The 120,041-nt window shown below is 38.9% G+C and overlaps 2 protein-coding genes across 12 annotated transcripts; both read right to left on the bottom strand.

Moving 5' to 3' along the window:
* Window positions 1–13,411: 13,411 nt before the first annotated feature.
* A2ML1 (alpha-2-macroglobulin like 1) lies at window positions 13,412–62,186 on the bottom strand. Of its 3 annotated transcripts, XM_019713468.3 has the most exons (36): window positions 50,406–55,772; window positions 49,737–49,920; window positions 49,196–49,358; window positions 48,541–48,593; window positions 44,355–44,375; window positions 43,413–43,572; window positions 43,061–43,145; window positions 42,447–42,573; window positions 41,898–42,012; window positions 41,479–41,588; window positions 40,076–40,243; window positions 38,584–38,811; window positions 36,910–36,970; window positions 36,526–36,671; window positions 35,901–36,050; window positions 35,266–35,460; window positions 34,397–34,490; window positions 33,959–34,076; window positions 33,120–33,348; window positions 32,806–32,932; window positions 31,633–31,754; window positions 30,991–31,042; window positions 30,543–30,626; window positions 28,963–29,139; window positions 28,745–28,826; window positions 28,234–28,390; window positions 25,616–25,690; window positions 25,274–25,436; window positions 23,726–23,940; window positions 20,573–20,788; window positions 20,273–20,400; window positions 20,015–20,105; window positions 19,106–19,174; window positions 15,016–15,118; window positions 14,536–14,577; window positions 13,412–13,814 (listed from the first exon to the last, which is right to left on the bottom strand). In XM_019713468.3, exons 1-35 carry the CDS (start codon window positions 50,657–50,659, stop codon window positions 14,537–14,539), a joined length of 4,563 nt encoding a protein of 1,520 aa, XP_019569027.3. In that variant the 5' UTR covers window positions 50,660–55,772; the 3' UTR covers window positions 13,412–13,814; window position 14,536. The 3 variants fall into 3 exon arrangements, 2 of the variants coding, with proteins under 2 accessions (XP_019569027.3, XP_088653921.1); XM_088797795.1 differs by lacking the exons at window positions 48,541–48,593; window positions 50,406–55,772 and adding an exon at window positions 61,215–62,186; XR_016021081.1 differs by lacking the exons at window positions 13,412–13,814; window positions 14,536–14,577; window positions 15,016–15,118; ... (1 more) ...; window positions 20,015–20,105; window positions 20,273–20,400 and adding an exon at window positions 21,787–21,896 and having other exon boundaries at window positions 20,670–20,788; window positions 50,406–55,782.
* Window positions 62,187–76,080: 13,894 nt separating this feature from the next.
* Window positions 76,081–119,531, bottom strand: RIMKLB (ribosomal modification protein rimK like family member B). Of its 9 annotated transcripts, XM_074326069.2 has the most exons (12): window positions 119,021–119,527; window positions 116,705–117,509; window positions 108,671–108,800; window positions 105,633–105,864; window positions 94,416–94,646; window positions 92,492–92,578; window positions 90,984–91,187; window positions 89,187–89,332; window positions 84,758–84,967; window positions 82,486–82,563; window positions 81,859–82,017; window positions 76,081–76,262 (listed from the first exon to the last, which is right to left on the bottom strand). In XM_074326069.2, the coding sequence occupies exons 4-9, from the start codon at window positions 105,805–105,807 to the stop codon at window positions 84,878–84,880; spliced, it is 933 nt and encodes a 310-aa protein (XP_074182170.1). In that variant the 5' UTR covers window positions 105,808–105,864; window positions 108,671–108,800; window positions 116,705–117,509; window positions 119,021–119,527; the 3' UTR covers window positions 76,081–76,262; window positions 81,859–82,017; window positions 82,486–82,563; window positions 84,758–84,877. The 9 variants fall into 9 exon arrangements, with proteins under 9 accessions (XP_074182170.1, XP_088653925.1, XP_088653932.1 ...); XM_088797799.1 differs by having other exon boundaries at window positions 81,859–89,332; window positions 119,021–119,531; XM_088797806.1 differs by lacking the exon at window positions 108,671–108,800 and having other exon boundaries at window positions 81,859–84,967.
* Window positions 119,532–120,041: the final 510 nt, after the last annotated feature.

Genomic DNA, 120,041 nt, shown 5'->3' with positions numbered 1-120,041 from the left:
GGTTTGTAACATAACCTCTCTAAGTCTCATTCCACTTATCTGTAAAATGAGGGATATACCTACCTTTCAGGGTTGTTATAAGAATTAAGTGAATGATACATAGAATTCATTTAGCCCATTGATTGTCTTTGGTAAGCATTCAATAAATATTGATTGTTAATATTAACAACTAGAGGGGAGGAGAATTGTGATAAGAGCTCTATAAGAAGATTAAACATACTCAAGGATACCAATGCCCCATCTGGTGTTCAAAAGAGTTGCCCTTCCTATGAAAAAGGGAAAAATGATGTTTCAGTTGGGTTTGGTCAGAATATGAAGGAATCAGAGGGAATATCTTTAAGAATCTTATCTCTTGATCAACTGGCCAAATGCAACCTCAACACTCATTTATGTTAACTAACTATCCTAGATAACTTTTACTAGTTATCCACTTAATCTTCACATTGGTCCTAAGAGATCATGCTTACAAGGTCTCATCTAGATTTGGGGGTTATTAATGAGCCGGTATTCAAACTCTGTCTCTGAGCTGCTTTCCTGGGAGGCCTTAGAGAGGAGCCAGATCCAATGCAAATAAGCAGCACCTTCCCGACTTACTGGCCCTCCGTCTCCCTTAGCAACCATGGCACAAACCGTGTGTGTTCTGGGATTGTAAACTCTGCGGTTGTTTGTGCCAAAAGGTGAAATGTAGGGTGAACTCATGAAAGCTCCCCTAATTTCTACTCTTAAACTGGAAATGAGTGTAATATCTCCTTTGCGTCAACATGATATTGTACATAAAAAATAAAATAATCAGTTGGAAAAGGCTGAAAAACAAAAAATTCTAGGAGAGAAAATGAAAATCTATTGAAAGGTTCATTTGAGTTTTAACTCAGTCCTGTAGAAGTAAGACACTTTTCAGGAGAAAATAATCAATACATAGGTATTTTTAGCACGTATTGTGCTTTCAGCACTATGCTAGGTTATGTAAGAGATACAGAAGAACTATAAAACATTGCCTGCCCCTGTTCTTAAAATGCTTGTCATATGGTTGGGTAGATAAAAATTACTAATGTAAATTACAGCAGCCAAGCAACACATACAAATTTGTCTTTACTGAAAATACCAAAACCAGATGATACATTATCTCTGGGTAGTGAGTGGAAGCAAGAAGGAGACTAATATTGGGCGAAGTGATTTCACATGTGATGTCTTACTTAATCCTCTCAAGCATTCATTGAATTAAGTACTATTTTGTCCATTTTTATAGATGAGGTTACCAAAACCTATATGCTAAATGACTTGTCCATGGTAACATAAATATTCAAACAGGGGCTAAAACTCTAATAGGAAATTCTAAATCTCTTACTGTGTTTACCATATTGAAGAAGCCTTTAAGACTGTCACAAATGTTCCAGATCTTTCTCCTTTTAGGCACATGGCAGGATTGTACTTCCCATAAGTATGACCATGTCACTTCACTTGCCAGTGAAACGTGAGTGGATGTGCTAGGCATTACTTCTGGGCAGAAGCTTCAAGAGCCAATGCACACAATTAACTGTGTTTTCTCTTTGCCACAACATAGAATAGTATTCAATACAACAGCTATTCAATCACCTTGGTTCCTAGAATGAAGACAACGTGGAGCATAGGCCTTATCCAGCCCTCAATGGAAATGTATCATGAGGAATATATGTTTTTACTTTAAGCACTAAGCTTTGAGGTTGTTTATTTTGGCAACAACTCATTAATACTGAATATAAGGTGCTATTCTCATTAAATTCCTAAAATATATAACTTTTACTTAAGGACCAGTTAGCAGGTGATGAGGAAACTTATTGGAAACTGAAAGTCTGGGACAGTGTGTTACTATTTTTTCTATAATAACTTGAAAGTCTGATAATGTACTTGATGATCTTACAGTTCTAGAAAAAGTTAGAAAATAGAATATCAGTAGCATGTGTTTATTTCACTGAATTTGACAAGGTACTTAACAGATGACCGTGGCAAAGAACTGGCTAGTTTTCAATCAGGAATGAAAAGGAAAAGAGAGAGTTCAGAAATTAGGAGACTTATGAGCTTGGGAGAAGCAACTACATGGAAAAGCTTTTGAGTAGTAATAAAGACCCGTTAGACTTTAGTTCTGAGGCCAAGATCAAATCAAGGTATGGTAGTCACGTTCATTACAACCTCAAAATGGATTAATGTATTGCCCAGCAAATCATTTCAGTTAGAAAAAAAAGGCTTAGGGTTTAGTTTTCCCACCAAAGCTTAATAGGCTTAAAAGTACTCACAATTAAGTTGAGAAAGAGATAAATCTTGAAAGAAAGAATTATAGATACGTCTATTGACACATTTCATTGACAAGAATTAAATAGATAAGAACCTAACTATCATGCAGGGACTCAGCTCCCGCTCCCCGCATAAGAACGCAGGACATGGCGAGGCCAAAAAGGAACAACAGAGCCACAGATAGGGGCGTCATACCACTATATTCTCGCTGGCGACTGGGTTGGACACACAGGAAGCAGGAGCCTTGCGATCCACAATTTGCAGTCCAATTCTCTGCCAACCAACCCACAACCCCCTAGTGTAGCCACGGCAGTTATACTAGTGGCTAATGGCTAACCAGTAACAGCTGATGGTCACCCAGTCACAGCGGATGGCCATCTGACTACAGCTGATGGCCATCTAATAACCGAGCCAGCACCTTTCCACAATAGGCTGAGAGCCTGGAAACTGCTCTCCTGGCTCTGTCCCCACACTAAATTTTGAAACCAGGGACTCTGTCCCCACACCATGAACGTAGATTGAGAAATTTGTCACTGAAAAGTGACTCCTGGATTTTTAATCTTCAAGCAATGAGTAAATTGTAAAACCTGCTCAGTAATCCAACGCCCTCTTCAGATGTGGCCAAGGAGTATAATGGCAAAGAAAGAGCTCCCAGAGGGTGGAGCCATAGCCACAGGGAACGTGAACAGGTCAGTTCCTCTTGGAGAACAAAACTGGGACTTAATTAAGGAAATTCTTCATCCTCAAGGTGAGAGACCCTCTGAATATTTGTCTAGAATTTCTCCAGAGTAATACTTTTTCTGGTTAAAAAGTCAGATAGATGGGAGAGAGAGAGAGAGAGAGAGAGAGAGAGAGAGAGAGAGAGAGAGAGAGAGAGAGAGAGAGAATAGATAAAAGCCTAGGATATCTTATCCTTTATTTTAAATAATCTCCACCTTTCACACATCAGAGAAGGCTAATTGCGGGGAGCCATATCAGCACATCAGATTTTCTGTGCGATTGTAACCTATTCCGTTTCTGTAGCCCTCAGGGCTCTTGTGCTGCTCGTCTTGGAGCTCATAAAGAATGTCTGCAATTTGAGTCTCAGTTTCCTCCTTTTTCAGTCGAAGAAATCTTTCTAGGTGATTTCTAAAGACACTTCTCATTCTAAAAAAAAATGTAACCTTATCTTCTGCTAATGGTGGGCAGTTCTTGAACTTTATCCAGGGTTCAGAAAAATGATCTCCATGTATCTCCCAAAAACTGAAAAATAGTACAGGGTTGTCTCTCCCTAGGACCAGGCTTGCTCTGATGAGAAACATTAGTCACAGGATAGATTCTTATTCAAGATGATGACTTTGAACTGGGAAGTTCTATGTACACTCCTATTCGAAACAATTGGAAATGAGATCACGAGGTGCATACAAGTGGCTGGACACAGAAAACAGGAAAATGGAGTAAAATCACCTCTTTTAGAGAAGATAAAAGCTATTTCCTCTGTCTGGAACATTCCTCCCACATCTCATTCCTATACCTATATCATTCCTGATTATCCTTCAGCTTGCAGAGCAAGCATCATTTCTGGGAATCCTTACTTCGGCCCCAAGATTAGCTTAGGTTCCTATGACTCCTATTCATTCCACTCATAACTATACATTCACTCTTTATCTTCCTCACTAAGCCCTAAGCCCTACAAGGGCAGAGAGTGTAGTTACCATGTTCATCCTGTGCTTAGCACAGTACCTGGCCCTCAGCACGTGCCTAGCAAAAATGCCTCTGCAGTTGCCTTCATATTTCAGTGTTGTGGAATAATTATCTCGCTCCCCTGCCACAACCACCTGTAACTGTACTTTATGATGGAAAAGAAGAAACCAAGAAAAAGAGAAAATGTGACCCACTAGTTTTGCCAAAACCATAACCTGTTACATAAATTGCTGAGGGGAAAAATACTAGTAGAATACTTCAAACAGTAATTTTGTTCAACACAGAAGATTGATATATTCATACTCTGAAAAAAGTACATCACATGTAACTGCTGAGCAAATGCTATGGATAGTTATTATTTAAGGATTATCTCAAACTCAGTTTCTGGATTTCTGCAGTAACTGTTAGAGGGTAAAAGATGACATTTCCTAAAGGTATACATGTATCATTGACCATGCACATATATTTCTGAAAACATACATAAGAAACTGAGAACCATCTACACTCACAACAGTTGGCTGTCCACATTAAGTTGACTTTTCTACTCCACTGTCTTCATCCACACAACTTTAATATTCCAGGAAACTCTTGCCCAGAAAATAAAAGCAAATAATTGTATTGTTCATTTCAGGAACATCTGAAAAAACCATTTTGAACTGCTCAGCTTTTCAATAGACAGTTATCAAGTGATTATTTATTCTATAAGACTTTTTGAAACCCTCACCTTGCTGTGTCTCACAATCTTAACCATGATTCTTACCTAATCTTAATCAAACCCCTACATTGAAAGACCCTCCTTAAACCAGACCCCCAAACCTCATGAAAATCCTGACTTAGCCCTGCCTTCCCAGACACTATGGTTTGAATAAGCCCAGCTTTGCCTTCTTAGTGGGTGTTTGGGCAGTATTTTCAGGGAGCTAGCACTCAACAAAACGAATAGTTGTTACTTCTGAGGAGGGAACTGAAGAAGATATGTGCAAAGTGTCCTTTTACACTGGTGAATTTTTACATTGGTATGTCTTATCTATTCCAAAATAAATGATAAATCAAAATAAAGTTTAAACATGTAAAAAATTCACAAGAAACCATCGTGTACTCTCCTCTCTGACCAGAAGATGTCATTCATTGCCTGGGTACAAGATGCCTCCATCCTTAACTCAGGACCTTCAGTATTGTCAAGGAGGGGAAGTTCATGAATTTCAGGAATCCTTCAACATACCAAGGAAGGCACTGGGGGGGATAAAGAAGGAAGAACAACATCCTTGATGAAATTTCTCCTCTTCGTCATGTCTTTTTTCAACTATTTATGTATTGTCTTATTTATCCTTTCTACTTTATATTCCTTTTTCTTTTCTTTTCTTTTTTTTTTTTTTTGTACTTCTTTGTTTCTTGTATTTCATTTATTACAGTTACTTTCCTTTCTCAGCTATTCCATCAGGGAACTTGAGAGAGGGAAAGGAAGTATCAAAGAAGCAGAATATATGAAGATAGAACAATGGCTATTTCTTGATGGAAAGCATCACTGTCACATGCATAGACTGACTTCATTCTTACCCCTAATTTATTATGCAGTGTTTGCCTAAGGTTCTTACAGTCTAAGTCACATGCTTCTGCCTTGAATGCACACCAGAGTAGTCCAGTGGCTTCTTGTGTTGGGGTTTCATTTCCTGTCCTTATTTTCTCATCTCAACTTATTTTCTCTTCTAGTCACTTCCTCCTAAATGGGAAAGCCTTCTTAGATCATGACTATCTGAACAGACACTGCAAATAACTACTTCAAATTTAATTGTGAAGGGGAAGAGCAGAGAAGTGGATAAAAATCAGAGAGATTAGGATGGTGTCTAATGGCCATTTACTATTTATACCATAGTTACTGTAGAACACATATTTTGATACCTCTCATCCAAAAATCACAAATGTTCTCAATATTAGTCATTCACATTTGACCTTGGTTAATATGTGATACCCATGTTTCATTCAGTAAGTACATATTATTGGGCACATACTGTTTTTAGGCATGAATGGGTCAAAGATGAATAAATCTGGCATGGTTCCTGCTGTCAAGGGTTTATAGTTTCATGAAGCATTGAAGCATCATGAAGAGAAACACAAAGTACAAGAGACGAGCAATGCAAAAGATGTAGTTGAAATACTAAGGCAATTGAGAAGCCTAAAGGAGTACATATAGCAGTGAAGATTAAGGATGTCCCTGAATTGGGTCTTGAGGGGAAAAAAGCAATAGATGAAATTTTAAAATGCAGTGGGGGCAAGCTGGGTGACCTGCATTGTTGGACAACATTGATCACCTTCATTTAGTTTTTTCAACAAATATGAATAAAACATCTGTTTTGGTAATGTGGTGAGTACTGGGAATAAAATGATGATCTGATCACAATCTCTGTTTTCAAGGTGTTTATAATCTAGATGCATATTGGCTTTCTATTGCTACTGTAACAAACTGTCATAAATTTTGTAGCTTAAAACAATACCCATTTATTTTCCTAAAGTCCTGTATGTCAGAAATCTGGGCTGGGCTTGGGTAGCTCCATTGCTCCAGGTCTCACAAGACTGCCATCAAGGTACGAGCCAGCCTGGGCTCTTCTCTGGAGGTGGTGGAGGACAACCTGCTTCCAAATTCATTCAGGTACTGGCAGAATTAAGTGACTGTGGCTGTAGTTGAAGGTCCCTATTCCCTTGCTGCCTGCTTTCCTTATCATTTTGCCCCCTCCATCTTCAAAGCCAGCAACAGCCAGCGGGCCCTGCTCACATTTTGAATCTCTCAGACTTCCTCTTCTGCTGTGTCACTTCTGCCTCTGGCTGCAGAAAGTTCTGTTTTTAAGGGTTTATGTGATTAAATTTGGACCACCCAGGTAATCCAGGATAATCTCTGTATTTTAAGGTGCATAACCTTGCTCATATCTGCAAAGTCTCTTTTGCCAAGTAAGGAATCATATTCATCGGTTCTAGGGTTTAGAGTATGAACATCTTTGGGGGCCTTTCTACCGATCACAAGATAAGATCAGACAAGTACAGAGACATTTACAACATAGTACCATTGGCCCTCTGATACGGATAAGTATAGCATTGTATGGGACACATAGCACATCTCATCTTGAAGGGGAATTGGGAAAAAACTCCTTGTATTAATTATCTATTGCTGTATAAAACACCCCCACCCCCAGTGACTAAAACAGTATATATTTATTATTTCACAAGTTTCTATGGGTCAGTAATTCAGGAGCAGCTTAGCTGGTGATTCTAGTTCAAGCTCTCTCATGAGGTTGGATACAATCAGGATGTCAGGTGGGACAGTCAATTAAAGGCTAGACTGGAGTTGGAATATCCTCTTTCAAGCTTACTCACATGACTGTTGGCAAGAGGACTCAGTTCCTTACTGGCTGTTGGCTGAAGGTCTCAGTTTTTCACCATGGGAGCCTCTCCATATTGTTTGAGTGTCCTCACCACATGGCAGGAAGCCATAATGTCTACAGTTCCCTGCTCTCACCATCACTTCTGCCTTAGTCTAGTCATTAGAAGTGAGTCAATAAGAGGAAGGGAACTAAGGACCACTTTTTGAAAGGAGTGCTCAAGAATTTTTGGACATATTTTAAACCCTCACACCATCTATCTTGTCCCTAGGGATGTTGTGTCTAGTAACCATATCTATAGCTCCCTGTGGGTTGGTCCCCACTCAATTCCACTACAATTTGCTGCTCTTTATACAAATGTAGTCACCTTGCTTCTGATGATGATGTCCTGACACCTGATTTCTATTATTCTGGGAACCTATCTTTCTCATGGCTATCAAAGGGTCAAGTTTTGTAACAGTATCTCTTCAACTCGTGCCTGCAGAGTACAGCCACCACTTAGATTCCCGCGATCGTGGTACCTAACTCTGCAAAGCACTCCTGACTGCTCTGGTAAATATAAAATGTCCTCTGAGTCCTCCCATTGAACACTGTACCATGACCACTTCTCTGAGCCATCTGATCCCTTCTTCAACTTTCTACCACGGACCATGGCAGTTCTGTCATTTCTGCTTTTTAGTGTGGGCATCACTTTCTTCAAGCTTCCTTCGAACCCTTCTGCTAGCATTTTTGTACCACCTTCTGAGATCCTTGTCTAGGTGTAAGATCCTGTGTCCTGGAAAAGTGCTCCTATATTGACAGACTCTCCCTTATCCAACCTATGTTCCAGATCCTTTGATTCAGCTTCTCAGAATTTATCCCACTCCTATTCTCCTGGCTCGTGCTGGTTTACGTGGCTGGATCTTGCAGCTTCTTCTGGGTATAACCCTTTCTCTCCCTTAGCAGGCCCAGCATGTCTCCAGTCAGATTGTTATGTGACTTAACCCTAATGATTGGCATAATGGTCAGGAGAAATAAGGGGCATATTCTGAGGGGACTATGTGCTATCTTGCAAGGTAAGAGCTTCTGCCTCATTTTTAAGCATTTCACAGGGAGTAGTAGGCCACTTTTTCAGGCCCTGAGGATTCAGGGGAATCTGTAAATTCAGACATTTTGAGTGCATCAATCACGATATTCCCATCCCATTGTCTCAGAGTCCCAGTCCTTCCCAAACAGTGCTTTGACCTTGGCATACCAGACCTGTAATTCAACTTTCTCTGGAGCTGTTTCTCTTATGGCTAAGCGTTGAGCCTGGTCTTCAGATTTTCTTATCCTCTGGCAGTAGAAGATAACAATTTTTATATTCCTACCAAGAGGCCCTCTAACTTTCACTTAGAATTTAATTGCTTATTAATCACCCTCAACGTAATTATTTTTTTCCAAAGCAACTATCACTCCTCAACAAAAGCTGTCCAGTTCCGTTGTCCTTACAAATACTATTATATTTCCTCTATACTTCTCAGGTGCCTCATACAATGCCCAGCCCACTGCATTTTCTTCCACAGATATGCCATTTTAGTTCAACACTGGTGAAAATTTCAACAGTTGCACTGCTAACAATGCCAGGGACTGTCAGCGCTCCAGCGGCCTGCAGTGACAGAGTCCTCTTCAGCAACGGTCAGCTGATGAGTCAGCTCCAAAAACATAATTTTGAGTCTGTTTTCTTGGACCAAATCTGACACCACTGTTTCAGAACAGGTTTTCCAAGAAGCAGACTTTGAGATATAGATTTGTGTGCAGGGAATTTATTAGGGAATGTTCTCAAGATCAACAGCTGGGTTGATGAAGAAAGAAGCTGGGCTGCAATTCAGTCACAACGAATCTCATGAGGTGACCTGGAACCAGGATGGCTGTGCAGAGTGTTCCTGAACTGAGGCAACAAGACAGGGTCTTTCTCCCCTACATTGGCCAATTATCGATTATGAGCTGTCCCTGAAAGTGGGGGACAGCAGCTGAAGGCAATAGTCCAGAAGGAACAAAACTGCAAGCTTTCAGTTGTTAACACGCCCAGCAGTTGTGGAAATGAGTGCTTCTGTCCTGAACTGGAGCAGATGTACGTGGCTGAGAGAAATTAAGGATGACCTTAATAAGTTGAGATAGAACACATTCACCAATTGAAACTTTATATCATAAAGATGTCAGTCGGTAATCTATGCCACAATTGTCCTAAATTCCCAGCAGTTTTTGTTTGTTTTCTGTTTTGTTTTGTTAGGAAATTAACAAACTGATTTACATTCATTTGGGAACTCATAAGGCCAGGAATACCCAAGGTTATCTTGAAGAATCACAAGACTGGAGGACTACACTATGAGATATCATACATAAATGATAAATACATAAAACTATTAAATATAAAACTTTAGTGAGTGTGTGTGGTATTGTTGCAAGGATAGGCAAACTAAACAATGAAACAAAATAGAATCCAGAAATAAACTCTCACATGTGTGGTTACTTTATTTATGATAAAAGTAACACTGCAATGTAGTAGTAGAGAAAAGATGGTCTTTCAATAGATGAGGCTGAGTTAACTGGATATCCACAAACGAAAACAATGTATCTTGACCCCTACTTCCCATTATATGCAAAAATTAATTCCAAGTGGATTATATATCTAGGTGTGAAAAGTTGAAACAAACAAAAAAAAGCTTTTAGGTGAAAACATAAGGGAAACTCTTTTGTAACCCTAGAATATACAAAGATTTCTTAAATAGAACATAAAAGGCACTCATTTGAACTGTATTAAAATTAACAAGTTTTGTTCATCAAAAGACACTGTTACCGTGTTTCCCCAAAAATAAGACCTAGCCGGACCATCAGCTCTAATGCGTCTTTTGGAGCAAAAATTAATATAAGACCTGGTATTATATTATATTATATTATATTATATTATATTATATTATATTATATAAGACCTGGTCTTATTCTACTTATAGTACTTATATTTCACTTATAGTAAAATAAGACCAGGTCTTATATTAATTTTTGCTCCAAAAGACAAATTAGAGCTGATGGTCTGGCTAGCTCTTATTTTCAGGGAAACACGGTAAGAGTGAGATGACAACCCACAGACTGAAAGAAGACATTTGCAATGTATATATCTAACAAAGTCCTCTTATTTAGAATATATAAAGAATTCTAAAAGAAAGACAACACAATAGAAAATAAAAGACTTGAACAGACACTATATAAAAGAGAATATCCAACTATAATGATACCACTTCATATCCACTAGGATGGCTAGAATCAAAAAGTCAGGTAACAGCAAGTATTGGTGAAGTTATAGAGAAGTCAGAACCCTAATACACTGCTGGTGGGAATGTAAAATGGTATACCTACTTTGAAAAACAGTCTAGCAATTCCTTAAATGATGAACTTTTCTCATTGCCTAGACAAAATGCCCAAGGGCCCGCAGGCCAGGCTGAGTCAGTGATGTCATCAAGCACCCAGGCTCCTTTTATCCTGCTGCTCTCTCATTTTCAGCATGTGGTTTTTACCTGCATGGTTGCAAAACAGCTCCTCTTCCTCCAGGAATCTTGTCCTTGTTCCAGTTAGAAAGAAGATGGAAGGGTCAAATGCTTGCCCTGTGTGAGGCTTTGTCATCTTATTCAGAAGGGATTTATTGCCAGAGACTTCCAGTTACTTTTTGTTGTCTAGAATTCTGCCGCACGTTCACCCCTCACTGCAAGCGATTCTGAGAAGGTGAGTACTTTAGTTGGTCACCTTGCTGCTCCAAACAAAATTGTGCTTTTTGTTAGTGAGGAAAAGAGAATGGATACTAAGGAGGTATTATGAGTGTATACCATTGGGTATAAGCACTCAAGGATCTGACATTCTGGTGGGGGAGGTGGGCAGGTTAACAGAAAACATGACCTCAGTGGGTAAGTCCTCCATGGGAAGCACAAAGGGTGGAGGAGCAGAGAGGAGTTCTTCGGGAAGACATACTTACAAGAGTAGAAAACACACCTTAAGGTCATACCTTATAGGACTAGTGGAAGTCTTCCAGGAATAAGGGATGGAAAGGCTTTTCAAGCAGTATGATAAAAAGCATATATCAAAATTATGAGAGAGCATAGTAGGAACAGACAACTAAGTGTAGTTTGGTATTCCTGGAGAACTAAGTGTGTGGCTGGAAGGCCAAAATGGAGCTAGAGCGGCTGACACAGGAGGAACTCTCTGCCCTCCCCTTTTCTGCCTGAAAGCAGGGCATAAATGTCCCTTTGTGAAGGTGTCTCCCCTCCCCTCTCCCATACCAGGAAGAGAAAAACCCTTATAGGAGATAGAAAGTCAGCATTGACTTGTATCTGCATAAACAAACCTTACTAAAATAACCTTTATTTTCCTTTCCTTTCCCCCAGATATTTACCTTCCCACAATTTACCACCCCTAGACGCCCAAACCCCTTTTGCTTTGTTTTGTAACTTCTCCACAATTTATCTCCCTTTGTTAAAATGGTAATATAAGCCCCAGGGCCTGATTGTTGGGGTTTTCCCTTTTTTTTCCTGTGAAGCCACCACATGCTTGTGAAAAAATAAACCTCTTCTCCTCTTAATCTGTTGTTTTTTTAACCAGTTTAATTCACAGGCCACACCCACTGAATATAAAAGGGTAGAGAAAAAGTTTTTCCTTTCCTACATAATCCACAGTCTAGAATCCTGGGGGTTTTCCCAGGCTTTCCCCTGACTCTCCTGTCTTACACCCAGTTAGTCACTGACAGCGGTGAGCTTTACTTGGGCCCTGGGCTCAACCTGGAGAAGCTGTTCCTGGCCACCTCTTCACCTCAGCCTGGGAAGGTGTATCTCCTGTGTAGTTCCACAACTTTCTGTACTTTCTTCTATCATTATTTTTGTCACACTGTATTATACCTTGTTAATTTGTTTATTTTCTCCCACCACTAGCCTGTGACCTCCTTGAGGATAAAAACCTCATTTTATTTATATTTGCATTCCCAGGCTGGTAAAGTACCTGGCATATAATAAATGTATACATTGAATACTTACTATAAGTACTATAATACCAAGTATCACTTAATCCTTACGAACACCTTGCTTCTCAAATATGCACAAATGTTTACATTTCAGTAAGTTGAATAAGGGGTCACTTTTCTCATTAATTTTCTCTATTCCATGTAGTTGATAATTTAAGTCCTAAGAATATTCTTTTTCTCCTATCTGAAGCCTAAGAGATACAAGAACAGTTTCTGCAATCATTGAAAATGTTTTCTACCCAGATATAACCTTTTAGGTCTTGAGGATCACCACCTCCCTCCACTGCAAAAGAAGATGACACTCTGGTACGACCAAATGTAACAGAAGGTGGGGCTTCCAGTGAATGGGAGAAGCATTCATGACTGCCCTCTTTTCTTTAGTGTTCTCTCTGTTCTCTTCCCATGATACTTGAGGGATAAGGCAGGTTTGGGGATAGTTTCCTTGGGTGTCCCCATCTTCTCTCACTTTGGGAACTACTAGGAGGATGAGGGCAGAGATTAGGGTAGAAGAGACAGGAAATAAATAGTTTATATAAGTGTGGCCCTGGGCTCAAGGAAATATTTCTGCATCGTGGATTCAACTTTTTCCTGACTGTGCATCAGAGTTTACAATCTACAGGAGCAATATCAGAGTGTGGATGTCCAAAGGAAAGGGTGTAATTATCTAGAGAATCTTGTCTGTTTAAATATCACTCATCTTTTCCCCCTATCTCTGTGCCTGCAACCCTGTCTCCAAAACAAAACATTGCTCTAAGGAAGAGCTTACATGATGATGGGTATCCCATGTGAGAAAGGGTTGGGGGATGGTACAGGAGGAAAACAACACAGAGAATCCTGGCTAGCCACTTTCTGGCTCTCAATCACTGTTTGCCCTGAGGTGACAGCTGGCCAGCACAGTCTCTTAATTAGGATTCTCTACTCCGACCCCGCCCTAAATCCTTAGCATGATTCTTTGAGAAGTCTGAGTCAAGGGTTTACGGAAGAAGCCAAAACATGAGTTTTTTTAAAAAAGATAATGTTCATTATCTTTTGGTATCCACAGAAATATGCACAGAGCCAAGTGGACAGATTTTCGTTTCCAATAAAAGAAAATTTATTTTGCAGCCTGTTCCCAAAGCAGTAAATTACATCTTCCCTTAGATTTAACCTCCAGGAAATCATCCCTATTTTCCCTGGATCACCCTCTACCACCATCTTCTCTCTGGAGAGTCCCCTAAATGGCTAAACCACATCTTCTCCCTTAGTGACCTTCCCATGTAATTCCTCCTTTGTGTGATTATTACTAGCCCACCTCCCCCAACCCTTTATTCAAACATCTGTGAAGTAGTCAAAAGTAGCTGAGGTTCAGGCCTACTCATCTATTACCCACTCTCTAGTCAATCAGAGAAATCAAATTATTTGCTTTAAGAGGCAGAAGAATGTTGTCCAGTGTGGTCATTAAGGATTAATTTAATCTCTTTCCAACTTCTATCCTGGGGAAAAAAAACAAAAACAGAGGAAGACGTCATGACACTCAGAAAGTCTTCACATTTATAGAGGAGCTTTTTCCTATCTAATAAAAGAAAAAATCTCACAAAAGTATGATGAGACTATGAATAGTGTTATCTCAGGGGAGTAGAATCAGGTAATTTTCACTATTGTCTCAGTATGTTTATATGACAAAATGCATAATGTGGGGAGGCTGGTTGGTTCAGTTGGTTAGAGTGTGGTGCTCATAACACCAATGTGGCCTGTTTAATTCCCACATGGGCCAGTGAGCTGCGCCCTCCACAACTAGATTGAAAACAACGACTTGACTTGAAGCTGAGCTGCACCACCCACAACTAGATTGAAAACAAAGACTTGACTTGGAGCTGATGGGTCCTGGAAAAACACACTGTTCCCCAATAAAAAAAATTTTTTTAATGTATAATGTAAAAATAATTGGGAAAATTCATCAATTTCCAATCAGGAAAAATATTGTTTTTAAAAATCACATGGAACTCCTCATACAAATGCCAGTATTAACTTTTCTGATGTGAACTATGGAGATTATTACTCTCTCTTCAAGAGTTTAGGAAAAAAAAGGAAAGGCCACTTTCTATCAAAAATAAGCTTCCAAAAGACAGTAACAGTAACTCAGAAGAAGGTCCCCTTAACTTCTGAATACTGCCACACCACCCAAAACCCCACCCTTCTCTCTTCTGGGCTTACCTCACTCACAAGGATCGGAATACTGAATCGTTGCCTGTTCATCTGTAAAACGAAATGACATATTTTATTACATTGCAGGCCTCACATATTCAGAGAGGAAATATTTCATAAAAGCTACTGCTTTAGCCCTTTTCAGAGGATCCCTACAGGTTATATTCAGAATTACAGGTAGGTTCCAATCACTAATATTTGCATAGTTGTGGTAAATTATTATTCATAGCAAGAATATTAAGAATAGCTGGCCCTTAGAGAACAATGGTGCACATTGTTCTTTTGGTCTATGGACTGCATCCTATAAAATATCTCTAATGCAGAGGATTCTTTTAAATGGCATATAATTAAATTAAAGTGTTTTAAGAGATCAGATAATGCAATTATGTGCTACTTGCCTTGGGAAGAAATATTTGTAAAATTAAGAGAGATATCATAAAGAATGTGCCAGAAATATGTTGGGAAATACAGGCAAATCTCAGCCCTCACCTGGCAGGTAGTAGTCATAGACTTTGATGGTTGCTGGTTTCAGGTTGGTGACCAATACGCTTTGGCTGATGGTGAAGATATAGGTTTGAGTCTTCTTACTGAGCTATGGGGAAGATAAACACAACATCACATTAAAACTAAAGTAAAAGTAATACTGTATGTAATGTGCAGGTTAAAAGGCTTTTGCTGTCTTCACACAGATTTGTTGAAACCATTCTTTCTGTCCCTTCTGCCCTACGCCAGTCTTAAAGATATTACCTCCGACTGACTTCCTGGCTCTTTCTTCTTAGGATCTTACAGTTTCCGGGCACTTATATAAAATGGTTTCCTCCATTCTTGGTCTACTCTAATCCATGGCTCTTTCAGTAAATTAACTGAAGTGGCCAAAGAAACAGAAACATTTACTCCATCAGCTCTATGCTCCCTACTGGTTTTTCTTCTATTCATTCCGTTTCTGATCAAATGACATCTCCTCAAAGAGGCCTTTCCTGACCACCTTATTTTAAAATAGTCACATCCTGGCTTACTCCCACCATCACTATCCCCTTATCCTTCATAGCACTTATTATTACTGAAGACTACTGAATGTGTGAGTGTGCATACACATATATATGTATTTTTTAATTTGCATATTGTTTGTCACTCCTCTACCATATTACTTCCATAAGGGTAGGGATCATGTCTGTTATTTTTACCGCTGCATTTCCATCACTTCGAAGAGTACCTGGCATAAAGTGGCTGCTCAATAAATGTTTAACGAATAAGTGAATAAATGTAGAATTTAATACAATTGTATAAATTGATCTAATACAATAAGAAAATGAGATTCATGTTACACATTTAGATTTGGAGTTATAAATGCCTAATAGGAAGAGATTTCCAAAAGGATTTCTTTAGATACAGTGCCTCTGAAAAGGTGGTCCAAGAATGCTCAGGGATCCCCAAGACTATACTTGGGAGTCTGTTATGTCAGAATTATTTTTGTAATACTAATACATTATTTGCTTTTATCACCCTCATTCTCTTTTACATACAAGTGTACAGGGGTGGCTTGACCTGTGATATTGCAACAGATTGACTATAGAAGCGGATAGGAGAATTTCACTCTCTGTGATTAAGCCAGATAGCAAAGCAAAAGTGTAAAACAATCTGATATTCTCTTTTTTTTGGTTGTTTGTTTTGAGAAATATAGTTCTTTTTCTTTTTTTTCCCCCTTTCTTCCTCCCCCCCGCCCCACTCTGATTCAAGCCGTTGTTTCTCAGTCTAGTTGTGTAGGACGCAGCTCCCTGGCCCATGCTGGTATTATGTATGAGCCTTGTGCTCCCTCCCGGCTGAGGCAGTCGGTCGACAGTCCAACAGTCCTTTGGCCACTCACTGGACTCATGGCAGCCCAGCTCCAGGGAGCGCTGTTGTTCACAATCTTAGCTATGGAGGCCCATCTGGGAATCGAACCGGTGACCTAGGCATTACGAGCTTGGCGCTTCCAACCACCTGAGCCACCGAGTCAGCCCTATAGTTATTTTTCATAAAATTGTTATATTAAAATATAGTGAGTTTATTATTGGTTTTTTAATGAACTAATAAATATTTTAAGATTTTTCTCAGTTTTAGTTTTCTAATAAGATAAGCATAAATAGGTGTAACCCACATCACTATAATCTCTGAGGTCCTCAGTAATTTAAGAGTGTAAAAAAGTCCTGAAACCAAACATTTTTGGGACCCCTGTGCTTGTCCATCATTTAGTTAACAAAGATGTAAAGTAAATAACTAATATAAAGCAAAAGAGAGCTGAGAAAGCAGTCTTAATATATGACCAGGTAGAATCTAAGGCAAAAAAATGAAATTATATGTGTGCGTCTGTACAAATCTAAGGCAAAGATATATATATAGATAATATACATACACATACATATATAATTAGGGCAAAAGAAGAACAGTATATACTAATAAAAGGGAAACTGAATAAGATTTGTTCATGAAAATATAAGTACCTTAATTACGTAGAAATATATCAAGAAATAACTGACAGAATTGGATAGATAAATGGATAAATCAACAATTATAATTAGAAGTTTTAACACACTCTTTCCAGAAACTTAGATCAAATAGAAAAATAAGCAGAGATATCAAAGACCTGAACAATAGAAATAGCGATCTTGGATTTTTGATCTAGATCAAATTCATATCCAAAACAAAGGTAATAGACATTCTTTTGGAGCACACACTGAAGTTTCCTCCAAAAGACCATATGTTAGGTCACAAAAGAAACTTCTATATATTCCAGAGGATCACTATCATGAAGACTATGCTCTCAGAACATAATGCAAAATTAGAAATTAATAACAAAAGGATGCCTTTTAAAATCCCATTCATTTCCAAAACATTAAAATATAGAACTAAATGGAAATGAAAACAATGCTCGTCAAAAATTGTGAGACAGAGATAGAATGTGCTTAAAGGAAAATTTATAGTTTAAATTCATTAGAAAATAAAGAAGATTAAAAATGAACTCAGCATTCAACTTAAGAAGTAGGAAAAAAGTAACAGAAAATATATTGCCTTCACGCCAAAATAAAGAAGAAAAGAAATAACAAAGAAAGAAATTAATGAAACAGAACATCCAAACCAACCAAACAAATAACAAAAACAACAGAGAAGAAAAATAAAACCAAAAGCTATTTTTGCTAAATGTGAGTAAGATTGTCCTCTGGTGAAAATGATCAACGGAAAAGGAGAGGAGATACACAGAAAAGGAGAATAATCACATATATAATCATGAACATTGACTTTTAAACCATGAGACTTGATGTGTCAAATTAGAAACTGACTGACAAATTTGGCTGGATACATTGATGAACAGGTCATTACAGTCTCAGGAATGGTATCGTGGAAATTAGAGTCCCCAGCTTCTACTCCCACCTTGGCCACTGGTGAGCAGTGCGACTAGGACAAGCCACTCTTATGCTAGCACTCCAGGCCTCCGTCTCCTTACATATAAGGAAGGTCACTGTGTGAGACTCAACGAAGGTATATATGAAAGCATCATAAACTCTGCAAAAATTTTAAACTATGCGTACATCATCATTTCAGGGTTGTTCCTAATAGACTAACCAGAGTTGTCTCAAAAGAAACTAAGCAGTGCTCACTCAAAATAACCAACCCCTGGCTCCCTGGGAGATTGAAAAAAAACACAGTTTGATGAATGAGCTGGTGAAGGAATAGGGAACTGGAAACAGATGTTAGTAACAATAATGTATTTTAATTGGAGGTACTCTTGTCTGTCAGTTGTACAATAAGGTTAGCTTTGTCCTTGTGTTGAACAGCATATGATTTCAACAATGTTTAGAACATTACTAGTCCTTGAGAATTTGTTTTGTTGATATGAAAGGTTACATACAATAAGTCTAATGATTATTAACATTACATTAACATCATATCAATAGTAATGTTATTGAGGGCTTACTCTATACCAGGCACAGTTCTAAATATTTTTACATGCCTTAAATCATTTAATTCTTTCAATAGCTCTATGAGATAGATAACTATTTTTACCACTATCCACCCTCATTTTACAGCTGAGGAAATAGACATTCAACAATTTTCAGCTGTAATGTTGCATGCTGTTACTTAGCACTTGAAATGTGACCACTCAGAATTGAGATATGCTTTAAGTGTAAAATACATACTGGATTTCAAAGATGTAGTAAGAAAAAAAATTGTAAATACTTCATTAACATTTTTGTATATTAATTATATGGTGAATTGAAAATATTTTGAGAGTATAAGGTTGAATAAAATATATTTGTGTTAAAATTAATTTTATCTGTTTCTCTTTACTTTTTAAAATGTGGTTACCAGGAATTTTTAAGTGACATAGATGATTCACACTTTGTATCTGTTGGACAGTGCTACTCTGGAGACGCATGAGGCAATGCTTTGGTATAACAGTATGGAGGCAGAATTCATTTCATGGTTGTGGGCTCATTCTCTCAGGTCCCAGTGTATGGGACACTAACATATATGGATTAGAAGAGAAGTTGCAAAGATACATAAACGATCAAGCTCTTTGGTTCAATTCTTGAATACCTACCTCTTCCAAGTAAATATTAAGTGTGTCAGTTCCAGATTCAACCTTCTTCACCAGTGGTTGCTGGAAAAGCTGAATAAGAAAGGAGAGAAAAAAGGAAACTAAGAGCCAGAGCCTTCCCTATCCCCTAGGGGAATCTTCCAAAGTTCTGTCATAATCAAGTAAATAATATATATGGTGGAAAAGGTAAGAAAAAGGACCAGAAACTATTACAAGTTCCATTTCATATATCTGATGCATGTTTGTAGCCCATTTAGATAATACAATCATGAGTTGTATATATACAGAGGGTGCCAAAAATTGTATACACATTTTAAGAAAGAAAAACTGTATTAAAATTGTAATACTCAATATAGACCGATAACAAAAGATGAATACAAGTCACATTTGACTTCTGCAAATACAAATGCTCAAATTGGTTACCATCAGCATCCAGACACTTCTGATTATGGTGAACTACTGCTTGAGGAACGTTGACCAAAGCGTCCACTTGTATACATTTTTTTGGCAGCCCCAGTATATATACTATGAAGCCCATGTCACCAGCTTTTAATGATAATGTTACCGTGTTTCCCCAAAAATAAGACCTAGCTGGACAATCAGCTCTAATGCATCTTTTGGGGCAAAAATTAATATAAGACCCAGTCTTATTTTACTACAACATAAGACCCAGTCTTTAATATAATATAATATAATAATATAATATAATACTGTATAGTATAATACTGTATAATATAGTATAATATAGTATAATATAATATAACATAATATTATATTATATAATACCAGGTCTTACATTAATTTTTGCTCCAAAAGACACATTAGAGCTGATTGTCCAGCTAGGTCTTATTTTCGGGGAAACATGGTATGTCTCTGGGAGCTACTTAAATGAAGTAAACAGAAGTGACTTACTAACTGATTGGTGCCCTCCATGGGACTAAAACCGGAAAGCATCTTCACTTCTACAATGGCCATATTGGAAGAGTTGCGACTCCCCACATAACTGAGAGTAGAAAGAAGCAAACCTCTGTGAGCCCATGATTTTTCCTTTCAGCACGCTCTATATCCCCAACACACACACACACACACACACACACACACACACACACACACACACACACACCAGCTCAGCTTCTATGATCCACGTGCCAACCCCACCATCATCCTCACCTGGTGTGGATGGTGAGAGTCAAGGATCGAGGTGAAGTGGGTTGCTCACATCTAGCTTTTCCCATTTCCACACTAAGACTAAAGGTCTCCACATTTTTAGGAGGGAGAATGTTGTATCTCAGCACCGTCTAGTAGGAGGAAACAGATAACCTAATTAGAGTTGGGAAGAACTTCAGCGACTGTACAGTTCAAACTACTTTCCTTACAAATAAAGTAAATAGAAAGAAGGTTCTGCTGGAGGCGAAGATGCCCTCAGATTCTCCTTCACACACACATTCATTCTCATGGATCTCTCCTTACCTGCACATAGACACAGCCCTGGCCTGTGGCCTCCAAGGTGTACTCTCCAGGGACACTGGGCAGAGTCTCCTGCTGCAATACCAACCGGTTGGCAGCCTGAACACTGAAAGTGTGCTGGAAATTCTCAGTGGATTTTACAGCCAGATAGACTTCCTCAGAAGGCACATAGGCAGTAGTGGCATATTTGGCAAGTGCTTGGAGAGCAACTACAGTATCCTGAGGAAAACAATCAACCACATGCTTACCACTTTGTGAGCCACTGAAATTAACTTCAAACAATCCTATAACCTACATATCTGGTGGTGGTTCGCTAGCTTAGATGATACCTCCTCTAAGTATCTAAGAACCCCAGAAATCATAATCTCTTGCCTGTATAGAAAATCGCCATCAAGTTATTATTGAACATCCATAGGTCACTAAGCTAATCTCATATATTCATATTCAACAACCAAACCTAGCTTCAGAATGGGCTATTGTTAGAAGCAAATGGATAACTGTTTAGTATATATTTTGCAATTTCCTTATTATTACAGCAGTAACTTGAGAGCCCTAGAAATTGCATGTTCTTCAAAGTTATTTAGCTGTGTAATGATCTTCAATGGCAGTTTGAGAGGTTATTAGGAAATCCTTGGAAAATCCTTCCTTGTCGTCAAAGGCTTCTTAGCCATTATACCATATGACAATCTTTTCTTTATCTGGGGTTAAGACAGATAATCACTAAGAGAGTGTGGCATCACATAGTTTGAACCTTTCTATTCTGAAAACATTTTATCTTTATTAATATAAATTACAACTAGGGGAAAGATAAAAAGAATGACGTGCTCAGCAAAATGTTCCTATTTTGTTCTGTTATGAGAATTCCTACATGCTTAACACTTTGTAAAATATCTATTACGTAATAAAGGAATCCCACTTTTTCCTATCCCAAATGGAAAAGAACATTGTATTTAGATATTACACTGTCATATAAAAACAGGAAGACAGGTCACCACCCTGGAGAAGCTGTGAACAAGTTATACGTGTGCAGCTTGACAACCTACGAACAATGTTTTTGGTACCCTCTGTGAACTGGGGCCAAGGAGGTCTTTATTGCTTGGACATGTGAAAACAATTCAAGGAATGGAACATCACCGTGAGCTGAAAAATTGATGTGGGGGATACATGACTTCCTGTAAGAGCCAAGGATTTTATTGAAAAACAATTCTGACACATACCTGTCACTGAGAGTTCTGAAATTTCATCCACTACTTTCTAATATTATATATTACAATTATTTAGGGTTCTGCAAGAAGAAGTCTTTCCTGATCTTTGACCAAGAATTTCCCTGAAATAAGGAAGCATAGTACCATATAATTTTTTTAAATTCCAGTTAAGTCATTACCATACTCAAACTCAGTGCTCTTAACACCTTTACCAGATACTCCATTTATTAAAATCTGCTCATTCTTCCAGGCCTAATTTACATGTTATACCTTCAGTGGAACTAGTCCTAGTTTTTACATATTATACCTTCAATGGAACTAGCCCTAATTTCAACACAATAGAATCTCTATGAGAACAATAAATATATTTTCTTACTTACTTCTGTATCCTTGGTGACTTGGACATGGTAGGTATTTAATATTTGCAGAACAAATGAATTAATGACTAGTTTCTTTGTGATCATCTAAAATCATCTTTGTCGCATTATTTGAATTTATCATATCCTTTTTTTCCCCTACTGCCACCCCACTAATTCAATTTCTCTTTACTCCTAATCTAAACAAATGAAAAAATCTCCTGATCTCTTCAAATTCAGTCTCCCTCCTCTCAATCATCCCATATACCAAGTAACAGATTAATCTTTCAGAAACAAAGTTAAAAAAAATTAATAGCTCCTCAGAATTAGGAACAAACTTGAGTCTGATGTACAAGCCCCTTCATAAAATGACCCTTTCCAATGTAAGTCCCATTATGCTTCAACTAAGCCAGTTTTCCCAACAGCCATTCCATACTTTTACAAATGAGTATCTCTAGTCACAGCATTCCCTCTTCCTTTCAATATCTGCCTTCCAAAATGTTTCATATTCTTTTAGATCTACCTCAGTGCCATTCCCTTGTGAAGATTTTTCTTATACCTCAAGCTTATATACACTCTGACTTTTGAATTTCAATATTATGTACCTTTCATTTTTCTTACGTTTTACATATAGTATATCAGATCCTGCTTTGTAATATATAGACATTTTCCTAGCTTTCCTTCCAGATTGTGAACTTCTTTTTTCTTTTTTTATTGGGGAAGGGGAACAGGACTTTATTGGGGGACAGTGTGTACTTCCAGGACTTTTTTCCAAGTCAAATTGTTGTCCTTTCAATCTTAGTTGTGGGGGGTTCTGTTCAGCTTCAAGTTGTTCTTTCAGTCTTAGTTGTGGAGGGCGCAGCTCAGCTCCAGGTCTAGTTGCTGTTGCTAGTTGCAGGGGGCACAACCCACCATCCCTTGCAGGAGTCGAACCGGCAACGTTGTGGTTGAGAGGACGCACTCCAACCAACTGAGCCATCCGGGAGCTCAGCGGCAGCTCAGCTCAAGGTGCTGTGTTCAATCTTAGTTGCAGGGGGCAGAGCCCACCATCCCTTGCAGGACTTGAGGAATTGAACTGGCAACCTTGTGGATGAGAGCCCACTGGCCCATGTGGGAATCGAACCGGCAGCCTTTGGAGTTAGGAGCATGGAGCTCTAACCGCCTGAGCCACCGGGCCGGTCCCCAGATTGTAAACTTTTTAAAGACTGTATCTTACTAGCTTTTTAATACCTAAAGTAAGAGGTATGTCTATAAAATCTTGATTGTATGCTTACAGATCCCATAATTAACTTTCTAATTTATTAATATATAAATTTAGCCATAATTATATATGTCCTCTTTGAATATATAACATGAATCTCATGATGTTTCATACTCTACAAAAAAAAAGAGCATTAAATGCATATTATAATATTTATGTGCTCAAATGACCCAGTTTTGTGAATCCTTCTATACATTTTTCACACGCTTTTTCTCCCTCTGCATGGAATTATAAGTCCCTGGACTTAGAGGGCAAGGACAATAGTTTTTCCTCCATCTCCACATAGGATTCTAGTCCTACCTGATAAGTGGCAGTAAGAAAGCACAGTATTTACCTGAGTGGAAGAGAAGCCCCCATATGCATTGCGTTGCTTGGTCAACCATGCCACTATGCCAGTGGCCTTGGCTATCTCCTTTTGAGTCAGGCTGCCTTTGTTAAGCCATGCCAACAATACATATGCCGTAAGTTCCACATCTACAGCCATAGGCTGAGACCACGGGCTGGCATCCAATGACCCAGTAGGTTTCTGGCTCCAGTGAATAGACTCTCCTATTAAGAAAGAAGTATAATTAGGAAGGTGTTGGAAGGAAATGACTTTCCCATATTTACTTTGTAAGTGCTACACCTTAAAGCAGAAAACGTACCAAACATAAATTAATCACGAGTTAGAAAAAATATTTATCAGAATCTTTTCTGATTTATTGGCCATAATATTTATGCAGAGATGTGTGTGTGTGTGTGTGTGTGTGTGTGTGTGTGTGTGTTTATACCCACACATAGTTCCTCCATGTAAAGTTGAGAGCATCAATAAATGCTTCCAGCAATTATATGAAAACCACTTTTGTTAATTTATAAATTCTAATGCTAATGGAGATAGGTAAGTAGAAACTACTCATAAAAATCTCATGTGTTTGGGCATTTTTGAACTTATAGAATTTTATTAATTTTCAGCATTTATTTTACTTTTACTTAATTTATATATTAGTAAAATAGTTGTTTAACATTTTAAGAAAAATAAAAATGGCAGAATATGCATAAGAACTCTGAGAAACCATAGAAGAAATGCTACTGAGGGTGAGCAAATCTAAACTCTGTGATAGCCAAGGGGACAGAAGACAAAGAACAACTAGCAATGAGAAGAGTGGAAGCTAGAAATCTAAGTAAATATAAGTTTAGAGATAATAAATAATCAACAGGAGGCAACTGATTGGAAAAACATAACAGAAAACATGTGAGCCTGCAATATAAGCTAATGGAGACGAGATCACGTTAAATCAATGTATACTGGAACAGGTATCACTGTCTGAGGCACCTATTTCATGAATAGAGTTGCTTATACACAGGCCAGAAAACTACCCAAAACCTATACGAGAGGACAACTTGGCAATGACATTCATATAAATGAAAGCTGAGATTAATTTTTGCCTAGAAGTACAATTTTTACATACAAGGCTAGATAAATAAAATGCATTAATATTTTCTATAGAAGATCTGTTAGAACATCAAATATTATTCTAAACATCTACGGTTTTAAAGGGACCTTGAGAAATCTCTAAGTTTAAATATTACCTCATCAACCTCAATAATCTTAACTAAAGAGTTGCTAAATACCTGCGAAAGGATGATTGTACAATTCCAGTAAGTTTTCTGACTAGCTTCTACCATCTATTTTCTTTTCACATTAGAAATACAACAATGCCTTTGAGGACTTACATGGACTTTCCTACAAAACTCTCAACAATGATTTTATGACAATAACTTTCACTAAAATAAATCCTAGAATTGAATGAATGTATGTGGGACTATGGAGACTAGGGAAAATTATAGATAATTCACAGCATATTCTCAAAATTTCAAAAAACTCTTAAAATGGCCAACATACCTGAGATGATAGCCTGCTTATCTAACTGTTCCAAAAGAATGTTTCTGATGTCCATCTCTCCAGCCAGAGAGAAAGTATAAGCTAGTAGGGCCTGTGAGTAGAGGTTGGTGGTGGAGGAAACAGAATTCTTAAGACACTGCAGACCCTGACTCACCATTGGATCCTAAAAAGTAAAAGTGAAGAACTGAATTTATAAAGCATTTCTTGTAAAATGGGAAGTGATAAGGAAATCATCCTCCCTTCTCTGAGTTTAAAAGGCTGAATGAGAACAAAAATAGGTGAATTTCTCTAGAAATAGGTATGATAAGAAGAGTATAAAGAAAAGGATCCAGAGAAACTCACATCTATGGTTTTTCTCATCTCCAGCAACGCAGCTGTAATATATGAGGTCAAGGAGATTTCATCATCAAGACCACCCTAGAGAGAAACAGAGACAATAAGTCAGGGCAGCAGCCAGCACAGGTAAGAATTATGTGCAAATTACAAAACAGTGCCCCTGCTCTGAATGGATGAATTATAAAAAAAAAAAGAAAAAATAGAAAGAAAGCACTCCTTTCCACAAGCTGACTGAAGCTCAAAGCCTTTAGCACACACAATGAGGGAGGGCTGGCTGGACCTCAATACTGTGCAGCCTGACACAATAGCACACACAAGGGGTAACATGAGGTCTTCAGCTCTGAGAGGGTATTTAGGAAACCCAAGGGAAGGGGTTAGAAAGGATGAGATGTTAAGGGGGTGAGGGGCAATAAGGGGAGAATCTCTTATTCTCAGTTTTTTACTGAATCTGAGCCTCCTCAAGTGGATGTCCCCTCAAGTAGCACAAAGCCCAACTTCTTCTCCAGGGGAGATTAGGTGACACCTTCCCAGTTGAACGTCTTTCACAGAAAGATTTAGCAAGTTTAAAAAAAATATTTAATCTAAATTATCCTCATTCTATATATAAAAGAACAACACTTTAAAAAGTTAAATAAGGGGTGGCCGGTAAGCTCAGTTGATTAGAGCATAGTGCTAATAACACCAAGGTTGCCTGTTTGATCCGTACATGGGCCACTGTGAGCTGTGCCTTCCTTAAAAAAAAAAAAAAAAAAAAGTTACATAGCTTGTTCAAGATTACACAGCTAATAATCAGGAGTGGGACTTGAACTCTGGAGTTCCTGTGGCAAAGCACTAAGTTTAACTAGTGATAAGTTTCTTGATAGACTGGCCAACTCTGATAAGGAGGAGGAATACCTCTGGGATCTTGTTCTAGTCAAGTCCTGGCTTATACTACTCCCAGGTATATTTCACACAGTGTATAAGAGAAGAGAGAGACTTGGGGGGGTGGGAGCACTGATAAGATCCTGCATAAGGGACACAAACGAATTACATGTACAGAGATTATTTTTCCAGTGCTCAAGATTTTTACCCCTGGAACAGCAATGTAAACAATTTCTCTAGATAAGTTCGTACAAATCTCTCTCACCAGTATGTTCTGAATTGAACAAGTTATCCTGCAGCATCAATACTGCCCCCTGTGTTTGGGAAGGGACAGGCAATGCCATGAAGGGGTGAGAGCAATGCCTCTAGAGTCCAACTGCTGTGGTTCAAATTAATCCTAGCACTCATTAGCATTCACCTTGAGTAGTTTACTTATTCTCTGCACCTTAGTTTCTTCGTCTGTAAAATGTGATTAATAGTGGTATATCAGTACCTAGCTCATTGATTTGCTGTAAACATTAAATAATATCAAGCAAAAACAGTACTTAAAACAGTGCCCAGCAGAGAGTAAACTCCTTACAAAAGACACTGGGCTGGCTATTAGTCCCCAGCAGAGCAAATGCTTTGCCTCCGATTTAGGGAGTTAGAAAAAGGCTCAGAGATCTCCTAGTCCAGTGGTTCTCAAAATTTAGCAAGCATCAGAATAGTCATGGGGATGTAAAGTACAGCTTAGGGAATATAGTCAGTAATATTGTAATAACTATGTATGATGTCAGGGTGTGTACTAGATTTCCAGGGGGATCACGTTGTAAGTTTTATAAATGTCTAAGCACTATGCTGTACACCTGAAACTAATGTAATATTTAATGTCAACTGTGACTGAAAAATAAAAAACTTAAAAAATAAAAGAATTAAAATAAAAATAATCAAACCTGAAAACAATTTTAGCAAGTATCAGAATCACCCAGAGGGCTAGTTAAAACACAAATTGCTGGCCCACACTACCGCTCCACCCCCCAGAGTTTCTCAGAGTAGGTCTGGGGTTGGGGCTGGAATTTGCATTTCAAAGGAGCTCCCAGGTGATCCTGAGGCTGTTGATCTGGGACCATACTTTGAGAACCGCTTTCTAGCACATATTCTCATTTTACAGACAGGGAAGCTGAGGCTCAGACTGGTTAAGTATATTGACCAAGTGTGGGGACAGAGCCAGGAGTGCAGTTTCCAGGCTCTCGTCCTCACGTGGAAAGGTGCTGGCTCAGGTAGTAAATGTCCATCAACTGTGATTGGATGGCCATCAGCTGTGGCTAGTTGGCCGTCAGCTATAACCAGTGAGCCATTGGCCACTAATATAACTGCTGTAGCTACGCTAGCAACAAATGGGGGCTAGCAAGAAGATGGTGGCTGAATTAGCAAGCGTGGATTGCACCTAGCAAGTGGGCTTGGTTGGTTGGCAGAAAAGCTGACAGCAGGTTGCAGATCGTGTGGCTTCTGGTACCTGTGTCTCCAACCCAGCTGTCAGCGAGACTATAGTGGTATGACTCCGCTATCTATGGCTCCATGGGTGTTCCTTTTTGGCCTCACCATGTCCTGCGTTCTTATGCGAGGAGCGGGACTAGAGACCCTTCATGCCACCCAGCATGACACCAAGCCACCCAGAGCCAGGGCTGAGACCTGAATAATACTGGCTCCCAGGCCAGCGTTTTTTCAACTCTGCTCAGTCAGAGGTTCAAGTTCCTCCAGACACAGTGGTGGGAGAGCCGCACCTTCATAGCTGTGTGAATGAGCTTTCCCACATTGGCATAGCAGCCGCTGGGGAGCTGGTTTCCTGCCAGCCACTCGAGAGCATCGTGGATGTTCTTATCATCAATGAAGATGAATTCCTGAGCTTGGCCAAAGCACTTGGTGACAAAGGCTGTCAGCCTATATGGGTAAAGGGAGACACGGCATGAAGGGGAATTTCCAGCTGAGGATGCAAGAGTTCTATAGTTTTTTCTGGTGTGTGGTTCCAGAAGAGGAGGTGAAAAAACAGAATTCCCAGGAGGCTTGGAAAAGGGAGGCATTAAGAGGCATTAATGGGGAAAAGGACTCAGGAAGCACAAAGTCAGGAAGAAGGGTGAGGGGCTTGACCATACATGAAGCTGAAATAAACAGTATTAAGGAGGTAAAGGATAGAAAGAAGGAATGGGATTAAGGGGACAGGTAAAGGAATAGTTTCACAGGGTCCAGGAATTATTCTCTGGGATACAGAACACATTGGGAATTGGGCAATGTTACCATGTGTTTCCATTTCCATCCTGCTCCCCAAAGGCACTGTATGAGCCGTTGCTGTGCTTGTACATTAGCTCCTTCTGGTACCCTGGGAAGACAGACATGGTTTTTATATGACAGTGACAACTTCAAAAAACACCCCCATGGCTTTCAAGGATGTGGGACACTTCAGGGGGTGAACTGCCCTAGTGAAGGTGTCCAAGAAGATGACTGAACCAACTCACCTAGCTCCAGGAAGCCCACTGCCCGGGACCTGATTTCCTTGGTCAGCAGCCCAGACTTCTCCAGGTACTGCAGGACGTAGATGATGGGCGCAAACAACACCATGTTCTGTTCCCCACAGCCACTTGGCATCTGCACCAGGTTGTCTAGGTTCTGCAGGGCTGTGCCCATAATGTCCCCTGGGATCCAAAAAGAGAAAGAATGGGGGAGGTAGAAGCAGGAACCCTTAACAGTTATCATTCACTCAACAAACATGTATTAGCTATCATTTAATGAGTATCTATTCTGTGGCCTGGGAGACAACAAGTCAAATACGGTCTCTACCTCAAAGAGCTCATGGTCAGAAGGGCAATCACAATCCATTACAATTCTAATAATTCTAAACAGTTATAATATAGTACTACAATATTGGGAATGTATAAGGGGCGGGAGTACACAGAGCGGTTACATAGGTCACCTTAGGGGGTTCAGGGCTTTTAAGAAAACATGTCACTGGAAATGATGAGTGGTGCAACCAACCTGTGGTACTTCGACTCAATCTTTAAGTTCCTCCACTGCCTATAAGTACATCACCCTCCAAATCACCAAGTCCCTCCCAAACTCGCACCATCCTGATACCCTTTTCCAAGTTATACGTACTGACCCCTCCATTTACTTCATAAGCCAGGAAGCCTGATATAAGTGACTCGTGAACATCTGCATTTCAGCCATGGTGTTCAAGTCACGTTTATAAATACATACTGAATGTCAACTGTACTAGAAATAGAATTTAAAAAGACATGGCCCTTGTCTTCCAGGAGCTCACAATACACAATGGAAGATAGGCAGTAAGCTACACTACAATTATCGTGTTGTGAATGCTCTACCAGAGATATGAATCAAATACAGTCAAAATGGAGAAATTTTAACCTGGAAGGGACTTTGGTTGGGGGTAAAAGTAAAAAGAAGAACCTAACTTTTCTTGAGCTCCTACTATGATCTAGACATTTTGCTGGGAACTTTATATTATATTTAATCTTTATACACCAATCCTGAGAGGTAGGTTATTATCACTGTCTTACAGGAGGGAAAAGAAGGATCAGAATTGTTCACTAACTTATTCAAGGTCACTATTAAATGGCACAACTGGGATCACAAGAGTGATATGATTTTCAAGCACATGCTTTTCTACTCACTCCCGCTCCATGCCAAAGAAGAGACGTGTACTGCCTTGGTAAATATGGTTGACTCTTCCCCCAAAATTTATCAAATAGGTAAGTTCCTCATTTTTTAAATGGCTGTTGCAAACATTTTGTCTCTCCTCTACCCAATCAATGGACCACCTAACCCTAAATACATATCAAGCTTCAATGACCTTCAGCTTCCTCCTGCCCAGACTCCTTTCTGTTTTTAACTAGAACACGTCTGTCTAATCCCAGCCATACTGTTACCTATAGCTTGTATTTGACCACTATATATAAAAAGCTCTTCTTCCTTCATCACTTCTAATCCACCACACCTTCCTTCAGGTAAGTATACATGCCCCACCCCACTCCACAGCCTCCAGCCCCACCTTTTGAACCCAAAATCTCTAGCTGCTTACCCAGAACAGAAACATAAGCTTTGGTTGAATCAGGAACAACATCTACAGGGAGGTCCAGGGAGATGGATTCTGAAGCCACTTTTCCTGTGAGAGGGAAAGAAAAGGTGAAACAACAGAAGATGGTAAGAGTGGGGTTCACAAGTCCAAACATAGAAAAATGTTCCATAATCCAGGGTGTTCCATAACCCAGTACTTTCTATGGGACGGAGGCAGACTTTTTTTTGAACCTATTCATTGTGATCTTTGCTGAAAATGCATTCTAAGAGTCTTGATTGTGTATTACACTTTCTCTTCTTCATCCTGCCTCTCAGCTAATTGGTCCCTTTTGGGAATGGCACCCCTAGATACTCCTATACCGTCTTGTCCTGTATATTCCTCATTATGACTAAGAAAATCTTCAGTTGCCTAAAGGAATTCACACCACCAGCCCCTCTCTGAGTTCACCCACCTTTGGGGCACAGCAATGAGCTGTGTGTCTTCTCCACAAGGACTCCCTCTGGCTGACATAAAGAGAGACATGGACAGGTGAAGATAACGAAGATGAATGTCAGGGCAGGTGGCACTGAAGGAATAGGAAGGGGAAGGAAAATGGGGAGAAAAGGCCCTCCCTGTGCCTCCCGAGCTTCTCTCGGAGCTGGAGAGAACAGAGCTTCTCTTTGAAGCCCAGAAGGACTCCATTTTCAACCCAGGAATGGGCCTCTCAGTAAAACTCTTTTTGGTCAAGGGCTACAGCTGAGGACAAGTTTAGGAAGCTTCCAAGAAGCAGAATTATAATGGAGCTCATGATAGGATTTTTAAAAAGCAGCTAATGATGACCTTAGGGATTTTGATAAGAGAAACTAACATTCATTGAGTGTCTACAAAGTACCAGGCACTAATAAAGTGTATTAGGCACTTTCATAGACCATCGATATTGATTAAGCAAATAGTTAGAGGCAGAAAGGGGCCAGGAAAGGAGAAAGGTAAGCTACCTGATTGGAGTTGGGGTAAGACTGTTGTGAGATACTAAATGGCATGGTTAGACACACACCAAACATCCATAGGTTGATTGCTGTCTCTCCCTCTGAAGCTAGGCCTACAGAAAACTCACCTTGACCAGAACCGGTTTGATGAGTGTGTCACTCCGGCCCTTTTCTGGAACAAATGCTTTCTGACCCCCACAGAGTTCATTGCTGTCCAGAATCTTAGTGCTAATAGTAAAGTTTACATGACCTGAGAAGAAAGAAGGAGAAAGGAAGGCATTAGCCCTGTTGCCAGGGGTACCAATGAAGTCTTTCCCCCGCTAGATCAGTGCTTCTCAAACTTAACGGCGTACAAACTCCAATTCAGTAGACCTGGGGTAGCACCTGTATTCTACATTTTTCACAAGCTTCCAGGTAATGTCAGTGATGCTGATACAGTGTGTCGGCAGCCTCTAAGGGCCCCCAATGATTACTGCATCCTGATATTTACACTATTGTGTAATCCGCTCTCATTAATGAAGATTTAGTGGCTCATTTCTAATGAAGACGATAGGGCAGAAGTAATGAGATGTCATTTCTGAGATTTGGTTTTAAAAAAGACTGCAGCTTCTGTTTTGGGTGAACTCTTTCCTTTGAATCTCTCGCTCTGGAGAAATCCAGCTGTTCTTGTGAGGAACAGAGGCTATGGAATGAAATTGGAAGTAGATTTTCTCCCAGTCAGGTCTTCAGATGAGAACACAGACCTGGCTGACAGTTTGACTGGAGTTTCATGAGACACCTTGAGCCAGAGGCACCCAGTTAAGCTGCACTCCGATTACTGACCCACAGATACTGAGTGATAATGTTCATTCTTTTAAGCCACTAAATTGTAAGGTAATTTGTTAAGCAGCAGTGGATAACTAATACACCTGAAGACTGTACTTTGAGTTGCAAGGAACTAATCCGTGAGCAAATACTAGAGTTAGTATGGTGATGAAATGAGTTAATCTATGTAGAGCAATTAGAATAGTGCCTGGCCCATAATAAGCACTTGGTTAGTAACGTGATGATACATCCCCAGTCCTGGCAGAAATATTAAGAGCTCTCCCTTTCACACTCAAAATAGTCCAGTTTGGATAATTCTTTAGGTCATCTATCAAAGAGTATTTGCTTATTTATTTGTAACATAGACTTAGGAAAGAGAAAAACAGAGACAAAGAAAGGAAAGAGGAAACAAAGCAGATGCAGTAAAGGATGGAGTTCTCAATCTCTGACCTTTTGCTCTGTGCTTTCCCTCCCCAGCTACCACTTCCTTCTCTTACCTAATTTGATGGCTGTGATATTCCAGTGATAGGTTTTTGCTTCATCCGCACAGAGACAGCTGGAGGCTTGAGAATCTGGCCATGATTCTACTCGGTACTCATCTGATTTAGCCAGAGTAGTCTGAACCTGAAGAGGATGTTTAAGAGATGAAGGGTATGCGCAAAGGAGATGGCACATAGAGGCTTAGGAAAATGTGGGGGCTAAAACACCAGCATTGCCATCTCTTTCTCAGGCAAAACTGATACGCTTCCATTTAGGGACAAACTTAGGGTGTGGGGTGCTTGCATCTACTTCCTGTATCCCCAGTTCTTACCCTGATGCAATCCTTTAGATAATTGAAGATGGTGGCAGTAAGACGAAAGGATTCCCCACGAACCACGGAGTAAGGGAGAGTCAGATCAACAAAGAATGGCTTGAACGCAGTCAGTCCAACAGTGGGTGAAAGACCAAAGCCATGGGACTGGGAGGTGCAGAAAGTCATGGCCTTCCACCTGGTGATGGTATCAGGAACCGTGAGGTAGACGGCCTCCTTCCCTGAGTTACTGTGAGGACACGAGAAGCCAGGTGAGGCAGACAGCAGGAGAAAGAGAGCATTTGGGAATTAAACTACAAATTTATCTGCAGAAGTGAATTTTTTGTTGTTGTGCCTGGGAGGAAAAGCAGAGTCAACTGGACTGGAGAACACGTGAATCTCAGACTGTGACTCTTCAGGTGAACGGAGATGTACAAACACAGGAGAAGGGCAATGCCTGAGTAAGTTGGGTGTGGTATGTGTGAGTGGGCCTGTGTGTGCAAACATATCTGAATGCGAGGCCAGTGCTCTCTGAATCTATGAAGACAGGTGCCCGTATGGTTTGTCAAATGAGCAGGTAAGCAGTGAGCAAGAATCAAACTAATGTCAATAAGTCCCTTTAAGTTTGTGTGGACCTGAAGTGAGAATGCACTGTCTGCACTGTGTGAATGTGAAGACGTGTGAGTTTATTTTGAGTGATTATATATGGTTGTATAGGAATTCAGGGAAAGAAACACGTTCCCACATCCCCATTAAACCTTCTTGGCTTGAGACTTAGATTCTTTAGAAATGATCTGGTCCTGAGTTTTCTGCTGACTCCACACTGTATAATCTTGCTGTACCACTGAGGTATCACTTACCCAACAGGAAACAGCTCCCAGAGCCAAGTCTCTGGGAAGTATTGGCGGACCTGAGAATCCTCTGACCGAATTGAAGAAGACGATGACCCAAAAGCCCCTGGAGCAATATGATCACTTTCTAAGGAGACCAAGAATAAAGGAATTTTAGAAAATAGAACACTTCTGTTGTGAGATAAATTGAGGTGAAGAGACTACTAATCACAAGACCAGTGACAGACACAGAGATTTGGCCAGGAAATGAGTAGATAAAGCCTTCAGACTTCAAAAGCCCTCCCCAGAGAGAAAGATTCTTGGGAAACTGCCTGCATCTATGACCCACAACCTACTATCATTCTGAGGCTAGAGGCTCAGGGCAAGAACAGGAGGCAAAGAGGGAGCTTTCAGAGTTCCATAATTCTAAAGCTCTCAGTGACCCCACAAGCCGCAGGGGTAGCTTACCTCCACCCATTGTGTTGCTATATTTTGCAGACTGGTGACTGCAATCTACTGGTTTCTTGATTTTGGCATTGGACAGTATTTTCAGGCCCATGTTCTGATAAGTACCAAAGAGAAAAGCAAAAATATTAAGTCCCCTCCCTTAGTACAAGAGCTACCTGCCTAGGAATTCTACCCTCAAAGGGTTGAACTAAGGCATCCCTTTCCTATTAATGGGAAGACTGGTGGTTATTACCCAATACTCAGCCACCAAGATTGGTTCACTTCTGTTCCAGCTAGTGTGAAAGGTTTTCAATTAAACTTATTTCATGGTTAAATATGTTTAATGCTTCTTTCAAATATTAGTCACTGTGTCCTTATTATTTGATTTAGACTCTAAACTTTCTGAAGCCAGGAACCACATCACCTCAATCAAGTCAACAAAAACTACATTGTGTATTATGAAGGATCCAGAATTAGAATATAAAGATGAACAAGACATAGTTCCTGACCTCCTGGTCAGGCTGGGGCCCCAGCATCCCAAGCTTCTGCTCATAAAGTAGATGCAGTATTTTTATAATGATAAGAGACTGCTGGCCTACCTTTCCTCATTTTTCTTCTTAATGATCCCATGGAAATCAATATTTGGGGATCACAGAGAGAAGAAGACAGCCTCTCGTGGTGGTTCTCTTCCAATGCAACTAGGTAATTTCTTCAAGCATTAGAACCAAGAGAGGTTACCTTACCTATCAAGAGGTTTTTTGGGTTTTCTTCAAGATTTTATCCCTGTCAGTGCCCACATGACTCTCTCTGCTTTTTAGTTATGGACTTTCCTTCTCCCTCCTCCCATTACCACTGTTTCTATAAGAAAAAAGATGGGTAAGGATATCTACCTGGAAAAAACTGAAAAGGTCCGTGCCTTCAGAGATCCAAGGCCTCCACATAATTGAATGCCTGCTCCAACGCTCTTCAGGCACTGAAACAATGAGGGGTCGAGGAAGGTCCCGTGGGCCAGACACTGGACACTCATCATATTCGGCCACCTGATAGGGGTAATGACCATACCAAAATGGGAACATCCCATATACCTGAGATAAAAGGGAGGAAAGAAAGCAAGCATTGGCACAGTGAAATCAGTTGAGAAAGTTCTCGCAGATTCTGGTGCTATAGTTCACCACCTCAATATTATTTCTCTTCATTCCTCCAGAAATTCTTCCTATATTTATTTATTTCATCATAACTTCTTCCTTACTTTTTAAATTTTAACCTTTACCTCACCTTGTTTTCATAATCAGTTCCCCTTATCTCCTATTTCATCTTCTTTCCTTATCTCTATGTCCATATTAACCGTGCCCTTCTCATACCATCAATTCTACCTCTATTTTCACATCCTTTTCTACCACCTTATGGTAGTATACTATTTCCTTAAGACTTTCTTTCCCACTCCTTGGAACCCATCCCTTATTCAAGGTAGTCAAATGGTCTTCCCTGCCAACTCCCTCTTCCCACCCATTAGCAGACTACTCACAGAGCGGTTGCTCAGCTCTCTCTCTGGCCGAAGCAGTGAGACACCCTCATCCACGGCCCGGACTGCACACAGGGACCCAGGAGCTGCCTGTAGCTGTAGTTCCACATCTGCTCCTGGAAGCTGCTGGGAAGGTGAGAAGCCAAGGGAAACCTGGGGAAGGAAAAAATATAACTTGGGGATCAGGTAAGCCTGGACAGGAGGAGAAAAAAAAATGTAATTTGGATCATCAGCCAACATGCACCAGCTATGGTATCCAGCCCACTCTTTCTCTTTCATACTAATTTTTCCTTTGTAAAGTCTAAGGCCTTGAGAACCAATGTCTTACAATAGAGTTGAGAAAAGTGAGCAGCAGAGTAGAATGATACAGAACATTTAAAAGACAAAAAGTAGGGGGGAAAAAAACATATGTAATAGCTATATTTGGAATAGCTGCATATGTGATTTCCCAATATGACTTTTTAAAAAGAAGCAGGAAAGAGACAGGTAACAACAAAACATACAATATGATATCCAACTTCAATATTATCTTATTTCCCTGCCCCTGTTTTATCTCCAATCCTGGCATACACAAGACCTCTCTCTATGCCCAGATCTTTTTTTCACCCTCCTCAAAGTACCATTTTACCTGATTATCAAAGCACATCTCTACTGAGAACTGAATTTTGTCAGCTATAACACCTCCACTGGGAAAAATGGCATAGATCACCAGGGAAGGATCAGGGGCTAGTCTGGAATTGAAGTTCAGTGAGAGAGAGAAGCAGCTTTTCAGTCCTGAAAGACAAGAGGTGATACATAGGGATGAGCCTGCACTCGCGTACCAATGACACCCGACGACATGTTTGCATTTCTCATTGGGCCAGCTGCAGGCCTCATAACGCAAGTTACTTCTCATGTTCCTATTCTTCAATGGTTATTGGTACTGTTCTGTTTTCATTACTTTTATGCATAACAACTGTTTTCTGGAAGTTTCAAATATCTTTTCTCTTCCATGAGAAGCATGAACACTCACCTTTCTTCTTAGAGTTCAGGTGTTTCTGCCCCTCCATCTCCAAACTTCCTTTCCCTATTAACTAAAGAGAACAAAAAAATCATCAACAGCATAGACATTATGGGAGTGTAACCTTGACCCCACTTCTGAAGCATCACTGCATCTCTCCATAAGGAGAGCTCCTTTCAGAGGCCCAGAGCCTGGCTCAGTACTTCACGGAGCATCCTTTAGCTTGTCAAATGTTGCACAGTGCCAACAGTGCCGATGCCTCTTCCTCCAGTTGGAGGTCTGCCTGAGAACCACAGAGGTTGGTGGGTGGAGACAAAGGTCATCATTGCCTCAAGTGAGATAGACTAGAAACCATTCTTCATAGTAGATAACTGTCCACCATTTCTTGAAGATCCCCAGGGTTTATTCTCTTATAATCCTTGTAACATAAATTCAGCTAAAATGCATCCTCACAACCGTTTTTTATTATCACTCAATGCAAAATCCAACGGAAATGAGTGCACCTTAAACTGCCTTGAGCCCTTCTGCCATTGGACTCTCTGGAAGAGAAATCCTTTTCTAACTCTCCTTGTTCACTCTCACTTGAAACTGAATCCAGTGAAATTATTTTTAAGCATGTTGTCATTTCTGATGCCAGTCAAGGGCTCTATGACCAGTTCCTTAGACTACCATCTGACACTCAGTCCTTCCACACTGAACAACCCCAGCTCCACTTTTCTCCTAGGTCTCCCCACACTTCGGTCCCGAAGACAGTGCCTGTGTTATCACTCTGACTTGTTATTTTCCACCTATGCCTCCTCATTCCGTTGTGCCAGGATGATCGTTTTAGCTTGATGAAGTCAGTGCAGTGCACTGGAACGATTCAGTGCAGAGAAAATCTTTCAGGTACTTGGGGAGGAAAGGAATGAAGAGACTTGGACCACCAAACCTGAGGTTTACATAAGTCTAATGCCTCAGCATCACCAAGGTGACCAATAAAGCTTCTTATCTTTGTACATGTCTTTCAGGCTACAAGTTGTGATTATATTTCTCCAACAAGACTGCCATCAATGTTAATTTTAACCCTCCATCATCTATTTTTAAAATATTGACCAATGAAACAGAATAAAGTTTATTCTCAGTTCCATCCTCTCCTCAAACTCCCTCCTATCCACCCACCCAGCTCCTTTGCAGCCCTGGCCAGCAACATTTTCTTGTTAACTCCTTCTTTTGTTTTCCCCACACAATTTCCTTGGGGTCCTGCTGAAAATCTCTTTATTCCTCATTTTCCCCCATCCTTTACACTTACACTATGCAATACAGTAGCTGCTGGCCACATGTGACTGCTGAGCCCTGGACATGTGGCGAGTCCAAACTCTGTTAAGTATAATAAAATACAGACTTTGAGTTTCAAAGAACTGAAACTCAGCTAAAACAAAGAATGTAAAATATCTGTTAATAATTTTTATATTAATTTCATATTGAAATGATCAGGTGTTGGATATATTGGATTAAAATAAAATATATTTTAAAAATTAGTTTCACCTGTTCTTTTAACTTTTTTTTACTGTGGCTCCTAAAAATTTTGAAATTATTTATGTCTTGCATTATCTCTGTCTTGACAGTCTATCCACCCTCTCCTGGTCATTCTCCCCATTCCCTCTCCTTCCCAACACACTTTTACCAATCCTCATTTCCCAGTCTCACATAGTAGGAGAAGATGATTTCCTGGTCAGGGTTTGCATCCGTTGGATCAATGTAATAATCCACCAGTACTTCCTGGGGCTGCCCACATTCCAAGGTGCCCTTTAGTGGGCGGATGCCAACAAAGCTGCGAGTTGTGTTGTAGAAGGGCTGCAGGTGCAGGTAGGCATTTTGGTAGTATCCAGCCGTCTGTTCTTGATTATGTACCAGATCTTCCATTTGGAACCTGCCCTGAGGAAGAGGAAAAAAAAGCTCTTTTAGCATGTACCCCAACCATATTAACCCTGTGGACTTGTTATGATTTTCAAATAGACCTGTCTCAAATCTTCACTGCCAAAGAATGGCATGTAGATATTTCCACAGAGGTCCAGCCAAGGATGTTTGAGGACTCCATGATAGTGGCTGTGTGCAGCGGCATTTTGGTATGTAGGGGAGTGGAAAATGGGCTGAATTATAGTTGTCAAGTACTGGGAAATTGTGACGATATACCTTCACAGACTGATGCATAGGGAATAGATAAGCATGACTATGGTTATATAGAAATTAAAGAACATATCCCAAGGACAATAAAACTAGGTACAGAGAGTGACAAAACTGAAATAATTATTTCTGAGTTATCAAGTGATGCCTAAGGAAATAGTTAAATTAGCCACAAGGCAAATAGCATGTGTTTGCTTAAGCAGTGTGGCTGAATGAGTACATTAATGGCTCCCTGCATCAACATCCTTTACCATCTCATCTTTCAGTGCTTTGTTAGCCTAACTGTGGGGCCGTCAGATGACTTGTTGGGAATGGGATGTTAGCATAAGTGCGCTAAGTAGAGACTTGGAAAAGCCCTTGCATGTCCACTTTGGTTCTTGTACCTCCTCATAACAGAGAATGCACCTGGTTAGTTTGCGGGAGCATGAGAGACGTGTGGAGCCCCAGCATACAGCTAGCTGACCTACAGACATAAGGAGTCCACCAAGATCAGTCAAGCTGCCCATCTGACTAGCCCAGGGGCACGAGCTATAAATGTTTTTTGTTGTATAATACTAAAGTTTTATAGTTGTTTGTTAAGCACCATTGTGTGACAGTTGACAACTAATACAAGTAGCCTTCCTTATAAGTATCCAAAAGCTAGACTTCACTTCTTTGCCATTTTTATGAGTAAGTGGGGGAGGAGTAAAGGGACAGGAGGACGAAGACAATTCTAAGCCATTTTTCTCCTCTCTACTCTGAGTTCAAATTAGGATCAAATAGAGATGGGAATAAGTTATAAGATGAATTAGTAGAAAGAGCAATTTTTATCTCAATGGTCATTTATCTGATTGATATTAAAACAAGCAGGACCTAAGAAAAAGTTTTTCCCAACTGGGCAGCAGAACTACTAGTGAGTGAGAGAGATCGAATTACAAATGGGGCAGGAGGAAGAAAAAAAACAAACAGGAAAATTTTGAAGTTTTCCTTTAGGGAAGGCTTTAGTGCTGGAAAGCTGGTCCTTCCCAGTGCTTACCTCCAGAGAAATGTCTGTTCCATTCCAATGAACTGTATCCAGCTTGAAGGGAGCAAGGCCATTGTCGTCAGTAATTAGGGTGTGGTTGATGGTTCCATTTGTGCCATGAATCACCAGAAACACTGCATGATTCTTGAGGAGGGAGCCATCATGGCCGCTAACTCTTATCTGAGAGGTGAAGGTCATTAGATTTAGGTTTAGAGTTGGGTTGAGTATGAGGTAAAGTGGCATGATAACAGAAACTCTAAGAACACATTTCAGGAAAGAATCCAGAAATAGGTAAATGTGATTCAAGGATTGGAAACAAGGATATATGAGGAACTAAGAAACACACAGAAGTTGCTTAGTCTGGTGCAGAAGTATATTTGCCACATAGTTACCGTGTTTCACCGAAAATAAGACCTAGCCAGACAATCAGCTCTAATGCGTCTTTTGGAGCAAAAATTAATATAAGACCTGGCATTATATTATATTAAGACCTAGTCTTAAAGTATAGTAAAATAAGACCGGGTCTTATATTAATTTTTGCTCCAAAAGACGCATTAGACCGATGGTCCGGCTAGGTCTTATTTCAGGGGAAACATGGTAATGAAGCTTTAGGGCCCTTCATTTGCAGAAGCCCTTCCCAAGACTGTACAGTATTTGCTTTCATTTTCTTAGAGAATCTTCTTCCACTCCCAAATTGTATAATCCTTAGGCTTTAAGAAAATCTGGATCTACTCTTAGTCTAGAGAAAAGATAACTAAAGAATATATGGCTCTAAATATGTACATTAGTGTGTTGACTGAGAAGTGAAGAAAGATAAACTATACAGAGGGGAAATTGTTAGGTATTAGAAAGAAGACACTAACAAAGGAAGTTATAAAATATCTAAAAAAGAAAAAAAATGCTTAAGGAGATACAAATGGCTCTCTGTCAAGGAAAGTTTGATATTAACCTTGCCCAGCTGCAGGAGCCCAGACTAGATGGTTTCTCCAGATAACTTGCAGCCCTAAAGTTCCAAGAATTGAACACTAGAATATGAGCCCCTGGCTTTAGAAAAGGCACTGAAGTCACATTAATATTGAAGGTACATCTCAGGTGGGATTAAATAGGCAGCACTGCCTGAGAAGAGTAGACATTCTGGATGCAGGCTGCCTGGGTTTTATCATAGTTACCACTTACTAGCTTATAACCTTGGGAAAATCACTTAACCTCTCTGTGCCTCAGTCTGTCTCCTCATCTGTAAAATGGGGTCAATAATAATGTCTATCTCACAGGATTATTGAAAGATTAAATAAGTGAATATACATAGAATACTTAGAATAATGCCAAGTTAGTCTTATTAGTATATGTCTACAGGAAAGAGGCAATAGTAGATGGTTAAGCAATTTTTGTTTGTACAGAAACAAGTTTCAACATACCTTCCCACTGAAGGGGAAATTGGGGTAATAATAATCATTGGTGTCTTCAAAGGTCATTGATCCTATTTGTGTAGAAATGTAGATATCCTGTGTGGTATTAGCTTCCACTCCTGCAGAGGGAAACCAGATATATGATCATCTAAATGTCTGATATCCTCACCTTCATGTGTAACATAAAATTCCTGAAAGGAGGTGTCCCAGAAGTATAAAGCTGAATATATTTCTGACCAAAGATCCAAACCAATTCCTCCTCGCCAAACTTTGGAGGACATAAGTAGGCAGATTTCTCTTTGACTATGAACTAGGAACAGAGTCACTCCCAAATGCTAATGAGGGTAGTTGAATCCTCTGAGTAGGTGTGTCCCTGGGACAGCCCGTTTTCTTTTTTTTCTTAATGAACCAGGGAGTATCCCACTTACCTGTGCCTTCCTCCACCACAGTAGTCACAATATTGATGCTGTTTCTGTACATATAACCAGTGAAGTTGAAGGTGGACATGTCCACAGAAGCTGAGAAGCATCCTGCTTTGTCAGTCTAATGAAGCAATCAGAGAGAGAATGAATAACCTAATCTCTACTTCATATGGAAATAATTCCTTATCTCCATACTTTAGTTTCTCTATCTTTAAGATAGAAAAACTCTCCTGTAACATGGAGTATACACCTACACATATATAATCATGAAATGACTTTCAAGCTCCAAGATATGAGAAGGGGAAAAGAACCAACTGCAGAACAGGAAAATTGTATCTCCCAAGGGTTTTGATTAATTTCTTGATTACAAGGCAGATTCTGAAAGACTTTATCTCTTTAGAATAAAGAAGACTGCTTTGTTCTTTGGAACAAGGATAATAATCATGTGAAATGCTTTCTACTTTGGACTTTCTACCACTTTTCTGTATTGGCGCTTACTTACTTGCTCTTTAGGACATGTGAATAAATTTCCTTTTCTATATCCCATTTACTCACCTGTCCAGAGAGGTTCCGGCATTTGTCAGGTAGCTGTTCCCGTTCTGCCTCTTGAAACCAGTAAGTATATGCCTTTTGACACACTGATACCTGCACTGCCCCTAGCATGGGCTTTCCATACGTGTACCTAACCCAGAAAAGCATGAAGAGTCAGAGTTGGAAAATTCCACTTGAAATCCAACCCTCCATCCCCAAACACCAATTTTCCTTCTTTCCCACACTCCAATCTCTGCAAGTACTCACTGACAATCTTACCCTTCTCCAGCTCTCGTTCATTTGCCTGCTTTACTCAAGCCTTAGAGTATTGCCATTACACAATAAATACCATCCAAAGGACAGAATAGGGTCTGTCTTTTTCTTTACCCCTATTTCTCCATGGGATTCACTATTGTGTTCAGCACGAAGTAAACACTAAATCAATAATGCTGGCTGAGTGAGCAGTGGGAAGTAAGAGCCAAAACACAATTAGAAAATGTGTTCTTGGAGAAGTCATGACTACATAAAATAGCCCAAGTTTTACTCACTACCTCCATAATCCCTCTTCCCATGACATTCCCTCTTCACACCTCGCAGTGTAGCTTTAATCTCTACCAGATCCAGAGCTTTATTCTTACCTACAACAAACTTTTACTAAGAAAGACTCCTCCACCACTGATAACTGCTTGGGCTCCACCACTTCCACCTTAAACTTGGGCAGCACTGGAGAGAGTGAAAAGAGAAATGGAAAAAGTATAGGAAGAGAACTTGACCACATAGGTAGTGAGTAGTGGGGGTATAAAAACAGTGATAATTAAATTAATAAAATTAAGGGGGGCATTATTAAGGTAAAACGCACCTGAATTTATTAGCTGACTTAGCACTGATTCAAAAATAAATAAGTACCCCACCCCGTAGCAGATCTTTACCTTTGCTGATATTGAGACCAGGTTATGTCCAACACTTTGACCTGTTCATCCTCCCACCTACCATATTCTTCCACACTGAAGGTGCCAAAGTTCTTGTCCTCTTCCACCACCACTGTGTAGGTGCCCAGCATTGCCTCTGGTGCCAACTGGAAGGATAACTCTGCAATGCCTTGCTCGGGCATCACTTCCAGCCACTGTGCGATCCTATTGTTATTTGGATCCTGTGTTCATTAAAAAGAAACTTCATGACGTGCCTGCCTGTCTGATTCCCACTTTGCACTGCAAAAAGCAGTTCAAGAATCCCCTACTGTCTGTGTCCGGGAAGAACAGCTCCCTGGGTTATTTATAATTGTCTTCATCACTGAATGAGATAAATTTACCTATAGGTCCAGCCCCCATTTGGGAAGAAAAGGGTCCTTGTGGTTTCAAATGATCAGACTGAGTCCTCTAAGGTGTTATGACCAGTTTCAGAAAGTGGGCTTTAGGATGTCCTTTATGAAGAGTGTTTGCTCTATTCTTGGTTCCTATTAAGGGACAATGCTGAGGGGATTGATTGTAAGATACCTGAGAGATAGGTAACGTAATGGAAGAATGGAGGGGATGCTGTGGAGAATTCACGCTTCTAGCCCGTTTCTGTCTTAATACTTCTCACAGGTATTCATGTCACATTTAACTGTCAAGTGTCTATAACAAGAGCTTACTACCGAAGACTAAGAGGAGTACAGAACAAAGGCTAGTTGAACAGGCATAGCACAGAAGAGTTACAGGAATCAGAGTGGGAGGGTTAGTCACAGCAGAGGTTGCTGACTTTATCCACAGAGGTTTAGGACTGAGCGGGCAGACGCAAGAGAACAAGCATGGTTTAGGTGGAATTGTGGGCACTTGGGTGCGGGGGCAGCCTCAGGCTCTGGGTCAGAGTTCTTTCTGGCTTCAAAGTTTAGCACCAAACTCTCATTTGTCCTTCTCCACAACTGACAGAAAAGAAAAAGAAACTTCTACTTACCTGCAGTTCCACTATGGAATACTGAAAAGGAAAACAAGATAATGTGGGTTAAAGCAGGATAAGCAACAAGGATAGGCTTGCTGAAAGCAAAACATTCACAAAGGCCTCTTTCTTTCTCTGTGGCCCACTCCTTCCTTTCAAATGGCTCTTTTGTGCCCTGATAAGAGTAACAATGGGGCAAAGGATTATTGGCTGGGAGAGGGGAGAAAAGAGATTTTCTCAAAGGGGTTGCCAGTCTCCAAACATTTGAAGAAATGGAGTTTTAGACCTGTCAGCAGCCTTCAGTGCTCTGTGACCAGCTCTTCTATAAAATGCCTTAAGAGAAGTGTTAGCACCTGGAGGCTCCCCATTGTTTGTTTGTTTTTTTAAGCTTTTTATTAAAATATAGCTAACATAGAATATTATGTTACTTTCAGGTGTACACCATAGTTATTGAGGCACTCCATTGTTTAAACCTCTTCTTTGAGCCAACTCTCTCCTGGCCACGTCTCCTGCTGTCTGAATGCTACTGGGCAGGATCCTTACTTTCAAGCATTGCAAAAAATTTTCTAAAAACAATTTTATTTAAAAGAGCTCCATTAAAGGATCATGTATAGTTTCCTCAAGGAAAGGGATGCTAAACCCATTAAGTTGGTGGGGAGCAGGTCATTGGGCTAGGAGTTTGAATATCACCCCAAAATTACTTGCCAATTTCAAAGGAAAAAGATATAGCTTTACATTGAGCAAATTAGGCTATCACCACCTTAACCAATAATCAAACTCATCATCACTAATGGAAAACCAGACATTATGTGCTTCATGAAGAGAGACATTTGAGTTTCATAGCATTATCTACTGAATATTTTTGCCAAAACTGTTTAGTTTAAAGCTAATTAACACCTCATACCTACTTCCAGAAGACAGGAGAACAAGTTAAATTACACAATAAGGAAATAATCAGACAAATAAAGAATGTCGAATATTCTATAAGACAACTAGGATTCAATGTCAATGTCATATTTCAGAATGAGGATATTTTAAAAGCCATCTATCCTGATCTCTCTCAGAAAAACAAAAAAAGTCAATGTAATGAAAAAATAAGGGGTTATTTTATAGTAAGGAAAAAAAATTAAACATGACAATCAAATATAATGCATGGAATTTTTTGGCTCCTAGTTTGAAAAAAAAACCAAAAACCTCAAAGTCATTTGGAGAAAACTAATGTAGGACTGCATATTAAATGATATTAAATAATTATTGTTAGTTTTCTTAGGTGTAACAATGAAATCATGATTATTTAAGATATTCTTTTTGAAGATACATGCTAAAGTATTTAGGAGTAACATGTTACAATGCCTACCATGTACTTTTGAATGATTTAGCAAAAAAATGATAGATTAAAACAATTGTGGCAAAACAAAACAAATGTTGGATCTTTGGTGTTATTTTTGAAAATTTTAATAATAAAAAGTTGAAAATAAAATGACTGCTCATGATAATTTTTCTATGAGAGAATTATCTTTTTACTGTGATGTTTTTGTTTGTGTAAGATGTTTTGTTTTGTTTTTTATTTTTTTATTGGGAAACGGCCATGGTCATTGGTTATATATTGCTTTGATGCTACAATAGCATAGTTGACTCTTTTAAGGAGGCAGCTCACAGTGGCCCATGCAGGGATTAAACTAGCAACCGTGGTGTTATCAGCACCACGCTCTAACCAACTGAGCTAACCAGTCACCCCAAGATGTTCTGATTTTTTTTTGTAATAAAATTTTATAAAATCATGGCCAAGGAAATAGATAATTGCAATGTCTAGGGTGTGAACATAATTAAAAATCTAACCAGAGACTGTTAATTTACTGGACCCAGGGCTTTCAAATTAGTATTGCATCCTCTTAAAAGGACTTGCAACTAAGTGAGATTGAAAACTGGAATTTAGACATGGGGGTCTCAGAGAGGGCACAAAGTTTGGCTCTCACTTGGAAAAGAGTTGGAATGAAACCTAGTTGGTGCTTGCCATTGATTTTTGGACCAAGTACCATGTGATGCCAACCAGTGAAGAAGCAGAGCGTCACTAAATACAAATGTCAGCCTTGATATTAAGCGTAATGGCAAGTCTTCAGGAAAGCCAAAAATGAGACAGAAGGACTGTAGGAATGGAAAATTTCCCCTTCTTCCCTTCTAGGTTCTTTGGCTGGTCTAATAATTAAATTGACATAAGAAAGATAAACAGGAGAAAAACTAATTTAATATTGTACATACGGGAGCTCCACAAAGACAATAAGACTCAAAGGGAGCAGGCAATTGAGGTTTATTTGCCATCCTGAGCTAAGGAACGGGATAGAGTCTGGGGCTTCAAAACGGAGGAGGGCAATTCCCAGGAAGATAAGAAGAGCAGATGTTTAATAATCAGATGTTTGCCCCACCATGCAGGTGAAGTCTTCCAGATGAAAAAGTTATCTTTGGTAATAGCTCTCTTTCTGGGTCAGGCCCCCTATCTAAATTTGTTTAGGCAATTAAGGGAAAAGGAAAAGTTTTTCCTGAGTCTGCAGAGCCTTCAGCTCAAAATAATCCTCATGCCAAAGTGGTACATTTTGGGGTGGCCTATTCTGCTTCCCTTCAGGATCAAGGGAGGATAGGACGTCCACAAACCAGGGCTATGTAGACAATAAGGAGGCAGATATCACTGAGATTAAGGCGGAATCCAATAAATTCCAGAAAAAGAACACTTCCTCAGATAACAAAGTATTTTTCTCACAGATGGACTCAAGAGAGAGGATACCAGTTACCCAGAGTAAGCTCTGGAAGGAAACAAGTGTTCAACTAGGAAGATAACATTTCCAACTGGAAGCTGCCTGAGGTTTCTGAATCAATGGGTGTAGCAACCAAACTAGACAGGGTCAGTTAATCTCAGGTATACTTTAGTTGCCTGAAGATAAAACACTGTGATCTGTAGAAGCATAATTGTTGTCTCTCAGTTTCTTAGTAAAATTCCTTTTGTTAAATTCAGTGTTTCCAATTGGAGTTGCAAATTAAGCGTTTCAAATTTTCAGTGTTTCAAACTGGGACTTGGTGGCAAGGGGTGGCTAGAGAAATGGAGTAGGGAGAAAGGAGTAATTTTACATCAGAAATAGAGCAGAACTGGAAATCAGAGCACCTCTCAGTAATCCAGCATAATATGAGCAGAGGAAGGATAATGCAACAGGGATAGTTTTGAGATTGACCTTGAAGGTGCCGCACAGTCTGAGATAACTGCCTGCAGCCACACTTTCACCTTTGCATTTCCCTTTTTCTCCTCTGGAATCAAAAGTCCATTAAGAAATAACTACTCAATATTATATTAGACTTTTGGTAAAGAAAGGATACAGGTGACAGGAAGAAGAAATTAAAAAGAATTCTAAACTGGGGAAAAAAGTCGTGGTGGAGGAAGCTACTGTTCAATAAACTCATAACCTCCCTGTAGGTAGGAAAAGAAAATAGAAGCTCTGAGAATATGGAAATGGAAATAAAAGTAATACTTCCCCTATAATTATCTTTAAAAGTTTCATTTGAATATATGGGCTGTGACTAAAGGAGAAAGAAGGCAGCAGGGATGTGTGAGAGCGAAGCATTTCACAATCATGTAGAAATGACACAAGCCCTGAATTGAAATCAAACCTATCACAAGGCTTATGATTCGAGGGATCAAGTTGTTCAAGGAAAATTTAAGTATTCACTAAATGTTACCATATTTTTACCTTTGGCACTTTTTAAATGCTGCCTTAAGAGAATTGTCTACTTTATAAATGACCTTGTCTCATAGTCAAAAAAGATGGTGGGATGGATATTCTTATGTCTTCCTTTTGTTAGACACACTCCTGAATTATTTCTTAATATTTGAACTGCAAAGCCACTTGGTGTCATTGGAGGGGAGAAAGTCTTGAAGTTTGCAAAAACTCTTTTAAAACAACAGCGAATGAAACCATCTCTCAAGAATGTTAACCTCATTGATGTTCTCAGCAATCAAACCTGAGAACTAGACATGCCTGCTTGTTTTCAGGCAGACTGGGGGTAGGGGGGTTTAGACTTGTGTTTCAATTCCCACCGGCATTCTGCATCTCAAAGGGTCCCATCTCCTCACACCCTTGGAAAGAATCTCTTCTTTTCTCTGTTCTCTCTCAGTCTGCGCTACTCCTTTCACTTTCCCTCTTCCCAACAAAATTCCCACCTTGTCATTCACTGGAACAAAGTTGCTGTTCAGGGTGACAATGCGAAAGTGCACTAGGAAGGAACAGGTATCATTAGTAGAACACATATTAGGGAACAGGTATCATTTCCCCTCTCAGAATCTTTCTTTCTTCCACCCTTTCTATTTCCTTACACATAATTCTGAGCCAGCAAAACCCCATCAGGTTTTCCTTTAAAAAAAAAAAAAAACTTAGTCCAAGAGATAAATAAAGCCCCTCAACAGTTACGCTTCAAGGCTGCTGATTGAAACCTCTGAATGGAATGCCCCTCTAAGTATAATAAGAAAGAATAAATACAAATAACAGGAGCTCAAGTCAAATGTACATTGGTACATTTTGTATACAAGCAGCTTGCTGGAGGACGCAGCAATCCAATTACACTTGCCAAATTCCATTCCAGGAGAAACGTGTACCTCTATTTTAGATACACACATACAATAGCCACTCCAACCACTACTCCTTTGCTTGTGGAACATGGCATATATTCAACACCCATTAACACTTCATCCCTCCAGATCTTCCTCTCTTCTGCACTCGTTAGTCCATAGGCCTACCACCAAACCATAAAGGCTCTCTTTAAGGATGTCTGCAGCTGTTTCCCCGTCTTTTGTCCAATCCCATATGTGTGACTCTTACCTCGCTGTCCTGGGTTGTAGATAGGTTTGTCAGTTTGTATGAAGATGCCATGTTCCTGCCTTTGAATGAGAACTGTTTTCTTTTCCTCAAAGCTGATGTTATTTCCAGTAGCCGAGACCCGGATTGTAGCTACTTCTTCCGTGCCACCTGCAGGAGGTGGTACCTGGCCAAGAGAGGGGAGTTCTGGTGAGGAGCAGGAGATTGGGGGAAAAGAATCTACTGGTCTCAACCCAAGAATGGGAGGACAAAATGAAGGAACTGAGTTAGATGGGGGTAGCAAGGGTAGAGCTAGAATACAGGTTGCCAGGAAGAAGAAGGGGAACAATCATCAGAGGTCAGGAACTAAAAGAAGAAATCCAAGGTCAAGAAAATCATGAATAAATTATGGCCAGGAATCAAAGTTAGAATTAGGGGAGATAGGTTTAAAGGCCTTAGCAAAAGTAAGATAACCGAAATCATATTTAAAGTTAGACTATAGTGGATGCCTAGGGAGGATAACAGGAAAGTAAGGGATTAGAGTTGGGGCTAAGTCTATACTTACCAAAAACGAGATGCAGTGTAACTGCCTCTTCTTCAGTCCATAGTGTTCTAGCAACTTCTGGGTTTTGTCCTTAGTCTCCAGAGTAATAGTGAATTTTACATCATAATATCCAGGGCTCAGATCCAAACAAACCTTCTGAGTAGAGGGAAATTTAAGATTGGCTGGTAATGTCACCAGGTAGTTTCTATTAAGGGAGCAAAAGGATTTCAGGACAATAATGATTCATCCATTCAATGAAACAACACGCCCTCTCGTAAACACTCAGCATACCGCAGTGAATTAAACAGACTGAGCCCCTGCATTTATGAACCTTATTTTCTGTAAGGGAGAAGCAGACAAGTAACAGATAACACAGTACACAGCCTTAAACCTCCCACAATAAGGAGACCATCAATGAGAATCTAGGCCTAGGGTACCAAAGAGAAAATTAGTTCTATTACAGAGAACAGGGTACAGGGAGTCTACTATATTTTCATATTGTCTTTTTTTAAAGCTTCCTCCTAGGTCTCAACTTTTGTCTCTGGGTAAAAAAGAAATGTAACCAAAGAACAGAAAAGATGAGAAACAAATTAAAATAAACCAAAGGTTATCTCCTCTCCCCTATATTTATGTTTGAGAAAGATAGACAAAGAAGCCACCTGCCCTAAATAACTGACATCAAGCACTTACGGAAGGAGTTTTTCTGCAATGGCTGGTGATAGAGCCAATATTCCGAGGAGCTGAACCCACATCTTTGTGGGTGAGACAGTCCTCAGCATCAGGAACAAGGGGTCTGCTGTAGCATCTATATATTCATTCCTCAGGTCGGGTGTGGTGCTACCACTCAAGCTCCAGCCAATCACCTGCTGGGGCCTCAGGCTAAGGCGGGGGACCAGGGTAGGGCTTCTGTTCACTTCAAATGAATGTTTCCCTGAAGCATTCATACTGACTCAGCCAGTCCCTAATACCTGTTCTTGGGGAAAGCCAGGGCTGAGTATTCACAGTGGTGACACTCGCAGAACAAATTTTGGGCTCTGCCCTTTTTTTCATTCCAAATTCCCATCCTCATTTGATCTTTTTATCTTTTTATTATTCAATTAAGACATATTTGGGGACACAGATATGGGAGCAGTATCAATAAAAAAGCAGAAAACCTCTATCTAACTGGGAATTTTAAAAAAATTAATACTACTCAGTATTGTAACTGTATGGAAATTGGGACAGAAACACTCCTTTAGAAACTGTAAATGGATAATCTTTCTGAAGGTAATTTCACAATACACATCAAAAGCCTTTGTCATTTGCACATTCTTTGACCCAACAACCTCTATGGACATGTTTCTTAATGAGAAAAGAGAGCGCGCATATATGCAAAAAAAATGTATCTACATTGAGTTTCTTTTTAGTGTTTTTAAAACAGCAAGACTTGAAAGTCACCTAGAGTGTAAATGAGTAAGGATACTTTTTGAACCAACAACCAACCCAAATAAAACCAACTTAAACAAGAGTTTTTGGTAAATGGGGTGGATAAAACATGAAAAAAGAACCAAAGGAACCAGAGAAATTCCGAAGACTTTATGTCCTGGAATTAGAGACTTGATGCTGCCAGGACTATTTCTCCCAATCTTTCAGGCTTGTTTGCTTGTCTCCTACTGCACACAGGATTTCCTTCAAGCTGTGGGGAAGATGGCAGGTGTGAGTCCTCAATCTATATTCTTCCAGCTCCTTGATCCCAGTAGAGAATTTTTCATCTGTTATAGAAATTTCTGAAGAAATATTTTGTTCCTCCTTCTCTCACATGCTCACCTCTGAATCAATCATTATAGCCAGAATACTATGTCAGGGAGGACCTAGGTTGATCTTACCAGAGGCCAGGGTGATGGGGTACTGTGATTGGCAACACGGAATTGGGGAGGAATCTAAGGAGGCACAATTCCTCCAGAGCAGAGACTGGACATTCTGACTGTCTTCTGTGCCAGAGCATAAGAGGTCTTTGGGCCATATACATGCATGTAAAAAGAACACAGCTAAAAATTTAACAATCCTCAGCCCAAAATTCTATACCAATGCTTTTAGAGGTCTTGTAAGACTGAAGGAGGGGCAGGAAAATCTTTCCCACACAGGACCTGCCATGGATACAAAGTAGAATTTGACAAGGAGGAGAAGCAGCAATCCTAAGAAAATCGCAACCTCCAAGGCCCAGGAATATAAACCTAACCTAAGACTGAAGATGAAGAGGACAAAGAACAACCCTGCCCCTCACCAGCACCCTAGAAAACACCAAGTAACAAGTAACAGCAGTCTGTTATTGGCAGAGAGGCCAGAACACAGAGAGAAACTACCTGTGGTGCCTACACTAGTATAGGGATGGTTGAGAACATAGGGTGGAACATAGAGAAAATCCTCCAGCATTCCAGACCTCACCCTAAGCATAAGGCATCATCAGAGGAATTTGAAATCTATGGTACACTTAAAGTAATCTTGGCAATGGCAAGGCCAGCTCACCTAACTAGATAACTCCATCTACCATGCTCAACTGCCTGAGAACAGGCGTGTCAATTTCCAGTCACAAATACTCTACCTAAATCGCTCCGGTTCTACAGAAAATGTCTGGCATTCAATCAAAAATTATATGACTTACAAGAAGAAGAAGATAACCCCCTATCAAGGTACAAAGCAATTGACAGAACCAGACTCAGAGATAATCTAAATGTGAGAGCTATCAAAGAGGGACTTTTAAATGGCCAGGAGTAAATAACATGTTAAAAAATCTAATGAAAAAGGTGGACAACATCTATGAACAGATGGGAAATTTCAGAAGAAATATGAAATATGGAAGTGCTAAAGTTAAATAGAGATGCTGAAAATAAAAAGTATGGCATGAGATGAGCAGCTTTTTCAAGTTCATAAGTAAACTTGACACAGCTGAGGAAAAGTCAACTAATATCTACCTTGAAGATAGGTCAATAGAAATTACCCAAACTGAAACACAAAGAGCAAAAAGAGTGGAAAAGAAATTAACATCATGAAAAAGACAAGAGAAAACAAATGCTGGCATGGATGTGAAGAAGAGAACCCTTGTGCACTGTAGGTCAGATTGTAAACTGGTATAGCTATTTACTGCCCTAGTAACAAGAAGACACCATTCTTACAGAAGAAAGGTAATGGTGTAAAGATCTGTATAGCATATGCCATTTATTACTGTCTGACCCATGACAAGTTATTAACCTCTCTGTGCTTCAATTTTTCTCACCTATAAAATGAAGACAATAATAGCATACATCTTACAGAGTTGGTATAAAATCAAATGACTTGATGCATGAACAGTGCCTGGCACATAGTAAGCTTCCTGGAAATACTAGCTTTATAATTATTAAATATTATAATGGAGCAGGCTTTCTCAGAGTTAGTAACTTTCAAGTAGTCAGCATTTTGAAGAGTAAAATAACTCAAGCTCTCTGGAGTTTTTACACAATAATGTAAATATTGTTAACACTACTGAACTGTACACTTAAAAATGGCTAAGAGGGTCAATTTTATACGACACACTTTTTACAACAATTAAAAACTAAAATAATGGTAAAGAAAGATCTGGAGGTTGGCAAAAATAGCACAAAGTAAATTAGCCCCAGTATTTCTTAAATAATAATGGAAAAAAACTTGCAACTTTCATTAAAAGACAAAGATTTGTGGACAGATGTTTACTTCTGTTGGCTGCACTGAGGGTTCCACATGATCAGAAGCCCCAGAGAGACACAGGAAAAACTTGAAGGACAGCCTCATCTTATATGTGCTTTTGTCCATGCCATTCCCTTTGCCTGGATTGCCTTTTCTCTACCTGGGGAATTTCTCATTGTCCTTTCAAATTCAGATAGCATCTCCACAGAGGAATTTCCAACCCACCTCATATCTCCACTGATCCAGAGAGAACTAACTCCTCTTTCTTCTGTTCTCCAAAACTTCAGTATCTGGTGAACTTGACCACAGCACTGCCATCTTGTCTTGTCACTCTACTTACATTCCGCTTTTCTCCACCCATACCATGAAACTCCTTGGAGTGAGAATTAGTTTATCCATCTTCTCCTGGCCTAGGTACTCAGTACGAATGCACAAATGAGGAGCAAAGGACAAAGATTCTCCCACATCCCATCCATCTCTTTATCACCTACAAATTCATTTCCTCTACTCCTGATCTTCAGTGTATTTTTTCAGTGTTCCTTCACTGTTTGGGGTTCTTGTTCAGTATGAGTTTATGATTAGTGGCATCATTAATTAATTCTTTCCTACAGTTAACTTCACATACTATGAGGAGAAGAATCCATCTTTTGTCTCAATTGATTTATTATAAGGGGACATGACAAAATGTTTGTTGAAACACATTTGGCTAGGCCCCTGTCCCAGAGTTTCTGGTTCCTTGGTCTGTGATGAGGCCTGAGAATTGGCATTTTGAATAAGTTCACAGGTGATGCTGATGCTGCTGGTCCAGAGACAACACTTTGAGAACGGCTGCTATAACGCTGGGTCTAAGAGTAGTCCATCAGAAAGCCTTCCTGGAGTTTAGAGCAAAGTTCTGATAATAAAGGTGCAGAATGTCAACCTCTCTTCTGCATTTTTCCCACCAATGTCCAATAGAAAGTGGCCATGAAATTGTCTTCCTTTCTCTCTTCACCCTCTGTCTTTTGTAGTCTGTTCTTCCCAAGACTTCTTTGAGCTTATTTTCAGCGATTTTAATTTGGTACTCTGCTACCAAGAGCAAAATGAAAATAGTAACCATATGGGGCAGAAGAAATAAGATGCCAACACTAATGAGTTCTCTGTGGAATGAATCCAGATGAACTCTCCCTTGAAGGAAAAGGAGAGTTTCTCAGAAAATACGAGGCGCTGCCTTTATGTTTTGTTGTCTATAATTTCCTTCAACTGTATCCGTATAAAGTGATGCATAAGTAAAATAGTGAATGTTAAACTTAATCTACACCCTGGAGTAGTTAGTTAGCATCCAAAGGCCCAGAATATAAGATCCACACCCACATTTACCTGGAAACCTCTCCAGTGTGCACAGACTATAAAAGCTATGAGGTCAAGGACTCTGTTTTGCTAATGATTGTATCTTCGCACTTAATATAGTACCTGGCACCTAGAAAACTTTTAGTCAATCAGTCAATACTGGTAAGTACTAGTGGGATTATTATGGGATCTCCCATAAATATCCCTTCAGAGCCTTGTTGAAACACCCTAAGGAACTTGTTTCTACAGTTTAAAATAATCCCTCCATGTTTCCCTCATTCCCATGACAAGCACTTACGATGGGCACAGATACACAGGCACACACCAAATCTCTTGGTTTGGTATGGAACACTTCGTGAGTGTCTCTGGAGGCTCAGACTGATTTGGACACAAGTGAAAATCAGCACATCTGATTTAGGTTTAGTCTACATTAAAGAATTCTTGGGCGGCCTGTTAGCTCACTTGTTTAGAGCGCGGTGCTCTTAACAACAAGGTTGCCGGTTTGGTACCCACATGGGCAACTGTGAGCTGCGCCCTCTACAACTAGATTGAAACAACTATTTGACTTGGAGCTGATGGGTCCTAGAAAAATACACTTAAATAAATAAAAGTTTTAAAAATTGAAAATAAAAATAAGAGAAATTCTTAAATAAATAATTTTGATGCAAATATATTCATAGTCTACAGAAAGTTTATATGAAAATAAATACCAATTTAGAGGAACATGAAACACAGATTTTTATTTTTATTTTTATTAAGAGAAGAAACTGTATTTAATTTTCTTTCTATTATTAATGACTGCTTGTCTTTAAATACATGGTTCTGTACTATACTGCCTCTTCCCTTTTCTATCTACCCCTCTCTGAAGTGTCCATGTAGGGTAGCTTTTAACTGATGGGTCCAGTCTTGCCTTTTAGAAAGTTCAAACAACAACCTATCTAAAAAAGAAATAAACAATTCAATTTATAATAACATCAAAACTAATAAAATACTTGAGAATTAATTTAACTAAGGAGATGAAAGATCCATACACTGAAAACTATAAGACATGGTGAAAAAAATTGAAAAAGACACAAATAAATGGAAAGCTATCTCATGTTCATGGATCAGAAGAATTTATATTGTCAAAAAGTCCATTCTATCCAAAGTGATTTATAAATCAATGCAATCCCTATTTTAAAAAAATATCCAACGGCATTTTCCACAGAAATAGAAAAAAAAAATCCTAAAATTCATATGAAACCACAAAAGACCCTGAATAGCCAAAGCAATCTTGAGAAAGAAGAACAAAGCTGGAATCATCACACTTATTGATTTCAAACTATATTACAAAGCTATAGTAATCAAAACAGTATGAGGCTGACATAAAAAGAGACACATAGCCCAAAAGAACGGAAGAGAGAGCCCAGAAATAAACCCATGCTTATATGAGTACAGTCAACTAATATTTGACAAGGGACATAAGAATAGTCAATTGGGAAAATATGGTCTCTTTAAATGGTGCTGGGAAAACTGGCTATCCACAGGCAAAAGAATGAAATCGAACTCCTATCCAAAATAACTAATTCAAATTAGATTAAAGGCTTAAGTGTAAAACTTAAAACCATAAAACTTCTAGAAGAAAATGGGAGAAAAGCTCCAGGATATTGGTCTTGGCAATGATTTTTTTGGATATGACACCCAAAGCACAAGCAACAAAAGCAATGTACTCACCACACACACACACACACACACACACACAAATATAACTATGTGAGGTGATAGATGTGGTAACTAATCTTATTGTGGTAATCATTTCACAACATATACATATTTCAAATCATTATGTTGTATACCTTAAACTAATATAATGTTATTTTTCAATTATATCTCAGTAAAGCTGAGGGGGAGAAACTTCAAACACACTACATTAGTTAAACATAATATTTATACTAATTTACTCCAAAACTTTCTTATCAATTACATTTACTGATCTAACTAATAGCTATTTTGAGTTACAATCAGGAAACCTCTCCATGTTTGCTCTCAATATGAATCAAACTGCTTTTGATAAAAAGCATGAATACTCTCTGAGGTCCCCATGAATGTGGTTTGCGCGCAGCACTTGCATATGATAGAAACATGATGGAAGCTTGATTTTGGCAAGTCTTGTCTCTACTTTGTCCCATCACTGTTTCTGCTTTCTGTGTTAGGGGAATCATGAGCTCCACTAATACCAACTCCTCTGTAGGAGGCTAACTGATCTTCCATTGGGAGTTGTTTATTTCCTTTTACCACTCTCAGTCAAATGGGCCCGCCAATTATTTTTGTCTCTTATGATCCATTTTAAAATCCATTTAATGCAATCATCAGCCTGATAATCTGCCTGGAATTTGGTGGGAAAAAATGTCCAGGATTTAATAATCTCCAAAATTTAAGCTGCATAAAACCCTATTCCTGGCATGTAGTGCATACAAATAAAACAGCCGTGTTAATGGTGATTTTGTGAAGAGTTAACTCAGTTTTCTTCTGGCTGTCAGAATCCCTGACTTGAGGGTTTTAACCTTAATAGACATAATTAATTTATTACCTGGAAGCGTTCTTGCATGTGGTCTTTCATTGTAAAAGTATTTCTGGAGAAAGAATTATATCAATTATATATTAATGATATATTATCTCATCTTAATATCTTATTATCTTATGCTATATATTATCTTAGGCATAAGTACGTGTGTGTGTGTGTGTGTGTGTGTTAAATAGTTATTCAGGGAACTCATAAAAATTTCCAATTTATCCACACCAAAAAATTAGTGATAAGCACTCATCAGCACAGCTAAAGAAAAAAAAAATGTTCTGGTATGTTTGGAATTCTTTATATTATTCCCGATCCTTTTTATATATTTTGTATTTTGCCCTACACCATTCTACTCAAGAATGTTATTTTATCATTTCCAGATTATTTTTACATACAGTCATTGGTGTTCCATCTGCTCACATTTTCTTTGAATCCTTTGCTCTCCAAAAAGCTACTAGCCTGCTTTACTTGGTAATCTCCTAGGAGACGTCTTGGTAGTATCTCCCGGGGGATGGTACTCTCAGCAAGCCCTAGCTTCCCTCTCTCCTCAGACTGGACGCCAGGAGAGAGGGGTCGGTTTCTGTCCCACTGCAGAACTGCTGATTTGAACCTCTACCTCTGCAGAGCAGGGGCTAATCAAAACAAGTCATAATATTGGGGAAAAAGAAAGGAGGGACCAGCTGAAGCTAGGGCCACTCCTTGCTTGCTTCCGTGTCTCCTCCACCATTTTCTACTAATTATAGGCTTCACTTTTCCTTCCTCAAATCCATTCATGTGAAGTATGCAATGTGTCAAAGTTCAAATATGAATGCACTAGGCAAATGAGGTTGTCACCCAACCACATCCAAACGCAGACAGTAACTGAACCACTTAGTTTCCCGAAGTAAGAAATGAAGGCAGACTAAAAGTCCATATTCCAAGAGGCAAGGGAGAATCACAGAGATCACATGCTCAGATTATCCTTAGGGAGAAGGACTTGTTACCAACAAATATTTATTGATCATCTCAAATTGTGATCAATAAATATTGTGTCTCCTCAAAATTCATATGTTCAAGCCCTAACCCTGCCGTATCTCAGAGTGTGACATGTATTTGGAGATAAGAGTCCAGTCTGCCAGTCAACCCTGCAGATTTTGGACTTGCCAGCCTCCACAATCATGTGAGCCAATTACAAAGCTCTTTAAATATCTATATCGAATTACTGAGTTGAAAAAAAAAAAAAAAAAAAAAATATATATATATATATATATATATATATATATATATATATATATATACACACACACACACACACATATATATTCCCTATTGTATCTAACATGCTGGAAGTGTTATGTATATGTTTGTCCCTCCATAAAAACAACAAAACAGCCTGGCAAAAATGGTCAGAATCAGCTTTAGAACTCAAAATTAACCATGGACTTGCAGCAATCCAGGGGACATGTATTTAAGAAAAACAGCTGGTTCCTGGTAAAAGCAATGAATTTTGTGGCATTTTAATTTACTTGAGCCCCATCCCCCATTCCCCAGTTCCACAGTAGCCTTGAAAACTAACAGCCTGCATTTTTAGTACTGGGGGGAGCAGAAAGGATCTCATTCCCAAAGAAATGTCATTACTTGGCCTGTCTGCGAGTGGTTCCCCGGAAGACCACTGGCAAGGCTCTGTATTCAACTTCACACAAACTTGCCCAGTACCCAACGCTTGACAGGAGGGGAGCAGGATAGAGCTTCTCTTGAATGTTTTAACATCACAGCTGCATGAGATGATGATGCAAACGATAGACTAACCAAAAAGCTTAAAAGGAAAATCTGAAGAATGTGATGTCCATAGGGATTTTGAAAAACTCTGACATTGAAACATTCTATGGTATTTGTCCAAAAGTCACTGAACACTCAAATAACAAATGAAAAAAAGCATCCAAATAATAAACTCTAGGGAAGCAGAAGAATCTGATTTCCACAGGTGCCACATTATTTGAGATATTTAGTTTTCAACAAAAAATTACAAGAAACAAGAAAGCATAACCTACATTCATCAAAAAACAATCAGTGGATATAGTCCCTGAAGAAGCCCAGATGTTGTATTTACAAAAGACTTTAAATCCGTTATTTTAAATATGTTCAAAGAGCTAAAGGAAACTATGTCTAAAGAAAACAGGGAATATCAATGAAAAGATAGAGAAGTTTAAAAGGACCCCAATAGAGATTCAGAAGTCAAAAAAACACAACTAACTAAAATGGAAAATTTAGCAGAGTTCTCTGTGTCCCATGACATACTTGGTTTTTCCACTGTGGTTGGTAGGAATACAAATTATTCTGGTCCTTTTGTGAACCCAGGGACTGTTTCCACTGATAACTGCAGGTGGTTCTTTCTCTGCCCTTGGGTAGTTTCTTCACATGCATGTGCTGATCAGTACTCACCCGAAAACTCAGGGAGACCCCTAGGCAGGTCTCTGTATGCTCTCTCTTTTCTCTCTGGTACTCTGCTCCGAGAAGTCTAGCTATGCTGGCCCTCTAACTCTCAACTCCGTTTCCTCAATTCGGTGAGACCACCAGGCTCCTGTTAGATTGCCTTCCCCTTGCACTGTGACCTAGAAATCCCCCAGGTAGTAAGCTGGGGCAAGCAGAGGGCTCACCCCAGTTGTTGTCTACCTCTAAAAGTCCATTACCTTGAGCTAACTGATGTCCAATATTTAAAAACCATTGTTTTATATATTATGTCCTAAGTTTTTGTTGTTTCAGATGGCAGGGTAAATTCAGTCTCAGGTAAATTTAAAATGTTACTCCTTGGCCAGAAGCAGAAGTTCTCTTGCCAGAACTATTACAGTAGGCTCCCTGTTTCTACCTGTGACTATCCAGAGCATAATATCAATAATGTAGCTAAAATGATCCTTTTAAAATGTGAGTTAGATCGTATTACTTCTCTGGTGAAAACTGTCGAATGCCTCTCAATTTCTCTAAAAATAATGTGTCTCCAGTTATTTTACGGCTCCCCTTAATCTGGCCCTTCATTACCTCCGTTCTACTATTGCTCTCTCTGCTCCATCCATACTGCCCTCATTGTTGTTTCTCAAACATTCCAGGCACACATCCAGCTTAATAACTTTAAAATTTACTATCTGTTTCCCCTACTGCACTATAAAGTCAACAATGGCAGGGATTCTTTTTAAATCACTGATTTAACCCCAGCACTTAAAATGTGCCTAACACACAGTAGTAGACCCTTTAAATACCCTTAAATGAAAGGCTGAGTCCCATCATAGAGCATTTAGGATATTAGGAGGTTCCCAAAACAGACACTCAGACATAGGAGACAAAACAGAAATCCAATTACCAAAAATAGAGCACAGTATCAGAGTCTCGCCAGTAACAAAAGTCATTTGGTGCCAAGTGTTATTGTTGCACAAGAGGTATTTAATGTGTTTTACCAAAGACCAAAATTTAACCTAGAAATTGGGCTGAGATGAGGATAAAATGACTCAAACTGTGGAAAGCAGGACTTGATATTAAGCACAGCCTGAAATGCCTCAAAAACATGATTTCAAAGGACAAAAATGTCTAATAACAGAACATCAGGAGGAATTTGGATGTCTACTCGGAAAATGTTATTCCTATTAGAATTCATTGAAGACTTGCTATAAAATACCACCATTTTAAAAAAAATCATTTGTCAATATTTTTAATGCTGATGAAAGATGTGGTGAAGTGGGCACCTTATAAACTAATGGTAGAACTGTGTTGCAAACTTCTTTTAATTTTAAAAAATTGTCATAAAATATACATAAAATTTACCCTTTTAACCATTTTTAAGTGTTCAGTTCAGTGGCATTACGTGTATTTACATTGTTTGCAACCATCACCACCAACCATCTCCAGAACTGTTTTAATACCATCATTCTTAAATTTAAAAAAAAAAAGCAGCAATAATTTTTTCTACTTACCTATAGAAGTAAAAAGATACTAGTTCTCCTCTCCTCTCTTCTCCTCTCTTTTCCTCTCCATGTGGCAGTTTATTTCTTCAAGGCCAACAGAGTGTTCTCTGCTGCTTCGGATATCTGATTTCTCCTGTCTTTGTCATCCAGAATTTCTTTTAATGGGCTCATCTGATTAGGTAGAGCCCACCAAGGATAATCTCCCTTTTGATTAACTTAAAGCCAACTGATTAGGGGCCTTCATTATAACTGCAAAATCCCTTCACCTAAACCCACGACTGATATCCCATTATAGCCATAGGTCCCATTCAAGGAGAGGGAACTATACAGAGCATGTACACTGGGGATGGGAATCTTGGGAGATGCTTTAGAATTCTGCCTACTACAATACTTAATGGAAGATGTTTCATTCTTACTTCCTGAGTATCCAGAGCTATTCCAATTCATTTCCATTTACCAGCTTGAAATCCCCACTCTGAGAGCAGGGATCAAGAGTTCACAAAAGGCTATTTTTATTTTAGCTTTGCTACTATGTGACCATTGGAAGGTCACTTAATTTCTCTAAACCTATGCCTTAATCTTTCAAATATTTGTCTCCAGTAAAACAAAACAGTATCTCTATATTAAGATTAGCCAGTTGTTTTCATTCCATTCATTATCTCTTCTATATCTTTTTAGGGAAGAAAGTTGTCCTCTCCCCTTTCTTCTTGAGGGAAAACTCATTCTGTGTGTATTAGGAGCTGACCTATCTTGCCAGTCATCCTAATGAGCGTGAGGTGATATCTCATTGTAGTTTTGATTTGCACTTTCCCAATGATTAGTCATGTTGAGCATCTTTCCATGAACTTATTCGCCATTCGTACATCTTCATTTGAGAAATGTCTATTCAAGTCCTTTGCCTTTCTTTCTTTCTTTCTTTCTTTCTTTCTTTCTTTCTTTCTTTCTTTCTTTCTTTCTTTCTTTCTTTTTCTTTCTTTCTTTCTTTCTTTCTTTCTTTTCTTTCTTTCTCTCTTCTCTCTCTCTCTCTCTCTCTCTCTCTCTCTCTCTCTCTCTCCTTCCTTCCTTCCTTCCTTCCTTCCTTCCTTCCTTCCTTCCTTCCTTCCTTCCTTCCTTCCTTCCTTCCTTCCTTCCTTCCTTCCTTCCTTCCTTCCTTCCTTCCTTCCTTCCTTCCTTCCTTCCTTCCTTCCTTCCTTCTTTCATTTTGCTGCAAAAAGCTTTATTGTTACAATTTGGTCCCTGGTACGGGAGAGGGCTCCAGTGTGGTTAGAAGGCTACATGCTTGCAGATAGCACTTGCAGGTAGAGGCTCAGGCAGAAGTCCAATGCCAAGGGGATGCAGAGGGGCCCTTCAAAGGCCTCTGGACTCAAAGTCTCCTAGCTGTGCTCGAGAGGGAGCCTTTTGAAGAGATATTTGACCAGCCAGCCCAGCCTAGGGACCGGCCAGTCTGCAGAGATTAGTCAGGTGGTCGCTCATCTTCTTGATGAGTTTCACCTCCTCATCTAGGAATTGGCTCTCCTGGAAGTCACAGAGGTGGGGGAGGCAGGGGTCTGTGTGGGCACAACCCAAGGCATGCAGATCCAAAAGGGCCTGGTTCAGGTTCTTGTCCACGACCATGGTGGCTTCCATGGCATCCTGAGTTTTACCCCATTCATCTTGGGAAGGCTTCTGCAGGTCCTGGAAAAGGGTGTGACCACCACACTGGTTTTGCATCTTCAGGAGATGCTCATCACCCTTGTGCTTCTCCTCAGTCAACTTGCAGAAGAAGTGGCCCACGTCCTCCAGAGGCACGTCATTGCAGTCAAAATAGAAGCCCAGAGAGAGGAAGGTGTCGGAGGCCCACAGATGCAGGTTGACCAGGCGGTTGATGTGGCTTCCACCTCAGTGGAATAATTCTGACGAACTTGGGAGCTCGTGCTTACTCGGCAATAAAGAGTTAAGCTCAAAAAAGGATTGGCTGGACTCAGGCTGAGGATGGCTGAGATGGTTCCGAAGGTTCTGACTGGAAAAGAGGTTGGAGGGCGGTCGGAGGCTGGAAGAAGGTGCATCCCTGGGTCTGTTCTGTCCAAACACTGTGGGAGCAAGAGATAGATCCAGGGGACTGAGGGACTGTCATTTGCCTATTTTTCAATTGGGTTGTTTTTCTATTATTGAATTTTAGGAGTTCTGTATATTAATCCCTTATCAGGTATATGATTTGCAAATATGTTCTCCCATTCTATGGGTTGCCCTTTTACTCTGTTGATATTACACAAATTTGTTTTTGTTTTAATTGTTCACAAGTAGTTTTTCTGTTTTCCATATTCCAGCAGAATTATAGACTAGTGGAAGATAGGGATTATCACTTATAGTTAGTTCTTTTATGACCCTTCAGTACAAAAGGGGGAAATCCTAGGAGAGTCATTTATTTAAAATCAATTATGTTCCAAATGCTATTAGAATTACACTTAAATTTAAAAAAAACCTATCATTGATCTTTTGCAGATTGAAAGAAAAAAAGGTACATAAAGAGGTTAACTTGCCCACAATCACAGAACTAGTATCTTACAAAGCTAAAATTTAGACTCAGTTCTAACTCGACTTAGTTCACTATATATGATAATACTTTGTCAAATGACCAGACTTCAGTTATTAGAGACTGTTGGGCAAATAATAGACTTGATTGCACTTATTTATCAGTTGACTGCATTGCAAACTCCTGAACCGGGAAATCTGTATAGCTCTGTTCTGGGGATAATGTATTTATGTTATCAAAATTCAGGTCTGTTCAACCCAGAGTAGGCCCAGTATATAATGTCAGGCTTTTTGGCAGAGACAACTTACATAAAATGGTCTATAATTATGGTAATTATCTGCTTATACATCAATTGAATGTATAAAATGTTTATTAACTGTGCCAATAAATTTATATTAAATGTTTCTGACTGGTTAATGTTGGCATGTGTTTTCATTCAAATGAATTTTCCTGTAGGTTTAAAGATGGGGTGGAGTATATACTGAAATAAAATTGAAGACTATAAAAATTGTTTTGGAAATATAATATTGAATTGGTTGGCAGCCTTTCCTCTTTCTACTTTCATTATGATCCCATACCCTAATTTCACCAAATGTGGGTTTTTAATATATTCCGAGTGTGTGTTTAAATATTCTATTGATTTTATTGAACTAGTACAAATGACTTTACTATTCTTGTTGACATTTTATAGTCCCTAGATATTAATTAGAGTTGGCAATTCTTTAATCTTATCATATCCTTATTATGGTCCAGCTTATCCTCCATTAGATATAGTGTCATACAAAACTTCTCCTGGTTTGTGGAAGCAAGCCATTATTATTATTATTATTAATCAACTCGTCTTTTTTTCTCATCCTTTGATAATGAATCACATGGTCAAATTTTGCAATTTACTTTACATATAACTATGGAAAGCTTGTCTGCAGTTTTCCAAGGTACTATCTTTTGTTTTTTACCATTAGTATACAGATTTCTCCCCCAAAGGGATATCTCTACAGCAATGCTCAATTTGTGTTCAAATAATTTTCAATTGGTTATCCTAAGAGAGTCTGTCAAACAAAAGTTTATTTTCTTTTCTTTTTTTTTTAAACATTTTATTCGGGAAAGGGAACAGGACTTTATTGAGGAACAGTGAGTACTTCCAGGCCTTTTTCCAAATCAAGTTGTTGTCCTTTCAGTCTTAGTTGTGGAGGGCGCAGCTCAGCTCCAGGTCCAGTTGCCGTTGCTAGTTGCAGGGGGCGCAGCCCACCATCCCTTGTGGGAGTCAAGGAATTGAACCGGCAACCTTGTGGTTGAGAACCCACTGGCTCATGTGGGAATCGAACCGGCAGCCTTCGGAGTTAGGAGCACGGAGCTCCAACCACCTGAACCACCGTGCCGGCCCCCAAAATTTTATTTTCTTGTTCTCAGTCTTATTTTTTCTGTTAGAAAATTTTGGCTACCTGTAACAGAAACAAATTTAAACAAAGAGGGGAAATTTATTGGAATAATACTGGGATATTTCATGTAACTAAGTCAAGGAAATAAATTATGGTAGAAGCAAATAGTAGAATTTTATGTAGCTGTTTAAAAAACTGAGGTAGCAGTATACTTACTTGTACGGCAACCTATTCAAGATGTGCTGTGAAGTTATGGCATACTATTAATATCATGATCCCATTGGGTTAAGAAAAAAAGACATGCTTGCAATAAATGAATTTAGAAATTCTGAAAGGATAAGCAAGAAAATGTTAAGAGGGCAGCCGGTTGCTCAGTGGTTGGAGCACAGTACTCATAACACAAAGGTCGCCGGTTTGATTCCCACATGGAACAGTGAGCTGCGCCCTCCACAACTAGATTGAAAACAATGATTGGACATGGAACTGATGGATCCTGGAAAAATACACTGTTTCCCAATATTCCCCAATTAAAAAAAGAAAAAAGAAAAAAGAACATGTTAACAGTGATTCCTCCTCAGAAGTTAAGGGCAGGAGGAGGGGAAGGGGTGACAGTGGATTTTACTTTCTAGTTTATTCTCTTCTTGAGAACTATTTGTTTACCATGAGCACTGCGGCAGCCACAGAGGTTTGCTAATCAGACCTCTCCTAAAACTAGCTGCCAGAGCAAATATTCAATATGGATGAAACCTCCCTATTCTGGAAACAAAGGCCTAAAAGGATTCTCATCCATAAGGAGACCAAGTCAATGCCAGGTTTCAAGGTTTTTAAGGTGAGGACAACAGTCTTGCTTGGGGGCAATGTTGCGGACTACAAATTGAAACCTTGTGATCTAGCACAGTGAGAACCCAGGGTCTTCAAGCCTATTAATAAGCACACACTGCCAGTGTACTCCAGGAGCGATAAAAAGTCACGGATGACCCAACTCCTCTTCCAAGATGCCCCCCTCAATTTCTATGCCAGCAAGACAGAGGACTGTGTGGATAACAACATAGCTTTCAAGGTTTTGCTTTTTGTTGGTAATTCTCCTGCGCATCCTCCTTTTATCAGTGATCTTCATTCAAATATCACAGTGTTTCTCCCTCCGAACACCAACTCTTTGATCCAACCAATGGATCAAGGAGTTATAGCAGCTTTTAAGGCCTACTACCCGAGGAAGACCATTGCCCAGGCTATTGCTGCAACTGAGGAAGGCACTGAGAAGACACTGATGCAATTCTGGAAGGATTATGACATCTATGACTGCGTCAAGAACCTTGCTTGGGCTTGAGGGTGATGTCACCAAAGAGTGTATGGATGGCATCTGAAAGAAGACGCTCAAGAGGTTTGTCCATGACTTCAAAAGATTGGTCAAGGATAAGGAGTTTGCAAAAATCCACAAGGCTGGGGCAGCCGGTTAGCTCGGTTGGTTAAAGTGCGGTGCTCTTAACAAGGTTGCTGGTTCGATCCCCACATGGGCCACGGAGAGCTACGCCCTCCACAACAAGATTGAAACAACTCCTTTCCAGAAGCTGGTGAGTCCTGGAAAAACACACTTAAATAAATAAAAGTGGGGAAAAAAATCCACAAGGCTGTGGCTGAGATGGCAACTAACTTTAACCTGGGCGTGGATGAGAATGACACTGAGGAGCTCCTAAGGCGGTTCCTGAGAGAACACCTAATGAGGAGTTGTTAGAACTGGACCAGGAAAGCATAGCTGAAGAAGAGGCAAGAGAAAAGGAAACTGCAGGAGAACCTCCCCAAAAAATTCGGTGAAGGGTTAAGCAGATTTTGCAGACCTCACCAAGCTGTGTGTGCAGTGTTGATAAAGTCTACAGGAGTGTACAGTAATGTCCTGGCCTACACATTCTCTCACCTCTCACTCACTTACTCACCCAGAACAACCTCTAGTCCTGTGACCTCCATTCGTGGTAAGTGCCCTACATATACAGGTGTACCATTTTTATGTTTTATACCGTATTTCTACTGTACATTTTCTGTTTAGGTGTGTTTAGACAAATTCTTACCATTGTGCTACAACTGCCCACACCATTCCATTCATACAGTAACAAGCTATACAGGCTTATAGCCTAGGAGCAGTAGGCTGTACCGTTCAGCCTAGATGTGTAGTAGGCTGTACCAGGTTGGTTTCTGTCAGTGCACTCTGTGATGTACACACATCAACGAAATCACCTAAAGACATATTTGTCAGAAGGTATCCCTGTCGTTAAGCAACACATGGTTATACATCAATAGCCAATCAGACATCATGCTGATTGGACAAGATAGATCAGCACACCAGAGGCCTTGCTATGTGTTCCAGAGGGTGGGAGATAAAATACACAAAGATTTGGGGATCTGCCATTTCTGTAAGGTTTTTAAGGAAACCAGTGGTAAAGGACACACTGGAACAGCCTCTACAAAGTAAGAGACAGCTTGCTACATTTACATCACCTGCTACAAGGAAACATAGTACTGTAGGTTCTGGAGGCAATACATTCCATCTAGTAAACACTATTCCAGCTGATATACTGGATGACAGGAAAGGCTACCAAGTTTGAGTAGGGCCTGGGGCAAGAAAGGGTTCTGTATAAGATTCCAGCTGCTATGTAAGTAGCCATACAACTTGGGTCATATAATCAGGCAGATCTTGTGGTATTGGAATTGTCACTGGTGAGAAAAGATGCAATGTAGCATTTGCCAGAGGCTCATGGAAATGTGGAGGAGCTGCTCCCAAACATATCCAGAGAAAGGGATCTGTGCAGAATGTGGTTGTCATAGAGGTGTGCCACTCACATATCTCTTCAAGAAAACCTGATGCAAAAACCAAAGCTGGAGGCATCACACACTTCCTGATTTCAAACTATAGTACTAAGCTATAATAATCAAAACAGTATGATATTGGCATAAAAAGAGAAACAAAACAATGGAAGAGAGAATCTAGAAAAAACCCCAGCATATATGGTCGATTAATTTACCAGAAGGAGCCAAGTATACTCGATAGGGAAAGGATAGGCTCTTCAATAAATGGTGTGAAAAAACTGGACATCCACATACAAAAGAATGGAACAAACCCTACCTTAAACTACATACAAAAATCAACTCAAAATGGATAAAAGACTTGACCATAAGTGTTGAAACCATAAAACTCCTAGAAGAGAACAAAGAGATAAGCTCATTGACATCAGTTTTGGCAATGACTTTTTGGATTTGACACCAAAAGCAAAAAAAAAAAAAAAAAAGTGGACCTACAACAAACTGAAAAATTTCTGACAGCAAAGGAACCCAACAATAAAATGAAAACACAACCTATGGAATGGGAGAAAATATTTGCAAATAATATATCTGACAATATAAAAAATGTACAAAGAACTCATACAACTCAATAGCAACAAACAAAACAAAACAAAACAAAAAAAAACAATTATAAAATAGGCAGAGGAAAGATCCAAGAGGGCGGAGATAAACACTGTGCTTGCCTCATCCCATGAACACATCAAAACTACAACTAAATTATAGAACAACCAACCTGAAGAACCATCTGAAGTCTAGCTGAACAGAAGTTTTACAACTAAGTACATAAAGAAAAGCCACGCCGAGATTGGTAGGAAGGGTGGAGATGCAAAATGGGCTAGTCCCACACCTACCTGTGGCAGCTGAAAATCAGGAGCGAGATCTCAGCCACAGAGGTCCCCATGAAGGCGTGAGGCTCCCCAGCCCAGAGTACTGGTGCCAGAAAGAGGAATCCCAACAACTTCTGGCTGTGAAAAGCAGTGGGGATTCTGACGATCTGGGCAGAATGGAAGGCTGCAGGAAACCCAGACGTCCTCTCCTAAGGCCCACGCAGGCACTCACCCTGAGCTCTGGTGGAGGAACAGTGACTATGGGGGCATTGGAGACATATGGGGAGAGACTGAGTTGTGTAACTTCGGGGAGAGGACTGAAGGGACAGTCTTCATGTTTCCTGTACGGAGCTCTCCTCCAATGCAGCCAGCAGGTAGGCGCCATCTTTCCTGTGTTGAGCCCACCCCCCCGACCAAATATAAATCTGATTGGCCTAGCGAGCTCCACTGCTCCATCCTGCTGAGTCACTGAGACCCTGCCTCACCTAACTGTAGATCAGCAGGAGGCTTTATCAGAGGCTGAACCTTACAGGAGCCGGCAGGTAGCATTAGGCCTCCGAGTATCCTGGCTTTTTCCAGAGCTACTCCAGACCCGGCACTGGTGGCAGCTGTCCTCAGTTCATAGTGTGGCCTCTCCCACATCCCTCCAGGTACAGCACAGGAAGCAACCAACTGTGAATCACGTTGGAGCTCCTACGAGGTAATCCCCGCTGGTCACAAGCAGTGGCTGACCTGGGTCTGTACCAAAGCCCCTCCCAAGAGGCCACAGAGCCAACATACTTGGAGGTTGGCTTCAGACCACAGCAGACCACCCAATTAGCCCCATAAGTGGCACCCACAAAGGCCAGTCTTAAAAGGCACCAGTCTGCTGGGACAAATCCTGCTCCATGGGCTAAACCCCCATGCACAGCAGCCCATAAGCGTGGACATGGCCAAACCCCACAGCCAGCCAGCCTGAGAGTCAACACCACCCACTGACATGCCAATAGCAATCAAGGCTCAACTATAACAGGAGGTCGCACACAACCCACACAAGGGACACTCATGTAGACCCAGCTCAGGTGACCAGAGAGACTGTGTCACTGGGCCCCACAAAACCCCTACTACATAAGGTCACCAGGCAAGACTGGGAGACATAGCAGATCTACCTAATACGCAGAAACAAACACAGAGACACAGCCAAAATGAGGAAACAAAGAAATACATCCCAAATGAAAGAGCAGGAGAAAACCTCAGAAACAGAACTAAACAAATGGAGGCAAGCAACCTAACAGACAGTTCAAAACAATGGTTTTAAGGATGCTCAACAAACTTAGTGAAAACTTCAACAAAGAGATAGCAAACATAAAAAAGGACATAAACCATAAAGAACCAGTTAGAAGTGAAGAATACAATAACTGAAATGAAGAATGCACTAGAAGGACTCACCAGCAGACTAGATGAAGCAGAGGATCAAATCAGCGATTTGGAAGACAAGGTAGCAGAAAACACCCAATCAGAAAAGTAAAAAGAAAAAAGAATCTAAAAAATGAGGAGAGTTTAAGAGATCTCTGGGACAACATCAAGCATAACAACATTCGTATCATAGAGGTACCAGTTCAAAAGAGAGAAAGCAAAGGATTGGGAATCTATTTGAAGAAATAATGACTGAAATCTTTCCTAACCTGGTAAAGGATATAGACATACAAGTTCAGGAGAAGCGCAGAAAGTGCCAAACAAGATGAACCCAAACAGGCCCACACCAAGATACATTATAATTAAAATGGCAAAGGTTAAAGACAAAGAGAGAATCTTAAAAATAGTAAGAGAAGAGCAGTCCGTTACCTATAAGGGAGTTCCCATGAGTGTCAACTAATTTCACAACAGAAACTTTCCAGGCCAGCAGGGACTGGCACGAAATATTCAAAGTGATGAAAAGCAAATGATGACCTACAACCAAGGGTGCTCTACCTAGCAAGACTATCATTTAAAATTGAAGGACAGATAAAGAGCTTCCCAGACAAGAAAAAGCTAGAGTTCATCACCAGCAAAACAATGTCATAAAGAATGTTACAGGGATTTCTTTAAGGTGGAAAAAAATAAAAAACATGAATAAAATGGCAATAACTATATATCAACAATCGCTTTTAATGTATGTGGGTTAACTATTCCAATAAAAAACACAGGGTGGCTCAATGGATTAGAAAACAAAACCCTTACATATGCTGCCTCTGAGAAACTCATTTCAGACAGTGAAAGACAGATACAATGTGAGTTTGCTTGTATGTGGAATGTAAAGAACAAAATAAACAAACAAAACAGAAACAGACTTGTAGCTACAAAGAACATTTTGATGGTTACCAGATGGGAGGAGGGTTGGGGTGGTGGGTAAAAAGGGGGAAGGCATCAAGAAGTACAAATTGGTTGTTACAAAGTAGTCTTGGGGATGTAGGGTATAGCATTTAAGGATTATAGTCAATAATATTGTCACAACTATGTATGGTGTCAGATGAGTACTAGATTTATCTGGGCAATAAATGGGAGGGGGCTTAGTAAAGCAGGGTGAAAAAGGTGAAAACATTAAGAAGTACAAACTGGTAGTTACAAAATAATCATGGGGATGTAAAGCAAAACATAGGAAATACAGTTAATAATATGGTAATAGCTATGTATAGTGCCAGGTGGGTACTAGTCAGGTGGATCACTTCTTAAATTATATAAATGTCTAACCATATGCTGTACACCTGAAATTAATATTAAATAATATTGAATGTCAACTGTAACAGAAAAATTAAAAAGCGGGGGAAGGTATAGGCAGTAAGTGCTCCAAATTTCCAGACATAAAACAAGTAAGCCATGGGGATGTAATGTACAGCACAGGGAATATAGTCAATAATATTGTGAGTGTAAGTGGTTGCTGGACTTATCATGGTGATCACACCTTTTTTTTTTTTTAAAAAAAACATTTTAGTGGGAAAAGGGGAACAGGACTTTATTGAGGAATAGTGTGTACTTCCAGGATTTTTTCCAAGTCAAGTTGTCCTTTCAATCGTAGTTGTGGAGGGTGCAGCTCAGCTCCAGGTTCAGTTGCCGTTGTTAGTTGCAGGGGGCACAGCCCACCATCCCCTGCAGGAATCGAGGAGTTGAACCGGTGGTTGAGAGCCCACAGGCCCATGTGGGAATCGAACCGGCAGCCTTCGGAATTAGGAGCACGGAGCTCCAACCGCCTGAGCCACCAGGCCGGCCTGGTGATCACTTCTTTAGGTAGATAACTGGTGAATAACTATTGTATATACCTGTAACTAATATAATGTTGTATGCTAACTATATTTTTCATGAAAATCTTAAAAAAAGAAATTTTTAAAAATAGGCAGAAATTTTAAAAAAGGAATATATTTTATGTTTCCAAACAAGACATGCAAGTGGCCAACAGGTACATTAAAAAGTAAACATCACTTATCATCAGGAAAATGCAAATCAAAACCACAGTGAAATATCACTGCACACCTATTAGAATGGCTATCATCAAAAAAATAAGAGTTAAATGATGGTGAGGATGTGGAGAAATGGGAACTGTTGTATACTGTTGGTAGAAATGTAAATTGGTAAAGCTACTATGGAAAACAGTACAGAATGCCCTCAAAAAATAAAATTACCACGATTCAGCAATTACACTTCTGGGTACATACCTGAAGGAAATAAAATCACTGTCTCAAAGAGATACCTGCACCCCATGTTCACTGTATCATTTACAATAGCCAAAACATGGACACAACCTAAGTGTCCACCAATGGATGGGTGAGGAAACTGTGGTATACAGATACAATGGAGTATTATTCAGCCATAAAAAAGATGGAAATCTTGCAATTTGCAACAACATGGATGGACCTTGAGGGCATTATGCTAAGTGAGGTAAGTCAGAGAAAGCCCGTATGATCTTGATCATGTGTAGAATCTAAGACTAGAATGGTGTATGATCTAAAACAAAACACAAACTCATAGAAAGAGATTAGATTTGTGGTTGCCGGAGATAGGGTAGGGGAGTGAAGTAGGTAGAGAAAGGTAGTCAAAAAGTACAAGCCTCGAGTTATAAGATGAGTAAGTCCTGGGGACATAATGTTCAGCATGGAGACCTACAGTTAACAATACTGTATTGTATCTTTGAAAGTTCCTAAGAGGATAGATCTTTAAAGTTCTCATCACAAAAAAATAATTATAACTATGTCAGGTGATGGATGTTAACTAAACTTACTGTGGTAATTATGCAATACATACACATATATCAAAATCACTATTATATACCTTAATTACAATGTTATGTATCAATTATATCTCAAAGCTGGGGAATGAAAAAAGTAAACCTGATGCAAGTGGCCTCCAGCTGCCACTCCTGATCTGTTGCAGGATTCACATGCTTTCTCCCCAGGCTGCTTCCAGCATACTAGCCAGGCCATTTCTTCCCAACGCAGGACTACTATAATGGGTAATCTGCTGAGATTCTTCATCGAGCTGGCAGAGACTTTCTCAGAGCAGCTTACATCTGATGCTCTTTTTACTCAGCTTCTAACTCTTCTATCACAGGTGTCAAGACTCATGCCGCAGTCTGAAGGCTTTCCCTGCCTACTGCTCCCTATCCTTTGTGCCCTTCACAGGCATCTCCTTCATACAACTCTAGGTGGCTCCATCTTGGTGTCAGCCTGTTGGAGAATCCAAACAATAAACTTTTAAATTACAATAATCAGTAAACAAATGGGGAAGATTATCCAAAACCATCCATATCTCTTGATGCTATAAAACTTTCAGGAACACAGATTTTAATAACCTAATCCATGTTGTCTCTCAAATCTATACCATGTAAGTTTCAGATGTCAACAGCTGAGTGCTGTTGCAGCCCCTTTCACAAAGCCCTGACCTTTAAAAGATTCTTCCTGTGTAATTAGTTGCTGAGTACAGAGAAACTAAAAAAATAAAAATAAACAAGCCACCAAGGCCATTTGTTTGTAATACTGTTATTTACCAAGCTTTCAGAACTTAAGAAGTGAAGGATTCAGTCAGTGCCTTAGCACTTTTTGGTCTTACAACTTCCACTTTTCTGTTTAGTTATTTCTAGTTAGGTTAACTTTCATAAGAATAACTCTTCCACCTTCCTTGACTACCAAAGGATCATTCTTGGTTCACCACATGGAATTTCAATACATCCATTTTCATACCACAGCAAATAACCTCAAACTCCACTGTTAACAAAGCCTCAATTTAGAAGTATCATTTACGGATCACTCGCTAAGGCCCGTAATCCACTCATTCCTCTAGAGTGAGGGTCAGCCTGTTTTGGACAACCTGTGAGCTAACAATGGTTTTTACATTTTTATAGTTATTTAAAATATTAAAAAGAATAAAAAGCAAGAGACCATATGTAGGAGGGAAAGCCTAAAATATTTACTACTTGCCCTTCCACAGAGTAAGTTTGTCAATCCTGTTCCAGAGCAGTATTTCTTAAAGGGACCAGTGCTGATAAGACTTAGGGAGGTGGTTCTCAAACATTCATGTATATCACTTGAGTTTGTCAAAACGCAGATTGCTAGCAAGCCAAATGTTCATGTCTAGGGCCCTAGAATCTGTATTTTAAATAAATAATCCAAGTGATTATGTAGACGGCTCTAAGTCGCTTTAAGAAAAATCTTACATTTTATCATCAGATCAGCTCAGGTTATCAATCAAGAGGACTTCTTACTGGATTGCTTTTATTGGACTGTCATGCTGTCATGATATTGATGTGCAGTGTGGGACATCTCAGAACCAGGAAATACTGCTTTACCTGTGCAATAAACTTTCTTCTATCTTAAGGTTTACCACGAATCTTCTAATTGTCTTATTCTGCTCTTTGCCAATTTTGTTCTACCTCTAAGCAAATATACAGGACCCGATATTATACATTTGCATTTTAACCCTTGTTTCATCTTTTTCTTCTCTACTTTGGCTTCATCCCAATCTTCTCCATTTAATGCATCTCTTAACTCACCTCAAATCATTTTTGGGAAAATAAGTCATACTGTCCTAAATTATTGCTTATGGTGCATGGTATGCATATTCCTTACTTATTTAATTCTCCTGATTTAGGAGCAAGAAAAAATATTTTTGTTATGAGCTGACCGGGGAAAATAATCTGGAGGAAAAAAAAGAGATGCACGCTTTTTTCTTATATAAAACTCCGGTTAGCCAATGAAGTGTGGAGATAAGGAATAATCAGTCTAGATTAGAAATGTGTCCCCCCCCACCACACCAAAACATACAAAGTCCCAACCACAAGATCTCATGAAACAAGTTTAAAATAGGAAAACTGAAAGGAAATCAAGAAAGAAAACCTTATAGACTCTAAATCTGAGATGAAAAGATTCATAGCTCTTATATCAATAACCAAAATTTACAGAATTAAAGGACAGTTAGTATTTATTACTCAACTATGTGCTAAACACTGTACATGCATTACAGCAAAGCTAATCCTTACACATTAATCTAGTAAAGTAGGTACAGTTATTTCCATTTGTTACAAATACTCTCTTATGGCTTCAAAAGGGTGACTTGTAGAAAGGCCATATAACCAGTACATAATCAAATTAGAATTTGTATCAATCTTTATAAAGCCAATTCTTTGTTGAAAGTAGTAGGGCTGCATCTGTATACACATGTATGTATCTGATCCCCTACAGTTCAAAAGGGGATCAAAATATACGGTGATGGAAGGAGACCTGACTTTGGGTGGTAAGCACACAATGCAATATATAGACGATATATTATAAAATTGTACACTTGAAATTTATACAATCTTATTAACCAATGTCCCCCCAATAAATTCAGTAAAATTTTAAAAACACACAAATATTTGAAGGAAAAAAAACCCCACAAATATACTAGGTCAGACATGGTCTCTAGTTACAAGATTAAAATGTAGTGTGCAGTGCTATGACAAGTGTGTGCCAGAGCCTTGTCACATGAAATGGAAAAAAGCGTGTATTTCTTAAGAGATTTAAAAAAAAAGAAAAAATATAGCAACAATTATTAAGCATGGACACAAGTGTGATGAAAGAGGCAGGGCAAAATCCATGTAATACATATGTAAATACATGTCTATGTGCCAAAAGAAAGAATAAGCATTTCAGAATATATTATACAGAGATCAGTCTGTCAAGAACTAAAGGAGTTTCATCTTGCAAAAAGTGAAGAAAATGAAAAAGGGAATGACACATGTGGGCTAGACTTCAAGTCTAGATATAAGAACTGAAGTGAATTCATATAAGATGGAGTGGGTAGAAATAGCTGCCAAAAAAAATGAATCATATCCCATGCTATTTCATTTCCAGTTTTGGTGTTTTTATTTTAGAAAACACATTAAATCAAACAGGTTAGAGGTATTGCTTCCTTGTTCTGTGTATTTCTGTCCTCCATTTGTAAAAACAAAGTCAAATCTATCTTCGTCCATTCTGTGAATGAGGTAGCAAGCAAAAAGGATCTCTGGCTCCTTCAAAAGAACCTACGGGGAGAAAACACATACAGCTCACATTTTTTGTGGGAAACGAGTAAACTCATCATATCGCTTTTTATACCAAAGCGCGGGAGACGAGAATAACACATATTTTACACCTCTTTTTAAACTAAAACACTGAAAGTTTCATAGAAAAATATCAAATAGATCGAAAGATATGAATATTTTACGGAAAGTCTAATTTTGGCGAGAAAATGTCAAAAAAGCCCCACGTTACGACGCGATTTGGCGGGAAAATGCCCGCTTACAAAGTGTTAAATCACAGTTTAAACAGTCATTATAATTAGGATGAGGGAAAAAAAACAAAGATAGAAATTAACTAATGTGACAATGTAATATTACAAATTGTCTAGATTCTAACCAAAAAAAATCACAGCCAGTGTTTTTGTAATTATAACATTTTACCTTGGTGATCTCAGCTGAAAAAGGTATACTATGTATACTCTGATTCTGACTTGGAAGACATTTTATGTTCTTATCATTAAAAACTAAAAGCTTAAACCTATGGTTGGTTCATAAGAGCAAACTTATTTACCAAATTTACTTGACTCTTCTTTAGGAGAAACTATTCTAACTCCCTGGAATTTGTTCTCTTTAGTGGGTGAAGAATCAACAGTTCAATTTACAGGTCCATTATATTATCTACTTCATTAAGATGTTGCCAACACAACAGCCAACATTTTTTTCTTTTTTGTTTATCCCTGAGTTTCGTGACTTATTTCCATTAGACATCCAGTTAAGCATTTGTCTTGTGATTAATTTAAACTGTATTAAAGAGATAATTTATATTTTATAAAAATCAGCCCAAATTTAGACACAGGATTTCATATTAATTAAAAAATACAATCATATAAAGATCTGTCAATAATATTACTCCTAACAATCCCATAATAAGGACAGGCACTTGTGTTTTATTTTAGTCAGAAAAACTATACCAAGAGGAAATAAACTGAGGCAAGAACATCTCTTTTACATCACACAAAACATAAAATTATAGTACCAAAATGCCTGAACAAACAAAATTAAACCTAAATGCTCTTATTCTAGTGCTCTAGACTACATTTTCAATAAAGTATACAATGAGCAATACATTTTGGTTCAGATTAAGATTCAAGTTGGTCATTTTCTTTCAGATCTAAAGCTGTGACATCTCTATATACTAACCAAATTGTGTGATTAAGACAAAACTGTTTGAAAATATTTAGAAATTCTAACCATATTAACTGAGGCCATGTATGCTTATGTTTCGTACTAATATACATAATGTTACTCAGCATGAGAATAAACAATTTTTGAACAGATGACTTCTTTTTACATGGTTTTCAAAAAAAGAAAATTCACTATATATTTAGACAATATCAGTTATTCTAGTTTCATGTTACTATTCATCCTATTATTCCCAATACACAATCATCCCTTTAACTGTCCACTCACCCCATTGCTAGCCTAAAAATCTGCAAGGAAAAAATAAATCTCAGAATATGAATTTTACCTCGTTGTAGATTGATTCATTTTCCAGAATATGAAAATGAAAGGTCAGCAAGAGGAGAGACAGAGGATTAATGATGTTCTAGATCTATGGAATCCATTCCTCTTCCCCCTTGACCACAAATTGCAAAGAACCTGAAGGCCTCTTTGCATCTTAACAAGGGACACCTTTTCATTATCAAACCTTGTAAATGGTGTACTCACTAATTATACATGTGTGTTATGTGCCGTTGTATCAGCTCTGAGTGACTCCTGACGACCCTATGAATTAGTGATGTCCACAATGTCCTGTCCTCAACAGCCCTGTTCTGCTCCTGTGGACTCACACCTGTTTTTTGTTTGTTTGTTTTTTAAGATTTTATTGGGGAAGGGGAACAGTGTGCATTTCCAGGATTTTTTTTTTTCCAAGTCATGTTGTTGTCCTTTCAATCTTAGCTGTGGAGGGTGCCATTCAGCTTCAAATTGTTGTCCTTTCAGTCTTAGTTGTGGAGGGTGCAGCTCAGCTCCAGGTTCAGTTGCTGTTGCTAGTTGCAGGGGGCACAGCCCACCATCCCTTGGGGAGTCAAAACCGGCAAACTTGTAGTTGAGAGGACGTGCTCCAACCAACTGAGCCATCCAGGAGCTCAGCGGCAGCTCAGCTCAAGGTGTCGTGTTCAGTCTTAGTTGCAGGGGGCGCTGCCCACCAACTTTTGCAGGACTCGAGGAATTGAACTGGTAACCTTGTGGTTGAGAGCCCACTGGCCCATGTGGGAATCGAACCTGCAGCCTTCGGAGTTAGGAGCATGGAGCTCCAACCACCTGAGCCACCGGGCCAGCCCTATGGCTTCTTTTATGGAGTCAGTCCATCTCATATTTGTTCTTCTCCTTTCCTGCTGCCTTCTATTTTCCCAGCATTATGTCTTTTCCAAAGAACCCTGCTTTCTCATGATGTACCTGAAGTAGGACAGCTTCAGTTTTGTTATTTTTGCCTCCAGCGGTATTTCAGGCTTAATTTGCTCTAGGACCCACTTGTTTGTCTTTCTGGCAGTCCAGAGTATCCATAGAGCTCTCCTCCAACACCGTATTTCAAGTGAATCCATTTTTTTCCTATTGGCCTTCGTGATTGTTCAATTCATATCTGTACATAGTAACTAGGGATACAAAGGTGTTCACGATCTTAACATTGGTCTCTAATAACACATCTTTGCTCTTGGTGATCTTTCCTAATTCTTCCATGGTTGCCCTTCCAAATTTCAGCCTTCTCTTGATCTCTTGGCTTGGACTGAGCAAGGTAAGCAAAATCTTTAACAATTTCTAAAATGGCCACCCACAGCTTTCCTTAATATCCTTTATTTGAAGAGATTCCTTACCCTATATTAGATAACCACATGCACACAGTGACAACTTTCTTTGTGACACCATAGCTCTAATTGAAGGGCACTTCACTTGTTCAGTGACTACTGTAGATTTTGAAAGATGCCTGGCACAGAATGCAAAGAACATTGTATTGGCATTTAGAAGACGTGGGTCCTAGTCCTGGCTCTATAATCTGGGGCAACTTACTAACGTCTATGGACTTTTGTTTCCTTACCAGCAAATTCAAAACTATAGTATATGGGGGTGGATGGGTGACTCAGTTGGTCAGGGCGCGAGCTCTGGGCAACAGGGCTACAGGTTCGATTCCCACATGGGCCAGCGAGCTGCGCCCTCCGCAACTAGAATGAAGTCAATAAGCTGCCACTGAGGTCCCAGATGGCCCAGCTGGTTGGAGCGCGGGCTCTCGATCACAAGGTTGCAGGTTCAACTCCCCAAGGGATGGTGGGCTCCGCCCCCTGCAACTAAGATTGAACACAGCAGCTTGAGCTGAGCTGCCACTGAGCTCCCGGATGGCTCAGTTGGTTGGAGCGCGTCCTCTCAACTACAAGGTTGCCAGTTCAACTCCCACAAGGGATGATGGATTCGCCTCCCCCCCCAACTGGCAACGGCAACTGGATCTGGAGCTGAGCTGCGCTCTCCACAACTAAGATTGAAAGGACAACAACTTGACTTGAATAGAGCTGATGAGTCCTGGAAAAAACACACTACTGTTCCCCAATAAAAAGTCCTGGAAATACACTCTGTTCCCCCAATAAAATAAATAAATAAATAAAAAGACTATAGTATATGAGTATAAACTCTTAAGTTTTCCAGCGTGGACACTCTAAACTTCCATGGCAGGCCTTTGTAGGCCAGTAGCTTAATCTGTTACTATGGATATTAATAGGAGTCAGGATTCCTTTTCTTATTTAAGTAATAATTTCTCTTCTGGATATCCTGTTTTTACCATCTACAAGACCTGAAAAGAATTATTTGTTTGCTACTTTAAGAAAGCTAATAGGTGGCTCAGATGGTTGGAGTGCTGTGCTCCTAACACCAGATCGCTGATTCGATTCCGACATGGGCCACTGAGCTGCGCCCTCTACAGCTAAGACTGTGAACAACAGCTCTCCCTGGAGCTAGGCTGCTGTGAGCAGAGGGAGATTGGTGTGGATGGCCGTGGATTGGCTTGTGCTGCCATGAGCGGCCGGTGGCCAGAATGGCCAGCAGCCAGCATGAGTAGGGATCGGGTGGGGGGGGAAGAAAGCTCATAGAAATAATTCTAAAATATTCACAGACACATCCTAGAAAAAAAGATTTAGATCAGTTACTTTTAATTTTCATATGAAAATTAAAAATTGCTTTTTCTCTCCACTTATAAAATAAATAAGTCATGGGGATATAATGTACAGCACGGTGACTATAGTTAATAATACTATGTAACATTTGAAAATTGTAAAGAGTATTTCTTAAAAGTCCTCATCACAAGAAAAAAATTATGTATGGTGACGGATGTTAACTACACTTACTGTGGTGAACATTTTGCAATGTATACAATTATTGACTAATTACGTTGTACACCTGAATCTAGTATGTTATATGTCAATTATACCTCAATTTAAAAAAAAAATCAATAAAAAAATCAGAATCAATTTGAAACTAAGGTTAAGAACCTTATGCCTTTTCTTTTTAAGTGATCTTAAACAGTCTGGTTGCCAGAAACAACAAAGATACTATAGTTAAAATAAACAAGTAGTTGAGTGAGTAAACAGGTCTGCATCTTATAAATTTAAGAATTGAAATTTAATCCTTTAATTCTAGGGACTTCAAATTGTCATTTAGTTTCTTCTACTCAGCCTCATCAAATTCTAAAATGTAAAGATTCACATGTCTGAGGGCAGCTGTCAATGCAAAGGAAATAAAGGTGTTTACCCAGGCAGCTAAAGAGAATACAAATGAAAAGGGGGAGGCACACACAAAGAAAAACAAGCAGGCAGAGATGAAAAATGGCAACACTGGAAAAGTAAAATTCAGAGGGACTGAATGAAAGAGAGAAGCATATAGACAGACTGAGGTGAGAGAGATAAAAAGACACAGAGGCAGAAGCACAACCAAAGAGGAAAAGAGGAAGAGCAAAAACCGTAAGAAAGCTGAACATACAGAGTAGAAGTGATGGGCAGACACAGTGACAAGGAAATGGGACCAGACAGAAAAAAAGATAGTCAATTGAAGAAAAGATCACTTTTACCCCATAAGTTTTTCAAATTACATACTTTTGTTGTTATTCCCTCAGTGTTCCCACTAAGGGGACAGACTTATATTTGTACAAAATGGTTAATAATGCATATTTCATTTACCTTGCAAAGTTCTAAAAAAATTAGATTTACTGTGAGATAGCTTCATTTTTGCCAACATTAAGGTTCACATATTGGATGTGTTAATGACTCAGTGGGGGGAATCCTATCACAATCTTTATATCAAATCATCACGTTGTACTCTTTAAATATCTTACAATTTTATCTGTCAATTATATGTCAATAAATCTGAAAAAAAGGTTCACATATATCAATTTACTGGATAGAAATCCCTAATTTTACACATCACTTTTTTTTTCAAAGTAAATAAAAACTGATAGCACACTACTTAGAAGAAATTCATCCTAAAACAAGGACCTAGTAACTAACATGTATGATTACATGTCAGTGACTTATATAACACCAGTGTCAGATTGAAAACACATTCTTAGTTGAAAATAACTTACCATTTAGAGTCAAATCTAGGAATCTTAGTCCCGTTTCAACTTTTTGCCTCCTTTACTTCACTTGGTAGGTCATGCTCTATCTCTTCTCTGCGGAATTTGTCAGTCGCCATCAATCTGAAGAATTCCTTCTTCTGCGGCCACCTACCATTTTTTTCTCTGCTGCAGCAGAAGGGTATACAGAAAAAGTTCTTGCTTACTATTCAGATTAAAAAGAAAAATTCCTTTAACATTTCATATTTTCACATGTGCACAAACTTCCTCATTGTTTCCCCAAGAAAGACCTCCCCACCAAGTCAAGACAAACAAAAATCCCCATCACTGAAAATCAAACAATGTATGATCAATGTTCATGCTAAGCTGGGAAAATTGAAAAAAAAAAAAAAAAAGGTGGAAAGATTTAGACACTCAACAGTTGCCATCTCAAGGAGCCATTTTTTTTGTTATACTTTCCTTCTTCACCTATCCCTATAATCTTATGAATTAATGCATAACTTAAAATTTTAACTAGGTAGTCTACAACTCCTGCAAACTTTAAGTTCAGAGACTACCAAAAGAATTGTGGAAGGTGCAGCAATAAAGGAGTGTTTAAAAGTTAATTCTAGAAACTAAGGGTGTTAGGTGCTTTACCTGCTTGAGTTTTCAATGTTCTGGACTGCTTATTGCCCAATGGCTCTGAATACATTAAAACACGAACACATACGCCACCTACATTTAAAATAGGGTAGTATTTGTATGCCCATATAAGCATTGGGTATATTTTTTTGCAAGAGTAATAAATTCATTAAGTCCTTTTAAAAGGACTGACCACAAATGCACATTTCCTCAAACTGTATACATACATAAAAGGAATAGGGCAAAAAAGGGTGACAGAATGACAAATGTAATAGCAGTTGCAGAACTGGAAATTAATACCATATAAATGTTTTCTGTTTGTTAAAATCCTGAGATTCATTTCTATTCCCATTCTCTTTGTCATTGGGGTCTAGGATTCAAAATTTATTCTGTATTAGCTACTCAAAAATAGTATCCAATAATGAACTAGTAATAATACTAATGGCTTGTTTTTCTTCCACCCCCCCACTACCTTTACCCCAAAAGAAAAATATGTAGTTTTGCCAACTTAAAAATAAAACAAACTGACATAAGCACCAAAGGCTAGTCAACAGTGGCACTGCGGTGACATTGTTTCTACTTTCTGACTCCTTCCCCCATCTCAAACCCCACCCTTTGACCTCTGTATATGGGATGAGCCTGAGCAGGAGAGTTGGTGATGGCAGGACTGCGCCGTTCCCACGGATGCTCCTAGAGGCCTGCTGTGCTTCTGGGAACTGGGGCACAGGAATGTCTGTCTGACTGAAACCTAAAACAACAACAATTCACCCCACCCCTCATGTTCCCAAACCCCACAATAGCAGCCAGGTATATACACTATATAAGGCCTATCTAACAAACTGAATATGGTAAAATCTGAAAGCAAGATCATTCTTATCAAGTCAATGCTCTTCATGGGGCAGCAGAACGGAGGCTGTTAAATTCTCCATGTCCCATGCAATCACAGTCCACACATTCTAATGCCAGCCATTCTTATCGACAAGAGAACAAGGTTCTCCTGTACAAGCCTTTTTCAGTGTACATCATAAATTCCTGCAAGAGTGTAGTTGGGGTTCCTTTGTTAGTAAATTTCAATTCGACAGATGAATATTTTTGTCTTAAAATGGTTAGGGAAGTGTCTGTCCCTATCTTATATGAGTAAACTAAAGCACAAAACAGGTTACAATTTATCTCATGCCTTCAACTGTAGAAATAACATTACAAGCCAGGATTTCCTACTCACTAATGGTTTACTGGACTTACAGCCTCTTTGGATAGGACATCTTAAAGCCACAGGATAAAATTATGCAGAAGTATATCTTGAAAAGGTCCTGACTACTATTACTAAAATTCTACCTATTAGAAAGAGGATTGTCTCCCAAAATGATAATTCATATCAGAGCAAAAACTTTAGAAAGAACAGGAAAAAGGAGGAAAGGGTAATTGGGCTGGAGTATACAGAGGAGGGGGTAGTATATTAACAAACGGGAAGGCTATTAAAATGGAAAAGTTGTATTCCTATTCCTGCCACTAATTTTGTTTTATGGCCTTCGTTAATCTGCTTAACAATCTTGTGCTTCAGAAATGCCCTCTGATCTGTTCAAACCTGTAGTTTAATGTTTAAGCCATTATTTTATGATAATCAAAAACTACTCATATCTATCTGTTAGAACTGGTGTCTCAGAAATGCTAAAATGATTAGTTCTGAAATCACGCTGCTCCTACAATAACCGAAATGCTTTCTGCCATCTTTGTCTCATCATTCCCTTTCACTTGTATAATGATGTCACAGAAAGAAAAGTACTAAGGTCAACTAAATGCTACGGTGAGTTATTACCATACACGTAACCTAGAACCTAATTTTACCTTTTCAAAACTCTAGTTTTCCATACCTGTCAACTCCTAATTGATGTCTTTATACTGTGAGCTCACTGTGTATTCGGAACACCAACCTCTGAAAAAGCTTAAGCCAGAGTAGCACAATGGAAGAAACAAACAAACCCAAAACAAAAACAAAGCCAAAAAAGTCACACTCTGAATACTTAATTATAGACATATATGCAAGGAATGGAGTAATCTATATGGTTAAAGCACATCCCCAAAGAAAGTCCTGAGTTCATCCCAACCAATTCAAACTTTACCCCCCAAAAATTCTTTCTTAATCAAATTATTTGTTATAGTTATGCATTATTTTTTAAAACGAGACTTATTACAAATCCGTGGTTGCCTTTAAAGTACATAAATTCTTTTTTAAAGGAAAGTAAAGTTAGCCTTGTGATGGAAAGAAAAGGAGAAAGAGTCAAATTACCTGCAAGCAGCTGGGCTGTGCCTGAATCCAAACCGCTGCATTTACCATTCATTATACAGCTGCATTATTGGGGGAAGGGGAGTTTAGAAGGGCACTGACCCCGAAAGTTCTCAATACTTCTCACTCATCATCAGGAAGGGGGAAGAAGGAAAGTTTTTTCTCTGGGTATTTTTTGTTTGTTTGTTTTTGTTTTTTTGGCTCCTGAAAAGGCTGGCAAAGAACAGTAACAGTGCAAGCAGTTAGAATATTTCTTTAAAAACAGTTTAAAAAATGCAAAACATTAAGGAATGTAAACACCAAAACTTTCGTTAATATAGAAAGAATTTTCACTAGAGTTAGGCAGCCACCCCAAAACATCATGGCAAAAGGGCATTGGTATAAAAGAAATAAAATACCACACAAAAATTCAAAGCAAAACTAAAAACTTCAAATTAAACCTGGAAGACTAGAAGATTCCGACAGCAGATTTCTGTCCACTACTGAAATATTCCAAAATCCAAGCTTCAAAGGCGCCTAAATGTATCTTAAACGAAACTTTGTTTTGTTTTGTTTTTAAAAAAAAAAAAAAAAGAAAAGAAAGCAATAAACCTGGTTATAAATCCTGCAATATATTACATTTTTAAATATCCTAGTACAACAAAAACAAATTTTAAATGAAATTAAACAAACAAACAAACAAATAAAAACAGTAGCAGCAGAGGTTACCTGTCTGAGCACCTACATTTTCTTAGGAGGGGATCGAGTCTCACCAGCCACATAGCCCATTAACCTTCTCAAAAAGAGTGAGCCAGGAGAAAATAACACAAGATTTGATTTCACAATGTCTCTAGGCTCCCCAGACCCCAAACTGGGGATTCACTGAACGAAGAGAATTTGTTTTTCCATTGTTTTCTTCTTGAGAAAAAGAAGAGATGATTTTGAAAGTCAATTACTTCTTTCAATGCCTTCGATAACTTCTCAAAAGTCTGATAAAGTGCTGATGAAAGCAAGTCTCTTGATGGATTTTTACAATGTTCCAGGGTTATTTTCTTATTGATAACATATACAGAAAGATTTTAAAGTTCAGTGCAGTAAAAGCCAGCAGAAATGACCAATCAATTATAAGCACCAAAAAAGGAAAAAAGAACTATTAAAAGTTTTAAATGGAATAGTTCATATTTATATGTATGTGTGTGTGTGTGTGTGTGTGTGTGTGTGTGTGTGTGTGTGTATACAGTCGAGTTTTCATCATGGGTGACAAAAAACAGTATCAGAAAGAATTACTTTTAAAATACAATTCAGAATTAATTACAATTTTAACAATGCACAATTTTACAGTAATTCAGATTTTGGCATAATGATTATACATATTTGATAAATACATTTTTACCTCTCATAATAGCAATAAAGATTAAACAAAAGTTATTGAACAATATAAAAATATATTTAAATTTCACTTAATTATCTGGGCTGTTTTATGCAGGTTCTTCCAGAATGATTTGTTCATTTTCTTTACCTTAATTTTTGAAGGATTTCAAGAAGATATTCATGTTTTTAAAGTCTAAAATGACCATTCCTTCCCTTTTCATTCTAACATGTGAGTATACAATCCAGAAATAGGTTGGTAAAGCTAAGTTTTAATATAGTGTGAGTGCATAAAAGATGGATAGTGAATAAAATTAATATATCTGATATTCCTTATAATATAGTTGGTTAATTTGGTAAAATTTTTTAAGAGGCTATCTATATTTTTCCTGGTGCCTTATCCCACCCAACACAAACCTTGAGTACTTCATCAGAGAGAGTGTTCTATTTGTGTTTTAAAATTCATTAATCTATATACATGTGATATGTAACTATTCAAAGTGTATGTAACATAATTTAGGTGGCAACCAGATCGTCTCTACACAAATATATGAATAATGATTTAACTAAGTAGTTCTTTCTCCCTTATTTCTTTCTCTTGCCCAAATAGTGTACATCCTCCAAAGTATGGTCTTTCTGTGAAAGAAGTACCAAGTATTTAATGAGTCAGAGGTACTTATGTAAGTCCCATAATAAACCTGTTCAAGTCAAATTCTTTTAGATGAGATTAGAGTATCATAAAATAAACTAGAAACTCCTCTTATGTATCCTTTTATGAGGTGAAATGAAACACCGTACAGATTAGAGGTACTATTCTATTTGTCAACAATCAACCTTTCACTCAATTTTAATATTATTTCATTCTATGGAAAAAAACACATTTTATTACATTCCTTTTTAAAACGGGAGAAAAACTGTACAAGCATGATCAAACCTGTGTTAGAGCTGGTTAATACTGATCTTTTATTATTGCCTTGAAGTCTCTCTAGTAGTGTCCAAGAAATAAAGTTTAAAGTCCATCTGAAGGAAAAACGCACTGGAGAGACAAGAAAGGACTTGGGTATAAGCTTCAGAGGATTGTAGGGAGATGGAACTTGCTGTTTAAAAAAAGTACGTTGAGCTCTGGAGCATCTCCATTTCTTAACACACCTTCTAAACCATCACTGGCATAGTTTTACCCATGTTTTAAAGGCTCATATTATGTGCAGTTTTGGGGCTTTTATAAATTCAGAAAGTAAAGGAATATAAAGAGTAGAAAGTACTGAACACTTCAGAGTAGGGCTATATAAGAGACTTAATACTGCTAAGTCCCCAAATAAAAACGTCCAGCCCACCCCATTTCAAAACCTATGTGTAATAGGAGAAAACGAACAGCCAGAAGCATTGAAGAAAAGCATGTAGCCTTGAATACATCATACACTGAACAGTCTAAAACCAAAGAAAAAAACCAAACAACATATACACAAAAAGGCTTAAGAAGCATCTATTCTCCTTATGTCTGCAGGTGAGTATCTCTACCCCAGTGGAGTATAGTTATGAAAACAACTCATCTGTTTTTTAAAGTAAAAAAATGTGTTGCCCACCATGCTCCATTTTCTAGAATCTATCCTTTTTGAATGGTTGGTGTAAACAAAAAGCAAAACACAGACACATGCATGCGTGCACACAGACACATATATACTCCTTCCTAAAATGTGAAAAATGCAAATATATAATGCTGGGATTAAAAATCACTTCAGCTTTATACGTAAGAACTTACAGGCCCTTGATTTGTATCCCCTCAAAATATTTTTCCTTGTCCTTATTCTTTAAATGCCCAACCACCAAAAGAAAAAAGGAAAAAATAAAAAGCTTTATATGCACACGTTTCAAGTCAGTGTCTTGTTAACAAAAAAAAGGTAGCATTTTCTTCACTTTGGCCATTGTTAAAGATGCAGGCATAGATCAGGGAATGTTAACTAGCATGTTTGAAAAAAAAATGCAACATTAACAGAGCATATATCTTTCAAAAAAGACTAAAACACTAACAAATACAGGTCAATGCACATATTTTAAACGAGTGTAATTTTATCTACATTGGAGTAAATGTTATTTTGTGTACCAGATATTGCAATACTGTTCATTTCCCTTTTATCATGCAAACATGCCAATTTTGTCATTAAAGAAACTTTTATTGGGTCATATTCATGTTGCCCCCCCCACCAAAATTAAGGGATAAAACTAAAAACAAAAATAATAAACCCCAATAGGAGCCCCTCAAGACTTTATGAACATAAAGCTGCTAGTTAATACGGTAAAGAGAATTTTCAGATTTGTATAAAAAAATTCATGTAATTTAGGTAGATGTTTTCCTCACCCATTACAAATCTTTGCAACACAATGTGAAGTTACACTACTCTGAAATTTGTATCAACTGTGTAAAAACAAAAGGGACCATGAAAAAAATTTATGTTTCTCATGGCCTGAGAGCATACAACATTTTGAGTAATTTAAAAGGGTAACTATAAGAGCCTCACATTTTTCTGTCTCTCACCTCTTCTGCCTCTCTAGCTGTAGAATTTGTAAAAGAAAGTCAGTAACATCTTAATAGCAGAGGTCTTGTCTAGCTCCCTCTTCTCTCCTAACTAATCCTACTCAATTTTCTCTCATCTTCCTGAGCATCTTCCATGAACAGCATTGCAAATTGGTTTAAAAAAAGAAAAAGAAAAAAAAAAAAAAAGAAGAAAGTTTTACAAGGGTTTTGTTGGTTAATTATTTACCAGTGGAGTCACTCCACCAGGAGTTCGATTTCATTGGCTAGCAGCTGGTTCATGTTGAATAGGCCCCCTGGGAGCTTGGTGAGCAGTTCTCGCTCGGTGCTTTCAGGGTCGCTGTCAACAGAGCTGGAACTTGCGCTCATGTTGTCGACAGCAGTGCTGGCTGGGGGACCCAGCTCCGGCTCACTAGTCTCACTGGCCGTGGACACCACGGAGAGCAGGGACATACGCCGGGTGAGCCGGCCAGAGGGCAGAAGGGAGGCGGCATAGTCCGCTATGATACCAGCTACATCTAGATTACAAGCCTTATCAAAGGCGATGAAACCTACATTTGCATTGGCCTCGCAGACACAGAAGGAGCCGTCATCTTTCATCAACAGGTCAATGCCACACACATCCATCCCCAGGATATTAGACACCTGGATGGCTAGCTGCTTCCCTTGTTCACTCAATGAGCACATCATCCCCACACCACCTGGCAAAGGGGAAACAAAATAAGTTACCAAAATGATAAATATCTGCAGTAAAACTAAAACTGGCCCTAAGGATAACCCTTTATCGTAAATTAGTGAAAACAAAGTGTAAAATCAGGACTTTGAAGTCTAAGTTTCCTTCACTGGGGAATCCCCTTCCAACTCATTCTCTCAAAGAATTCATGACTCAGTACTTTTTCAATGTGCTATTTATTCTGAAGAAGACATTAAACTTGCACTGAAGCCTATCTTACTTCAATAATATAGACCAAGTACAAGGAATTTTTGCATAAATACAATTACGACAAAAATTAAGAGATGAATAATATAGATATAAAGGACAGGCTGGAATCTGGGAACCTGAACAAAGGGACCTGAACGTAGCCCTGTTCCTCTACACTTCCTCTACAGTTCTCACTCCCATCTACCTGCCATTCCTCAGCCAAAAGGATTCTGGGGCTTAAGGTAGCTGACTGAATGTAAGTGAAGCTTTGGGGTTTGCTGGTGTCTGAGAGAAAGGAATTAGAACTAGATTTTCTCGTTTGGAGACTAGTTTCAGGAAGCTCTGAGATAAGGACTAGAAAGCAAAGAAGTTGGAGAAGAGCTTGACTCAAAAAGCTTTATGTATCCACAGGAGGAAAACTGACATCAGCGTTATAAGAATATGCCTAATGTCTCTGACCTCAAAGAGACCAAAATATAACTACAAAGGTAAGCTAAGTCCTCCCTACCACTGAGGCTGGAAGAGTAGGGAGGGAGTCCAAGAAACAGGAAGGCTTCTTTGAAGTATGACTGGCACACTAGCCTATGAATTAAATGACTCTGCTTCTCAGCATCTCTAGGACTGAGGCCATCTGGAATACTCCAAAAAACCAGAGCAGAGCCATGATGTGATAACTACAAAAAAATAACAAGCCATCTATGACTTGAATAAAAGAAGTACGAGCACTTTAAGGAGATTCAAGTTCAACACAAAAAGACTTTCTGAAGCTAAAACAAAAACATGATTACCCAACTAAAAACTTAGAAGAACTAAAGGAAAGTATAGTCACTTTTGTGAGCCATAACTTGGAAACTCAAGTGTTAAGAAATACTTCAAAGCACATACAAAAAGCCTGAGGTGAAATCACAAAAGAAAGATAAGAAATATGGAAGACTGAGCTAGATAACATTACTAAGAAAGTGAAATAAACAGAGAAGAAACAATCCAGACTAAGCTCTGAGGCACTTCAACAATAAGAGATCTCAGAAAATACACATTTAAATCAATCAAAGTCAGCAATCTTGCTTGGACCAATGGGTAAAATGAGCTAGGGCACATCCATCTTAAATGAACTCCAATTATACACAAAATAAGCATATCAACAAAGAAGGAATCTTTAATTCTGGTCAGATATTTCATATATGTCTGAATTGAGTTACAAATTGAGCCTGGGTGAAAATATTAATTCATGATTCAGAGAAATTCAATTTCATTACTAGAAAAATAACTCAAAAATATATTACATTCATGGTAAGTCATTAATCATATTTACATAGGAAAGATAATGTGTTTTTCAACTAAGTAAAAAGCTCTGTAGTTATACACAAATACTAATTAGACAAGCTGTAACATTCCTTTATATACCAGAAAGACACCTGCATCATTTTTACCTAGTGAGCAGTTGCTTTGCATCCTCCCATCTGTTGAACAACGTAACATGGTGCCAACCACACGGCCTCCCACGACAATGACACGTACATCCCGTCCATGAGACTCTTTAACATACTTCTGGAACAGGTATGGAGCTTCATGGCGAATAAGATGGCTTAGATCAGCCAAATGGTGCTTGTCTCGAGCCAAGAAAACTGCTTTGCCTGTGATTGAAAAAGAATAAAAAATATATGCAAGCCATCAAACTGTGGGTAGGTTGTTATCTATTACCTCCATCTTTTTGTCCCAATCTGCTCTTTCAGAACCAATTACTTTTTAACCAAAGTAATATAGTTATGATAATTAGTGATAATGCAAAAATGTATATAACGAAGTTAATAATCTCCTTTTATGAGTCCCTCTATGCCCAAACTCTTACAGTAACCTAGAATTTATTTCAGTATGTTGTGAGTAGGTATCTAAAATTTGTATTCCTCCAGGTTAGACAATGCCAGCCTCACTTATTAGCAAAATATTTCCCTTTAAGTTAAAACATGTCATATATTATTGTACAATATATTAATATACTATACTTGTGTATAGTAAAATAGCAGTATGTCACTACACATCTAGTTTTATTTCTGAATTCTCTAGTCTGTTCCATTGGTCTACTTGTAAATTTTAATGCCAACAGAAGTGGCTGTTTTTAAAATAGTTATGTTTTAACATTCTTCCCATTAAGAGGAAGGGGAATCTATGTTGCATCCCTTTAAATCTAGGAAGGCTTGTGATTGCTTCAAAACCAACAGAATACAGCAGAAGCAATTCTATATGACTTCTGAGGCTAAGTCATAAAAGCTCATGTCACTTCTTTGGTCATTGGAGTATTCCCTCTAGGAGCCGAGACTTCTTGGCCGCCATACTGGAGAAGCCAAACATAAACAGTGCAGTCAACAGTCCCAGCTGAACCCTGATCCAGCTATCCCTGTCAAGGCACTAAATCTTATGAAGCACTTGGGTTTATGAATCATTTTATGCCTTAAGAAATCCTTCCTTAATCTGAAGTCATTAAGATATTTTCATACACTGTCTTCTAAAGCTTTGTATTTCTGCCTTATACATTTAAGTCTTCAAACTATATAAACTGGGAGGGTGAATGTTGGAGTTTGTGATGTGGGGCCTTGCACTGTTGAAGAGAAAGGTAAAGGTATTAACTTGAGACTCCATCTAAATTAAGTGTGCATCTTAAAATTTCTAAGATAACCACTAAATGAACAGAAATAGCCAAACTGAAACTGTAAGTCTGAGGTACCATACAGCTAACAATTACCCTCTAATTATTCTTTAGAATCCCTGCTTCAAAAGCTATACATTTCAATTGATAAGACTACTGTCTAATCAATAACCATGAACAAATATAAAATAATTGCTCTGATCTAAGGAAAAAAATCTCTACTGTATAATCACCCTTACTGATTCTCCAGAATAAATTTCAAAATTAGGTACCAAAGCAACGACTAATACATACCTCTATGACCCCGTGTATTCTTCACTACCATTGGAAACTCCAGTACTTCTGCTTCATCAATCATTTTAGAAAAATTCTCATGGCCACCTGGTTGGAGACAAAAAAAGAAATTTAAAAACAGTAGTAGAGGTGTTTTGTGATGAATTTTATCTACACTAAGGTCAGCAACACAAGGGAGGTAGAAGGTAAGGACCTGATGACTAAATTTTGTTTTTCTTGGAGAAGGTAATAAATCAAAGTCAAAAGCACAGTTAAACATCAGTTTAAAGCAACCACATCTTTTAAAATAGATAAAACCTACCTTAAATTATAAACATTCTAATATCCAACCTAAAGAAATTAAGTATCCTTCAGCTAAAACTATTTTTCCTAATTCTATACCATTTTTCATATTTTTATCCTTTATATTTCCACCATACAAATAATAGAAGCCCCACGGTCTACTTTAGTATATTCAATTCCCTGTTTGGATTAAGAAACAGAAGGATGAGTCAGTTCAGAAGACTCATCTAAGATCGAAGATGTTGCATGTGCACGTACGTGCATGTGTACACACGTTTACATACACATACACACACACACACCTCTCTCAAACATACAAATTAAATTTTCTTATCTCCATTATTATTCAGAGTTGTTTCTACACTGAGCTATTCAGTACCTGTGTGATAACCCTTGCTTCTTACTGTTTTTATTGCCCAAGAACAAATGACACAAGTAGCAAAATTGGATTATAATTGTAAAAAAAAATACCATGGTGATACAGAAAAATTAAACCAGGAAACAGTTCATTAAACAACTGCAATGCCATAAATTTGCAGCTTAGAGAAATTAAGATAATTCAGTCCCCAAATTTTAAACCTTCAATATTAGAGCACAGGTAATATTTAATTTGGTTAAGCCTTTTCTCCTTTCCATTCTCTTAACATGAGAATAATAGACCCATGACACAAGCTATAACATCCCAGAAGTATCAGAAAGATAAAATTCTCAAACTATTCATATTGTCTCTTGTGCAAGTGCTAAAAACAGCCAGTTGTATCACATATGGCATACAGACTCGGAGAGTTCCCTTTTTAAGAATATTAAAAATAAGAAGAGGACAGGGACATTTATTTGTAGAAATATCTATAAAAAAAAACTGTACTAATTTATAGTAAATCTTATCCTTTCCAAACTAGAAGAACTGGAAAGGTAGAAAATATTAACATAATATTGTTTACAGCAGTGCTACTAAAAGTGTGGTCCAGTAACCTGTGCCCGTTTCTGACTTCTTTGCTATTGATGTGTGACCAGATAAATATAAAAAGAGTAAGCGCTAGAAGTTTTTATAGCAATATGGTATTGCTGTGATATTTTTATTGTACTTTAAAGGAGTACTGGTACAAATCAGAATGCATACCCAAAATAGTATTGTCTTAAGAAAATATATATGAAGAATTATCATGAAAATGGTAATAAAGATAAACAGATATTAGAGACATCATCAAATTCTATTATCTTTTAGGGGCTGCCAAACTAAGGCCTGTGGGACAGATTTGGCCCACTGCCTTTTTTGTAATAAAGTTTTATTGGAATACAGCCACATTCATTTGCTTAAGCATTTTCTTTAGCAGCTTTCACACTAGAACAGCATTACTGAAGGTCTCACAAGAGAGAATTTATAGCCTGGAAAGCTCAAAATATTTACTATTTGGCTCTTTACAGGAAAAGTTTGCTAAGTCTGTTCTACTCATATCATGAAACTAAATGTTAGAACATGATTCATAATTCTACTGCCAGTTTGTTAAAACTGAAAATCACTTCTGTAAGAAGTTCTTTCATGTTCACAAATTTCCTTATATCACATAACCCTATTAGTTTAATATGCTTTCAAAACAATCAGTTCTCTAAAACTTAGGTTATAACTTATTAGTGAATTCACCATAAGAGAAAGTATCTGGCAGAGGAACACCATGCCCAGCCAACTCTTGAAATGTCCAGAACTTATTAACACAGTTCAGGATTGCTTGAGGTCGATTCATCAAACGGCATCCCATCTTCTCTAGATGGCGCAAAACAGTGATGTCACTATCGCTCTGCACCCAAGGGGTTGGTACTCTCACTACGACCACCTGGGGGTAGGCAGTAATTAGTTCTCCATTGATCCGCAGACCTGAGATATATAGGAATGAAGCCAAAACCATTAAAATGAAACATGCAATAAAATAGAGGAAGAGAAGCATATCAAAGTTTGACTCACAAAAGTAAATGTACTATTTTGTTGACATTTCATTGGGACAAAGAGACATCCCTCCTTAAATTATATTTCTTTGTAAGAAAAAAGAAAATTTAATGAGATAAACTTCTGTACTGGTTAAATAAATTATGGTACATGTCAATACAATTAAATACTGCATAGCTATTAAAAAGACTGTCATAAATCTCTATGTTCAGAGATGGAAAAAATGTCCAGATGTTGAATTTTTTAAAAAAGCAAATCTGAGAATAAGTTTTATCTGTGTTTACATATGCATAGAAAATGTATGCAAGAGTAAATGATGTAAATGGCTTCTCTCTGAGTTTGAGTGGATGGCAAGGCAGGAAGAGGAAGGCAGAATGGAAAACTAACATTTTTCTCCATGCAATTCTCTATTTTCTTTATGTTCTTTTTTTAAGTGAGGACATATGCTATCATAAAGAAAAGAATAGTTTAAAAAGAGAAGTTTCTGGAATTTTATCCAATACCATTCTATTTAAAGAGTTCCCCAGTAATGAAACAAGGTATTTATATGAGATGGTCCTTAACACCTATTTTCATTAAAAAATAATAGATATACTTGTTTAAAAAGTTCAAATACAAAGAGATATAACGTATTCACCGCCCATCCAACATCACAGGTACTTAAGTGTTAATACTTAGTATGTATTTTCCCCACCATTAATCTTAGTATAGAAAAAAATGTAACTTTTAGAAAAATGAAGTGTTTTATATTATTTTATGTCACTTTCTTTCACTTACTTAAAATTATACCACAGACATCTTTCTATGTCAGTGCATATATAGTTTTATTCCCTTCACTTTTTTTAGGGGACCAAATGGAATTATATTTTATAGATATACCATATGTTCAATCCCTTATTCATGGGCATTCATTCTTTCAATAAATATTAAGCAATTACTATGCATCAGATCATTTTCTAAAAGTTGGGAATAAATTGGTAAATAAGGCAGATAAGGTCCTGTGGAGGAGAGACTGCGCCATGACATGATAACTGCTTATCTGACCCTTGAGCTAGATTTGGCCCAGAACAGAGACTGCTTCCCCTAAACCCCTTCAGAAAGTGCCCGACCCCTCCCCTGTGCTCTAGGCATGCTGGTTCTTGTAACACGCCCTTGCCCTTCCCAGATCAAGTATGTAAGACATTTTCCCCGTACCTGGGACAGGTTATGCCCCAGTATCCCTATCCATCCTGCTCTATATCATCCTATAGTGCCCGCCATGACATGCCTCATAAATAAGTTCCCTTAATGAACTCCCATGTTATACTACAGTTGTCAGCCTTTCTCCAGTCTTCCGGCCCTGGGAAATTTTACATACAGACCCTTGCTCTCAAGACACTTTCATTCTAGTGGGAGAGACTCTATGTATTAATTTTTATAACATTAGCTTTTAAACATGGTAGAAGTCCTGATACAGGAAAGATCGGTGACAGGTAACAGCTGACTTAGGGCATTAGCCTTGAGATCCTGTATGTTTAAAGAAAAGAGAAAGACACTTCAGATGTAAGGGAGTAGCTGAAGTCACAGAAGAAAAAGAACAAGAACAATGTCTGCCTCAATTACAACTTGTACTGATATAAAAGATAAGGTTGGTCAGTTAAGGTGTCAAACACGCAAAGTCACAAATTTTTATTGACATATAATCAATATATAACATTGTATTAGCTTTAGGTGTACAACATAACGATTCAGTATTTGTATATATTGTGAAATGATCACCACACTAAATTTAGTTGACATCCATCACCTCACATAGCTAACAATTTTTTTCTTGTGATGAGAACTTTTTAAGATTTACTCTCTTAGCTACTTTTAAATATAAATACAGTATTGTTAACTACAGTCACCATGCTGAACATTACATCCCCAGAACCTACTTATCTTATAACTGCAAGTTTGTACCTCTTGACGACCTTCACCCATTTCCTCCACCCCACCCTCACCTCTGGCCACCACCAAACAGTTCTTTGTATCAAGGACTTGGGCCCCACATATTAGTGAGATCATACAGTGTTTGCCTTTCGTTGTCTGACTTATTTCATTTAGCATAATGCTCTCAAGGTCCATCAAAGGTGCCACAAATGGCAAGATTTCATTTTTTTCTTTGACTAAATAATATTCCATTATGTACACACACGCACGCACATATACACACATTTTCTTTATCCATTCATCCATCAATGGACACTTAGGTTATTTCCATGTCCTAGCTACTGTAAATAATGCTGCAATGAACTTGGGAGTGCAGGTGTATCTTCAAGATAGTGATTTCATTTCTTTCAGGTAAATACTCAGAAGTGGAATTGCTGGATCCACAAATTCTGAGCTAAAGAGTTTTCATCTGTTCTGATTAAGGAAACTGAGGGTGTGTGCTGAATATTACCTGTTGACATTTCACACTATTCCCCCACCCCCATCTTTTAATCTCGCCCTGTTACGGGCAGGGGCTAGAAACATTTCCACGCTCCCTTGCCAAAAGGATTCCGTTTAGAGAATCCAATGAGAAACAATTACACAAAATTTTAAAGGTGAAAGAGAAGTGGAAGTCATTGTTCTCCAGAGGCAGCTATGGGTAGGTACGTGGTCATCAGCAGATGTGAGGTTTCACCAGTGGCTTTAGGCATTCTCCTCACAATCCTTCACTGTGCTGCTACAGGCATCTTGAGATCAGCAACAGCATATTTCTGCAATCCTGCACATTCTCATCCTTAGGCTTTGGCAGTGATTTGCCTCAACAGTCACTCAAAAAAATCTAAAGAGTATTACTATTATTTTTAATCGGAAAAAAAACCTAGTGACCAGATTGGAAGTGAAAAGTGTGAGACTACGCTATGGAGAATGAGAAAGTTGGAAAGGGAAGCCAGTTTAGAACAGAAGATGCTGAATCTGCATCTAGATATGAAAGATTTTGGTGATAACATAAGGACAAAGTAGAACTACTCTGTAATAGTTGAAGTATGGATCGAAACTTACATATATGCATATATAATCCATATTGATACTATGGAATGTGTGTGTGTGTGTTTATTTATTTATTGGGAATCAGCCCAAGATGTTATCACTAAAGAAATCAGGATATATAGACTGAAAAACAAAAGGAAGAAACAGAAACCTAGAACCAAGATTTGGTGGATGTCAATAAGGAAGCAAAAACCTGAGGAAAAGTCAGTCAAAAAACTAGAAAAATCTAATGGTAAGTACTATTATGAAAGATAAGAAAAGTCAGTATTATCAAGGGGGAATGATCAAATTCACTAAATAAAACAGAGGTAACAAAAAAATTGAATTTTAAGAAAAGCTTGAGTAATCAGGAAAAGAGATGCCATCAACTGTCAAGAAAATTCAACCATTATTACATTATCTTCTCATTTCCCTAAACTGTAGACAGCTTTTGCTCTTTTTAAGAAACGGGGTAAAGAAAGCAATGAAACTGTTCCATGCTCAATACATACCTCCAGTAGCAACCACCTATCTGCTGCCACCAGAAAAATGGGAATATGGGAGTACTACTCTACCCAAGGCAGTCAGATCTGCATTGTACACTATGGGTATTATTGAGGATGGAAAGAAATCCAATGCCTTCAGTAACAGAAACACTTTGTTATTCTAGGCAAAGAGAAGGTCATCCAAGGCTGGAAAGAAGGGAAGGTACAGATGAATGTGAGCCAAAATAGGCAAAGTAACATCTCTTATGACTCTGCTACTGATCTCCTGGACACTCTTAGCAAATGCCACTCTTTAAGAATCCATTCTTATAAGAATATATATGCCTTTCCTATCTGCTTGGCTGCTTCCTAACAAGATATATTTTGTATTTCCCATCAAAATATCCCTCTTTGACATTCTCAGTAATCCTTTTCCCCTCCAATTTGTTTCTGTCTTATTTAGCTATCAATCCCAGGCAGAGACAATTTTTTTTCCTTCACAGGTAAGTTCTTTTGGGAATGATGAGGAATCAATAAAATTCCTTTCCCAGACCTTCATCAGTTGGTACAGAAAGAAACAAAAGGAAGACTACTATAACAGTGTTCCTCATTATCACTGAGGATTACTGCATCGCAGCTGACAGTCATGTGTTTAAAAACCAGAGAGAAAATGGGTGAACTGATTTTTTTTAATTCAATTAACTGAATAAAATTTTTTGACAGAAAAGAAAGAGAAAGGGAAAATAGAAAGCAAGTAAACAAGCACAATCATTATGGCTATCCATTTTTAAAGCATTTTTTTATGGAAGGTAATAACTGGTTAGTTTTTTTTGTAAGTACCATTATAAAATACAGAATCTGAGGTCAAGATAACCAACTCTATCCCAAAAGTTGGCAAAAGGAAGAAAGACATATCAAATTTAGAGAACACTGATGCCACTAGCTAAAATAATTCATCTCCTTAGACTTTATTTATAAATGCTTAACCATGCAAGTTCTGCATGTTTGCGTACATTCTCTTTAGCTTCTCTACAGATAGTTAAAAAACTGGCTTAGGAGAAATACTTTATGAAATTGATAAACAAAAAGACAAAATACCCTTAAGGGATTAATCCATTTATCTAGTCATTTTAGTCATTCAAAAACATTTCCTGAGCACCTACTTTTTAAGATACTCTGAATCTGAACCTTGGGATAAAATCCTAGCCACACTTGAGAAGTTTTGAGAAGGATGGGGGGGAGGGGGAACATCTAAAGTACTTGACTGATACACAGTAAGTCCTTAGTAATTGTTAGTAGCTTTCAATTACTCTCAGTTTACAATGGTGGGGTAGAGTAGGTTGCTGGCACATGATACCTGTTACTAGCAATAGGACTTGGAAGAACGCTTTTGTCCTCAATCCTGATCAAATATTTCTGGTTTATTTAGTATTTGATGCATACGGATTCAGTATTAGAAACAAGATGATAGTCTTCTATTTTGCTAATTTAGCATGAAAACTTGTGTTTATGAAGTTATTTTCCTTACTATTATCCTAATGTGATTTGAAAATTAAAAGCTGAGATACTATATCCAACCTTATTATTATAGTTTCTTCATACATAAAATATAACAGCAATCTTTACTGAAATGGTAAAGAAAAGCTATACAGAAGTGAGGAAATATATAATTTAAGTAATTGTTAATGAAGCTAGCCATAAAAATTTACTGCAGTCTTCTAATAGCAACATACTGTACGAGAGGGGCGAGAGATAGCAAAGCATCCTGATAATGTAGGCAAACCTTTTAAATGCCGAGCCCATGTCCACTTTGAAAAAGGGTAAACTTTTTAAACAGTGGCTCCACATTAAAGATAAATACTTGTTTATGTCAATCTGTTCTACCCAACTTTTAGCAATCACAACTGCATGATATCAAAACTTTCTGAATACACCTATAAGTAAATAAAAATAAAAATAGAGAAACATAAACATATTTATATAACCATATAATTTTAAATAAACATAAGTAGTAGTAAATATAAACTGAAAGCTATGGAACAATAAATAATGAAAGGAATTATTTTGACATGGCACTTATAAATAAGGACCTTCTTATTTATTTGCAAGAATGTCACATTTCCTAGTTTATCTCACTTCATCTGTTTGTAATTTATCATAGTGAGTTTTATTCATACAGCTATACCCTAATTTGTAATACTCAGCATCACATATAAAACTATAGTTATTTCCAAGAGCAATTTGATCCCTAAATGTGAAAGAATTTAAAGCATTAGAGGTACAACTAATCCAATTCCTTCACTTTCCTGAAATACTTTGGAAAAGGACAGGTAAACACTGATAAGAAAGGTATAATCACTTGGTACTGGCAGAGAAGATAAAATTTCATTCAGGTATCTCACTGAAGAATTAATACCAAAAATGTAGACTAATTTAGCATGCAGACTAAATATAATCAAAGCTCCCAAATACTTTGATAATAGGAGGAAGGCTGGGGGAGAAGATCTGAGTTCATTAAAGATATTTCTTCCTGATGACTGAAGACAGTAAAGGTTTTTCCTTTGAATACTTAACAACTTATTTTCTGACTTAAGGAAATACCCAACTGTATATATCCCACTGCCCAGCTGGGTTGGGAATCACAATCCCAATTTCCAAAAGATTAAAACAGAAAGCAACTCAATCTGGGCCATTTGTCTAATTAACATCAAAATGATAACAATCACACTGGAGAGAATATTGGAAAGAGGCACATAAGTACAACCTTTCTGGAGGACAGTTTGGCAATGAAAAGGATTCCCTCTTCTAGGAATTTATGGCAAAGAAATCCTACAGTTTGGCAATGAAAAGTGATTCCCTCTTCTAGGAATTTATGGCAAAGAAATCCTACCTAGGGGCAACGGATATACTCTTTCTCTCATTCTACTCCTGGATAACACCTATCCATCCTTCAGGTTTTTAGAGTCATTTCCTTAAAAAGGCCTTCTCTGATCTCTGTATCTAAACAAGATTCCACTGGTGTACTCTCTCATGTCACACTATACTTCCTTTTATAATAATTAGTGTCTAATTATGTCTTTGACTTTGGCATAATGTCCTGTCTCCCACTTTGGTTAAAGAAGCCATGAACCAGTTGGACTATTCTACTTTTTTCCCTCCGTCCCTCCCACCCCCACTCTGGTTCAAGCATTGTTTCTCAGTCTAGTTGTGTAGGACACAGCTCCTTGACCCATGGTAGTATTATGAGCCTTGCACTCCCCCCAAGCTGAGGCAGTCGGTCATGGGTCGCCGATTGGCTGCTCACAGCAGCTCAGGGCAGCTCTCGCCGACCTCCGGCTGCTTACGATGGCTGCCAGCCACTCATGCTGGCCACCAGCCGCTCATGGCAGCACACAGTAGCCCACAGCAGCCCAGCTCCAGGGAGAGCCGTTGTTAACAAACAATCTTAGCTGTAGAGGGTGCAGCTCACTGGCCCACAACCTCGGCGTTAGGAGGACGGCCCTCCAACCACCTGAGCCACCGGGCCGGCCCCTGGACTATTCTATTTTGCATCTCCAGTGCCTACCACAGTATCTTGGCACACAGACGTGAATCACCTTGACACGTGAAAAAAATTTAAAAAACAGCATGTATGTTATGAATCCACATATGTATGTGTGTGATCAATCTGTAGATGGCAAAATTTCAGATATTTACTTTTATTTCTATATTTTGATACTGTTTGTGTCATTTGTATAACAAAGAAATGTATATAAACCTATTGGTATTTTGAAAAGGAGGGGGGAAAGATATATGTACTTAAGATGCCTAGTGTTATGCTTTGTATATAGTAGGTGCTTTCAAACTATTCCTTTCTCCTTCCTTTGCAATTAACTAACAGAAAACTTCCAGAGGAGTATTTAAGAAAAATGCCAGAAGAAATTAAAATGTTTTAATTATATGAAATAACTTTATTTGGGGATAGGTCTGTCTACTAATGCAACAATGGAAAAGAAGTGCTAAAGAGACAGAATCAACCCAACAAATTAGGACCAGCTGACCTGATGGCTTCACTGGTGAATTCTACCAAACATTTAAAGAATTAATACCAATCCTTCCCAAACTTTTCCAAAAAACTGAGGTGAAGGGAACGCTTCCTAATTCATTCTGAGGCCAGCATAACCCTGATACTAAAACCAGACAAAGACACTACAAGAAAACTACACAAATATCCCCTATGAATATTGATGCAAAAATCCTCAACAAAACAATAGCAAACAGAATCCAGCAGCATAGTAAAAGGATTATACACAGTAACGAAGTGAGATTTATTCCTAGAATGCAAGGAGCATTCAACATAGGAAAACCAATCAATGTAATATACTACATCAACAAAATGAAGGGGGAAAAAAAAAGATCATCTCAAATGATGTGGAAAAGCATCTGACAAAATTCAACACCTTTTAGTGATAAAAACTTTCAACAAAATAGGAATAGAAAATTACCTCCACATAATTAAAGCCATATATGAAAACCCCACAGCAAACATCACATTCAAGGCTGAAAGACTGTAAGCTTTTCCTCTAGGTAAGGGAAAAGGCAAGAATGTCTGCTTTCATCACTTCTATTTAACATACTACTGGATGTTCTTGCCAGAGCAATTAGGCAAGAAAAAGAAATAAAAAGCACCCAAATTGGAAAGGAAGAAGTAAACTTATCTCTTTTTACAGATAATATGATCTTATTAATATATGGAGAAAAGGCTAAAGACTCCACAAAAAAAACCTGTTAAAACAAATATATAAATTCAGCAAAGTAACAGATAAAAAGTCAACACACAAAAAGCAGCTTCATTTCTTCTATACACAATGAATAATCTAAAAACGAAATACAAAAACAATTCCATTTACAATAGCATCAAAAAGAATAAAAATATTTAGGAATTTACTTAGCCATGGAGGTGAATACTTGTACAATGTAAACTATAAAACACTGCTGAAAGAAATTAAAGAATAACGGACTGAATCCAAAGTGATCTACAGAGACAATGCAATCCCCCAGCAAATTCCCAATGATATTTTTTACAGAATTAGAAAAACACATCCTAGGATACATGTGTTGATGTATGTGTAGAAAAGATAGCCACCTATCTTTTCTACGAAGGTAGTAACTAGTTACTCACTCAATTCCAACAACTTAGAAACATTTCTAAAGCAGTCATTTCTAAAGCTGCAATAACTGCTAAAAGGTACTGAGAATGAAATAAATAAATATTAAGAGGGCAGAGAACAAAGAGTGAATTTTCCTAAGAAATTCTACTTACTTAAATCTATGGTATCATGTTATTAACCGTGCAAGATTCTGGATCTATTAACTAGCCTATGAATGAAATTACCCTAAAATAGCAGATTTGTACTTTGCATATTAATTCTTACAAAAATCATCTCTCCATTTTAATGTTGAGGAAATTAAAATGCATAGCCTCATTATGATTCCTGTCAACAAAACAAGTAAATGATCTAGAATGCATTTTAAGTGTTTGTTTTACTTATATCCATACCCAACACTATCACTAAACCATTATATTATTTTCTGAAAGTTAATCAAAAGTGTCACTTATATGCCACCATATAATGCTCCACAACAGAAATGACCAATTTAGCTGTAACAAGCCATAACTATCCAAAGCAAAGATGTAAAAGATTCCTGAAAATTAGTCCTAAAGAATTTTTATACATTTCCAAGGTATTTCCCCTTATAATCCTAAAACAAATATGAAATACTAGGCATACTTATCATCAGTTGAGTCAAATCATTAGCACTCTTTTTTCCATTAAAAAGCCTATTAGTCTTTTATACCATATGTGTAAACTTTTTATAAAGGAAAAAAACAGTGGGTCGGCCTGGTGGCTCAGGTGGTTGGAGCGCCATGCTCCTAAGGCCGAGGTTGCTGGTTCGATTTCGACATGGGCCAGTGAGCTGCGCCCTCTACAACTAAGATTGTGAACAATGGCTCTCCCTGGAGCTGGGCTGCCGTGAGCAGCCGGGGATCGGCGTGAACTGCTGTGAGCTGCCATGAGTGGCCAGCAGTCATTGTGAGCCGGCCGGCAGTCGGCGAGAGCTGCTGTGAGCAGCTGTGAGCAGCTGACCAACGACCAGCAACCGATTGCCTCAGCCGGGGGGAGCGCAAGGCTCATAATACCAGCACGGGCCAGGGAGCTGTGTCCTACACAACTAGACTGAGAAACAACAGCTTGAATGGGAGTAGGAGGGGGAGGCGAAAAAGAGGGCAAAAAAAAGAAAAAAACAGTAGGAATCACATGTGAATTGATTCATTTACTAAAAGGACCCCCATGGATTACAAATTACAAATTCCCTTATGAGTATGTTATAAACAAGGTATTTAACACGTTGCGTACGGCGGGGTTTAAATCCCTCATACCCCTCTGTTCCGGCAGGTTTTTAAAAGAAACTACTTTAAAAGGCACTCTTTTCTTTAAAGCGTAAATGCTTCTATGTCATTTATTATTTTTCTATGGAATTCTTTAGGATTTACTCACCTATGATGTTAGTAATCCCTCCTGGTGTGATACTACAGAAAGCAGCTTCCTTTGTTATTAACGAAACACAAATAATTCAATAAAATGTGCAAAGTAAAAAGAGTCAACAGTAAAAACGAGAATTCTCGTTATCCGTCCTTAACGCATGGCTCAGAACAAAACGAAGATTCTCGTGATCCATACACAACGTGTTAAAACTAGAAAAGGGGCCGGCCCGGTGGCTCAGGCGGTTAGAGCTCCGTGCTCCTAACTCCGAAGGCTGCTGGTTCGATTCCCACATGGGCCAGTGGGCTCTCAACCACAAGGTTGCCAGTTCGATTCCTTGACTCCCGCAAGGGATGGTGGGCAGCGCCCCCTGCAACTATGATTGAACACGGCACCTTGAGCTGAGCTGCCACTGAGCTCCCGGATGGCTCAGTTGGTTGGAGTGTGTCCTCTCAACCACAAGGTTGCCGGTTCGACTCCCGCAAGGGATGGTGGGCTATGCCTCCTACAACTAGAAAACGGCAACTGGACCTGGAGCTGAGCTGCACCCTCCATAACTAAGACTGAAAGGACAACAACTTGACTTGGAAAAAAGGCCTGGAAGTACACACTGTTCCCCAATAAAGTCCTGTTCCCCTTCCCCAATAAAATCTAAAAAAAAAAAAAAGTGTGAGCATTAAAAAACAAAACAAAACTAGAAGACAGTAATAATGAAAGAAAACTAGCAAGTTATCTTTAATTTCCCTCCCAACTATTTACTAAATAATGCAATAAGGGATTTAATAAACACTGATGTTTCCATTTCTTAAGATTAGAGAATACTGAGTATGATAAGGCTGTTAACAACTCCTTTGTCCTAATTATTCAGAAAACATGCAGTTAACCATATTCTAAGTAAAAACCCCAAAAATTACTTAGTACAGACTTACCCAGGTTTCCTTGCTCAATTGTCAGCACCACCTCATCCATCACCACGGCCCTAAAGTCCAGTTCCTCCTCACAACATTTGGCCTTTAATGCTCGTAAGATCTCTTTTTGGGGATAGTCTTCCCTGATTCGACGATCTGTCAAAAACCACAATTTGGCTGCCACAGAGCTACACATGTTGATCTGCGTGTTCTTCCTTTTCCTGGATTATTTCCTCCTGAATGTAAACTCTTCCTAAATGGAAGAGAAAATATACATACAAATTAAGAAATCTACTTAATTGCTGACTTTTACACAAATAAATGCTGTGATCATGTATTAACTACACAAACAGGATAACAGGGAATATTATGACTTTTTCCCTTTCATTCAAATTAAAAATTTTTACACCACTAGAAATATGGAAACTGACAAACCTCCCCCTTCATAATATTTCTCCATTTTCCACTGGGGAAGCTGGGTAGCACTGCAATTTTGTAATTAATTACAGCCAGCACTTATCAGATACTTTCAGTGCTTTTCCCTATATTATACAAGGTGTGATAAAAAAAAATACAGTAAATGCTGCTACCGAGTGCCATCAAATGGGATTTTCAATACAGGAAGTGGCACATCGAACCTTAATAACAGTGTGTGACAAGTTTCAACTTGTTCGGTGCAGTCAGGTGTGAGCTACGGTTGAGAGACGGTGTGTTTTAAAGTGTTCAGTAAATCATCCTCCATCATGACAACATTGTTTCTGATATACGGCAATTTCTGTCAAATAAAAACATTATGGTGTGTCCTCATCCACTTTATTCACCAGATGCAACTTCTGGCTCTTCCCCAAAGTCAAAATGATTCAGGACATTGAGGCATCCATGACAGCGCAACTAAAGACACTCACGAAAGAGGACTTCCAAAACTGCTTCAGAAAGTGGCAAGAATGATGGGATAAGTAAATTCGAAGGGGGAGTATTTTGAGGATTAACGGCAATGTGTCTTTTACTGTAATAAATTTTTATTTAAACATTCACCGTATTGTTCGACCACGCCTTGTATATTGTCTAGAAATATACTTTACTCTGATCATATACTTTCGACAAATTTATTCCCTCCCCAAAAATGCAAATCCTTGATATAAAATAAATGAGACTGCAATCATCAACAGTATGTCCCCATAGCTCTCCCTTTACTACAAACCCCAACCACGTCTATTCATGTTATGTTTTCTATTCAATTTTCTTACCTTATTTTGTTATATGTATATTTTATTATAAACATATTTATGGGTATGTAAAAAGAGAAAATAGCACAGCACCTATATTACTGGATGAGCATCAACACTGAAGTCATTTACACAGCAACTTTAATCAAAATAAGTAATTTGAGAATGTTGAAAAAAACTTTAAATAACCAAAATAAATGTCAAAGTCCATTTACTAAAATTTGTTTATTTCCGTCAGGACAGCATGTGCTTATTCAGTGTTTTCATTCTTTTTTTAAATAGATTTTAACAAAATAAACACAGCTTGTTCACTAGAATGCAAAAAAAGGACTTTTTTTTTTTTTTTACAAATAGTTTTGCTTCTCAGAGTTTTATATTATAAGACAACAGTCAAAAATCGCTTCCCTGAGAAGAAGCGAAGTTGTAAGTTTTATTAACAAACGTTAACAGGTTATTTCAACAAAAAACTAGTTTTTGCTTTCAAAACTAAAATTTCTGGTATTATTCCAGATAACTTGGCAAACATAGAAGGAAAAGACAAGTGCAAGAACTAGAGGAAGCAGTGGTCATACAGATGGATGGCTTCCAGCGTCACAGCAGCTGGTACTGGTCCCTAATGCACCATTCGCTCCCTCCCCAGGGTCTCAGCCAGAAGAGCCTGCTCCACAGATGCACACGGTGGTTAAGACCAGAACATCATGGGACAAAGGAACTACTACACACACACCCGGAACCTTGGCCTGCCATGCCTGCCCCACCCATGCCCTCAAAGGCATCAGTCACTGGAAAGCAGGGAAGAAATGTGGGAGATGTGCGAGAGAGAGGAGCTTGTAGCTGTGGAAAAGCAAGAGGGAGAAGCTCTCAGCTGTGGTGATGCATCAGGCTGAGACCCAAGTAACCAGCAGAGGGGATGTCTTGTGCCCAGAACCTCCTGGCCCTCTTTGCCCTTGTTCCACAGCTGTGGTCAAGAACACGTACACTTGAACCCTAGGCTAGATATATGGTAATAACTGAACTTATTCTTACACACTAGGAAGATAGGACGTGGCCCTTATAAGGCTTCCCAGCCTACTAGGAAGGGTCTCACTCAGAAGGAAAAACTCCAAAAAAGAAAAGTCACACCGAGTACCTAATGTAGAGATCTCGTTTCCCCAGAGGAAAACTGTAAAAATGCCCTTAAAATATTTATATTGGGTAGTTTTTGAAACAGTGTCCTTGACCACCAATACTCTAATCTAAATGCCTCCCTGACTCTAAGTTCTTGAACATCGTCTGTTCACCAATACGATTGAATTTCACTGTATGAAAAACTGTATTGCATGAATACAGCAGTTCCCAACAGAAATCAGGATGGGATGTTAAGCCACTGGCAACTGGGAAGCACGAACATTCTGCCAATACTGATATGTCGGCTCTCGGAAAAAGCACAGGCCTCACCGGCAACCCAATATGGTGTTTCCAGTGATTCTATAGCCAAACAATAAAAGCACTCCAGGACTGCAGTCTCACAGTCGTGCAGCAACTCCTGACAGATAATGCACGTGAGCGTCTCCATCACATCTGGCTTCACAGCTGCATAAAGTTTGGGTGTTTCTACACTGGTACGTAACAAACAACTGCATGTTCAGATTGGGCTCCCCCATCTCCTTTCCTTCTCTTTTTATAATGGGCTCCAAATTCTCTTGATCCTGGGGTTCTAACAAAGAAAATGGCATCCCCTCTCTGGGAGAGTGGAAGCAAAGCTACAGATACCATCATTTGCCCTAAATGGACCACATCCTTTCAGAAGGGATGCCTGCACCCTAGGATTTGGAACTGGAGGAATGCTCTCACCTTGTAAAAGAAGACTCTATGAAAGATGTAGAGGCTGTATTGAAGATCTGACATTAGTGTCAGGCTGTGGTTTCTCAAAGCCCACCTAAGTGGCAGGTAACTTGGCAGGCTGTAGGGGTCATCAGCACACCTAGAATTGAGGTATCTTTAGTCATGAGGAATACATTTTCTTTATCAGCCTCAAAAGATCGTTAATGTCTTGTTTTTCATGTAAAGATTCATAGAGGTATGCCACATTGTGTTCCAACTCGTTATTCCTACTATACACCAAGTAGATGACATCCCCAGTTTGTAAAGGGCACATTTGATTCTAACAACCTTCAGCTTGTTAATTATAGTTCCATTAGTGCTGATATCAAGTGACACCTGTCAAGATTTTTTTATCCACTATATTTTACAGTGATCTCCAGAGACCAGTTTATTGCCAGGGAATGAAAGGGCACTCTCTCCACTCAATGACCCACTCGTTTCCACAGGAGGACGAGCAGCTGGCCATCCTCAGTGCCCAGGGCTGATGTTGTGGTGGCTGCTCACATTTTTAAGGCTGATCCACTGGGAATCACATCTAACCATACCCATGAAGACTCTCTAATCCCAAAGGCAGAGGCTCCACATCACCTGCCATTTCCACCCCCCATCCTCACCCCCATGGCCTGGTTACGAACACCTTCCAGTGGGGCCGGGAGGGGACCAGCAGGTTGGCACCTTCTCTGATGGCCTCCTCCTTCCCTAACTATTATTTTAAAACATCTACTTTTCTATTTTTCCTACCCATTAAAATCAAGGAAAAAGAAAGAACAAAAAAGCTTGTTAAGAAGTCAAAAGCGTAACAGTAAATTTACAAACCAGGAGCCCAAAAGTACACCAAATAAATCACTATCCTGAGTCTTTAAAAAAAAAAAAGTTCAAATTATATTCATTATTTTAAAAGACAGAAAAAAGTCCCCTGTAAAATAAAGTGGTTCCTTTTTTTCCTCTGCCATTTAAAGGAGTAGGTTTGGTTACCCAATAAGATATCTGTAAGAGTTTAGTCTCCAACAGTGTAAGACAAATATGGCATTTGTAAATGTCCATATATATACACTAGAGCACAATATTTCTCCTCTTAGAATGTAAACTCTGATAAACTAATTTCCATCCTCCATTTCTTTATTTCCCCAGAGTATCAAAGGAAAACAATGTTATGCATAAATATCAGATACCAAATAAATACTACTGGTAAACTACTAAAGTAGCTTTTTTGAAATAAAGAGAAATTCAGAGAGAATTTACTTTTATATTAGAGATAGCTTTCTCATGCAAACTTCTGGATAGGAACACCATTAAAAAAAGTCACTGTCATAAATAAAGTGAATCATTTATTTTTCTTATGAGGCCCCTCCCCAGTAGTAATTATTCTGGTAGGAAAAAAGCAAAATCACAATCTACCATTGGAAGATATTAACATACCACTTACTATTAGGAAAATTCTTTAATCCAGGTAAGAATAACATATGAAATCAGAATCAAAAGACTGAAAAAGAATAAAGGTTAGGAAATAAAAAAATGAATACTAATATAAAAACTAAAATTTACTACATCTGACAATTACTACAGATGTGCTTTCAATGACATCATTCTGTCTTATATGTGAAATACAGAAGTTGTATCAGATTTATAAATATGTGTATCTTGAATTGTAGTCACCCTTCCAGTCTCCTTTTCTGTGACTCTTTTTTCCTGACAGCTCTCCTATACATAACCCTCAGGGCTTCATTCTTAAGCCCTTCTCTCCTTTCCTAGAAATGTCATCCTCAGACAAGTTTCAACTATTATTACTGAAACCTGAATATTTCATTGACCTACTAAATATCTCTCTCCAACCAGGAGCTCTAAATTGAATTTCAATGTGCCTACTGGACATCCCTAACTAATGCTACCTACTACTGCCTCAGTTGAGAAATTGGAAAAATGAATTTTTATTTTTAGTCACTACAAACATGCTCCAACACCTGAATTCCCCATGTGTCAACTTAGCTAGGTAACAGTACCCAATTGTTTGGTCAAACATGTTGCTAGTTTACATGTTGCTGTGAAGGTATTTTGTAAATGTGATTAACATCTATAATCAGTTGACTTTGAGTAAAGGAGATTATTGTCTATAATGTGGGAGGGCCTCATCCAATCAGTTGAAGGACTAAAGAGCAAAATGAGATTTCCCAGAGAAGAAACTCTGAATCAAGACTATAACATAGTAATCCTGCCTGAGTTTCCAAACTACTGGCCAGCCATACATATTTAGAATTCTCCAGTACCACAATCACACTAGCCAATTCCTTAACATTAATCTATTCCCCACCCCCTCTAGTCATGTGACTTAATAATAAAATCATAACCTTTTAACACCAACTTTGTAATGCTTCAGATTTAACCAAGGATCTGTTTATCAAGGCTTTTTTCTCTCAATGAGTTATGTCTCCAATTATTTCCAACTCCCTCCAAACAAAACAAAACAAAACACAATTTGGGATATATGTGAAAATTTACCCTTTCCTGTCCTTTATCCAAAAGTCTATCAGAGGTGGATCTGAACTGCTGTTAGAAATGAGAAAAAAAATGGGAATAAGTGGTAGAGACAAACGCATTAAGAGGAAAAATGGGGAAAAGGGAGAATCATCTGCTGTTTGGCGAGAGTAGTGATTTTCATACATTTTTTAAAGATACAGAAAATAAATGGTAAGTCTAAAAACTCAGAAGTGTCTCAAAAACAACCAAATAATTGTGTTAGTCCAGTTACCCTATTACCCACTAAAAATGTTCATCAATAAATGATCACAAAAAGAATGTCCTTTTGAAACTAGGTAGTTCCTATATAATTGCATCCTTTAGCTAAGATGCCACTTAAAATAATATTGCTGTTTAGATATTCTGAGTTTATAAAATGTCATTTTCTTTACTACATTAACTTAAAGGTAGGCTGAAATGCTGTTAAAGCAAAAGCAGGAGGCTAGATATTAATCAAAACTGACTTTACCAGTGACAGAAAAGGAATGTATGACAGTCCCTAGGGTACCCTCCTTATACTCAAAAGAGTATATACCTCAAAAACGGAGCAAACACCTAATTTCCCAAAATTTACATGACATGTTTATTCTCTCCTTCTTATACCTCTTTCACCCATAACACCCCTTTTTAAAAGCTATATACATGATTATGGGTGAAAAATGAAAGGATAACCATTTTCCTAACCAAATTCAATATGGTCCTTTTATCAAAAGACTGAAGAAAAATAATAGTAAACCTTGAGTGCTTACACAGAAACAGAAAAAGCCATGAAGGTAAGGAAAGGCAACACTTTGGAATACATAGACAAGTGCCTATAATAAATTCCCCTTCTTCATATAAAGAAATATGTGCATGACAAAGGCAAAACAATGCACAGAGGTAAGGTTAAACACATTCTCCATTTGCAGTTCAAAAAGTACTTTCCACATATATTTTCTCATTTAATCTCATATAATTAATTATGTGAGGAACACAAGCATATATTATCCAATTTTAAAGAAATGGCCTGCCCAAGACATCACAATAGAGGCAGGACTAGGAGTCAGGTTTTCTGATCTCTTTGGACTCTTTTCTACTATACCTAGATATTAAAGGAAAGATATTAAAGGAAATTTGGATAAAGCAAATAAATTCACATTTTCAGTGAGTATATGTCCAAATACTGTGTTAGGCAGTTTTTTGTATCTTCTCATTTAATCCTCACAACCATCCCTTTGACACATTATTGTCTTTGTTTAGCAAGTAAAGCAGAGAGGTTAATTTGTCTAAATTCACACAATTAGAAAGTGGTAGAGCCCAGAGTGACTTCAAATTCCACACATTCTGTGGCAGAGATTCCCACTTGCCTCACAATATCCGTTTTCTACTTACTCCTTAGTAATAAGATATCTGACATTAAGCAGAATACAATGCCATGTAACTAAAAGACTGTATTCCCTAGGCTTTCTTGCAACTAGATGTGGTCATATAACTAAATTTTGGTGGATGAGAGCTTAGTGAAAGTACTGCACTGAACTTCCAGGAAGCATACTTAGGACATGTACTCTCCCTTGGCACTTCCTCCATCCTGCTACCTGGAATGAGGATGTTATGACTACATCTCTAACAACCATCTGGAGTGTGAGGACAGGAGTCAAGCCTAGGAAAAGCACAGCTGTATGTCAGAACTTGAATCCCTAACAATTGTGTGGTGCCATGGCCTTGCACTGCCTACTACGTCTTTTGCATGGGAAAGAAATAAAATGCTATCCTGTTTACGTCTAAGACATTTGGGGATTCTTTATTACAGACCACTAAACTTTACCTTAACAAATATACTCTATCATACTTAGCTCAAAAGCTAAAGGAAATTATTCCCTTGATATCAAGGTTTGTACATGTCAACAAGTAATGGTACTGCTTATAAGTGGGACTTTCTTCTTACACTAATAAGATAATCATTTTACATTTAACGATTTAATAACTTTTATATTCCTTTTCACAACCTCCCTGGAGAAGTATTTCCATATCCCTCCCCCCCAAATAGCAAAAATTAGTCATAACCACAGATAAACTAAGACTCTAATAAAGGAACTACTAAATACACAAAACTAAGCATTCAATTAAGTAATACATTCAATTAATATTTGAGTTTCTACAATGCACTATACTTAAAAAATACCACGGTAAACAAATAGACATAGTCCCAGCCCTCATAGAGCTAAAAATTATCTGATGTTAAAATGTCATGAGTAAGACATGATACTGAACATCTCCAATCACTAGGTAAATGAAAATCAAAACCATGAAACTACTTCACACATAGTAGTAGTAGGATGTCTACTATCCAAAAAAAACAGTGTTGGTAAGGATGTAGAGAAACTGGAAGCCTGGCAAACTGTTAGTGGGAATGTAATAAAATGGTGCAGCTGCTATAGGAGACATTATGGCGGTTTCTCAAAAAATTAAAAATACAGGGGCCGGCCCGGTGGCTCAGGCGTTTGGAGCTCCATGCTCCTAACTCCGAAGGCTACCGTTTGGATTCCCACATGGGCCAGTGGGCTTTCAACCACAAGGTGGCCAGTTCAATTCCTCAAGTCCCGCAAGGGATGGTGGGCTCCGCCCCCTGCAACTAAGATTGAACATGGCACCTTGAACTGAGCTGCCGCCGAGCTCAAGGATGGCTCAGTTGGTTGGAGCGCGTCCTCTCAACCACAAGGTTGCCGGTTCGACTCCCACAAGGGATGGTGGGCTGTGCCCGCAGCAACTAGCAACAGCAACTAGACCTGGAGCTGAGCTGCGCCCTCCACAACTGAGACTAAAAGGACAACTTGAAGCTGAATGGCACCCTCCACAACTAAGATTGAAAGGACAACAACTTGACTCGGAAAAAAGGCCTGGAAGCACACACTGTTCCCCAGTCAAGTCCTGTTACCCTTCCCCAATAAAATCTTAAAAAAAAAAAAATTAAAAATAGAATTACCATATGATCCAGCAATTCAATTCCACTTTTAGGTATATACCCAAAAGAACTGAAGGCAGAGTCTCAAAGAGGTATTTGTACACACATGTTCATAGCAGCATTATTCATAATAGCTAAAAGGTGGAAGCAACCCAAACGTCGACAGATAAATAAGCAAAATGTAGTATATCTATACTATTCCTTAAAAAGGAATTAAATTGTGATGCATGCTACATGATGAACCTTGAGGACATTAATTACGCTCTGGTATCTAAAGTAGTCGAATTCATAGAGACAGAAAGGAGAACAGTGGCTGCCAGGGACTGGCGGGTTAGGGGAATGGGGAGTTGTTTTTTATGTATAGAGTTTGAGTTTTGGAAGGTGAAGAGAGTTCCAGAGATGGATATGGTGATGACTGTACAACAATATGAATGTACTTAATACCACTAACCTATGTACTTAAAAATGGTTAAGATGGTAAATTTTATGTTGTATGTATTTTACCATAATGAAAGGAAAATTGGAAAAGGAAAAACAGGTCATAAGCAAATTAACATACAAATTTTTACACATTTTCAACTAAAAGGTGAGAAAAGGTGTTACTTAAATTACCTGTATCTTAGTTACTAAAATTCCCAAAATACTCTGTGGTACACAAAACCTATTAAACTCTAGAATGCAAATAAAATTTCTAATGATTTCACTTAACAGAGGAATGTTATATCAAAGTATCTTTAGAACATGGCACAAGATTTGAAAAATGATCCCGAGACACAATGCACTGTATAGCTCAAAGTTCATCTAACATGTTAAATGTTGGGCCAAATTTTCTTTGAACATTTGGATATTACTTCGAAAAAAACAGTTGGAAAGCTATTAATGTACTCCAGCGGAACACTTTATAGATATGGCTAACTGATAACACCAAAGCATCAGGGAATTCAAAGGTTGCTATTTGGGTAAACTTGCATGAATTTTCAAGATGTAGTTTTCAAGACGTATCAAAGTCTCAAATGCTGTCAAACATGGGACAGCAGAGCAGTAACAGAATTCATCTCATCTTATGTAGCAAATCCATGTTCTATTGTGGAGACCTTATTCCTAAGAAGAATATGAAGCCAAGAGCTAGTGTAAGAAGGGAGAGAAAGAGGAAGGGAGAAGGAGAAGGAGAAGGAGGAGGAGGAGGAGGAGGAGGAGGAGGAGGAGGAGGAGGAGGAAGGGAGGGAGGGAGGAAGGGAGAGAGGGAGGGAGGGAGGGAGGAAAGGAGTGGGAGACAGAGGGAGAGGGAGAGGGAGAGAAGAATGTACTATAAGGAGCTGACTATATTAAAAACATTTAAGTAAGGGGTAGGTTTGGATTTCTTTTTGGTCACAAATTGATAATGTGATGCCATTTTTGAAAGAAAGGTAGTAAAAATGAATTGGGTGTATCAATGGTTACACAAATTTGTCTTGCTAATTCATCAATTCACAAATTGGTATACATTTTATATAAGAATCTAGTAGACTCCTCTAGACATTGCTGGGGGGACTGACTGACAGATGAAAAGTACAGGGGTCAATGAAATTGGACTGTAAATGCCATGAAGATAGAATCCCTGTTTTATTCTCTGCTGTTATTCCCAGTGGGCAACATAGAACCTCATATATGACATACAAAAGTCAACGGTTAGGAGTTAATTTAAGGAGTTTGCTATATTGAATCATAAGGGATCACCAAAAAAACCATAGCTATTTTCAACATTAAATACCAAACAAATGTGTATCCCATTCGATCAAAACATAGCTATCAAAAATTGGTATTTCTCATAAACAAACAACCCAACCAAGCCGAATGCTATTTTCCGTCATTATTATACAACTGATCCTGAAATAATTAGCTTTGTTAACAATTAAAGTTGGTGAGAAAAAAAAACAATTTTAGTAAGATGAGGAAAAAAGATGTAAGCAGATGGGTTCTATGCAGATCAGGCTCTAAGGGAGTAGAGCTGGCGAGCACTGTGGCTTTTGTCCTCCAAGCCAATTTTAAAAGGAAAAAAAACACTGGAAAAGAAAACATTGAAAATAACACCATGGCATTCATTACTATGAAGCCAGAAAGTCCTTCTTTTTTGTAAACCTAACACATACACAGATACATATGGCACATGACTCTGAAATACATTATGTACAGATATTTTTGTAGGTACTATATTATTTCTTAACAACCCTTAATATGACAAGCAGGAAAATTCCCAAGTAATGAAAGACAATTTCCCCAACATCTGTACCTAATCTCCTGTATTCAACCTCTCTTGAAACAACTGCACATGCCAGTACAGCTAACATTTAAAAACACTTTTTTAAATCATTCCTATCACAATCTACTAACTCAGATTTTAAAATAACTATTACAATTTCTAACGGCTCTTTTCTCATATGCTTATAACTTAATCCTACTGGCAGAAAATACTTTTTAAACTAACCTGCCATAAATTCTCTATACAAATCCACATCACTAAAGTACCCCCCCAAAACAGTTGTCAGGAAGCAACATACAATAAAACTCACCCTCCTTACTTTATGTTTGGTTTTCTCTCACTCTTCACATGTTGTTCGTGGGTCTAGAAGTTCTTCCTTCCCCATTTTCACTCAGTTTAGGTCTCTATGCCTGCTCCCCAAGGGATGATAAAAGCTACTTCCCAAAGTGTAGGACAACTCGCTCTGCTCTGTCCCTTTCTCCCAACCCCATTCCAGGGTTCATGTTGTTCAGTCTTTCAGGTCAAAGGGTGGAAACAAGTTTACAAAAATCAGTGTAGTGACTTACCCCGGTAGCAAATCCCAGGTGGATACAAATTAGGCAAAGGAAGAACTGGAAGATATTTTAAAGGATTTGGTTCATCCTGTGCCCCCAACAAACTAATGCCTGAAACTTGGTTGGTGTTCATCCATCAGAGGAAAACAGAATGTTCCCTTTAGTCTGTTTCTTCACAATATGGCTAAGAAGAGGTAGAGAATTTATAAGATTTCCCTCTGAAGAGGAAAAGGGAACTGAATGAGAAGGGGGGAAAAAGGGAGTTTCTTGATGTCACTCTCCCCTCCACCTCTAGATGCTATCAAGAGGGGCTCTAAGGAAACTTGAGAAAAAAATTTAAAAGCTATCCCCACAGAAACTAAGTGGATTTTAACTGGTAGCCAAAAGTCTAAAGGTTAGATATGCAGCTCCTTACCACCTGCAGGGGGATAGTCGGAAAGAAAAAGGTGGCTCTAGACTGAGTGGAAGATTGTATGTGACTGAAATTTGCTGTTCCCCTTCTTGGCTCTCTGTTCTCAGAATGACAGACTGCCCCCCTCCCTGACAAGCAGACTCCAGCACCTGGTAGGGGTAAGAGAAGACAAGAAAGAAAGAGAGAAAGAGAGAGTGAGAGAGAGAGAGAGAGAGAGAGAGAGAGAGAGAGAGAGAGAGAGAAAGAAAGAAAAAAACATCAACAGCCATATTGCCAAACTAACAACTAAATCTATGACATGAAAGAAGGAAATTAATAGCACTAACCAGGATGAAAGGAATAAACAAAAGATTACCTCAAAACAAAATAGGCCTCCTCCCCTTTGACACACTAACCAGGTAACACACAGTTAACCAATAAACAAAAAATTTAACTATGACTGTTAATTTAGACTTTTTCACTCTAAAAGATAGAAAATAAACATTAAATCTCCATGATTGGAATTCCAGAGTATTGTATTCCAAATGAATATCTTAAACTATTTTGACAATGAATCGTTTAAAAAACAGAAAAAAAATGACCTTTAAACTACCCAATGTTGGAAAGAATTAAAATGGGATTTAAATAACATTTAAATTTTAATGGCTACAATTATTAAAATCATCCATAAATATAATAAACATGTCAAGCCCACAAAAAAATATCTACCATACTAAGCTGCCCATATACTTCCCATACAGATTTAGCATTTAACCCAACTCCACAAAGATGTGGGAACGATTTCATAATTAATGGGAAAACAGCACACTGAAAATTTACATCTAAGTTACATTCAACACAGTTAGTATAATAACTCCACTCACAGAACAGAATTAACGCCCCATCTCTATTCATAAACACAAATGGGATAAAATACTGGGATTACAAATCTGCTATCAGACATATGGATAAATTAGTAATTCTGAAATTAGCCCATATTTAGGCTTTTTTAAAGGGGAGAAGGGGAAGGTAAAAGTTGCATAAGGGTCAAATGCTTTAAAAAAAGAAAAACAAACACAGGCAATTATTTTGTCACCCCATTCTTATTCAGAGGGCTGTCAAAGGACAGAGGAATGACTGTCACACTCTAAAATTTACACGTAAGGAGGAAAACATGGAATTAAAAACATCATGACTGTAGGGAGAACACCACATCCTCCTCCCTCGGTCATACCACAGGAATTTGTCTGACGGAAGCAGGGGCAGCAGAGATGACCACACTCTTGGGGACAGGTTAGCACAGCACATTCCCAGGGTTACCACACCCCCCTCACCGTTCAAAACAGGGAGACCATACTTCACGCCTGAGATCGCTGCCTCTCCAACACGGTCCTCCCAGTCACACGCACAAGGCATCATCGACCCCCTCCCAGCACACCCGACAAGTCCGCCCAGGTTCTGCGTCGCTTCCCATCGCGTCAGGCTCTGAAGCGACCCCCGGCCTTCCCAAACCTCGGGCCCCGGGTGGGCGCGCACAGCCCGGTTCACTCTGGGGACCGAGCCCCCGCTCGCCTCCGAGTCCATTCGGCCGAACCCGTCCGCTGCGGAGAGGGAGACACGGGGCGGGCGTGCCTCCACCACACTCCCGACACCGGGGGAGGGAAGCGATCGGACCGCTCACCTGGCTTGGACGGCTGCTCCCTTGCACTCGGCCAGCTGAGCCCGGCTGGGGCCTCGGAGGGAAGCGCGGGCTGGAGGTCCGAGAAGGGGGATGGGGTCGGGATGCCGGGAGCCGCCTCCCTCCTCCTCCGCCACCGCGGCTCCCGCAGCCAGGCCGGGCGCCCTCGCACACTCGCCCACTTTCTCACAGCCTCACGGTCGCTCTGGCTTGCCCTCAACCCCCACTCCCACACACACTCGTTCCCACACACCCACACCCGGACGCTCCTCGCTCCTTCACGCTCCTGCCGTCCGCGCGCGCGCGCGCGCGCGAGAGAGAGAGACCTCGCTCACACACAGCGCGCGCGACGCCGGCTGAGGCCGCCCCGCGCTGCCCTAGACCGAGGCGCCGCGTGCAGAGCCCCGGCGCGCGCCCCGGCCCCGCCCTCCAGGCGCGGCTGCGCGGCGTACGGAGGGGGCGGTGGCCGGCGGGGCGAGGGGCCAGGCTTGCCAGACCAGCCCCGCCAAGCGGGTCTAATACCTGGGGTGGGCCACCTGGGGTGTGGGACCCGCCCTCCAGGCACCCTGTCCCCACCGGCGGCCATCGCCCGCCTCTGGGGTTGCGAAGAAGCGAAGGAGCGCGCGCACTGGGAGGGAAACGGGAGCGCGAGAGCGCTTCGAGGACGCGCTTTCCCCCACCCGCCCCAAACCGTCCTCACGGAGAAAGGGAAACGGGTGGGGGGGCGAGGTTTGTTCCCTACTCGAAACCGCGAGATTAATCCCTTCCGTTGTACACCCTCCCTGCCCTCACATTCCCTCTCGGGCAGCATTCAACCACACGTTGGACCCTGACGTGAGCCCACCAAGCCTCTAGGACGCAGTGTACGCCTCTGCCTCGCGCCCAGCCCAGCCCAGCCCATCTCCCGCTCAGCCTTTTTGATGGCATCCGAGGCAAAGATTTGGGAACAAAGATAATTAATACCTATTAAGGTCCTTATTCGTGTACGGAATATACACAATGCCTCTGTATAGTGTGAGGCAAA

Source organism: Rhinolophus sinicus, chromosome 1, assembly GCF_057876585.1.
Source record: "Rhinolophus sinicus isolate RSI-liver-muscle chromosome 1, RSI-T2T, whole genome shotgun sequence".
In the NCBI taxonomy this organism is placed as follows: domain Eukaryota; kingdom Metazoa; phylum Chordata; class Mammalia; order Chiroptera; family Rhinolophidae; genus Rhinolophus; species Rhinolophus sinicus.
Note: the sequence above shows the minus strand (reverse complement) of the source record. Positions and strands in the feature narration are given on the sequence as shown.

What these genes read in the sequence shown, in the direction of transcription:
- A2ML1 (XM_019713468.3), bottom strand. Translation starts at nt 50,659, where the DNA reads ATGAATGCTTCAGGGAAACATTCATTTGAAGTGAACAGAAGCCCTACC. An exon ending in CTTCAGTGTGGAAGAATATG is followed by an intron (nt 43,146 to 43,412) that starts GTAGGTGGGAGG and finishes CACTCTCTCCAG; the next exon opens with TGCTGCCCAAGTTTAAGGTG. An exon ending in GATGGAAATGGAAACACATG is followed by an intron (nt 28,391 to 28,744) that starts GTAACATTGCCC and finishes TTACCCATATAG; the next exon opens with GCTGACAGCCTTTGTCACCA.
- RIMKLB (XM_088797799.1), bottom strand. Translation starts at nt 105,807, where the DNA reads ATGTGTAGCTCTGTGGCAGCCAAATTGTGGTTTTTGACAGATCGTCGA. An exon ending in GCCAGATACTTTCTCTTATG is followed by an intron (nt 92,579 to 94,415) that starts GTGAATTCACTA and finishes GTCTCCAACCAG; the next exon opens with GTGGCCATGAGAATTTTTCT. An exon ending in GCAAAGCAACTGCTCACTAG is followed by an intron (nt 89,333 to 90,983) that starts GTAAAAATGATG and finishes CCCCTTTGCCAG; the next exon opens with GTGGTGTGGGGATGATGTGC.